We start from the raw sequence: 144,179 nt of genomic DNA, 5'->3' as shown, positions 1-144,179 counted from the left end.
AGCATAGGAATAATTATACCCCAAGGATTCTTCCCCTAAATTTCAGGTGGAAGAAAAAAAGTATCCTCACTTTAGAGGCGATTATATACCTTGGATAGCAGGATGATTCCCAGTTGCTGAAGGGGATGTTAAATGGCATACAGATATCCATCAGATTTCAGAATGGTTGCTTTGGACAGCGACCTTCTGGCATTATACCCTGCTGAGGATTCCAGTCTCCCCATACTATATGAATGGATTAATCAAATATACATGGAATGAAATGTGAAATTATGTTGGATTATTTGATTTTTCACTATGTAAGACATATTTTCCACAGAAATTTTATAGTTCCTTTGAAAAAATGTTGATAGGAAATAAATATGAATGTAGTCTGCCATGTATGAATGCATCAAACTAATACTGTTATTAAATATAACAAAAGAAGACTAACAAGTTAATTAACCATATTTTTCATTACTTGCAAAGAAAAATTATGCATGCCTTCTACAATTTCACTGAATGAGAAAGGTCTTTTCTAATTAAATTAAAGTAAATGACTTGCCATAAACCACATTTTCAATTGAAATTTTCAGGCTGGGTTATTAAAAGGATACGTACTGATGCTTAACATTCTATTAAAGACGAGTTGAAGGGTTTTGCAGTAGGGCTGCCTGGTGCCCCCACCCTCCATTGTCTTCCGTCCCTCCAATGCACAGCAAAACACAAATGGGAACATAACTACTTCTTCAAGCAGCAGTGATGTCACTACCTCCTCACTGTGACTGTCTATGAACTGATCAGATCTCTATGGTATTTACCAGTTTCAGAATTTCTAGAGCGTTGCAAGGTAACAGAAATGTGATTTCCAGGTCTTTACCCTGAAGTAAAGGGGGGGTGGGGGGGTGGGCTCCCTCTGGGTATCCTACCCCCCCAGGGAAAGTGTATGCGCAATACATAGCCTCTCCTCTCCCGGTGTAGTGAATGCCGCGTGGTCACTGTCTGGCTATGCCTGGCAGATGGTCACTGCAATGGCCTCTCCTGCATTACTGCATCCGTAGCAACACCTTCTCGCTGGTCCCCCCCGTTTTTCACAGAGTTTGCTACGTCATGGTGCGACCGAATTGTCCGGCGGTATAACCAGATGGGCAGGCTGGGCCCACCAACCTCGCCAGCCTAAGAGAAGGAAAACTCTAACATCAAACCCGGGCAGATAGAGCTCGTTAATGTAACACCTACCACCTGGAGGACTCGCTGCCGGCGTCCCGGCTTACTGGGCCATGGCAGATGACCCCCAGGTGAAAGGGTGGAGCCAGTACCGCGCACACTGCGCTTCACCTAAAAAATTCCTCTGCGCAGGCCTGAAGGGCATATCCACATACACAACCCACAACGCATCAAGTCCTGCAGCAATGGGCAAGGGGCAAAACGGCAGGTGGAAGGTGCCACTGGAAGCTGCAGTCCCGATCCTGCATGTAGGCGGTTCAGGGTATTGGTCACCTGATGCTAACCCGGAGACGAAAGCATTTTTCGGCAGCACCCTGAACGACCAAGCAGCCTTATCTAGGGACAGCACTGCTTGCTCCACACGGAGAGGGGCCTAGAAAAGGTGGCCTAAACAAAGCTCGTCTCCTCCACCCCAGTTGGCTAGCCGCGGTCAATGGGCATCCTTACTTGCGGTCAAAAAATAACAACAAAGAAAAGGCATGCACCTGCCTCACAAAGTGTGCAAAGACTAAAGCTTGCATGTTGGAACATCAGAACCATGCTTGACACAGTAGACAGTGGTCGCCCTGAACGACGCTCTGCTCTAGTTGCCCACGAACTTCTCAGGTTGAATATCGACATAGCAGCTCTCAGTGAGGTCCGTTTCCCTGAAGAAGGTAATCTTCAAGAACACGGTGCTGGCTATACCCTCTACTGGTCAGGTAAGTCAAAGGCTGAGAGCCGCCTTTCTGGCGTTGGCTTCATGGTCAGGAACTCCATTGCTTCCAAACTCGAAAACCTGCCAACAGGTCACTCAGATCGCATCATGTCCATGCGCCTCCCACTTCAAAACAAGCAGCATGCAACACTCTTCAGTGTGTATGCCCCAACCCTTCAAGCAGATCCTGCAGAAAAGAACAAGTTCTATGCTGATCTACACAACCTCGTACGGAAGACCCCTACAGAGGACAAGGTGATCATCCTTGGCGACTTCAATGCCAGAGTAGGTAAAGACTCGGAAGCCTGGAAAGGAGTACTTGGCAAACACGGCATTGGCAACTGCAATGACAACGGGCGCCTCCTGCTAGAATTCTGCATGGAGCACCAGCTCACCATCCCCAACACTATCTTCCAGTAGAAGAACAGTCTGAAGACAACCTGGATGCACCCACGGTCCAAGCACTGGCACCTTATCGACTACATTCTGGTGCGCCAAAGAGACCTTCGAGATGTCTTACACACCCGAGTAATGCCCAGTGCAGAATGTCATACGGATCATCGTCTTGTACGCTGCAATCTCCGTCTTCACTTTAAACCCACACCCAGGAGAGGAGGTATCCCTCGGAGGAAGTTTCAGGTTGGCAGTCTCCAGTCAGCCGAAGTTAAAGCTGCCTTCCAGGCAAAACTCCAGTCAAGAATTGAGGACCCCAGTTGCCCCACAGACCCTTCTCCAGAAGCACTCTGGGAACACCTAAAAACTACCGTCCTGCAGATCTCTGAAGAAGTCCTCGGGTTCTCCACAAGGAAGAACAAGGACTGGTTTGATGAGAACAATCAAGAGATCCAAGATTTACTGGTGAAAAAGAGATCCGCCTACCAAGCACATCTTGCTCAGCCCTCCTGTCCTGGGAAGAAAGCAACCTTTCGTGCTGTATGTAGCAACCTCCAGTGCAAGCTTCGAGACATTCAGAACGAGTGGTGGACCAAGCTTGCTGAGAGAACCCAGCTGTGTGCAGACACTGGTGATTTAAGAGGGTTCTACGAAGCCCTGAAGGCAGTATATGGTCCATCATATCAGACTCAGAGTCCCTTGCGTAGAGCAGACGGCCAAGTGCTCCTCACAGACAAGGCATCCATATTGAACCGGTGGTCGGAGTATTTTCAGGTTCTCTTCAGTGCCAACCGCGTAGTTCAAGATTCAGCAATTCACCTCACCCCACTTCAACCAGTGAAAACAGAGTTGGATGAGATCCCCACTCTAGAAGAGACTGTTAAAGCCATCAAGCAACTGAAAAGTGGCAAGGCAGCAGGAGTTGATGGAATTCCACCAGAGATCTGGAAGCATGGGGGCACAGTAATACATAGCTCACTTCACAAAGTACTTGTCACCTGCTGGGAACAAGGCAAATTACCACAGGACTTTCGCGATGCAATCATCATCACCCTATACAAGAACAAAGGGGAAAAGTCAGACTGCTCCAACTACCGGGGGATAACCCTGCTCTCCATCGCAGGCAAAATCCTTGCCAGAATACTCCTGAACAGACTTGTGCCCGCCATTGCGGAAGAACTCCTCCCAGAGAGCCAGTGCGGCTTCAGAGCTAACAGGAGCACCACCGACATGGTATTTGTTCTCAGGCAGTTCCAAGAGAAATGCAGGGAACAGAACAAGGCTCTGTATGTGACTTTTGTCGACCTTACCAAAGCTTTTGATACCGTTAGCAGGAAAGGCCTGTGGAAAATCTTGGAACGTTTAGGATGTCCCCCAAGGTTCCTCAGCATGATCATCCAGCTACACGAAGACCAGCGAGGCCAAGTCAGACACTGCAACGACCTCACGGAGACCTTCCCAATAGGCACAGGTGTAAAGCAAGGCTGTGTTCTCGCGCCAACTCTCTTTACGATCTTCTTTAGCATGATGCTTCAAAGAGCCGCAGTAGATCTAGATGATGACGATGGTGTCTACATCCGCTATCGCACCGATGGCAGCCTGTTCAACCTGAGGCGACTAAAGGCCCACTCCAAGACAATGGAAAAACTCATCCGAGAGCTACTGTTTGCTGATGATGCTGCACTCGTCTCCCACTCGGTATCAGCTCTGCAGCATATGACGTCCTGCTTTGCAGAGGCTGCCAAGCTATTCGGCCTAGAAGTGAGTCTGAAGAAGACAGAAGTTCTCCACCAGCCTGCACCCCAGGAAGATTATCACCCTCCCTGCATCACTGTGGGTGAATCAGTTCTGAAGACAGTCCAGCAGTTCAGCTACCTGGGGTGCATCATCTCCTCAGATGCTAAGATCGACAAGGAGATTGACAACAGGCTGGCAAAGGCAAACCATGCCTTTGGCTGACTGCACAAAAGAGTGTGGAGCAACAAGCATCTGAAAAAAGGCACAAAGATCAGTGTTTACAAAGCGGTTGTGATGACAACCCTCATCTACGGCTCCGAATCGTGGGTTTTATATCGTCATCACCTGCGACTCCTTGAGCGCTTTCATCAGCGCTGCCTTCGCACCATCCTCAACATCCACTGGAGTGACTTTGTGACCAACACTGAAGTTCTCAAGCGGGCGGAGGTTACCAGCATCGAGGCACTGCTGTTGAAGACGCAGCTGCGCTGGGCAGGGCATATTTCTAGGATGGAAAACCACCGCCTTCCCAAGATTGCCCTGTATGGCGAACTCTCCACCGGCCATCGAAATATAGGGGCACCAAAGAAGAGGTACAAGGACTCCTTGAAGAAATCCCTTGGCACCTGTCGCATCAACCATCACCAGTGGTCTGACCTAGCCTCAGATCGCAAAGCATGGAGGCACACCATCCACCAGGCTGTCTCTTCTTTTGAGAACGCACGCATAGCTGGTCTTGAGGACAAAAGGAGATTGAGGAAGAATCGCACTGCTACAGCACCAACCCTAAATCAGACTTTTCCCTGCAGCCACTGTGGCCGGACCTGCCTGTCCCGCATTGGTCTTGTAAGCCACCAGCGAGCCTGCAGCAGACGTGGACTATTGCACCCTTCTTAAATCTTCGTTCGCGAAGCCAAGCCGAGAGAGGCCCTGAAGTGAAGGCAAAGAATCAGTGATACTTTCTGCTTCCAGGCTGTACCCCCAAACAGCTCCTAGAGAGCACAGGCCTAGCATCACTAGTTTATAAGGAGTTTATTTTGTGTGCTCTTTACTTTGACAATTTACAGTCTTCTCAAAAGATAAACAAAGCTGATATGAAGAAAAAAAGCCTTTTCATTAGCACTGTATTTGTTTTATATTTTTCATCTACTGTGACTGTACAAACAAATGTAATTACAGCAGTTATGTAGTTCTCAGATGTTTTTCTATGTACCCATTTTAATCTCACCCTTCCTTCAAGGAGCTTAGGGTGGAGCTTCACCATTTTATCTCCACAACAACCCTGTGAAGTAAATTAGTTTGAGAGTGTGTGTCAGCCAAGGTCATCATGTGACAGTCATGACTGAGTAGGGATTTGAACCTTGGTGTCCCAAACTGAAATTCACCACTGTAATGATTATAATACTGGATTTTCATATCTTCTTGCAAGAAGCTCAGAGTGGCATACATAGTTTTCACTTCCTCCATTTCATCTCCACAAAAATCCTATGAGGACTTAATGTGCCCTGTTATCCTGAAATAGAAAAGACAGAAAGCTTCATACACCAGTGTCTCTTTCCAGGGCTGCAGAAGGACACCATAGGTCTCTGGACAAAGATTCCATCTGTCCCCCCATGACCTCAATTAAAGCCCTGTGCCTAATATTGTAATTTTACATTTGTACACACGTACATATGTGTACCAATATAGGACACACTTTTTATATCTAATGAAGTGGGCTGTAGTTCCCAAAAACTTCATATCACAATAAATCTTTAGTAAGTAAATCAGTAAGAAATCTACTTACGTCTAATAAGAAATCTACTTATGCTTACCTTTGTCTCTTTAACTAGCACAAAAGCAGGGGCAAATGTAGTAGTACTGGAAGAGAAGTAATGGGACCACTGGGATTGATTTTGCTGACATATTTTCTTTAAAAGTTTATCATTTGTCATACAACATGAAGCTTAACCTCTACACAAGCAAAGTAGCATTCACAAAAGAATATTATGAGACATCTAATATTCTTTTTGTGAATGCTACTTTGCTTGTGTAGAGGTTAAGCTTCATGTTGTATGACAAATATATAGCAATTAACAAACTACTGCCTGAACAGCATTTAAAATGTAGTTAAATCTGATTAAGCAAAGCGCTGGGTTTGTGGAGCGGGGGGCTTCCTCTTTCCCTGTCTGCGTGGCTTCAGCTTGTGCTATCAGCACAAGCTGAAGCCAGGCAGAGAGGAATCCCGCCCCCCTCCGCAAACGCAGTGCTTGGCAAAGCGCTGGGTTTGCAGAGGGGAAGGCCTTCCTCTTTCCCTGTCTGCGTGGCTTCAGCTTGTGCTATCAGCACAAGCTGAAGCCAGGCAGAGAGGAATCCCCCCCCCTCCGCAAACGCATAACTTGGCGAAGCGCTGGGTTTGCGGAGGGGGGGGGGCTTCCTCTGTCCCTGTCTTCATGGCTAAGCTAGGCAGAGAGGAATCACCCCCCCCCCTCCGCAAACCCAGCGCTTGGCGAAGCGCTGGGTTTGCGGAGGGGGGGGGCTTCCTCTGTCCCTGTTGGCGTGGCTTCAGCTTGTGCTATCAGCACAAGCTGAAGCCAGGCAGAGAGGAATCACCCCCCCCTCCGCAAACCCAGTGCTTGGCGAAGCACTGGGTTTGCGGAGGGGGGGGGGCTTCCTCTGTCCCTGTCTGCGTGGCTTCAGCTTCTGCTGATAGCAAGGGCTGGGTTCGGAGGCAGCCAAGCCTCGGATCCCAGCCCTTGCTATCAGCAGAAGCTGAAGCCAGGCAAAGAGGAAGCCCCCTCCTCCGGAAATGCAGCGCTTCGCGAAGCGCTGGGTTTGCGAAGGGGGAGGGCTTCCTCTGTGCCTGTCTGCCAGGCTTCAGCTGCTGCTTCTAGTAAGGGCTGGGATCGGAGGCAGGATTGAGAGGGGGAAGGTGCCCAGATCTGGGTGCACAGCTTCAAAAAATTTTTTCCTGTTTTCCTCCTCTAAAAACTAGATGCGTCTAATGGTCCGAAAAATACGTAATTTTAGGAACAACATCATTTTTAAAGCATTAATCCTATTAAAAGGGGTTCCCCGGTGGATATTTTATCTTTTACATTTTTAATGATATGGCCAAAGTTATTCTTATATAATTTCACTTTATCTGAAGATACATTAACACCCAAATATTTTACTAGGCCTATGCCTGGGCTATCCAGTATTCTTTATCTTCAACACCATTTTTTAATATTTTTTTTCTCCTGCCAGCCACAGGCATAGAGGTGGGAAATGAGAACTGGGACATGGAATACCTCACCTCCCCACCCCCCACAGAGCAGAATTTGAGATGTAATTTTCCAAAGCTCTAAAAAAACAAAGGACACCTTGAATAGTCTGCAAATATAATCATGATATGCAGAGGTACCTTTCCTTCAACCCCAATCTGAAAATGGAAGGTGTCAGATATGCTGTGTCAAGACAAACTGAGTTACTAAGAAGGGGAGTTCCAGCTAGTGTTTTTGTTTGGGAGCAGAGGATGTGCTGCTCCTGGAATAAATGGGGCGCTAATGTAGGTTAAAAGTGTGGAAGTAAGAAAAAAGCTAAAGTAAGCAAGAAGTAAAGTATCCATGCTCTTTATCCTACTTCTGATGAGTAGGATGTCACGCTGGTACCACCTCTAATCAAGGAAAAAGTCATGGTAGAGGTGGGTTTAGTTAAATACTGTTGAATCAATAGACGTATTCCCAAATAAGGAAGGGGCAATTGAGGAAGCTGTTTTTTCTCTCCTTTGTTTGAGGTATTTATAGCCTGGGCCCAAGCCATTGGCTACAAGACAAAGGATAAGAATCTAAAGGTTCTTTACCTATCTGTTCCAACCTGTGGCCTCGGCTCACTTGGTGGACATCCTGGAATGATGTCCTGTTTACCTTTTTCTTGATTCGTTTTTATACTGTATTTTTTAATTTGTTTTGTTTTTTGTAAGCAACTTTGGGACTTTATGGGAGAGAAAAATGTGGTTTAAATTATTCTGTATAAATGATCAAATGTCACAGCCAAACTAAATAAAAGGTATGTATCATTAGCATGAATTTGTTTACCAATCATATTAATCTAGCTGGCTTTACTGAACAGTACTTTAATCTGCATAAATTAATTATACAATCCAGCTGCAGTTCTAACAACCTGTGACTGCTAAACTGATAGGCATAAACTAAGTTTCCTATGCTGAATAATTTGCCTAATAAATAGGTTTGAAACTGTGAAGAGGGCCTATGCAGTTTCAGGGAACTGGTCCTGATGTGTGATGAAAATGCTTACCACAAGGCACTCCAGCTTTTGTGAAGAGCAAAGGCTGCTTTCATCTTACTACTTAAGACACAGGGGCCCATTTCTTTGCTTCTCTTGTGACATATAAATGTCTATTGAGCAGCTTTTTTATCTACTTAACTGCTTAACCCATTTGCAATTGGTAGCTGCAGCCACTTTAAGAAATTGCCAGTATGTGTAAAAAGTAATCTGTGACAGCAAAACTGGTATCCTGAGTGTAAGTAACCAACAAAGACAGGAAGGCTGCAGCACTGATTTTTGTGGCAGCAAACAGGAAGCATTTGTAGAATCTGGAAAATAGTTTCAGAGGGTAGCCATGTTGGTTGGCAGCAGAACAAATGGTTTCAAGTCCAGTAGCAACTTAGAGACCAACATGACTCTAAGAGGTATCTGACAAAGGGAGCTTTGAAAGCTTATACCCTGTTACCAACCTTGAGGTTAGGGTTGCCAGGTTCAATATCTGGAAACTGGGGGGTGAAGCCAGGAGACTTTCCCATTCCATAAATAAATAAAAATACAGCAGTTCAGTTCCCCCAAATACAGTTATCATTTCGTTCCACAGCAGCTGCAATTCCACTAAATGAAACTGACTCACACACAAAGCAGACAAAATCCAGAATTTTGCAAGCCCACACTTTTGTGATCTCACTGGGGCAATTTACTCAGAAAACTTGTTGAATGTAACCATCTGCTGTAATTCAACCAAGTTCTTCAGACTAACACTGGAAAACAAAAGGTTCTAATTTACTCTTTACTATCTATTTTACTGTGCAAATGACTTCTTAAATGAATGCAAAACAAATGGAGGGACTGGGCTCCTTTCTTTGTCACAACTTCATAGACTCATCAGGAAGACCATGTCACCCTACCTGCTAGTCATGTCCCCATACAGCTTCCTCTAGCTGAGATTTAAAGGCACACACACCATCCAAAACACAAGGAGTTCCCAAGTTTCTTCCAAGTGTTCTGAGGTGGAAAAGCACATGGTGGCTGTTGGGGCAGGGCTTTCCCCTACTGGCCAGCTGGCAGGCAGTGGGGAGGAGCCTGTAAAACCAGGGGATCCCCACTAGGGCCTGGGTGCTAGCAAACCTACTTGAGGAGTGGCCAACTGAAGATCAATTCCAATTGATCTTCAGGCTACATCAGGAGAAAACAGCTGCTTTGGAGGGTGGCCTCTACAGTATTATACTGCACTGAAGTCCTCCTTTGTCCAAACCCCATCCTTCTCAGGTTCTGCACACAAACCTCCAGAAATTTTCCAATTTGGAGTTGGCAGCCTTATAATATGCCCTGAAAGTTTTCTTGGTCTCTAAGAAACTACTGGACTTGAATTTGAATCTGGAAGTACATGTCAGGGAGTGTGAGCCCTTATAAAATGTTACACACAAAAATATAGTACATGGAAGATAAAAGACACCAGGTTGCAAGCTTTTGCTGAAGACAGAAAGCATGTTCAGTTATTTTAAACATATTTCAATCTTATATCCATGGGCTGGATCCAAAGCATTGCCAGTAGCATGAAACAGGTGGAACAGGATTTCTCTCCCTTTGTCTTATTACTACAGCCTACTGAGGCTTCTAGGGTTTTATTTATTCAGTAATTTCTTTAGAATATGTATATGTCCACATTTCTCTTGAGTATCTCTGTTTGGGAGCCACTGTAAAACCTTTCTGCTTAAGATGGCTTCTTAAGTGCAATTGAACTGAACAAAATTGAAGCCTGGATTTCAAATTAAAGTCTTGCATCAACATTTACATGATAAAACTGGCCATATTGGCAAGTTTCACATATTAGTGATTTCTTTCTTTGCACAAAAAACTTTTCAGATTAAGTCACACAGCTGTAACAAACCATAACATAAAACATTTTAATGAATTTATGCATAAGTAAAAAATAGTTTATCCAAACTGGGAAGTTTCAATGCTCTATGTAGCCTTGAGTTTATGCTTAGAGGAACTGAGCCACGTGGTTCAGAGCCAACAGACATTACCATCATAATATCTTACCTATGAGGTGTGTTATTTATGCTCTTGATTACATTTCTAGTGTAGTAAAAAATGTATTTTACATACCACTCTACATAACGAGTATATTTTAACAAGTATCTGTCCCCTCTACTAAATGCTATATTGACATGATTCAAAGGACTGACATTTTTTTCTACTGGATGAAATCTTTCTCCTCATTTTTCTCTCAGTGGCAGCTCTTCTGTCCAGTAACTACCATTTATGCTGACAACAGTCCCATTCTGCTGCATGATTCACTTGTCAACAACAGACACATTTATTAACAAATGAAGCTGTTCTGTGAGAATGATTCACAAAATAGTTTCACTAGGAATGCCTCAGCTCATCCAATTTTCCCTGCGATGTAGCAATTTTTTTTATTAAATTTTGGAGAGAAACCAGAAACTACGTGAAGTCTCTACAGAATTTCACTTTTCATTAATTTATCATATTTTGGACTGAGGAATATGGCTGCCAACAGCAGGGATTAGGAAACACAATTTGGTGAGGTCCAGTTCATCTGGAGGGCCCACAGAGTTGGACAAATGTTATCAGTTTACTTTCATGGTATTTGGGTTGGGCCTATGTGGGGTTTTGTTAAACTATTTCTCTTTTGCAAAAGTGTGCAAACCCCCTGCTAAGGTATTTATTTGACTTAGAGGTAGGTATAGTGCTCCAATTATGGTTCCCAGTTGAGCATTGGTTTGATTGCCAGTACTGAATGGTACCGATATCAATGGATGTCCTGGAGTCAGTTGCTCCCTTTCCTCAATCAGTTACTTGAAGATGGTGTGCACCTGCAAGACTTGGTCAACCACTTTGGTGAGAACAACCTTGTCCAGCTTTCCTTTCAGGCCTGGATAACTGCAGGGCTTTTTTTTTTTAGCAGGACCACACAGGAACATAGTTCCAGCTGGCTTGGCATCAGGGAGTGTGGCCTAATATGCAGAGTTCCTGCTGGGCTTTTTTGTAGAATAGCTGGATAAATGGAAATCAGGAAACAATCCCTGAGAATTACCATTATTTGATTCAGATATGCTTCAAATACAGCAGGCAGTTCTTCAGCAAGGTAACACTGAAAAGGTTAGGTTATAATGAATCAGGACTTGCAGAGGATTGCGGTAGCAGACAGGGGAGACTGGGTGGGAAGCTGGATGCTACTCTCATTAACTTAGCCAAAGGTCTGGAGGCTGTGGTCGGGTGGCTAAAGCAGAGCCACTTGAAACTGAATCTGGATAAGACAGAGGTGCTGTGGCTGGGTCAAGGGGAGCCATGGTTAGGGTGCCAGCACCAGCATCAACCATCAGGAGTCTAGGCATGACTCTGGATGCCACTCTGTCTATGGAGGCCCAGGCTGTGAAGGTTGCCAAGCTGGCATTTTTCCAATTGTGCCAGGTTAGGCAACTGTCTCCCTACCTGTCCTGTCACAACCCAGCCACAGTAATCAATGCAATGGTCACCTCCAAGATAGACTACTGTAATTCTCTGCATGTGAACCTAGCCTTGCGCTTGACCAAGGAGCTCCAACTAATCCAGAATGCAGCCATGAAGCTCCTTATAGGGACCCCCTCAGAGGGCCCATATTCAACCTGTGCTTTATGAGCTGCACTGGTTTCCAGTGGATCACCAGATCAGGTTCAAGGTCTTATTTTTGACCTTTAAGGCCCCACATACCTTCAGGACCACCTGTCTCAGTATGCCCTCAGAAGAGCATTGTGCTCAGGGAATAAGAAATTACTGGTGACCCCTGATCTGAGAAAGATTCTGCTGTCTTCAACTAGGGTGAGAACTTTTTCAGCCCTGACTCCCACCTGGTGGAACTCTTTGCCAGAGAACATCCGTGCCCTGTAGGATTTACTACCTTTCTGCAGAGCATGTAAGGCAGATATGTTCTGCCAGGCATTTGGTTGAGGACAGCAATGGGACACTATACCGTCCGGCACTCTCATATTCTCCCTGCCTCCTGAAATACCCCCAGAAGACTCAGGAACTGTGACTTTTTTCACCATCTTGTAATGAAAACTGCTTTTTACTTGGATTTGGTTTTAATGTTGGTTTTAATTTAAATTATGTATTGTATCTATATTGTTGTAAGCTGCCCTGAGCCCAGTTTACAGAAAAGTGTGGCCAATAAATCAAATCTAGTAAATTAATAAATAAATAATTTATCCACCTTCTGGGCATCTGTTTCTCGCTATTGCATCTGTATGGAGAGAATGGGGTCCATCTCTATTGAGAAATGTGACATGCTCTTAGCTGATCTGCATGTTGACCTGTATGTCTTTAATGCTGGCAGCTGGGAGCTGGACTTAAGCTGTGGGTTACGCTGGACTTCGGCAGGAATATCTCAAGATGTGTGTGTAAAGTGCCATCAAGTTGCAGCTGACTTATAGCAGCCCCATAGGGTTTTCAAGGCAAGAGACTAACAGAGGTGGTTTGCCATTGCTGCCTCTGCTTAGCAACCCTGAAATTCCTTGTGGTCTCCCATCCAAATACTAAACAAGCAGTGCCAGATTATATCCTTCGGAGGTGCCAAGGCAGTCGAAATCTTGCTTTCCCTCATAAATTATCTCCTAATAAGAGGCTCAGAGTCGGAGTCCCCACCCTGCTGACAGCAGCCCCTGCTGCAGCCTCCAGGCACCTTCTCAAAAGCCCCTATGGCAAAGCTGGGGGCAGGGAGAGGCAAACTTGGTGACAACAGCAGCAGCAGCCACACCACGCAAGTTGGGCAAAGAGTCAACGTGGCAGATGAGGTTCAATATGGACAAGTGCAAAGTAATGCACATTGGGGCCAAAGATCCCAGCTACAGATACAAGTTGATGGGGTGTGAACTGGCAGAGATTGACCAAGAGAGAGATCTTGGGGTCGTGGTAGATAACTCACTGAAAATGTCAAGACAGTGTGCGATTGCAATAAAAAAGGCCAACGCCATGCTGGGAATTATTAGGAAGGGAATTGAAAACAAATCAGCCAGTATCATAATGCCCCTATATAAATCGATGGTGCGGTCTCATTTGGAATACTGTGTACAATTCTGGTCACCACACCTCAAAAAGGATATTATAGCATTGGAAAAAGTCCAGAAAAGGACAACTAAAATGATTAAACGTTTGGAACACTTTCCCTATGAAGAAAGGTTAAAATGCCTGGGACTCTTTATCTTGGAGAAACGTTGACTGTGGGGTGCCATGATAGAGGTTTACAAGATTATGCATGGGATGGAGAAAGTAGAGAAAAAAGTACTTTTCTCCCTTTCTCACAATACAAGAACTCGTGGGCATTCAATGAAATTGCTGAGCAGTCAGGTTAAAACGGATAAAAGGAAGTACTTCTTCACCCAAAGGGTGATTAACATGTGGAATTCACTGCCACAGGATGTGGTGGCGGCTACAAGCATAGCCAGCTTCAAGAGGGGGTTGGATAAAAATATGGAGCAGAGGTCCATCAGCGGCTATTAGCCACAGCATATTATTGGAACTGTCTGGGGCAGTGATGCTCTGTATTCTTGGTGCTTGGGGTGGGGGGCAAAGTGGAAAGACTTCTAGCCCCACTTGTGAACCTCCTTTGTTTTTGGCCACTGTGTGACACAGAGTGTTGGACTGGATGGGCCTGATCCAACATGGCTTCTCTTATGTTCTTATGCATGTGATGAAAGTCTTTAAGGCACCACTGGATTTCTGTTTCTTTTTGGATGGGTAGAAGTAGATATAAATGAAACATTTAATAAGTTACTGCAGATCAGAATTTTGATAAACTCTATTTTAAAATTTAGCCCATACTCTTGTTTTGTGAATTCATTCTGTGATGATTATGTGTTTAACTTTCTCTCTAAAACTAATGGAATTGATAGTGCTTTCTAGATTGTGACCATTTTGTTCTTTTGACCAGCTTTTAAGCAGTCTTTTGACAATAAAGTAAAACACATTTGAAATATAAAATAAATCCATCTTAATGAAAAGTCATGGTGAATGCTGAAAAAAATAAAGCTTCTTCAATTTGATTTGCCATTTCCAGAAAATCAAGCATCTGATTTGTAGTACTAAACCACTGAGTTGTTTTTATAGGATAAAGATTTCCAAGCATCATTATTTCATGCTCTGTGAGAAACACAGGCATTGCCACACACACAAGCACTGTGTCCTGTTGCATCTTTATGCCCTACCAGCAAGGACAAGTATTAAATTAATAGAATAAAATCAGAGACTGTGCTCATCTGGGAGAATGAAACCTCTGGCAAATATTTTGATCATCTTTCAGAGTATTTGCCTAATACATACAAACAGACATTATAAAGTTATCTGGAATTTCACCATTCATCATATTGCCAGTTGGACGATTTTCCAATTTTTACTGGCTGTAGGTAAACCAGAAATAACCTATCTATCTTATCTAGATATTTCAAAATCCCTCAGAGATGCTGTTTCAGAAATGGATTAAATGACCGATCAGTTCTAATGGTTCTTCAGTGGGTATGGAATTGTCCAAGGCATATCTGCCAAAAGAAATTGCAACATATTCAAAAGCCTGTTATTACTTCCCCGTTAGGTCTTGAGGACAGACTAGTGTTCAGCTGGTTTTATCTAGTCCAGCTTTCTATTTATATTATATTATTATTTAAGATTTTTCTATCTCGGTACAATTTGTTGTTATCTTTTAAAATTGTAGAATGGGAATAATGGAAACCTTTTGAAACTCATTAGCAGTAACATTTCATGTTGACTCTTATTAGATAGAAATGTTTCAAATAAATTGAAGATTATATGCATGCCTACTTGAACTCAAGCCTGTAAATGCATGTGCTGAAATGAAATGCAAGCAGGTACCAACCCTGACGTTTTAATATGCTATATCAGTACAGTGCTCGGTACCTTTTATCAAAGAATTTAAAGGTTGTCAGCTAGTGCTGAATTTATCTTTAATAACTGAACTTTCTTAAGTCATTTGTTTACCACTGGCCAGTTTAACATTAGCCTGAACTGCACTGTTACTGAATCAAATAAATGCTGAGAACAGTTGGTAACTGACTAGTTGGCAAGAAACCAGGGGGCACTCTTTGGCCTCAGGGAAAGTCAAGTCATCCTGTAACCTTTGAGTTAGGAGTTCTGGTACTAGATAGAAAGGCCACCTGTGAAGTTCACTGAGATGGAGGAGAATGATGTCATCAGCTCCCTCTCATTTTGCCTAGTTACCTTGGGGTTCAAACTCCTTGCAATGGTTTACAACAGGGGTGTTGAATTCATTTGTTATGAGGGCCAGATCTGACATAAATGAGACCTTGTCGGGTCGGGCCATGTTGGGTTGGGCTGAGCCATGTTCAGGCCGGGCCATGTGTGTACCTATTTAGGATTAGGTAACAGTGATATAATTAACAGTGAAATAATTAAATATATATATTTTAAAAACTTTAAACATGCTTAAAACGTTAGCACTCGGTCTTAAAGGTGCTTGCTTTGTATTTCTCCCATGGGATCCAGGAAACTAGGTGAAGGAAGCTGTGGCTCTTTTCTTCCCCAAGAGACTGGGGGGAGGAGCCTCATCCAAGAGAAGGAAGAAAGGCTTGGCTAAGTAGCTCTGCTGTGCAATTGAGAGAGTCTGGAAAAACAAGCTCTGCCTTCCACTCTTCCTCCCCAAGGGAGGAGCCTCAGCCAATGGAGACAATAGAGGCTTTGCTCTGTAGCTCCTGTGCAATTGAGCAAGCCTTGCAAAGCAAGCTGTTATGCAGAAGGAAGCAAGATAGAGGGAGAAGGAAGCAGATGACAGCCAGTTGCTCGGGGGCCTGATAGGAGCCCTCCAGGAGCCTTTCGGCCCCTGGACTGCATGTTTGACACCCCTGGTTTACAAAGTAGAGTGTCCAGAAAACAAAAAAAAAGAGCCCTCTTGCACAAATGTATTCCATCAAAAACAATAGCTTCCATTATAAACATATTAAATGTTAAAAATACTCAGAAAAGGTAATAGCATCATGGGTGAAATTCTAGCAGTAGCTCCTTTTCATATCAGGCCACACACCCCTGATGTAGCCAATCCGTCAAGAGGATTGGCTACATAAGGGGTGTGTAGACTAATATGGAAAGGAGCTCCTGCTAGAATTCCACCCCTGTAGAGAATATATACACTGTGGCAACATATAGCACCTGGTCTTATGACAAACATAATTACAATACATATTGTATGAATGTATGGCCAGGATGTCCAATTGCCACACATTCAGTCAGGGCCTTGCCATTATCTCGAGACATTTGCAGACTTCTCGTAGAACATCTTGTTCCATCTTTGAGCAATAGGAAAACTGTCTGCTTATAAACCTGTTTGCGAACAAGCAAAATTAGAATCTGAGTGCTTTTTTCATATTATTAAAATCACATTATTTTGTTTTTCTAATTTAAGTTTAGAATGTCCTTGTAAATCCAATACAACTTTTCATTCAAAACAATGCCAAAGTGATAATCTGTTGGAAACCCTCTGAAATAATTTTCAGACTCCTCCTATGCATATTACCCTATTTGCTGGCATATAAGACTACTTTTTTGCCCTGAAAAATATGCCTCCAAGTGGGGGAGTCGTCTTATACGCCGGGTGCACTTCAGTTGGGATAGACATAGCGGCCCATAGTGGCCTTCCGATGCTCGCCCGGTGCCCATAGTGGCCTCCCGATGCCCGCCCACCTCATTTTACATACCGTCCAGTATCACGCGGTATCCAGCGTGGCCGCGGCGGGTCATCAGCGTGGCTGCAGCGAGCATCAGCAGCGAGACAGGGGTGCCAGCCTTTTCAGCGTGACCGACCCGTTCTGCTCGGTGGGAAGCAGCGGCGCTACGGCCCGCCCCTTGTCTACGCAGAGCTCGCACTTGCGCACTAGTGCCGGTCACAGGGAGATGCAGGGGCGGGCCGGAGGAGCTGTGGTCACGCTGCGGCCGTACAATGGTGTGCGGAAGAGGGGGTAGTCTTATACGGCGAGTATATAACAAACTCTATATTTTGAGTGGAAATGTTGGGGGGTCGTCTTATATGCCCCGTCGTCTTATACGCTGGCAAATACGGTACTTCTAAGTGTTTCCTACACAGCTCATACAGGACAGCCTCTAATAAGTGTGCTTAGTGTTTCTCTGCTTAAGGCTGCGAGCCTAAACATATTCTAGGGAGTAAGTCCTATTGAATTCAGTGGGATTTATTTCTGAATACACATGCCTAGAATTTCACCAAAATTCTCCTGGTTATATATTTATTTTAAAAAGTCAGTGAAATTAATTACTGCCCCAAACTGGAACCAATTGGTTTTTTTTGTTTTTTTTTTAAAAATAAATTGCAAGAGGAGAGGATAGTAAGCCATTTTTGACAGGCATTGATGTACATTTATACTTCAAACCTGTGAAGGATAAATTTGGCAGCACTATCTGATCTTTGCATAAAAATGGACTTCAAAGCTCTCATGTGTTCCAGTTCATTTTACGGCTTCAGATTTCTAGTTGAAGGTGATTACCTCTGATTACCTACTCCTATTGTAATAGTATTTCATCTACAGCTTTTTCAAAACCTATTCATTGTCTTTTGTTGACCACAACAACCGTACCAAAGGCTTTGCAGTACGTGCGTAAGTGGCAGGTATAATTGAAAAGCACACTAAATCTACTGGATTTTTGTAATGCTGTGAAATATGAATAGGCAAATAAAATGTCTTCAATGGCTGGATATTTATTGTTACTTTGAAGCTTCCCTCAGCTACCACCACCACTGGAACAGACCAGAAGCTAACACCTACTCTTTTAAATAATTATTGGATTAGTTTTTCTCATTCAGTCTATTGTAAGGGCCATCCCACTTGATGTTATAATTAGTTGTCTGGAGGGGGAAAACCTTTTTCACAGTATTCATGGCTCAGGCTCTGTATTATCAGCTCTGTGGAAACTATATTTAGTCAAGAGAACACAACCAATCCTGTCATTGTAATTTACAACAGGAACAAAATTGTACGGGTCATAATTTTGTTCCGTTTTGCTATTAACCCGTAAGAAACCATGGCAGAAATTTACAGCGTTGCTCTTGATATTGACTGATTTTTCTAGGATGGTGACCTCACTGGTATTACTAGTACAGAATTTCTTGCTATCATCGAACCTATGAAGTTGTCTTACATTGAGGTACCTAGCTGCCCAACCAAGCAGTGTCTTCTCCAAGTGAAGTAGCTTTGTCCAGCCTTTACTGGAGATTTTTAAAAGTAAAGATGCCGGGACTGAACTTTGGACCTTTTTAATATGTTCTGCCATTGAGCTGTAGCCTCCTTTTCAGTTTCTTCTGTTACCTGGAAAAGGAGTTTACTCAAAAGTTTTATGCTCCAAGACAGTAATGTGCAAACTTTCTTCCTCTTAACTCAGAATGGGCTCAACTAATACAAAAGATTTTTCAAAATAAGAATAATCATAATAATCAGGAAAGCTTTTTTGCCCTATTCTATGACAGCATCCCAGGTACTAGAAACTCTGGGAAATGTGGTTTCTCAGGATATCTAAGAGGGATGCCAGATGTCCAGGCAATTACACATCTCAAGGCTTTATCCACAGCTGTGTCTCAAGTACAAAGATTCCTGGAATATGTAGTTTTCAAGGCACCCTGGAAAACTACATTACTAGGGCTCCCAAGTATGCTCAAAAGTAAGGATGGGAATGAAATTTTGGCCAGTCTGTGGTTTGTGAAGCAGTGTTCATGAATTGAAGAATCATCATGAACTTTCACAAATTTTGGTGCACTGTTTAAACCCCTGCTTTCTGCTCTTCACAAAAAACAGCTGAGTGGTAGGGAGCTCCATACCGTTCAGCTGTTTTGTTTAAATAGTTTCCTGCTTTCTGCTCCCTGTGAAAAACTTTAAGTAGTTCATGAATTGATACAAACTGGGTCAGTTCATGAACCAACCTTTCAGTTCATATAGGTTTGCGGTTCAGTTTGTGGTTCAGCCATAAACCATTAATTGAATGGCAAAAATGCAGTTTGTGCCCTTTCCTACTCAAAAGTTCAGCCGTATTCTAAGCTGGAGAATAACTTCTTGGGACAATAATAATTTGCTTTGTAATGCAGTCAAGTGTTATGAGCTGCAGAAATTTGGATTCCTAAACAGATTATAAGAAATTTCTCCAACATCAATAGCTTACAACAAGAGACCTCAAAGTAAAGAAGTTAAAGTTAAGATTTTTCTGCAAGAGTCTCAGTCTCAATCAGCCAGCTGAGAAATAGTTCTCATATAAGGATGACAGTCTGTGGTATCACCTTCACTTCTGTTTGGGAACACATGTACATGCATTTTAAAATGCAGTTTACTTCTCTCATTACTATAAGAAAGGTATTGATATTAGATTAAGAGTAGAGATAGCACCTTTCTGTTGATTTCTGGTGGATAATGCTTTACAAATAACATATTTTTAATCTTCCATTTTAGAAGAGGTCACCAATCTCTGATCACTGCATCTTGTTTCAGGAGGTGAGATTTTTCATTTCCTTTCAGAATTGCCTTGCCTGTTTAAATAAGTTCACTTACTGTGCATCCCTCCTCCCTTTTTTCCTTGCCCTATCTTGCCTGCCTAACCACATCTTCATTTCTAACCTCTCTTCCAGTTAGGGTTGCAATGTCTGTGTTGAAAAATACCTGGAGACTTTGGGGATGGATTCAGGAGAGGGTGGGGTTTGAGAAGGGGAGGGGCTTCAGCATAGTATAGTGTCATAGAGTCCACCCTTCATAGTAGCCATTTTCTCCAGGAAAGCTTATCTCTGCCACCTGCAAATCAGTTGCAAAAGTGGGAGGTCTCCAGGCCCCACCTGGAGACTAGCAACCCCACTTCCAGTGCTGAAGTGAAGCTGTAGCAGCTATTTTGGATTACCAGAGTTGCCTAGGCAGACTTCTAGTTAGGAACTCCTGTAAGATCTTAGCATTTAAAAAACCACCCCCACCTATTTTAAAATGCAATATTTTTGTGAATTTCTGGGAGTTCCCCCACAGTTTGTAAAAAGATCTCCCTCCCATGAACATAGCCCTTCTCTGTTCTCCTTACAAGAGAAATTGTTTTGCATTGTGAAATAATTCTGATTGCATTTTTCTTTATCAAAAATATCTGGCAGGTAAAACTAATAAACATATGGTTCTTTACCTGAAGTGTCTTTTCAATCGACAGCATGCTATTCAGTTGACTCTGATATTTACATCACATCCAATTATGTCCACAGTATGTGTCCACATTTCTTTTCCTTGTATTGTTGGTTGGTCACACATTGCTAAAGTTAATTAGGTCAGTTCAAATGGATTATAATTGATAATGGCACTTTTGCAGGTTCAGATTTTCACACGCAAAAAATGAAAGTAAATTAATGACCAGCAATTTTGACTTTTATGGTCAACTGAGTTTGTCAGGATGACATTTGATGCAAGGAGTCCACATGAAAACCAAAGCTTCAAAATTAGTAAAGTGCTTTAATAAGGAGAGACATTGAAGATCTGCCTTTTAAGATCTGCCTATGTTTGCTTTTAGTGAATAAATCCCATTAAACTCAAGGATTTATATCCAAGGAAATTGTCTATATCTAGCAGTCTCAGTATGGAAACAGACTTCTCTCTACAGACCATTCTATAAAACTGGGTTCTTCATATCCAATTTTTTTCTGCCACATCCACAAGCTGGTATTGAAGCATAGCGCTCTTTGCTGGATCAACCCATGCATATTTTTTTCCCAAGCTGCTACCACATCTTCCTATTACCAGTTGTTATGGGGTGGGTAGACTGATTCCAAGAATTGAATTCTACCTCCAAAGAGATTATTGGTATCTTTAAAACTGAGAGTGTCAACTGACAATCCAACAGGGAAATACTTATGCTGTGATGGATTGGGGTGGCACAAGCAGGCACTAGTATATTTTTGCTGTGAAAGGCCCCTTTTCAAAGATGACTGGCACAACAGGTTAAAGTGGATGGACTTGGCTGTGTTTGTCATATTTGTATCAATGGGTGCTTTCACACATGCTAAATAATGCAGTTTCAATCCACTTAAGCAACTGTTTACAAGTGGATTTTGCCATTTCACATGGCAAAGTGCAATAAAAGTAGATTGAAAGTGCATTACTTAGTGTGTGTGTGTGTGTGAAAGCACCCATAGTGTGGAAAGATTTTTGAGTCAGTCCCAGTGAGTTTAAGACTTGAAAGCCAATTGTTCTGATGAAGCACTAAACATCTACACTGGTCTCCCATTGAAGTTTATGATATTTTGCTAATTTTTTTTGTTACAAAATGATTCCTCCTTGTGTGATAGTAGCATTTGCTTTGCCTTGGGACATGTCATTACTATGGTTTCTATGACACATTTATATAGAACTTTTTCATTTAGGTTGCTTTCATACAGGATCTTTTTAACCCACTATGGCTTCTGAAGGCAAACTGATTTTTAAAGGTTTCACACACATTAAGGATAGAGTTGGCAATTTCAAGATGGGGTCGTTAGATTTCCCAGTATTATCTCTGATCTCAAAACTACAGAGATCGGTTTTCTGAAGAAAATGGCTACTTTGGAGCATGGACTCTATGACATTATATGGCACTGTCTCTTCCCAAAGGCTACCATCCCTAGGTTTCACTCCCTGTGTTCCAAGACATTTGCAACCTTGAGTAGACAATCCTACTTAAGAATAAAATGCAGCAACAAATGATCAGTGTAAAACAGACTTTGGAAAATCCAGATTAATGCTTCATTACCTGTGCAGGGAATGTCTTGTTTTGGTGGCAGCATCTGCAGAGAGGATCCCTAATTTTCCATATGCATACTGGTTTATTTAAGTTGGTTTAGTTTGGGTTTTTCTGCTCTTGTGAACCTCTTTTGGTCCCTGCCCCTCCAAGGAGAAAGTAGATCCAAATATTAAATAAATATAGATTTTTTTATGCACATTATTTCCCACCACCACCCCAAGTCCATTACATCCCTTTTCTTAATTAGAGTCTTCCTTTTTGAACTATATTGTGAGTACTCTTCTCCCGCAGGATGACCTAGTCAACATGTAAATTATACCAGTGAACTGTAGTCTCATTATGATTACTCCAGAGTGAATTCCTTAGTTTACCAGACATCTTCCAATTTCCCACTATCTGCCCTGGGGCTTCAGTCTGTGTCCCCGCTTTTGCATGGCAAAGAGAAACTGGTTTTTAGCAGTTTCTCTTTGCCATACAAAAACGGTGATGCAGGCTGATAGTGGGAAATCGAAAGGACGCCATGTTGAAAAGAGGAACGTCAGAGCAACATAGGGTGAGTGCAAAATCAGTCCACATGTAGGAAGAAGCAGACAGAATAGCCTAGGCCACTTCATCTACATTAGCATGAGTACTCATACTGGAGGACTGAAATTTACTACTGTAGTTAAATGCCAGTACTGGTCACAGATATTTTTTAAGTGAATAAGATTTAGCTCTTGACTAAGTTAAAGTGTTATGTCTCTTTCTTTGCTGATTCTGATGATTAAACAAAGCTCAAAAGGAACAACAATCAGCATAAAACATTGCACAGCACTTTCCCTTTCACAATGAGGACCACATCAAGAATGGGAAGACATGATGAATAACACAAGCTGGTTTCCAAGGGCTGTACAAGATGGCTGTTTCATGAGAGAGGGCAGTTTTTGCCCACCCACAGCTGATATTTCTGGAAGTCCTCCAAACTGGGAGAAGCATCTGAGGGAAACAGTGGACTGCATGGGAAAATGGAAGGAATGAAAATTCCATCTATGAGCACAGATCTGCTCACAGTTGGTTGAATATAACCCAAATATCCCAAGAACTTTCCAGCATTACTCTTCTCCCACAGGATGACCTAGTCAACATGTAAATTATACCAGTGAACTGTAGTCTCATTATGATTACTCCAGAGTGAATTCCTTAGTTTACCAGTCATTCAGATTGAGTGCTCTTGGAAAATGAGGAAAGGAGAACTATGTAAGCTACTTTGGGTCCCCATGAAGGAGATGTCAGGATATAAAGGAAGTAAAGAAACAAAACAAAAAGAAAGCTGCTCTGTTCACATATGCCTAGCACAGCAAGAATCCCCCACCAAACAGAAAGGAATATATTAACAAGTATGATGAATATGGTGTATATGTACTGTACAAGAGTCCCACTTTCACTAATTGAGGATGAATCTATAATCTTTGAGGAACTTCTGTCATGAAAGAGTTGCTATGTTCTTATCTGAAATACACAAAGTTTCTGCATAGAAATGGGAAACTTCGACAATGATTGCACTTTAGGCTCAACTCAAACAGTGCATGTCTATAAAAGTGTGCGCCATAAAAAAAATGTTTAGTCTTGCAAGAAATTGCTGTTGATTTTGCTACAGCAGAATGACACACCAACTGTCACAATAGATGCCTCGTGTGATGTTTTAAAAATGTATTTAATGACTAAAAACAAAGAAAAATATTAATTGTAGATGAACTGGCCCTATGGCAGATGATTCTAGGGCATTTTAGAAACTGGAACAAAATACATTCAGTGGTCAAGTATGTACATAAAATAATGAAATCCGAATGAAATATATTTAAATGCATATTTTAAAAATAAAAGGGAAAGATATACCAAAAGCATACCAAAGAGAACCAACAGAGGTTCCTAAGGGGTATTGCATACACATGTAGAGCCAGAGTGGCTGTTCTTCTTGTTTTGCCCTTGTTCGTCCATGTTTTGAAGGATAGTCCGTATGTTGATCAATTTTGTGGTTCCAGAATATATTATCCCCACCTTATTCCATGTGTATTTAATAGATTTCCTTTCTACCTGTCTTTGAACATAAAAATTAGCCAGTTATTTCATTTATCACAAGATCCTATCACAAGATCCAGGTGGGTATCTGTGTTGGTCTGAAGCAAAGTTGGAGTCCAGTGGCACCTTAAAGACCAACAAAGTTTTATTCAGGGTGAAAACTTCCATGTACATGTTGGTCTTTAAGGTGCCATTGGACTCTAACTTTGTTTCATCTTATAGCAATTCAGAGATACATGAGAGGTAAATTGATGATGCAAAACATATGGTCATCTTTATTGTGATTCCACTGATCTCAGCAGAAAAACACAGATTCAGGTGTCCCCATCATCATCACCAAATTTTATTGCTTGTGGTATGTACCATTGTCTCTGGTGAAAGTCATTTTTAAGGTTTTGTAATTCAAAATCTGTTTGCTTAGCACTGATAGCAGGACAATAGAAACCAACACATTGACAACAATCTGCAATGACTTTACAATGATTTATTAAATTCTGTAGTCATCTTTTTCAGCCAAAAATGATGACTACACATCTATAAAGTTATTACCACATCTATAAAGTTATTACTTCCACCAGCATTTCTGGTCAGAGAAAAACTAAAATTATATCAAACCATGTTCAACCAGAGGAAATATTTATTTGTCATTCTGTAATTCTGCAGGGGGAGGTGTTTGTGAGTTTCCTGCATTGTGCAGGGGGTTGGACTAGATGACCCTGGAGGTGCCTTCCAACTCTATGATTCTATGATTCTAATCTATAGCCCCAGTTTCTACCACTGTACCCAAAACATAACTGACAAAACATTTTGCTGTTTAAACAGCTGCAATATGTATTAATGCCTACTTTAATACCTAATAATACCTTTAAAAATTAATTTTAAAAATTACTTTGAAAACTGAAGTACTCCATGAGCTGGTCTCTTTATATAAATGTTTAATAATAGTCATTGCTAGTATAAAGAAGACCCCCAAATCCCTTCTGCTTATAATGCCACCAATTTACCAGCAGAAATTGACTACTTGAGTTCAAAGAAGTCTAGAAATAGAATTAAATTGCTTACCTGGAACATATCTTGATTAAAAGAAATCTCATTTATTCCTTCAATGTGAATTTCACCTTTACCTGTATATGAAGATTCCATAATAAAATTATATATATTCAACTGGTACTCTTCAGTGCTTGCAATTATCCCATTGTACTGATGTGAAATTCCTTTCTCAACACAAAATCGGATGTTTTATAAAAGATAAGACATTTTAATACAATCCCCGATAATATCCTGCAAGACAAGACAGTTAAAAAAATATGCAATTGACAGCCTATGCTTAATATTTTATTTCCACAGAAATAAAAATATGGTAGATCCTTGTGAAATCTGATCTTTCGCTTTGTTCATGGTTTAACCTTCAGAACAAGATATACAATATCATGTTACATATACCAAATACTAAAATGACTATAGTAAGTATAATAATAGCTGGGCACACATATTACATACATTTCCTCATATCTCTCTCTCTCTCGGCTTGGCTTCGCGAACGAAGATTTAAGAAGGGTGCAATAGTCCACGTTTGCTGCAGGCTCGCTGGTGGCTGACAAGACCAATGTGGGACAGGCAGGTCCGGCCACAGCGGCTGCAGGGAAAAGTCTGATTTGGGGTTGGTGCTGTAGCAGTGCGATTCTTCCTCAATCTCCTTTTGTCCTCAAGACCAGCTATGCGTGTGTTCTCAAAGGAAGAGACAGCCTGGTGGATGGTGTGCCTCCATGCTTTGCGATCTGAGGCTAGGTCAGACCACTGGTGATGGTTGATGTGACAGGTGCTAAGGGATTTCTTCAAGGAGTCCTTGTACCTCTTCTTTGGTGCCCCTCTATTTCGATGGCCGGTGGAGAGTTCGCCATACAGGGCAATCTTGGGAAGGCGGTGGTTTTCCATCCTAGAAATATGCCCTGCCCAGCGCAGCTGCGTCTTCAACAGCAGTGCCTCGATGCTGGTAACCTCTGCCCGCTTGAGGACTTCAGTGTTGGTCACAAAGTCACTCCAGTGGATGTTGAGGATGGTGCGAAGGCAGCGCTGATGAAAGCGCTCAAGGAGTCGCAGGTGATGACGGTATAAAACCCACGATTCGGAGCCATAGATGAGGGTTGTCATCACAACCGCTTTGTAAACATTGATCTTTGTGCCTTTTTTCAGATGCTTGTTGCTCCACACTCTTTTGTGCAGTCGGCCAAATGCACGGTTTGCCTTTGCCAGCCTGTTGTCAATCTCCTTGTCGATCTTGGCATCTGAGGAGATGATGCACCCTAGGTAGCTGAACTGCTGGACTGTCTTCAGAACTGATTCACCCACAGTGATGCAGGGAGGGTGATAATCTTCCTGGGGTGCAGGCTGGTGGAGAACTTCTGTCTTCTTCAGACTAACTTCTAGGCCGAATAGCTTGGCAGCCTCTGCAAAGCAGGACGTCATATGCTGCAGAGCTGATACCGAGTGGGAGACGAGTGCAGCATCATCAGCAAACAGTAGCTCTCGGATGAGTTTTTCCATTGTCTTGGAGTGGGCCTTTAGTCGCCTCAGGTTGAACAGGCTGCCATCGGTGCGATAGCGGATGTAGACACCATCGTCCTCATCTAGATCTACTGCGGCTCTTTGAAGCATCATGCTAAAGAAAATCGTAAAGAGAGTTGGCGCGAGAACGCAGCCTTGCTTTACACCTGTGCCTATTGGGAAGGGCTCCGAGAGGTCGTTGCAGTGTCTGACTTGGCCTCGCTGGTCTTCGTGTAGCTGGATGATCATGCTGAGGAACCTTGGGGGACATCCTAAACGTTCCAAGATTTGCCACAGGCCTTTCCTGCTAACGGTATCGAAAGCTTTGGTAAGGTCGACAAAAGTCACATACAGACCCTTGTTCTGTTCCCTGCATTTCTCTTGGAGCTGCCTGAGAACAAATACCATGTCGGTGGTGCTCCTGTTAGCTCTGAAGCCGCACTGGCTCTCTGGGAGGAGTTCTTCTGCAATGGTGGGCACCAGTCTGTTCAGGAGTATTCTGGCAAGGATTTTGCCTGCGATGGAGAGCAGGGTTATCCCCCGGTAGTTGGAGCAGTCTGACTTTTCCCCTTTGTTCTTGTATAGGGTGATGATGATTGCATCACGAAAGTCCTGTGGTAATTTGCCTTGTTCCCAGCAGGTGACAAGTACTTTGTGAAGTGAGCTATGTAGTACTGTGCCCCCATGCTTCCAGATCTCTGGTGGAATTCCATCAACTCCTGCTGCCTTGCCACTTTTCAGTTGCTTGATGGCTTTAACAGTCTCTTCTAGGGTGGGGATCTCATCCAACTCTGTTTTCACCGGTTGAAGTGGGGTGAGGTGGATTGCTGAATCTTGAACTACGCGGTTGGCACTGAAGAGAACCTGAAAATACTCCGACCACCGGTTCAGTATGGATGCCTTGTCTGTGAGGAGCACTTGGCCGTCTGCACTATGCAAGGGACTCTGAGCCTGATATGATGGACCATATACTGCCTTCAGGGCTTCGTAGAACCCTCTTAAATCACCAGTGTCTGCACACAGCTGGGTTCTCTCTGCAAGCTTGGTCCACCACTCGTTCTGAATGTCTCGAAGCTTGCGCTGGAGGTTGCTACATGCAGCGCGAAAGGTTGCTTTTTTCCCAGGACAGGAGTGCTGAGCAAGATGTGCTTGGTAGGCAGATCTCTTTTTTGCCAGTAATTCTTGGATCTCTTGATTGTTCTCATCAAACCAGTCCTTGTTCTTCCTTGTGGAGAACCCGAGGACTTCTTCAGAGATCTGCAGGACGGTAGTTTTTAGGTGTTCCCAGAGTGCTTCTGGAGAAGGGTCTGTGGGGCAACTGAGGTCCTCAATTCTTGACTGGAGTTTTGCCTGGAAGGCAGCTTTAACTTCGGCTGACTGGAGGCTGCCAACCTGAAACTTCCTCCGAGGGATACCTCCTCTCCTGGGTGTGGGTTTAAAGTGAAGACGGAGATTGCAGCGTACAAGACGATGATCCGTATGACATTCTGCGCTGGGCATTACTCGGGTGTGTAAGACATCTCGAAGGTCTCTCTGGCGCACCAGAATGTAGTCGATAAGGTGCCAATGCTTGGACCGTGGGTGCATCCAGGTTGTCTTCAGACTGTTCTTCTGCTGGAAGATAGTGTTGGTGATGGTGAGCTGGTGCTCCATGCAGAATTCTAGCAGGAGGCGCCCGTTGTCATTGCAGTTGCCAATGCCGTGTTTGCCAAGTACTCCTTTCCAGGCTTCCGAGTCTTTACCTACTCTGGCATTGAAGTCGCCAAGGATGATCACCTTGTCCTCTGTAGGGGTCTTCCGTACGAGGTTGCGTAGATCAGCATAGAACTTGTTCTTTTCTGCAGGATCTGCTTGAAGGGTTGGGGCATACACACTGAAGAGTGTTGCATGCTGCTTGTTTTGAAGTGGGAGGCGCATGGACATGATGCGATCTGAGTGACCTGTTGGAAGGTTTTTGAGTTTGGAGGCGATGGAGTTCCTGACCATGAAGCCAACGCCTGAAAGGCGGCTCTCAGCCTTTGACTTACCCGACCAGTAGAGGGTATAGCCAGCACCGTGTTCTTGAATACTACCTTCCTCAGGGAAACGGACCTCACTGAGAGCTGCTATGTCGATATTCAACCTGAGAAGTTCGTGGGCAACTAGAGCAGAGCGTCGTTCAGGGCGACCACTGCCTACTGTGTCAAGCATGGTTCTGATGTTCCAACACGCAAGCTTTAGTCTTTGCACACTTTGTGAGGCAGGTGCATGCCTTTTCTTTGTTGTTATTTTTCGACCGCAAGTAAGGATGCCCGTTGACCGCGGCTAGCCAACTGGGGTGGGGGAGACGAGCTTTGTTTAGGCCACCTTTTCTAGGCCCCTCTCCGTGTGGAGCAAGCAGTGCTGTCCCTAGATAAGGCTGCTTGGTCGTTCAGGGTGCTGCCGAAAGATGCTTTCGTCTCCGGGTTAGCATCAGGCGACCAATATCCTGAACCGCCTACATGCAGGATCGGGACTGCGGCTTCCTCATATCATACTGGCTAATACTGGTTAATATTAATACTCTAGCCCCTTCTGTTAAAACTACTGTGATGATTTTGAAGATGGAAGGACATGAATTGACCTTTTAATTCTTAATAAATATTTTCATGGTGAAAATGCCATCGTTACTAGAAGCATAAATAAATACTGGTTCCAAAGATGTATTTGGGGATAACCATAGTAGCTACATCAAATATCCTTTTTTATAACTTACCTCCGCATTCCATGTTCTCCAACATGCATTCCACTGCAAATCCTTTATAGAAAGTTGCTGCTGTAGGTCTGTAACTAATGTGCTGGCTTTCCTCATGCAGTTTGTATACAGAAATATAACTAGCATTAAAGAAGGTCACCGTAACAATCTAGATCAACTATGGTTGTACATGAAGTTCCCAGAAAGCATAAGTTATTAGATAAGCATTATGTTGAATTCTGACTCCTAAATAAAACTGAAAGCTTGTCAGAAAGTTGAAATGGTACTTCCAACAAATTGACCAAATTTTTATATTACGCAGATAATGAACTGTGTAAGCATAAAGGGGAACTAGTGAGACATGCTGCTTTTTTATCCCTTTAATTAAAGAGATGCTTCAGCCTAGGAATGGGAGTTGGGTCATACCTCCCACAAAGGATTGTTTAAATGATAATCTGAGATTCAAATGCAGTTGTTGCTTAACATTCATTAGTGTGGTGTTCTAATGTAAACCCCCCAAAATCTAAATGCTGCCACAGATAATTATTAGAGGCTTAGCTGTCAGTTAGTCAAATCATCTAAAAGACCAATTATTCTGATGATACACAGGTTGAAAGGCTGGTTAAAACAGAGTTCATTGTTGACATTAGGTCAGAGTCAGTGAATAGGGGTTCGACAACAAAAGGGTTTTTTCTTCAAGGTTGCTTGCCTTTAGACTCAGGGTAACTTTTCAGCAACATTTGCACTTTAGTCCTCATTAATCTGTTTTGCCACTTTTCTTATCACTCTTTCCAAAATGGACAGAGTTTGAGGAAAGCTTTTCAATGTTATAATTCCAATTTCCTTCATCATCCTCCCTCTATTGATGCCAAGGAAACTAACAATAGTCAGGGAAAAGTCACCAGTCATCCATTTTCTTTAATGCTGATGCTTCAAGGCAGAGAGGAAGTTATTCTATCCAAAAGGGGAAAAGTCTGAGCACCAGGTATGTGATGTGTATTACTGTACAGTAACACTAATGTTTGTTCTAATAAACTGACAATACATTTATGATCCTGGCAAAGCCTTACACAGATGATGATTTCATTGGAGAGCCAAATGGCAGTGGAGCAGCAAGAAGGATTCCCCTTGGGTTTGCACACCTCAGCCTCTTAATTAGGCAGGATGATCAGCATCTTGGATAGGCACCTCTAGTATCACCCTCTCTCAGACTAGCTGCAGGGCCATGAGTTGTAGTAGTACACATGAACTAAACCAGAGGAAGTTTGTCATATGATAATGAAACCATTTTAAAATGGATGAAGTCAGTCTTATTTTCCCCAAGATAAAAATTTACCAACATACAAACATACAAATACATACACATGAAGCTGATGCTGAGCCACACCAGTAGTCCAACAAGATCTGCATTGTCTACTCTGATTGACAGTAGTTCTCTGATAGAGGCGTTTCACATAATCTGTTACCTAATATTTTTCATACCAGAGAGACTAGGGATTGAACCTAGGACCTTCCACATCCAAAGCTGTCGCAGCCCCAGCTCTTGAGGAATGTTATGATGCAAAAGGCTTATGGACTACAGCTTGAAAGTGTGTAATAAATTTTCCATTTATGCATTGCTATGGATAATGAAGGAGATCCTGAGTTTTCCACTGGTACCAGAAATTTCCACAAATGGAAAATAGCAAAAAAAATTTGCTGACTCTTCCCTCCTACTGGAAACTCAGGCAAGACCAACGCTTTTTTAGGGGTCTATGAAGTCCTGTGGGAATGGTTTCAGATAATAGAGTGGGCTCTAGTGCAAGCTACTGACTGCAGCTCAGATTATGAGCTACTCATTGCAAAATTCAGGCTTAAACTGAAGAAAACTGGGGAAGCCATTAGGCCATACAGGTTTGACCTTGATCACATCCCTTATGAATATACAGTGGAGGTGAAGAATAGGTTTAAGGAACTAGAGTTGATGGACAGAGTGCATGAAGAACTATGGATGGAGATTCATAACATTGTACAGAAGGCAGCAATCAGCACCTCCCAAAGAAAAAGAAATGCAAGAAAGCAAAGTGGCTGTCTGATGAGGCTTTACAAATAGCTGAGGAAAGAAGGAAAGTGAAAGGCAAAGGTGAAAAGGAAAAATTCACCCAACTGAATGCAGATTTTCAGAGAACAGCAAGGAGAGATAAGGAGGCCTTCCTGAAGGAACAATGCAAAGCAATAGAGGAAAATAATAGAATGGGAAGAACAAGAGATCTATTCAAGAAAATTGGAGAAATCAAGGGAACGTTTTGTGCAAAGATGGCCATGATAAAGGACAAAAATGGTAGGGACCTAACAGAAGCAGATGAGATCAGGAAGAGGTGGCAAGAATACACAGAAGAATTATACAAGAAGGATCTCAATGTCCGCGACAACCATGACAGTGAAATCGATGACCTTGAACCAGACATCCTGGAGTGTGAAGTCAAATGGGCCTTAGAAAGCATTACTAACAACAAAGGGAGTGGAAATTACAGTATCCCAGTTGAGCTATTCAAAGTCCTAAAAGATGATGCCGTTAAAGTGATGCACACATTATGTCAACAAATCTGGAAAACGCAACAGTGGCCACAGGATTGGAAAAGGTCAGTTTCTATTCCAATCCCAAAGAAGGGTAATGCCAAAGAATGCTCAAACTATCGCACCATTGCACTCATTTCACATGACAGCAAGGTCATGTTAAAGATCCTACAAGCTAGGCTTCAGCAGTATGTAGATCGGGAACTACCAGTTCAAGCTGGGTTTCGGAAAGGTAGAGGAACTAGAGATCAAACTGCCAACATTCGCTGGATTATGGAGAAAGCACAGAAGTATCAGCAAAACGTCTATTTCTGTTTCATTGACTAAGCTAAAAGCTTTTATTGTGTGGATCACAACAAACTGTGGCAAGTCCTTAAAGAGATGGGAGTACCAAACCACCTCACATGTCTCCTGAGAAACCTGTATAAAAGTCAAGAAGCAACTATCAGAACGGGATATGGAACAACTGATTGGTTTAGAATAGGAAAAAGAGTTCGTCAAGGATGTATATTGTCACCCTGCTTGTTTAATTTATATGCAGAGTACGGTACATCATGCAGAATGCTGGCCTGGATGAGGGACACTGACCTACGTATGCCTTTAAGAGTTTAATTAACAGACATGACATTCTCAGATTAGTTTAACATAGAGCAGAACATTGTAGCAGCAGTACTTTAAGGATTACCTTGGTCTTTTAGCTAGGCCACAATGTACTTAATATATTGTTAAAAACAGGGCTTTTTTGTAGAAAAAGTCCAGCAAGAACTCACTTGCACTTCTTGACACCAAGCCAACTGGAACTACATTCCTGCTTTAAAAAAAAGCCCTGGTCAAAAATGAATCTTTGTAAGATACAGAGGTTTGTTGTTGTTCAGTCGCACAGTCGAGTCCGACTCTTAGCGACCCCATGGACAAAGTTATGCCAAGCCCTCCTGTCTTTCACCATCCTCCGAAGTCGTGTTAGTTACATCAGTAATGCTGTCCAGCCATCTCACACAAACCGGAATTAAGATTGCCGGGAAAAACATCAACAACCTCAGATATGCAGATGATACCACTCTAATGGCAGAAAGCAAGGAGTACCTAAAGAATCTCTTGTTGAGGGTGTCCCTCGGAGGGCTCCATTGTGCCCATGGAACACTACACTTGCAAGATCTGTTCTATTCAGGTCAATGGTGTGTTATTATCTAAACATAACCTGTATGGAATCCTTAGTAACTGAAAAGTCCCTAGTTCAACTCATGCCTCAGACATGAATTTGCTGGATGATCTTAGGCAACTCCAGTGTCTCAGAAATTCTCTTAGTGTTTAATATATGAATAATCATAACAATATGATTCAAGGCACTTCCATATTTTTTAAGAAAACACATATATTGCCTGTCCAGAGATCTGCTCAAGGCAGTTCACATGATTTTTAAAAAATGCAATAAAAATATTAAAAACGGGCATTTTTACATGGTTGAATTGAGATCATTTCTGTAAAGTGCTATAACACTTGGAAGAAGCATTACAGAAACGTTAAGTATTCTTTGGTGTTAAGATGATCTACACAAACGTATCTTGTGTGATGGTTCATGAGTTTTACTAGTAGTCATCGATAATATGATAGTACTCAGTAATATGATACATTCACTGTTTTCTGTCATCAGCATTGTCTTCTCCTAAAGTCTATGGCTTTAATATTGCTTGAACATCAGGCCATTCCACTTGGGTTTTGTCTGTTTGTTTTGCTTTCAGTTTTGAAACATAGAACACTAACCTTTATAGCAGGGGTGGGGAACCTTTTTTCTGCCAAGGGCCATATGGATATTTATAACATCATTCGTGGGCCATAAAAAATTATCAACTTAAAAAACTGCTCTCCAAGGGAGAATGATTCAGGCCAGCAAAATTAATGCAGATAATTGTTTTTTCTATTTGAAGTCATGTGGGGAGAACCTAATCTGGCGCACACGCGTGCACACAGACACCCTGGCCCACCACCCTAGGCAAATGCACAGGTCCAGGGTTTTTTTGTAGAAAAAGCCGAGCAGGAACTCAGTAGACCACATCCCCTAATATTAGTATATTAGGTCACACACTCATTAGCATATTAGGCCACACCATCTGGGATAATCAAGTGCAAACTGAACTGTGACAGTAACTTTTCCAGGCCCTGCAGCAACTCTGGAGAGCCAGCCAGGCCCCGGGGAGGCTGCCGCACAGTACATCTGGGCCCAGTGATCCCTGCTTGGCCCTGGGGAGGCTGCTGCACAGCGCGGCTGGGTCCCATGATCCTTGCTGGCCAGCCAGGCCCCAAGGAGGCTGCCACATGGCTCAGTTTGGCCCAGCAATCCCCAAGGGCCACACCAAGTGACTTCGAGGGTCGTATATGGCCCTCGGGATGGAGGTTCCCCACTCCTGCTTTATAGGCTGCATGCTATGTTAGAAATTCAGGGGCTTCAGAAATACATTTGAGGTGCTGATTTTGGAGCTCTGAGAGTCACTGAAGCACAAGCAGCCAGAGCTGCAGCAGTTATTCAATGCAGAGAACAATGACAATTAATAAAATAAAAATAAAATAAATTATAAATAAAATAAAATAATTAAAAATAAAAAGCAAATGTATGAAAAGTAGCATGATTTATCCAGGTATACAGAAAGAATCCAGCCAGCACTATTACTGTACAAAATTGGTTTACTGATAGAAATTTTGCACTATATCCTAAAGGCACAATACACCAGGATCATTTTTGTATCCATTTTGATCCTTAGTCAGATACCTGACTAATGAAAACTTATGCCGCAATTTAGTGATTAATCTTTCAGATACGATATTTTTTGTATGATTTCTCCAAAACTGTATCTTCTGTCTCTAAAAATGCAGTATACAGTTATACTGGTCAGCTTACTTAGAATTCCTTAGAATTCATTTATCTATCCCAGTTGTATCTACCTTCTTTTAAGAATAGTGAAGTGTTTTATCTTTACAACAACCCTGTAAAGTGGGTTAAAGTGAGACCATGAGACCAAAGTGTCTCATGGAAGAGCTGGTATATGAACCCTGGTCTTCCCAATCCTGTTCCAAAACTTCAACTACTGTATCATACTAGCTCCTTCTATTTGTGCTCCCTGTCCGGAGTTAATTTCAGTGTCTTTAGCTTTATAAGAACCTTGTGAGATGGGTCAGACTTGCTCAACATCACCCAGCTTCATAACTAACAGTGCATCCCTTACACCCTTCAAGGCTCATTGACTTCAATAGACTTAGAAGGATGTAACTCTGCTTAGAATAGCACTGTTAGGATCTGTGCCTGAGTCTTCCATAGGCAGACCATAGGAACCTATACAACATGCTTATATTTTAAGCCAAAGAAGAAAACAATTGAATTTTTGTCCCCATCATGCGAATGTAGCAGCTTACTACCAAGTTAAAATGAGCACATTGTTTTACTATAAAGCAATGCAGAAGTTTGTATGAAATTAAATATGGTAAAAGAAACAGAATTAATGGTAATTAAAATCACTATGTCATGACATGGTATGATGCATTTTAAAGGACAGTATAAAGGATGGATGGATGATTGAAAATGAAAGAACGGTGTTGGAATAAAACATCATTACTTTTTATTTGCCAAAAGTACACAATCTGGCATATGGATGTAGACCAGTAGTTCTACAAGTTTAGCAGCTTATCAGAGGTCTTCATTCTATGAGTAAAATAACTATCTATTTGAAAAGAATCTGCTCTTCTCTGTTCTTATAAAAGCAAGGTCCCTTTTGGCTGTTTTTCCATATCCATAGTCTCTGCTAACAATATTATCTGTCATCGTGAATGCATTCTAAAATAATAGCTCACACTTTCTTAAAATAATGGCTCAGTCCAAAAATTGCAGGCGAATCGTCCTCTGATGAAAACCCCTTCTTCAAATTAAAGTATAGCTCGATCCATGAGCTGGGGCATCATTTGTGCCTGGGTGGGTGGAATACAAGGATTACTTTAGACAATGAGGCCCAGCACTTGTTGTCAGTTAGTCAGCTCTCAAGAAGGTTCCTGCCCTCAGAGGTCAGTCCCTCATGAGATGGGTGGGGCACATAGACCTGGGGGAACTACCAGTTCAAGCTGGGTTTCATAGAGGAACTAGAGATCAAACTGCCAACATTCGCTGGATTATGGAGAAAGCACAGAAATATCAGAAAAACGTCTATTTCTGTTTCATTGACTACGCTAAAAGCTTTTATTGTGTGGATCACAACAAACTGTGGCAAGTCCTTAAAGAGATGGGAGTACCAGACCACCTCACATGTCTCCTGAGAAACCTGTATAAGGGTCAAGAAGCAACAGTCAGAACGGGATATGGAACAACTGATTGGTTTAGAATAGGAAAAGGAGTTCAACAAGGATGTATATTGTCACCCTGCTTATTTAATTTATATGCAGAGTACATCATGCGGAATGCTGGCCTGGATGAAGCACAAGCCAGAATTAAGATTGCCGGGAAAAACATCAACAACCTCAGATATGCAGATGATACCACTCTAATGGCAGAAAGTGAGTAGGACCTAAAGAGTCTATTGTTGAGGGTGAAAGAGGAGAGCATAAAAGTAGGCTTGAAACTCAACATAAAAAAAAAACTAAGATCATGGCATCTGCCCCCAACACACCTTGGCAAATAGAAGGGGAAGACATGGAAGTAGTGACAGACTTCACATTTCTGGGATCCAAGATCACTGCAGATGGTGACTGTAGCCATGAAATTAAAAGACGTTTGCTCCTTGGGAGGACAGCTATGGTGAACCTGGCAGTATAATAAAAAGTAGAGACATCACCCTGCCAACAAAAGTCCGTATAGTCAAAGCAATGGTATTCCCAGTAGTAATTTATGGCTGTGAGTGCTGGACCATAAGGAAGGCCGAGCGCAGAAGAATAGATGCTTTTGAGATGTGGTGCTGGAGAAGAATCTTTAGAGCCCTTTGGACTGCAAGAAGATCAAATCAGTCAGTCCTAAGGGAAATCAATCCAGACTGTTCCCTGGAAGGTCAGATGCTGAAGCTGAAGCTCAAATACTTTGGCCACCAAATGAGAAGGGATCACTCCCTCGAGAAGATCCTAATGCTGGGAAAGACAGAAGGCAAAAGAAGAAGGGGATAGCAAAATATGAGATGGCTGGACCAGGGGCGTAGCTAGGGCTTTGGGGGCCTGGGGCCCTCAGCTGCCGAGGCGCTGCCTGCCTGAAGGACAGCCCTGCACTGGTTAACCCCCCCCTCCCTCAGCCGCCAAGACCCGAAAAGTCCCCCCCCCCAAAGACTAGGCGGAAATGCCACTAATAATCGGCTGGGCAGTGCGCACATTTCCTTGAAGAGACGCCGCGGCCCGGAGGAGAGGGGAGAGAGAGGAAGCTTTGGCTGTGCTTGGGGGAAAGTTCTGCGGCTGGCGCCGCGCGTGTTGGGGGCTAGGCGGGCTGGGTTGTTGTGTCTGCCGCGAGGCCGCGTCGCCTTCTCCGCCAACTGGGCGGGGAGCCGGGTGGGAGAGAAGAAGGGGGCGATAGCTCCAGCGGCCTTTCCCGGCGCGCAGTGCAGCACGCCAAGCGAGCTGGCGTAGAGGCAAGTTGGAGCAAATTTCCCATTGTTCGGGACCCCCCTTGGCAATGCGGGGGCCCCCCTTGGCAATGCGGGGACCCCCCAGACCTGGGGCCCCCCCTCCCTACACCACTGGGCTGGACAGTGTTACTGATGTAACAAACACGAATTTGAGCAGACTTCGGAAAATGGTGGAAGACAAGAGAGCCTGGCATGACTTTGTCCATGGGGTCGTAAAGAGTCGGACTCAACTGTGCGACTGAGCAACAACAAAAGAGATCTATAACAATTTTAGCCTGGTTTTTCTCCAAGAATGTTCTCCCCTCCCCCTCAACCAAAAGAACATTTTGGATGATGTTCACCTCTTTGTGATAAACTGGAAAAACAGTCTTGCAGCAAATATATACAGAACCCACCTTCCTCTGACATGCCCTAAAAATGAAGTGTTACCAGGTGTACCTACAACTGTTTAAACAAGAGCAGCCATTGTCAAGTATGTATGTTTGTATGAAGATTTAACAGCTGTTTCCCAGTTCTTAAAAAAAATTAATGTCAAAATGGGGCTTGATTTGTGACTATGAATGGTGCTCTATTTCCTTAAACTCCAGGCTATCCAGAGACCTAAGTAATCCTTTCTGAGTTCACTATTCATTCTCTTCTGGGAATAAAATTGCAAGGCTTTCCCCCCTAGAATTATTTCATACCAACTAATAGTAAATGGACAAATTTGCATCTCAAAATGAACAGTAATGAACTGATAACTAGAATATTGCTTTAAGGTCCAAATACGCCAACATTACACATTTAACGTACTTTCCCTCCTCCCATTACACTTTGTGTATGTCACTGAAGCCAGTGAAAAGGAAAACGTACCATATCACCACCAAACCACAGGCATTTTTCATATACCCCAGTGCAAACGCAAAGCTTTCGAGGTCGGTCTCCAATGAAAAAAAGAGCCATAACTATTTTTAAATACATCAGGAGTCCATGACCCCATAAGTAGTAACTTCCCTTTCTTGACAGAGTGCTCATCTCACTTTCGTAAGTGTCAACAATTTCTGGCTGGCTGGCTCAATACCAAGGCCTGCTCTGTTTTCCTCCTAAAAGGGCCATGTCATTCTTATACAACTTAATCAGTGGCTACATACAGGAAAGCAACACTGCAGCCTTTCTGATCATTTTAATGAGGACCCCTGGCTATTCAGTCATTGAAATATAATTGACTTGCTCTTCTCTTATTTTCATAATAGACACTCCAACCTCAACCACATTTATTTTGCTATAAGAAATGTCAAGAAAGATTGGAAGTTTTCAGAGTGTCCCCATTAAAACTGAAAACATGCCACCCTGTCTTTTGCATGAGCCGCAGTCATTTTATATTGGACTCATTATGCAGATAGCAGATGCAAATGCTTTGGCTATTGCATATAGAATGAAACTGCAAGTGCCAAGAAAATAAGCACATGAAAAATAATGTTCTCATTATGTGCCTCAGTTTATGTGTGCAAGCGTGCACATGGAATGTGTGTGCATGTGTGCGTGTGTATATTTGAATAAGTACAAATCTATCTCAAAAGCCTATCATTAGTTTGCAGTTAATGCAGCCAACAGGAGTATTGTGAAATATTCAAAGTAACAGCAAGCTATTTCTTTTAAGATCTGGTATATATTTTCCTTACCAATAGTAAATCTTTATAACCTAAGAATGCCAACAGCTGGTATTCTTGCATTATAATGCAAGGTGACTGTCTATAAAATATTGTGTTCTTTAGTTCTACAATAGGTTTTCGCCTTTCAAATCATTTCAGTATACATATGCATTTGCTCAAATATACTATGATTTAGACTCATTCACAAGCTACTTAAGACAGTGAGCTAAGCCATCATATATTTCAATATGATGACAGATCTAACTTTCAAGAAAGCAAGAAAACTACATACTAGAGGAAAGTTCCCTGTGGGTCAATGGGAGCAACACCAGTTTCACAAGTGACTGCTCAAGTGTTTTTTTAAGCTCTTCTCCAGATGTTGGTGAGCACATGAAAAATCACAATTTAAAACAAGTTTACATCACCCTTCTGAGCTGAATTATAGCCATATAAGAAGGTTGATTTGTCCTGTACTTTAAAATATAGATATTACTTTAGCCTAATTCAGGACTAGTCTGAGGATTCCAATCATTACCTCACTGACATAAATCATCTGTGCTGGATTAAATGACTTGTCCTGCATTTAAACTGAATTAATGCCTACAGTGAACAAAGGAAACCTGAACTGCACAGACTGAAGCCACTTTTGCCCAAGGCACCTTTGGGCTTCTGCCTTTTGAACAGCAGCTGCATGGCAAACATCTTTTAGAAATAATGGACAGGTCATTTCTGATGTGGCATGGGGATGGATCTGCTATTCAAAGTCAAGCCTCTCAGTATGCCCAAAGTAGAATGTTCAGTCTTATAATATATTTAAAAGCTTAATTGAAATCAACGATTTCTGTAATTAGTAGAGAGATCCAGATTGGTTTGGGGTGAGCAAATCAGATTAGGACATGGAAGACCAGAGTTCAAGTCCTCACTCTGTCATGAAGCTCATTGGGTGATTGCGGACCAGTTACTCTTACAATCTTCCTAGGGCTGTTGTGAAGATAAATGTAAGCTCCTTCGAGGAACAGTGGCACCAAAATTTGATACAAGGAAATGTGTTTTGGATTAAATTGCAAATGGTCCATAATCTGGAGTTTTGGTTGACAGTTCAAATGATTTAAAGTTCACACCTTAGATTTGCAGTTCTCATCCCCCTTGTTCTGATATTGCAGTTTGGTGGTTTCTGTAAGAGATAGGTAGATAGATAGATAGATAGATAGATAGATAGATAGATAGATAGATAGATAGATAGATAGATAGATAGATAGATAGATAGATAGATAGATAGATAGATAGATAGATAGATAGATAATTTTATTTGTATCCCGCCCTCCCCACCGGAGCAGGCTCAGGGCGGCTAACAACATCATACAAATTTCAATTATACAAGGAAAGCAAAAAAAACCCAAAATTACATTTAAACATTAAAATTCTGATTAAGTTTAAAAATTAGTTAAGTTAATAAAAGTGCTAATACTATTGTTCTTTTATGATGGCGGTTATCATTAGCAATTTCTTTCTTCGTCAGCGAAAGCCAGTCGGAAGAGGAAGGTCTTGCAGGCCCTGCGGAATTGTTCAAGATCCCTCAGGGCCCGCATTTCCTCTGGAAGTTGGTTCCATAGGCTCGGGGCTACAGAGGAGAAGGCCCGGTTACGGGTGCATTGCAGCTTCACCTCTCTCGGTCTGGGAGTAGTCAACAAGTTTTTTCCGGCTGACCTCAGTGCTCTCTGGGGTTCATATGTGGAGAGACGGTCCCTAAGGTAGACAGGTCCTCGACCATATAGGGCTTTAAAGGTAATGACCAGCACTTTGTAACGGACCCGATATATAACTGGCAGCCAGTGCAGCTCGCGCAGTCCAGGCTGTATGTGCTCCCATTTAGGAAGCCCCAGCAACAGTCTAGCCGCTGCATTCTGCACCAGCTGCAGCTTCCGGGTTCGGTACAGAGGCAGCCCCATGTAGAGGGCATTACAGTAATCCAGTCTCGAGGTGACCGTTGCGTGAAGTACCATTGCCAGATCTTGGCACTCTAGGAAGGGAGCCAACTGCCTTGCCCGCCTTAGGTGGAAAAAGGCTGACTTGGCAGTGGCTGCAATCTGGGCCTCCACTGATAATGAAGGCTCCAGTAAAACTCCCAGACTCCTAACCCCGTCGAAGACCGGAAGAGGTATTTCCCCTTCCCGAGCGCCCCGACCCAGACAAAGGACTTCTGTCTTCGCTGGATTCAATTTCAGCCCGCTCCCCCTCAACCAAGTTGCCATATCCTGCAAGGCCCGGTCTAAATTCTCAGGGATGCAGTCAGGCCGGCCGTCCATCAGCAGATAGAGTTGGGTGTCATCTGCATATTGATGGCACCCAAGTCCATATCTCCTGGCAATCTGGGCAAGAGGGCGCATATAGATATTGAATAACATTGGTGAGAGAACTGCCCCCTGGGGCACTCCACAGTCCAGTGTGCGCCTCCGGGACCGCTCGCCCCCAATAGCCACCCTTTGTCCCCGAGGAAGGAGGAGAGCCATTGTAAGGCAGACCCCCTTACCCCTATGTCAGCGAGGCGGCGGGTCAGTAGCCGATGGTCGACCGTGTCGAACGCGGCCAACAGATCTAGCAACGTCAGCACCGCCACACCGCCCCGATCCAGGTGCCGTTGGAGATCATCTACCAGGGCGACCAGTACTGTCTCCGTCCCATAGCCCGGGCGAAAGCCGGACTGGCAAGGGTCTAGGATGGAAGCGTCATCCAGAAAGCTCTGCAACTGCGACGCCACTGCCCTCTCTATTATTTTACCTAAAAACGGTAAATTAGAGACCAGTCGGTAGTTTGCCAATTCAGCCGGGTCTGCTGTACTTTTTTTCAAGAGGGGTCGGACCAAAGCCTCTTTCAGGGATGATGGAAAGCGCCCCTCCGAGAGGGATCTATTTATGATGTCCCGTAAAGGACAATCTAGCTCCCTCAGGCAGGATTTAATTAGCCAGGAGGTGCATGGGTCCAAATCACAAGTTGTAGGGCGCGCAGAGGAGAGGATTCCGTCAACTTCCTCCAGGCTGAGCGGGTCGAAATGATCCAGAGTTAAATCGGAAGACAGGCGTGGGGCCTCGGGCTCATGTACTGTGTCTAAGGTGATGGGCAGGTCCTGGCGGAGCGACGTGATTTTGTCTGCAAAAAATCTCGCAAAAGCCTCACAGCCTATTTCTAATTCTCTAACGTTTGGTCTGCCCTGGGGCAGTGTAGTTAAATGTCCAATTATTTTAAACAATTGTGCCGGGTGCGAATTTGCAGACGCAATCTTGGCCGCGAAGTACTTCTTCTTCGCGGCCTTGACTGCCATCTCATACGACCTCATAAACGTTCTGTAGGATGTTCTCGCCGCTTTGCCACGAGTGCGCCGCCACTGCCTCTCTAGTCGTCGGAGTCCTTGTTTCAACCGGCGTAGCTCCGAGGTATACCAGGGAGCCAGCCTTGAACGAGGGCGCAGAGGACGTCGGGGTGCGATCTCGTTGATTGCCCCAGATAGCCGGTCTTGCCAGGCATCAAAGAGAGGGACAGTTTGGTGTAGTGGTTATAGAGCAGTGATGGTGAACCTATGTCACGGGTGCCAGAGGCTGCACTTGGAGCCCTCTCTGTGGGCACTCACGCTCTCCCACCCACCCCACGGCCACCCCGCCTTCCCTCCCTCCCTGGAGCTGCAATGCAGCCATGCTCTGTGGCCCCCCTCCTCCTCAAAGGTGTGCTGAGCTGCGCTGCGCCGAAGCTGAACCATACTGGCTTCGATGAGGCTGGCATGCCTTCTAACTCTTTGAAGCCCGCGTGGGAGAAAGCTTCGCTCCCCCTCACTTCCAACTCCTTTAATCAACTTAATTTATTAACTAACATCATGTATCCCCTGTCTTCCTCCCCCAAAAGGACACTGAAGTGGTTTGACACACTCTCCCCTTCTCTTTTATCCTCATAACAAACCTATGAGGCAGGTTAACTCAGAGTATATTACTGGTCCAAGGTTTCCCAGCAAGCTGCCAGGGCGGAGTGGGCATATGAATCAGGACCTCCCAGATCTGATTTGGACACCCTAACCATCAGTTCCTACTAAACACACTATATTTTAATGTATTCATTTTCCCTAATGGCAAACTAGAATGATGTTTATAATGTATGTTGCATGTTCAAAAGTAAATTAGGTGGACAGAAACACCTCTGGTAAAGGCATGTTCTCAGTTTAACCCAGACTTGCAAGCAACAAAGCAATGAACAGCCTCCATTTATTGCCTTATGACACTCTCACACATCATTCTTCCATTCTGACATGTTACTATTTTGTTGGTTTCATAAGCAAATGCTATCCAGACCAAATGTTCTTTCAGTTTGTTAATTTCGCTATTAGTTAAAATCTTACTATTCAGGTTAATTGCCATGTTGGCACTTTGCAATAAATAAGTGGGTTTTGGGTTGCAGTTTGGGCACTTGGTCTCTAAAAGGTTCGGCATCACTGTTATAGAGTGTTAGACTGGAATATGGGAGACTATATTAAAATCCCCACTCTGCAATGGAAGATTGCTGAGTGACTTTGGGCCAATCACACACTCTCGGTCCAAACAACCTCACAGGTAAAGTTGCCATCTTCTGGTTAAGAAATTCCTGGCTATATGAAAGTGGAGCCTGGGGAGGATGGGATAGGAGGGACCTCAGCAGAGTATAATCTCATACAATCCACCCTCCAAAGCAGCCATTTTCTCCAGTGGAACTGATTTTTGTGATCTAAAGGTCCGTTGTAAATCCAGGAAATATCCAGGCTCCTCCTGGAAGCTGGCAACCCTACTTTTAGGGTTGCTGTGAAAATGAAATGGAGGAGGCGAAAACATTATAAACTGCTTTGAGTCCCCATTGAGGGGAAAGGTGGGGTATAAATGAAATAAATAAATAAATAAATAAGACAACTCTGGGGGAAGTAGTTTAAAGCATTGGCACGCAGTCATGAAGCAATTCTTTTCACATTGCTTTCTTGGGTGTATTTATTTCTTTGTTGAGGTGCATCATAATGCATTATTACTTCTATCAACATAATACTTAACTGATGGGTCATATGCACCTACCTGTACACTTTCACCTTATTGGTTAGAAAAGTCATTGCTACCACACTCTTCCTGTATTTTTTTTTTTAAAAACATTGCTTCAGAGAACATAATTTTATGACACATTACAAGAAAAACAGGCTTTATTTATTCTATGACTTCAAATGAGATTTCATCCTGGTCACTATGTTTCCCTTAAAGTTTCATATTAGACAAATAATTGTATGTTCTCATAATGGAAGAACATCATTAAAGTAATTACTACAAGGTCTAGTAATTTCAAGCCAATTTAGAGTGGGGGAAATGAATTGTATTTCATTTCTGTAAAGAAGTCAAGATGATCAAGGCCTGGATATTAAATCCTACAATTGAAAATGCCAAAACATATTATACTTTTATGGCAGCTATCAATGAAATAATGAAGAATTAAGGAATTTTTTAAAGAGCAATTAAATAATTTTCAAAAGATGACAAAGAGCACCATGTGACCTTAGAGACCAAATGTAGCTAAGGACTACAATTGCCATATTGAAGTCTGTGGATTTTGGTATTTTTGGTGATTTAACTACACATGTATGTGACCAAGATTCTTTTTTGGGTGCTGGGGAATATATGCATATTAAACTTCCACATATTAAACCGCTGGTAGGTTAACATTCAAAGCAGACTTGACTAGTTTATAACTGGCTTGCAAGTTTTAACATAAACCAGTGTACTTTATTGGATGCAAGTTTTCACATAAACCAGTGTACTTTGTTGGACTCAATGTATCATTTCTTATTAGGGTTGCCAAGTCCAATCCCAGAAATATCTGGGGACTTTGGGGGTGGAGTCAGGAGACTTTGGGGGTGGAGCCAGGAGACACTGGGGTGGAGCTAGGGGGAGGGGGAAACGGCACCGGGGAGCGTGGCGAGCCGCCCCGTCTCGGAGCGGGCGACGCCGCTGCGCGGCTGCCGCCTCTTCTCCACTCGCCGTGGCTGCTCCTCCAAGATGGGCTCAGGCTGAGCCCATCTCGGAGGAGCAGCTGTGGTGGGGCGGGGGGGGGCGGCAGCGGCACGGCGACCTCGCCCGCTTCGCCTCTGGGGTGGAATCAGAGGGGGGGTGGAGGCGGGCCAGGGGCGTGGCGAGCTGTGAGTCCGGGTCCTAGAAGGGCCCGGATTCGCAGCTCGCCATGCTCCTGGCCTGCCTCTGCCCTCTCCTTCTCTGGTTTTGCCTGCGCTGCTGCCGCCTCTTGGCTGCTCCTCCGAGATGGGCTCAGCCTGGGCCCATCTCGGAGGAGCAGCTGCAGTGGGCGGGGAGGGGGCAGCAGCGATGCGGCAGCCTTGCCCGTTCCAGGATCGGGTGGCTCACCATGCTCCCCGGCGCCGTTTCCCCCCCTCCCCCTGCTTCCGTTTTTTTGGGGAGCGGGGGAAGAGGGTGGAAAACCTGGGGTCCCCCACCAGGGCAGGAGGGTTGGGAAGCTATTTCTTATGAAGAAATGAAATACTAGAACAACTGCACTTGTAGGGGTGTCAAACATATGGCCTGCAGACCATATCTGGCCCAATTAATCCAACGAAGCAACTGGCCATCTTCTGCTTCCTACTTCCTGTTTCTTGAATCACAACTCTTTTTGCCCAATCTCTCCTATTTCCTGTTTTGCAGAGGAGAGAAAGAGGGAGGGGGAGGGAAAAGAGCCTGAGAGAAAAAAAATGGCATTATGTGGCAACAGACCTACAATGTTTTATTCCTATAAGTTTTGTGCACAAGTACACTTTTTCTTCAGAAAGAGAGAGAATGGGAGGAGAGAAGGAGAGAGGGGGAGGGAAGAAGCCAGAGAGAGGAGGAAAATTGAGTCCCATGTTTAAGACCAACAACGTTTATTCTTGGTATAAGTTTTGTGTGCAAGCACACTTCACCAGAGAGAGAGAGACAGAGAAGGAGAGAGGGAGGGAGGGGAAGGGGAGGGAAAGAGCCAGAGAGAGAGAGGGAAAGCAATTGAGTCCCCTGTTTAAGACCAACAATGTTTTATTCCTGGTATATCTTTTGTGTGCAAGTACACTTCTTCAGACGGAGAGGGAGCGGGAGGGAAGGAAAGAACAAGCCAGAAAGAGACAGACTTGCCTTTCATTTCTTACAGATGGGGGGAAGAAACCTAACAGCACAGCTTGCGTTCTTTATTAGTGGAAGGGAATAAGAGTCAAGCAGCACCTTAACAACTAACAAAATTTGTGTCATGGCAATAACTTTCATGATGACTCACTTGTCACTTCTTCAGATGCAGCTAGATTAGAATATGGAACCATCTGCCTTTATGTCTTGGAGAGTGAAGTGATTTCAGATGCCAAATAACAATAGCAGGCTTTGGTAATGAGAGAAGAAACCTAGTTCAGTCCAGGAGGATGCATCGCCTTGAGGTTCATTATCACTTGCAGTTCAGCAGTCTTTCTTTCTAATTTCCCTTTGAAATTCCTTTGTAAGAGAACTGCTACTCTTAGGTCAGCAATTGAATGTCCTGGAAAGTTAAAATGTTCCCCCACTGGTTTTTCAATATTGTGATTTCTAATAGCAGTAGAAAAGAGCAAGGGTCTAATAGTACCTTAACAACTAACAAAATTTGTGGTAGGATGTGTTCTTTCATGAGTCACTCCTCACTTCTTCAGACTTATTTCCATTTATTCTTTGCACCCTCCTGGACTGAATCCTCATGTAGCAAATTGAGATCTACATTTCCTGTCTCATTACCAATTCTGTTACCTCCATGCCTACTACCACTCTGCATATCACACCTAATTCAATCAAGCCTGCTATTGCCATTCAGCATCTGAAATCATCTTTATATAGTTTATATCTCAGGTACCTCATGTTACATTTTATGGAGCACATGGCCCAGCCCAACAAAGTAACATTTATGTCAGATCTGGCCCTCATAACAAATGAGTTTGACACCCCTTCTATACAGGTCCAAAAAAACACCACCACCGTCTATGTCCTCTTCCTGGAAGATATAACTAGCTTATCCTTGGAACTAGTAGCTACCACAGCAACCACTACCTATAGCTTTATGTATATAAAGATAAAACCACCACCAATATCTATATCTGGAGACACAGTTTGGTGTAGTGATTAAGAGAGGTGGACTCTAGTCTGGCAAACTGGGTTTGATTTCTTACTTCTCCACATGCAACTGCTGGGTGACCTTGGGTCAATCACATTTCTCTCAGAGCTGTTCTCTCAAGAGCAGTTCTCTCAGAGCTCCCTGAGTCCCACCTACCTCACAGGGTGTCTGTTGTGGGGAGAGGAAGGGAAGGAGATTGTAAGCGTTTCTGAGTGAAGAGCAGGTTATAAATCCAATTATTTCTTCTTCTTCTTCTTCTTCTTCTTCTTCTTCTTCTTCTTCTTCTTGGTTTGTTTTCTGATCATAGATATAACCAAAGCTTTTTTTGAGCAGGAATGCACAGGAATGCAGTTCTGGCTGGTTTGGTGTCAGGGGTGTGGCGTAATATGCAAATGAGCTCCTGCTGGGTTTTTTTTGATAACTTAACCTTAAAGGCACTCATAATGGAAATAAATAAATACTCCATAATTTTCTAAACTTTTGCCCCCAGATTCCAGGTTCTCATTGCTGCTCAGTGGAGCAATAGGAGCAAAATGGGAAGAGCATAACACAATGCCAGGTGTTACTTCCACTCACGTATTCAGAAGTGAGGTCACAGCTACAGTGAGAAGAGAGGTGTAGAAGTTACATCTGTGAATATAACCCCTTCTATTAATGAAAATAACCCCTTCTGTTCATGAAAATCTCTAATGAATCCTAAAAATCAAGGCACATGAGGTACATGAGTTGCTGTGCCATGAATCTGGGGGCAGAGCCTGGCAAGAACAGAATTTGGGAAGGGGAGGGACCTCAGTAGGGATATGATTCTATAGAGTCCACCCTTTAAAGCTGCTATTTTCTCCAGGGGAAATGGTTGTAATTCTGGAAGAATTACATGTCTCACCTGGAGATTGGCAGCTCTTCTGAAAAGCAGTTATCTTTCCCCACAAATATAGCTGAAGTTTATCCTGGAAGCTGATATTTATATTATATAAGATGTTTCTATGTCATGAATCTGGGTCCCTGCGTCTCTGATTATACACTGCGCTCCCTTTCCTAGGCCAAAGGAAGATGATGCCAGATGGGGACAATCAAATCAGTTTCATACCAACACGCAACATAATTTCCAATGCAAAACCCAGAAGTTATGTCATTGTATTAAGGAAACACTGTAGGATTTACCCCAAACTCAACAGTTGAACCATAGATTGTGGGGGGAATCCTTATCCAAGTTCAATGACATCACTTCCAGTGTTGCTCCGGAAGTGTTTCAAAGAAGTATATTGGGCAGCTTCCTGGTATTGTCAAATAAATGTCTCAGAAGAAAAAAAATTGTAGCCATTCAAATGCAGCTATATTGTCTACTATTTATTTATTTACCTTAGATTTCTATCCTACCCTCTCCACAAGCGGACTTATAATATATACTTCTTATAATGTATTTGTATCATATTCCTCTTCCCCATCCTTTGATCCCTTAAAATTTGATACAAGGGTATGCCAGTCTGTATTTTGTTCACTGCCATGTTCAGAGCAGAACTTCAAACCTCATTTGGTTACACATACAGAATACTCCGGGGGTGGGGAAATCATACTTCACTTTTTCTCCAGTATAGCTATATTCTGTAGCGCTGCAAATGCCAACACTGCACTATTACAAGTTCGGCTGAATAATCCTGACAAGTTACTAGCAAACCTTAAATATAAATTGAATTTTTAGTCTCCTTTTATGGTGGCAAATTGGTCAGGTCCTCATTTTCAGCTTCTCCTATCAGAGTTTAGCTGGTCTGTACTAGGGCTTGTACATCATATGGGCTTAAAATCATTGTTACCAATATAACTCCCTGTCCTTGTTGCCAAAGGCACTAAATAAAGAAGATCAACTTATTATGAACTGTTGTACTAACAGATTACTCCTTTTGCTGGTTGTACATGTAAAGCACAGGACATGGAGTCAGAGGAGCTCGTTTCTATTAATGGATCTGTCAAGAAGTTGCTCTGCAACCTTGAGCAAGCTTCTTCTGCTGCTAATTAATGCTTTTCCTGTCTAAGTTAATATTGGACGAGCATAAACTGTTAAGGGTGCCTAAATTTAGGCATATGAATTTGAAATGATTTGCCCAAGGATACCTTCCCCCAAGCATCTGAGACCACTCTTAAGGAAACTCATACACCAAGTATATCTCTTTATCTGACTTTAGTTTATTCAAAATTCCTATTCAGCCAAATGGACCAAAACCCTATGGAGCTGCTCTTTGGAAACAGCATTCATGCTCATCTAAACCTTTGCTTATCTGAATGTTCAGATTGGTTCAGAGAAATGTGAGCCCACTTGTCAACTGACCAAGCAGTTCTTAGTATATGTAGAGGATCCAAAGTATACCAAACTCTAGGTCCATTTTAAGTTTTCTCCAAAAGATGATTCTACAGTATTTCCAGGTAGGCTTCCCCAGCCAGTTTGCATGAAGAGAGACAGTGACATAGTGGCTAGGAAGATCTGGCCTCCACACTGATTAGGTTGGCCATCCATGTTTCAAGGTATCCTTTATCAATTTGAAGAACCCTGCTATGTCCACAGTCATAATAAGTAACAGGAACTCTAGTGGTCTAAAAATAAGTTCATTTAATGGAAGGTGGGCTGTGGATTACAGTGCAATCACTCTTCTAAGACCACTGAATTCAATAGATATGAAATTGTATAAGTTTGCTTAGGAGTGCATTGTTTTACCTTTGCTGTTTAAAAAGCCAGTTTTTGTGAGGACCTAACATAGCTAAATGTTAGGGTGCAGACTAACGTTGAATATCCTTAAAAGTACCATCATCACCCCAAGAGATGGAAGAAGGGCCTTCAGGCTCCCAGGCCATATTTGACACTGAAAACAGCCATGCAGCCATGTTCCTCTGACTCCATGTATCCATTTTCAGGGCACATGTAGCCAGAAGAAAGGGCAAAGCCCTGCGGCCATTTTTGCTGGCAACAATAGCTCAGGAAAGAAATCTGAAGCCCCTTCTTCAACCTTGCAGCCTTTGGAACTGCATGTGGTGGTGAAGACATTTTAAAAGGGTTTTAAAAGTTACTCTCTCATGAATCTTCTGCTCAGTTCACTCTACCAAGAATAGGATACATGGAATAACAGTTGCCCTGCAGAGACAACCTATTCACCTGGTAGCCTTTAAAGCAAGGGATGGATTTTCCCTGTCATGCACAACCTCCAAGTATAGAAATTCCAGACTGAACTGAGGAAGCCCATTAGAATCCCAAAAGGGTAATGTTCTCTAAGGAGTGGCATCATACTGAAGACCAGCAGGATCCAAGAGAATTGCATGACATGCACAACACTACACACTCATAGTGGATCCCATTTGGCTTTACATTGTATTCAGTCCCTGAAATCTCCAGTGAGAAAGTAGGAGGTACCAGGAAAGGTGCTTCTTTGCCTGAGATCCTGGAGAACTTTCCCATATTGAGTTAGTTGGACCAAAGGTAGCTTTCTATAGACAAAGCCATACTGTCACATCACAAATTTATTATTATTATTAATTGCATTTGATGAATCACCCTATCCGGGCTAGTGCCAGCCTCTGGGTGATGTACAGCATTAAAAAAAAATACATACATACATACATACATATATATATAATCAGTTATATTAAAAAGATTACAAACCCCAATGGCATCTTTGAAGTGCTCTTATTCAGTCATTACATCACATCAGGGGTGAGAAGATCCCCCCAGGAGGGGGTGGAGAGAAAAAGGTGCCAGCATGGCAACCATCACTGTCTTTATGCAAAGGCTTGGAGGAACATCTCTGCTTTGCAGGCCCTGCAAAACTGTAAAAGATCTCACAGGGTCCTGCTGACTTCTGGCAGAGCATTCCACCAAGTCAGGGCCAGGACTGAAAAAGTCCTTGTTCTTGTTGAGGACAGCCAGATTTCTTTTGGGCCAGGGATCACCAGCAGATTTTGACCAGTGGAATGTAACGCCCTTCCAGGGACATATTGGAGTAGGCAGTCCTGTAGATACATCAGTCCCAGACCGCTCAAGACCTTAAAGGTCATAACCAAAACCTTGAATCCAACCCGGTACTCAACTGGCAACCAGTGTAGCATAGGTAGAATATGTGCCATCTGTGGTGTTCTTGTCAGGACTCATGCTGACGCATTCTGGACCCATTGGAGCTTCCGGATCAGACTCAAGGGTAGGCCAGTACAGAGCGAGTTGCAGTAGTCTAGTCTGAAGGTGACCTTCGCATGGATTACTGTGGCTAGGTCTGAGAGAGATAGGATGGAAGCTAGCTACCAGGCTTGACAAAGATGAAAAAATGCCACCTTGGCAATATGTGTGACCCGGGCCTCCATTGAAAGTGAGGTATCCAATGTCACTCCTAAACTCTTAATGGTAAACCTCCCCAGCACCATGTCAAGCTCCATGCAAGCTAGAACAAGTTTCTTTTGGATTTAGGAGCCCTTGTTCAGTAGTATGGCATATGGTTTATGTGCTGAAGGTGCAAAGTTATCTCATTTGAGAAGTCTACCTGTGTCCTTGGAGGTCTTGAGGCCACTCATATAGTATGGGGCTAAATGGATCAATACTATGTCTTGGCATAATATAGCAAATTAGAAAGCAGAAAGGATAAACCCAGTGAACTGAAACAATGCTCCATATATAAATTCACTCAGAACTATAGGAGTGATAGGGGGAAATTACTTCTCCAATTTAATTTATACATAAAACAGTATATGATGAATAAATATCCAAATTCACAGAACTGTCAATCATAACATTTGGAAATGATTTTTTTCCCCAAAAGATATGACACTCCTGCAGGTGAAGACCCAGAGGGAAGGACCTGAGAAGACGATGATCACTTGTGAACTGGACAGTATAGGGTAGGAGATCAAATCTCCATCTTCCTTTCCCTGCAGCCATTCAGCAGAGCAGTGGTGGGGGCGGGGGCCGCTGAAAAAAGACATATCACAGCAACAGTGGTTTAGAGGCCCTCCCCCCACATCAGAAAGGGAGGGAGGAAATGTCTGCTGGGCACTCCATTATTCCCTATGCAGACTGATTCCCATAGGGTATAATGGTGAATTGATCTGCAGATATCTGGGGCTATGGGGGGCTGTTTTTTGAGGTAGATGCACCACATTTTCACCATAGCATCCAGTGCCTCTCTTCAAAACACCCTCCAAGTTTCAAAAGGTTTGGACCAGGGGATCTAATTCTATGAGCCCCAAAAGAAAGTGACCCAATCCTTCATTATTTCCAATGGAGGGAACGCATTTAAAAGGTATGTAGACACTTTAAATGTGATGGCCAAAACTCCCTTTGGAATTCAGTTATTCTTGTCACAATTATGCTTACTACTGGCTCCATCCCCAATGTCTCCTGGCTCCACCCCCAAAGTCCCCAGATATTTCTTGAATTGGACTTGGTAACCCTAACTGTGAACAAGCCAATGGCAGGAGGTTTTCCACCAAAGTTGGCAACCTGGCCTTGTACTGGAAAAAGATAGGCAGACAGGCAAGAATCCTATTATGCGGAGCATAATATATGCACCGATTGTGAAATGAGTGTTGGATTTAGTAGCTAATCTGAAGGGCCTGATGCCTTTAAATGCAGGTCTCTGCCATTCCTATGTAAAGAAAGAGATGTATCTGAAAAGTCCCATGAAGCATGTAGGCTGCATTCTCCTCCCACCTACCATTTGCCTCCACAATATGCCTCTCCTGACCCTTGTCTCCCAACCACACTGCAAAAGTGGAAATGAGTCAGCTTGGAGAAAAGTTCCTTAGATGGATACATCAAGAGAAGCCACAAATAGAGGTTACAGACTCTTGCACCCAGTTGCCACTTTGGTCCTTGAAGCTGCATCCCTACTCCTGTTTAAAAAATGAATGGTAGAATCATAAAATCACAGAATTGGAAGGGGCCTTGAGTTCTAGTATTTTGGGAGAGAACATAAGAAAAGCCATGTTGAATAAGGCCAATGGCCCATCCAGTCCAACACTCTATGTCACACAGTGGCAAAAAAAATTATATATATATACACACACACACTGTGGCTAATAGCCACTGATGGACCTCTGCTCCATATTTTTATCTAACCCCCTCTTGAAGCTGGCTATGCTTGTAGCTGCTACCACCTCCTGTGGCAGTGAATTCCACATGTTAATCACCCTTTGGGTGAAGAAGTACCTCCTTTTATCCGTTCTAACCTGACTGCTCAGCAATTTCATTGAATGCCCACGAGTTCTTGTATTGTGAGAAAGGGAGAAAAGTACTTCTTTCTCTACTTTCTCCATCCCATGCATAATCTTGTAAACCTCTATCATGTCACCCCGCAGTCAACGTTTCTCCAAGCTTTAATCATTTTAGTTGCCCTTTTCTGCACCTTTTCCAATGCTATAATATCCTTTTTGAGGTGCGGTGACCAGAATTGCACACAGTATTCCAAATGAGACCACACCATCGATCTATACAGGGGCATTATGCTACTGGCTGATTTGTTTTCAGTTCCCTTCCTAATAATTCCCAGCATGGCATTGGCCTTTTTTTTTTATTGCAATCGCACACTGTCTTGACATTTTCAGTGAGTTATCTACCACGACCCCAAGATCTCTCTCTTGGTCAGTCTCTGCCAGTTCACACCTCATCAACTTGTATTTGTAGCTGGGATTCTTGGCCCCAATGTGCATTACTTTGCACTTGGCCACATTGAACCTCATCTGCCACGTTGACGCCCACTCACCCATTCACCCAGCCTCAACAGATCCCTTTGGAGTGCCTCACAATCCTCTCTGGTTCTCACCACCCTGAACAATTTAGTGTCATCTGCAAACTTGGCCACTTCACTGCTTACTCTCAACTCCAAATCATTTATTAACAAGTTGAAGAACATGGGACCCAGTACTGAGCCCTGCAGCACTCCACTGCTTACCGTCCTCCACTGCGAAGACTGCCCATTTATACTCACTCTCTGCTTCCTATTAATTAGCCAGTTTCTGATCCACAAGAGGACCTGTCCTTTTACTCCATGACTCTCAAACTTACTAAGGAGCCTTTGATGAGGAACTTTATCAAAAGCTTTCTGGAAGTCAAGGTAAACAATATCTATGGGTCTCCTTTGTCCACATGTTTGTTCACCCCCTTAAAGAAATGTAACAGGTTAGTGAGGCAAGATCTTCCCTTACAGAACCCATGCTGAGTCTTCCTCAATAACTCGTGTTCATCAATGTGCCTACTCATTCTGTCCTTGATAATGGTTTCTACCAACTTTCCTGGTATTGAAGTCAGACTGACTGGCCTGTAGTTACCCGGATCTCCTCTGGAACCCTTTTTAAAGATGGCGGTGACATTTGCTATTTCCAGATTTCAATGAAAGATTACATATTTTTGTCAGGAGATCCACAAGTTCAACTTTGAGTTCTTTCAGAACTCTTGGATGTATGCCATCCGGACCTGGTGACTTATTAGTTTTTAATTCGTCTATCTGTTGTCGGACCTCCTTTCTTGTCACCTCAATCTGACTCAGGTCTTTCAACACCCCTTCTAATATAAGTGGTTCTGGAGCAGGCAAACACTTCTCCTCTCACACAGTGAAGACAGAGGCAAAAAATGCATTCAGCTTCTCAGCCATTTCCCTATCCTCCTTCAGTAATTCTTTGAACCCTTGGTCATCCAAGGGCCCCACTGCCTCCCTGGCTGGTTTCCTGCTTCTAATATATTTGAAGAAATTTTTATTGTTGGTCTTTATGTTTTTTGCAATATGCTCCTCATAGTCCCTTTTTGCTTGCCTGATCACAGTCTTGCATTTGATTTGCCACAGCCTGTGTTCCCTTTTATTTAATCTCACTTGGACTAGCTTTCCACCACTTACAGGAGTCCTTCTTACTTTTTACAGCTTCCATTACTTTGCTTGTTAACCATGCAGGCCTTCTCTTATACCTGTTTGTGCCTTTCCTAACTTGTGGTATATATTTTATCTGAGCTTCTAGGATTGTAGTTTTAAATAGCCTCCAAGCTTCCCCAAGGGTTTTAACTGTATTTACCTTTCCTTTCAGTTTCCTCTTCACATGCCTCCTCATCTCAGAGAATTTACCCCTTTTAAAGTTAAAAGTGGTCGTGCTGGTCTTATGGGGCAGCTCTCTATTTATACAAATGGTGAAATCAATAACGTTATGGTCACTGCTCCCAAGCGGTGAGATCACTTTTACATCTCTCACCAAGTCTTGGGCATTACTTAGGACCAAATCCAAGATCGCCCCACCCCTGGTAGGTTAAGAGACCATCTGCTCCATAGCACAGTCATTGAGAGCATCTAGAAACTCAATCTCTTTCTCTCGACCAGAACACATATTGACCCAGTCAATCTGCGGGTAGTTAAAATCACCTATGACGACACAGTTTTTACATCTAGCCACTATCTTTAAGCCTTCCATCATATTATAGTCGTTCTCTGTCTTTTGATTTGGTGGGCGATAACAAACTCCCAGAGTTAAATTTCCTTTTGGGCCCTCTATTTCAACCCAAAGCATTTCTAGAAGGGAATCTAATTCTCTGACCTCAGTCTTACTGGACAGTATGCCCTCTCTGACATACAGAGCCACCCCACTTCCAACCCTTCCATCCCTATCCTTCCGATATAACTTATATCCAGGAATCACTGTGTCCCACTGATTCGCCTTATTCCACCAAGTTTCTGAAATTCCTACAATGTCAATGTTTTCTCCCAACACTAAACATTCCAACTCACCTATTTTACTTTGAAGACTTCCAGCATTTGTGTACAAACATCTATAATTTCTCAGGCAAGCTAGGCCCGCCACCTTCCTCCTGCTGCCTCGAGACTCTGGCAGGCAGTCCATATTGTTTGTCACCATCTCAGTGGACAACTCTGATCCATTACCCGGTAGAAAAGTAACAGCTAACCCTTCACCTCTTTGAGATGAGTCCTCCCGAACCAGAAACGTTTCATCTCCTGTCGGCTTTCTCCCAAGATTTAGTTTAAAAACTGCTCTGCCACCTTTATGATTTTAAGCGCCAGCAGCCTGGTTCCATCTGGGGACAAGTGGAGACCATCTTTTTTGTACAGCTCCTGCTTGTTCCAGAAAGCATCCCAGTGCCTAACAAACTTAAACCCTTTCTCCTTACACCATCATCTCATCCACACATTGAGACTTCTAATTTGTGCCTGTCTCTCCAGCCCTGCATGTGGAACAGGTAGCACTTTTGAGAAGGCTACCTTGGAGGTCCTGGCCTTAAGTCTCCCGCCTAGCAGCCTAAATTTTTCCTCCAGGACCTCACAACTGCATTTCCCCACATCATTGGTGCCAACATGTACCATGACCACTGGCTCCTCCCCAGCACTATCAGCCTATCTACTACATGCGTGATGTCCACTACCTTTGCACCAGGCAGGCAAGTCACCATACGGTCAGTACGCGGTTTTGCCACCCAGCTGTCTACTTGCCTAAGGATTGAATCACCAACTGCCAAGACCCCCCCTCTCTCCCTGCCCAGGGATGGTTCCTTGGCGCGAAAGGATTCCTGCTCACCAACTGAAGAAGAGGTCCCTTCTGAGGGCACATTCCCCTTATCCTCAGCCTGGTGTCCTATTCCCTCTCGACCCTCATGCTCCCTGGCAGCAACGGAGCTACCACATTCAGAGCGGGCTCATCTAACATGTCCCTGAGAGTCTTCTCTGAGTGCCTAACTGACTGTCTCTGCTTCTCCAGGTCAGTCACCTCGGCCTCAAGGGTACGAACCCGTTCCCTGAGGACCAGGAGCTCCTTGCATCGAGCACACACCCAAGTCTTCTGTCCTGTGGGCAGATAGTCATACATGTGACACTCAGTGCAAAACACTGGAAAGCCCCCACCCCCCTGCTGGCATTCTACCTTCATGATAGCTTTTTAAAAACACACAATCCCCTTTTAAACCCTGTTTGTTTATGTGGCTCCCCGCCTGGAGAGTCTACTTAGCTTATTGGGAACACAAGGAATCTGGGTTCCTGGTCTTTACACAGCCCCCAGGTTAAGAGCCACAGGCCAAGAGCCCTTTAGCTCTCTGGCAAGGTGCAGCTTAATAATGCAAAGAGGGTGGGGAACACAGCCACTCCTATCAATCAGCAACAATCACCTTCAGCCCTTCACACAAACTCAGAAGTTTTCAACAACTCCCCCAGCTGCTAAGCCACAAACCTCACACTTGTAGCACTTCTCTGCTCTGTCCCAGAGCTCTCTGCAATGTGTTCAGTCTCTGGCAAGGCGCAGCTTAATAATGCAAAGAGGGTGGGGAACACAGCCACTCCTAATCAATCAGCAACAATCACCTTCAGCCCTTCACACAAACTCAGAAGTTTTCAGCAACTCCCCCAGCTGCTAAGCCACAAGCCTCATGCTTGTAGCACTTCTCTGCTCTATCCCAGAGCTCTCTGCAATGAGAGGAAGTTCTCTTTGTCAGCTCTCTCTCCACCCTATACATAATTTTATAAACTTCTATCTAATGTCCCTCCTTAGTTTATAAACTTCTATCTAACGTCCCCCTTATAATTTTATAAACTTCTATCTAATGTCCCCTTTTTTCTGGGGGAATGCAGATGAACAAAGTTCCATAACCTAATTGTGGGGGGGAAATTCTCAAAAATGTTTAAAAGTTCATGAGGGGCACCTATGTGTTTTTCCTTTAATTCTCTCTTGAGAGTTCCAGCACCTCTTTTTCCAGAAAAAAAAAAAAGCCCTGGTTGTCTCTTCTCTGAAGTGAAAGGTCCTAGATTCTTCAGCCTTTCCTCATAAAGATGATGCTCTACCCCCTAATCATTTTGGTTGTTTTCTTCTAGACTTTTTCCAGCTCTGCAAAATCCTTTTTAAGACACAGTAATCAGAACTGTACATGAGGTTGCATCATAGATCTATACGGGAACATTATAATAGTAGCCATTTCATTTTCAATCCCTTTCCTAATAATCTTAGAATCATAGATTTGGAAGGGGCCACACAGGCCATCTAGTTCAACTCCGTGTTCAATGTAAGATCAGCCTAGGGCAGGGGTGGCCAAACTGTGGCTCTTTCACACATATTGTGTGGCTCTCAAAGCCCCCACTGCCCCATCAGCCAGTTTGGAGAAGGCATTTGTCTCCTTAAATCACTTCTCCAAGCCAGTCAGCAGCTTGCAGAATGCATTTAAAATTGCTCTCTTTTCACCTCTCCTCCCTTCCCCACCTATCTTCCTTCCGTCTTTCAGCTCCCAAACACCTGATGTTCATATCTTGCAGCTCTCAGACATCTGATGTTTATTCTATGTGGCTCTTACATTAAGCAAATTTGGCCACCCCAGCCTAGAGCATCCCCAACATGTGTTCGTCCAGTCGCTGCTTAAAGACTGCCAATGAGGGGGAGCTAACTACGTCCCTCAGTAGCTGATTCCACTGTTGAACAACTCTTACTATTAAAAAGTGTTTCCAAATATACAGCTGTTACCTTACCACCCTTAATTTAAACCCTTTATTGCGAGTGCTATCCTATGCTGCCAACAGGAACAGCTCCCTGCCCTCCTTTAAGTGACAGCCCTTCAAATACTTAAAGAAGAGTGATCATGTCCCCCCTCAACCTCACCCTCTCCAGATCTGAACATTCCTAAATCCCTCAGCCTTTCCTCTTAGGGCTTGGTCTCCAGGCCCTATGAGGAAAGGCTGAGGGACTTGGGAATGTCCCTCAGGAGAAACCACAAACAGAGGTTACAGTCTCTTGTACCCACCTGTCACTTTGGTCCTTGAAATTGTATCCCTACTTTTGCTTAAAAAATGAATAGTACGCACCCATGTTATGGATGTGCTACCTTCACCTATCAGCTGGGCTTTTTTGCTTTCCATGCCTTTTTCTTCTACCTCCTTAAAAATAAAAAATGTCATGTCATTTTTTTTCTTCCTCAGCATCCTGTCTCCAGTTACCACACATGGTGGTAATATAAGTGCATATATTCTTGCCTGCCTTTGCTCATCCCCATCTGCTAGTTTAGCATCATGCCTGCTCACAGAGATGCCAGATTGTAGTGAATTTAAAGAAGTCTTATACATCAGGGGTGGCCAACAGTAGCTCTCCAGATGTTTTTTGCCTACAACTCCCATCAGCCCCAGCCATTGGCCATTCTGGCTGGGGCTGATGGGAGTTGTAGACAAAAAACATCTGGAGAGCTACTGTTGGCCACCCCTATTATACATAGTCCTCTTCAAAAGAAATTGTCCAATACACACTAGGGAATGCTGCAGTTCCTATATTTTGATCTTACCCAACAAGTGATGGGGAGTATATTTTAAAAAACAAACCACACTGAAGTTGTTGAGAGAGGGAACCTGATTACTGTATTGACTTTAATATAGATTATTTCATTGATCTCCTTGGTGCATAATATTAGAATTCAGGAGCACCTAATTAAGTAGAAGGGCAATAAATTCAGCATGGGACTCTCTCTCTCTCTCTCTCTCTCTCTCACACACACACACACACACACACACACAAGTTTTTTAAACTCACTTACTCAATTGAGTTAATTTGATTAATGAGTAATTACATTTTGGGATTCATTCCTGGAAGACAAAGTAGTGACCACTAGCATAGATGGCTTTAAAGGAGAAGTAGACTGATTAATGGAGGATAGGTCTTTCACTGGTTACTAGCCATGATAAGGAAAGGAAACCTATGAATATCACTGATAGGAAGCAACTTCAAGGAATGACCATGGTCTCTGTGTCCTGTTTCTTGGCCCTCCAGTGCCATTGGGTGCCCGCTGTCTGAAGCAGCATGACAGACTAGATGGAGTCCACTGGCAAGATCCATCAGGTTTCTTGTGTTCTTTCACTGGTAAAATTAAGAGTTTTCCCACTCTTTTTTTTTGTTAGTGGGACTAAAAACTTGAGCTGTGAATCAGGAAGTTTAAATCTTACATAAATTCACTAATTTGTCATAAATTTGCCATAAATTCACTAATTTGTCTCTCAGCTCAGTTCCCCAACAATAATACATAGACAATAATTTTGACCTACTGCATAGAGAAATTCGAAGGACTGAGATATAAGCAAAGCATTCAGATTCTTTGCTAGAATGACACTGTAAAACACTATAGAAATACTAAGCATTGAGTTATAGTTGCAGTGAGAAGGATAGACTATAAATAAACAAACACAAAGCCATGAGCTCCTGGAAGAGATCTTTCCCAGTTGCCATCTGCAGCCCTTGTAGCAGCTGAAAAGCTGCTTCTCATGATCAGAGAACCATCAGGAACTGTGTGGGAAACAGCAGGACTACTGGAACAATTATAAAACACCCCCCCCCCATTGTGGCAATGTAGCCTGGATCTATGGGTCTCACTGGTAATCTAGCAGTCCTGCAGTTCTACGTCATGTCAGTCAGCATTAAACACTTCAATAGAGCTGATGAGCAACAGAGCAAATGCATTTACAATTAAAGACTAAGTGTTACTGCTTATGTCAAGTTGAGGGAATCTAACACTAGAAAATTAAAAAGGGAATTAGCCCTGTGGACAGCAGGACAGTGGTAGATTATAGAAGTCAGTACCAAAATGTTAAACACCAACAAAAACACTTGATTATGTGTTGAAATGATATCACAGTAGGACACTTCAAAAAATATCTTTGTTCTTAAGTGGAACTGATCACACACACTAAATAATGTACTTTCAATCCACTTTCAATGCACTTTCCAACTGGATTCTACTGTGTGAACTGACAAAATTCAGTTGGAAAGTGCATTGAAAGTGGGTTGAAAGTGGGCTGAAATTGCATTACTTTGTATGTGATTGCAGCCTTAGTAGTCAGTATGCCAGGCATGGTGGTCAACATTACTAGACATATTCTTCCCCTCTCACTTGGTTTTAACAAAGTTCTAAGGGCTTGGGTCACTTCACAGAGGCCAGAGAGCCAAGTATGGGGCTGCTGGAGGAAAGTAGTAGCATACTTGTTCCAAGCTAGCATCTTCTGATTCTTTTGAATGTAAGGCGGATTCTACCACCTCATATTCATGATTCTGTGACTGAAATAAACTGAAATAAATCATATGAACATATGAAGCTGCCTTATACCGGATCAGACAATGGGTCCATCAATGTCAGTATTGTCTACTCAGACTGGCAGCAGCTCTCCAAGCTGAGGTTTTTCATGCCCACTTGCCTGGACCCTTTTTAGTTGGAGTTGCCAGGGATTGAACTTGGTACCTTCTACTTACCAAGCAGATGCTCTACCACTGAGCCACCATCCCTCCCCCATAGCAATAGAAATTATATGTTTCAGTTTCAGTACCTTTATTGGCATACAAATAGAAGTTGTGTGTGTGTGTGCACATGTGTAAAGTGCCATCAAGCTGGAACTGAATTATGGAGACCCTTCAAAGATTTTTTGAGGCAAAGACAGTTTGCCATTGCCTTCCTCTGCAGAAGCTTCCCTGGTGGTGTCCCTTCCAAGTACTGCTTAGCTTCTGAGATTTGGCAAGATCGGGCTATACTATGCAACCTGCCCTACCTTTTGTATATATAACTGGGGTAATGGATTTACAACTGGAATAACAAACTGGAAAGCAGAATATGGAAGAATGAGATCACCAAAATGTAAAAGCAACATAACCTTTCCTAGTTCAGGTCCTAAAAACACTGGATCACTTTTTGAGGCAGTGGATAAGCTTTAACAGTTTCATAAAACCCATCCTCTGGCAGATTTTTTTTTGGGGGGGGGTGGATGAAGGTTGATTGAAAACATCCATAGAAGGAACTAATAAAGCTAGCTAAGTAGGCTATAGGAGGTGGAATTGGCTGATTAGATTCAGTTTAGACAAAGGCAAGCTAGTGCACAATGAAAGGAAAGAACAATGTGAACTGCTCCTAGACACTGATGGGATGTAAATTAACTGTAAACACTCGGGAGAAAGACCTAGAAATTATTGTTCAGTTTAGCAAAACATGCACCAAACTGTCAAAGTTGCCAAAAAGGCAAACCAGATGTTATGTTTTTTGTTTAAAAGAAATCTAAATAAAAATGTGAAGTATAAAAGCAATCCTAAAAATACTATAAAACTGTCATGTAAATTGCATGTCCTTTGGTTATAAATTCTGTTTTGTCAATCGATTTTACAGTCCTCAAAACCTAGGATTTAGGCTTAGTCCCCTCCCCTCCCCAAGCCTCACCCTTTCCCAGATCCAGCCCCAAAGTCTCCAGACCTGGCAACCCTAAACACATGTGATAAGCTGTCTCTTCAAAACAGCAAAAATGGCCTTATTTTTCAAGGTGCATTTGATTCCCACAGTAGTAATAACTGATCAAGAGCCCCGTGGTGCAGAGTGGTAAAGCTGCAGTACTGCAGTCCTAAGCTCTGCTCATGACCTGAGTTCATTCCTGGTGGAAGCTGGGTTCAGGTAGCCAGCTTGAGGTTGACTCAGACTTTCATCCTTTCTAGGTTGGTAAAATGAGTACCCAGCTTGCTGGGGAGAAAGCGTAGATAACTGGGGAAGGCAATGGCAAACCACCCCGTAAAAAGTCTGCCATGAAAACGTTGTGAAAGCAAAGTTGGAAATGGCTAGTGCTTGCACAGGAGATTACCTTTACCTTTTTAATAACTGATGGGATGTTTAAGCCTTTCCTTGAACCACTTTGCTTATCTAAACAGCAAACCCAAATATAGGCAGAGCATCCCACGTTTCTAATCAGATTTGGAGCCTCTTGAGCCTGTTTTAAAGTTTACTAAACATTCAAGAGCTCTAATCATGGATCCTCTTGTGGATCAAAAACTGGCTGAGTAATAGGAAGCAGAGTGTGAGTACAAATGGGCAGTCTTCACAGTAGAGGACGGTAAGCAGTGGGGTGCCGCAGGGCTCAGTACTGGGTCCCATGCTCTTTAACTTGTTCATAAATGATTTAGAGTTGGGAGTGAGCAGTGAAGTGGCCAAATTTGTGGATGACACTAAATTGTTCAGGGTGGTGAGAACCAGAGAGGATTGTGAGGCAGTCCAAAGGGATCTGTTGAGGCTGGGTGAGTGGTGTCAACATGGCAGATGCGGTTCAATGTGGCCAAGTGCAAAGTAATGCACATTGGAGCCAAGAATCCCAGCTACAAATACAAGTTGATGGGGTGTGAACTGGCAGAGACTGACCAAGAGAGAGATCTTGGGGTCATGGTAGATAACTCACTGAAAATGTCAAGGCAGTGTGCATTTGCAATAAAAAAGGTCAACACCATAATGGGAATTATTAGGAAGGGAATTGAAAACAAATCAGCCAGTATCATAATGCCCCTGTATAAATCGATGGTGCGGTCTCATTTGGAGTACTGTGTGCAGTTCTGGTCGCCGCACCTTAAAAAGGATATTATAGCATTGGAGAAAGTCCAGAAAAGGGCAACTAGAATGATTAAAGGGCTGAAACACTTTCCCTATGAAGAAAGGTTTAAACGCTTGGGGCTCTTTAGCTTGGAGAAACGTCGACTGCGGGGTGACATGACAGAGGTTTACAAGATAATGCATGGGATGGAGAAAGTAGAGAAAGAAGTACTTTTCTCCCTTTCTCACAATACAAGAACTCGTGGGCATTCGATGAAATTGCTGAACAGACAGGTTAAAACAGATAAAAGGAAGTACTTCTTCACCCAAAGGGTGATTAACATGTGGAATTCACTGCCACAGGAGGTGGTGGCGGCCACAAGCATAGCCACCTTCAAGAGGGGGTTAGATAAAAATATGGAGCAGAGGTCCATCAGTGGCTATTAGCCATAGTGTGCGTGTGTGTGCGTGTGTGTATATATAATTTTTTTTTCCGCTGTGTGACGCAGAGTGTTGGACTGGATGGGCCATTGGCCTGATCTAACATGGCTTCTCTTATGTTCTTATTATCTCTAACACCACATGTGCTTTGGCCTCAAAAATGAGTCTATTCCAAGAGTAGGCTGGCACGTTTCTCCTGGGACTCTTGCTGTTGTCGAGCCCTCACAGTTGGGAATAACAGGGATTTGTCCTACTGATCCTAGGGGTGAAATTGCTTTCTTTAAAGTTTACACCATTTTCAGAAAACTCAAAACTATAGGAAGTCAGATATACATATGACGAGTTTTCTTTCGAGATTGCCTGCTCATATATGCTAATCTCTGCATGTTTTGTAAATAACATTTATTTTGGATTGTAAACTTTTTTCAGTTTTTTAACCTGGGTGTCCTATTGCTACTGGTTATTGTGATGGTCCTGTCCACTTTCCTCCCTCAGAGGCAAGTTTTTTTCTCCCTTTTTCTTTCCCTTTACTGACTGAGCCATCCTAGTAATGTGTTCTCTTCTTTGCTGAAGTACTCTGGCTGTCCCACCCTGTCAATATTTTGGCTGTTGGTTTAGCCCAGGTACCTGAGGGAAGAATCGGGAGCCTGCTTTAATATAAACAACTTAAATGGCACTAAAGGAGTTTTGATATTAGAAAATAATGAAATATTTTATTTAACATAAAAGGAAAAGGTAAGTTGAAATCAGAGGCTGAAATTTCTGAGGTAAAACCAGTACATGCACAGGCTTTAGTTCTTATGTTTCAGGCTAATGAGAGTTTCTTAAGCTTGCCATTTCCCAGTGCTGCCACTCTGGTTGCCCTCAAGTCCAAACTCATGCACACCCCATACCTGGCCTCAAAGAATGTAGTGTTACAGAGAAAAGGAAAGGTCCCCTGTGCAAGCACCAGTCATTTCTGACTCTGGGGTAACGTTACTTTCACAACGTTTTCACGGCAGACTTTTTATGGGGTGGTTTGCCATTGCCTTCCCCAGTCATCTACACTTTCCCCCCAGCAAGCTGGGTACTCATTTTACCGACCTCGGAAGGAGGGAAGTCTGAGTCAACCTTGAGCCAACTACCTGAAAACCCAGCTTCTGCCGGGAATCGAACTCAGGTCATGAGCAGAGTGTTACAGAGCTCCTTAGTAAATTGTACTGAATGTCTCCCCACAGGGAGGTGAAATGAGGCATCTGTGACAATCATATCAATGCCCACTGTGTGACAAGTTAGAAAAAACATGGAAGTGGCTGATAGGAATGCTAAGGGCAGGTTGATAACTGTTCAGGGTGGATACATGGATCATTGTGAACCATGGACTTTATTATTATTATTTAAATATAAATATATACATATATATTATTACTATGGTTCTAGAAGCCAGGCATTGCTCCCTTTGGTGTTCCATGTGCTGAAGGACCCAGGCTTCCAGCCCTGGCCATGAATCCAATGGAACACCCCGGGAAGTGTGGCAAAGTAAAAGGTTGGGCACCATTGGCGGGCTATGTAACCTTGCCTCCTGAAGGTGAAATGCAGTAGCTTTGATGCTGTTATCAATATTTGGATAATGGCCAGCTGCCAATACCTGGACATCTTGGTCCAGCCACCGTCCCCCATGGAACTGCTGACACACTCCCTACTACACCCAACTATTATCTTCATGCTGTCACCCAGTCAGCATGCCATAATAGTGGCATGTCCCAATAAGTGCTTCTCAATCCAAGTGATGGCTTGGCCAGTGCTTGTATAAGGCAGACGTGGTAAGGAAGGTGGACACTTGGCCATACCCTGTGTAAGTGGTGCAGCATGGCGAGGCATACCCCATATGGTCTCCGCTGGGACAGTGAAGGAAAATGAGAGCCCATGTGATGTGTTTGACGCAGGCCCTGGCAATTGTTTACAGGCCCCAAAGCGGCGCATTGTATAAATCAAAGACTGCAATTCTGATTGCATGCACCTAATGCCACAGACAATGGCCCTGGTTGAAATTTCCATGAAACCAGTGTGGCTGCTAGCGGTGATAGGACCACTGCCCTGATGCGAAGGAATCCCACATCTCCTTAATGCCTGGGCCAACCCCACTGACAATGATTTGCCATGCACCAAAGTCCCCTGACTTCACCTTGTGTGATGTGCATTTTTGGATACCTTTGTGTATTGCTGAGGTAATCATATGCCTCCCCTCCTCTCCTCTTGCTCCTCTCCTACTTCCCAAGCTGTTGACCTACAGCCATTAATTTTGAGATCTCAGAGAGGCTTGCAATCTCATTTATCTCCCTCCCCCACAACAGACACCCTGTGAGGTAGGTGAGTCTAAAAGAGCACTCACAGAAGCTGCCCTTTCAAGGACCACTCTCTGGGAAAGCTATGGCTGACCCAAGGCCCTTCCAGCAGCTGCAAGTGGAGTAGGGAATCCAGCCCAGTTCTCCCAGATAACAGTCCATGCCCTTAACCACTACCGCCCCACTGGCTTAAGTGACTTTACTGAGTGTGTGCTCCACCCCCACCCTCCATCTAGCCACATCAGCATGCTCAGTGCTTGAACTATGCATGCACCACACGACTAGCAGGTGCTCTGTTGTTGAGCTGCCATTCTTTGTGGGGAGGCATTTGTCTCACCAGGGTAATTCACACTGAAAATAGACTTTCTGGTGCCTGGCCAGCCCTCCTCTCCGCATCTTATTAATGCTACTATTAATGTTATAATTATACATCCTTTCAAAATGCTTTGGATTTTGATTGACTCTTAAAGCAAAGGTATCAAATATTGGATTCAGGTCACTGCCATTCCATCTTTCTGTTGCATGTAGAGAAAACCAGACATCTATGCAAGACTTGGCCTCAGTTTTGGCAGAATTTGGATAATCCAAATTAAGTGTACCATGCTGCATTCTCTCTTATCATTCAATCGCCTTTAGAGGCACAAGATAATTAAATGAGGACTGCCTTTCACTGGACACATCCTAGATCTTACACAATTTAGATATGAAATCAATGCTGTATGTTAACATTGACGCAACTGAAAGGCTGACAAGGTGAATGGGGGTGGCTTGCCATTGCATGCCACTGCATTGCCACCTTGAACTTCCCATCAAAATCCTATCCTGACCTACCTGTGCTATGTCCACAAGGTCTGCTGAGATTGGTCAGGCCAACTTGCTGAGGATCTATATTCTTCCCCTCCATCTGCCTACCCTGTTTAAATACCTATCTATCACAGTCTAACTAACTACCTACCTAACTACCCCATCTATCTAACTAACCTCCACTATCTAGCTATCCCTAACAGTGAATCCCAAAACTGTCTCCATTAGCCACCTGTACCCATCAGTAGTGCTGGAGCCTGTCACCCAGTGGTTAGGGGCCAATAAATGTGCATAAAACTAATTCTGGGAAATCTCCAGTCAGCTCCTGGAGACTGGTTTATACAAAGTTTATGCCTCTCTCAGGTTTATACAAAGTTCTGGGCAATCCCCAGTCACTAACTGGAGATTGGCAAATGTGTATCTGTGTCATACCAATTCTGGAAGATCCTGAAGTGGGGGGTGGGGGAAGTGTCTGTGAGAAATTCTTGCACCTGGGAGATGCCCTGGAAGGAGTTGGCAGTCCCAACTCTGTGCCCAGCTCCACTTCCCCCCCCCTTCTTGGATACAGGTGTGTCCATGGGGGCGGAACCAGCCACAGGTGCCGTCTTCCACGAAGTTCAAGCAGGTGCAGATGTGGTGGAGGTGGCTCTTGGCCGGCATGTAGACTTTCTTAGCAGCATGTTGCTCTGAACTCAGAAAAGACAATATTTAAGTGGTCCCTCCCCCACCTGATATAGAGGACCAAGTGCAAAGCTAAATTAGAGTTATAGAAATGCCACTGAGATGCCAAAGCTGAATGAGTTATTGAGATGCCACCTTGCCAAAGTGACCTGCCATCCGATGCCTGAACCAGGAAACCCATAGCACCCATCGTTTTCCCCAGACTGGAGAGCAAGGCCACAGCATGAAGCTGCCTTTTACTGAATTGGACCAAACTGCTTTGTCCAGAAAATGAACTGCCACATCTCTCTCTCTCACCTTGACTTCGCGAATGAAGATTTAAGAAAGGTGCAGTAGTCCACATCTGCTGCAGGCTCGCTGGTGGCTGACAAGACCAATGCGGGACAGGCAGGTCCGGCCACAGTGACTGCAGGGAAAAGTCTGATTTGGGGTTGGTGCTGTAGCAGTACAATTCTTCCTCAATCTCCTTTTGTCCTCAAGACCAGCTATGTGTGCGTTCTCAAAGGAAGAGACAGCCTGGTGGATGGTGTGCATCCATTCTTTGCGATCTGAGGCTAGGTCAGACCACTGGTGATGGTTAATGCAACAGGTACCAAGGGATTTCTTCAAGGAGTCCTTGTACCTCTTCTTTGGTGCCCCTCTATTTCGATGGCCGGTGGAAAGTTCGCCATACAGGGCAATCTTGGGAAGGCGGTAGTTTTCCATCCTGGAGATATGCCCTGCCCAGCGCAGCTGCGTCTTCAACAACAATGCCTTGATGCTTGTAACCTCCGCCCGCTTGAGGACTTCAGTGTTGGTCACAAAGTCACTCCAGTGGATGTTGAGGATGGTGCAAAGGCAGCGCTGATGAAAGCGCTCAAGGAGTCGCAGGTGATGACGGTATAATACCCATGATTCGGAGCCATAGATGAGGGTTGTCATCACAACCGCTTTGTAAACATTGATCTTTGTGCCTTTTTTCAGATGCTTGTTGCTCCACACTCTTTTATGCAGTCGGCCAAATGCACGGTTTGCCTTTGCCAGTCTATTGTCAATCTCCTTGTCGATCTTGGCGTCTGAGGAGATGATGCACCCCAGGTAGCTGAACTGCTGGACTGTCTTCAAAACTGATTCACCCACAGTGATGCAAGGAGGCTGATAATCTTCCTGGGGTGCAGGCTGGTGGAGAACTTCTGTCTTCTTCAGACTAACTTCTAGGCCGAATAGCTTGGCAGCCTCTGCAAAGCAGGACGTCATATGCTGCAGAGCTGATACCGAGTGGGAGACAAGTGCAGCATCATCAGCAAACAGTAGCTCTCGGATAAGTTTTTCCATTGTCTTGGAGTGGGCCTTTAGTTGCCTCAGGTTGAACAGGCTGCCATCGGTGCGATAGCGGATGTAGACACCATCGTCATCATCTAAATCTACTGCGGCTCTTAGAAGCATCATGGTAAAGAAGATCGTAAAGAGAGTTGGCGCGAGTACACAGCCTTGCTTTACACCTGTGCCTATTGGGAAGGGCTCCGAGAGATCGTTGCAGTGTCTGACTTGGCCTCGCTGGTCTTCATGTAGCTGGATGACCATACTGAGGAACCTTGGGGGACATCCTAAACGTTCCAAGATTTGCCACAGGCCTTTCCTGCTAACGGTATCAAAAGCTTTGGTAAGGTCGACAAAAGTCACATATAGACCCTTGTTCTGTTCCCTGCATTTCTCTTGGAGCGGCCTGAGAACAAATACCATGTCTGTGGTGCTCCTGTTAGCTCTGAAGCCACACTGGCTCTCTGAACATAAGAACATAAGAGAAGCCATGTTGGATCAGGCCAACGGCCCATCCAGTCCAACACTCTGTGTCACACAGTGGCAAAAAATTTTATATATACACACACACTGTGGCTAATAGCCACTGATGGACCTGTGCTCCATATTTTTATCTAAACCCTTCTTGAAGGTGGCTATACTTGTGGCCGCCACCACCTCCTGTGGCAGTGAATTCCACATGTTAATCACCCTTTGGGTGAAGAAGTACTTCCTTTTATCTGTTTTAACCTGTCTGCTCAGCAATTTCATCGAATGCCCACGAGTTCTTGTATTGTGAGAAAAGGAGAAAAGTACTTATTTCTCTACTTTCTCCATCCCATGCATTATCTTGTAAACCTCTATCATGTCACCCCGCAGTCGACGTTTCTCCAAGCTAAAGAGCCCCAAGCGTTTCAACCTTTCTTCATAGGGAAAGTGCTCAAGCCCTTTAATCATTCTAGTTGCCCTTTTCTGGACTTTCTCCAATGCTATAATATCCTTTTTGAGGTGCGGCGACCAGAAATGCACACAGTACTCCAAATGAGACCGCACCATCGATTTATACAGGGGCATTATGATACTGGCTGATTTGTTTTCAATTCACTTCCTAATAATGCCCAGCATGGCGTTGGCCTTTTTTATTGCAAACGCACACTGTCTTGACATTTTCAGTGAGTTATCTACCATGACCCCAAGATCTCTCTCTTGGTCAGTCTCTGCCAGTTCACACCCCATCAACTTGTATTTGTAGCTGGGATTCTTGGCCCCAATGTGCATTACTTTGCACTTGGCCACATTGAACCGCATCTGCCACGTTGACGCCCACTCACCCAGCCTCAACAGATCCCTTTGGAGTTCCTCACAATCCTCTCTGGTTCTCGCCACCCTGAACAATTTAGTGTCATCCGCAAACTTGGCCACTTCACTGCTCACTCCCAACTCTAAATCATTTACGAACAAGTTAAAGAGCATGGGACCCAGTACCGAGCCCTGCAGCACCCCACTGCTTACCATCCTCCACTGCGAAGACTGCCCATTTATACTCACACTCTGCTTCCTATTACTCAGCCAGTTTTTGATCCACAAGAGGACCTGTCCTTTTACTCCATGACTCTCAAGCTTTCTAAGGAGGAACTTTGATGAGGAACTTTATCAAAAGCTTTCTGGAAGTCAAGGTAAACAATATCTATCGGGTCTCCTTTGTTTACCCCCTCAAAGAAATGTAACAGGTTAGTGAGGCAAGATCTTCCCCTGCAGAACCCATGCTGAGTCTTCCTCAATAACCCGTGCTCATCAATGTGCCTACTCATTCTGTCCTTGATAATGGTCTCTACCAACTTTCCCGGTATTGAAGTCAGACTGACTGGCCTGTAATTTCCCGGATGTCCTCTGGAACCCTTTTTAAAGATGGGGGTGACATTTGCTACCTTCCAGTCCTCAGTAACGGAGGCAGATTTCAATGAAAGATTACAGATTTTTGTCAGGAGATCCACAAGTTCAACTTTGAGTTCTTTCAGAACTCTTGGATGTATGCCATCTGGACCCGGTAATTTATTAGTTTTTAATTTTTCTATCAGTTGTAGGACCTCCTCTTTTGTCACCTCAATCTGACTCAGGTCTTTCAACACCCCTTCCAAAATTAGTGGTTCTGGGGCGGGCAAAAAGTTCTCGTCTTCCACAGTGAAGACGGAGGCAAAAAATTCATTTAGCTTCTCAGCCATTTCCCTATCCTCCTTCAGTAATCCTTTTACCCCATGGTCATCCAAGGGCCCCACTGCCTCCCTGGCTGGTTTCCTACTTCTAATATATTTGAAGAAAGTTTTATTGTTGGTCTTTATGTTTTTTGCAATATGCTCCTCATAGTCCCTTTTTGCCTGCCTGATCACAGTCTTGCATTTGATTTGCCACAGCCTGTGTTCCCTTTTACTAATCTCACTTGGACTGGTTTTCCACCGCTTAAAGGAGTCCTTTTTACCTTTTACAGCTTCCATTACTTTGTTTGTTAACCACGCAGGCCTTTTCTTATGCCTGTTTGTGCCTTTCCTAACTTGTGGTATGTATTTTATCTGAGCTTCTAGGATTATAGTTTTAAATAGCGTCCAAGCTTCCCCAAGGGTTTTGACCGTATGTACCTTTCCTTTCAGTTTCCTCCTCACATGCCTCCTCATCTCAGTGTATTTACCCCTTTTAAAGTTAAACGTGGTTGTGGCGGTCTTTTTGGACAACTCCCTATTTATACAAACGGTGAAATCAATAACATTATGGTCACTGCACCCAAGAGGCGCAATCACTTTTACATCTCTCACCAAGTCTTGGGCATTACTTAGGACCAAATCCAGGATCGCCCCACCCCTGGTAGGTTCTGAGACCATCTGCTCCATAGCACAGTCATTGAGAGCATCTAGAAACTTAATCTCTTTCTCTCTACCAGAACACATATTGACCCAATCAATCTGCGGGTTGTTAAAATCACCTATTACAACACAGTTTTTATGTTTAGCCGCTATCTTTAAGCCTTCCATCATATTATAATCATCCTCTCTCTTTTGATTTGGTGGGCGATAACAAACTCCCATAGTTAAATTTCCTTTTGGGCCCTCTATTTCAACCCAAAGCATTTCTAAAAGTGAATCTAATTCTCTGACCTCAGTCTTACTGGACCGTATATCCTCTCTGACATACAGAGCCACCCCACCTCCAACCCTTCCCTCCCTATCCTTCCGATATAACTTATATCCAGGAATCACTGTGTCCCACTGATTCTCCTCATTCCACCAAGTTTCTGAAATTCCCACAATGTCTATGTTTTCTCCCAACACTAAACATTCCAATTCACCAATTTTACTTCGAACACTTCTAGCATTTGCATACAAACATCTATGGGAGGAGTTCTTCTGCAATGGTGGGCACCAGTCTGTTCAGGAGTATTCTAGCAAGGATTTTGCCTGCGATGGAGAGCAAGGTTATCCCCCGGTAGATGGAGCAGTCTGACTTTTCCCCTATGTTCTTATGGAGAGTAATGATGATTGCATCGCGAAAGTCCTGTGGTAGTTTGCCTTGTTCCCAGCAGGCAAACTGGGAGTTGGTGGTTGAGAACACCAAAATGAGTTGGTGGTTGAGAACACAAGTTGAATCCAGATATGCTAAAGACAAAACTAAAGACATTAATATAGAACAATACTCATTTGACAAAATCTTTTTAGGTCCTCAAGAAAAACTAATTTCCAAGCTATATTCATACTTATTACAGATGAAGATGCAAGATGAGATTGTAAAAGATTGTATGGTACAATGGGCGAAAAATTTGAGGTGTAGTATTATGTTAGAAGAATGGGAGACATTATGGAAATTCAATATTAAATTAACTAAGTCAGTGACCTTTTAAAGAAAATCTGTATAATGTTCTATAGATGGTACATAACTCCACAGAAATTGTGTAAGATGTATACTAACATGTCTAACAAAGGTTGGAAATGTACTAAACATGTTGGGTCCTTTTATCATATGTGGTGGACCTGTGAGGTGGTGAAAGTCTATTGGAAGATGGTCCATGAACTATTACAGAAAATTCTGAAGGCACAGATTCAATTTAAACCAGAACTATTTTTATTGAATATATACCCTAGTGACTATTCCAAAGAGATGAGACATTTGCTTGCACATATTAACACAGCAGCTAGTATTCTTTTGGCACAGAGATGGAAGCTTCAGGAGATCCCCACGAGAGTGTGGAAAACTCTGGAAACGGCTGAGATGGACTATTTATCCTAGCTGATGCCTGGGAAATCTAAGGAAGAAGCAAGAAAATATTGGGTGAAATTATATGTTTGGCTAGATGGTCAAGACTTCTAAGACTTTTTGGTGTGATCTTATATCTCCTTTCTCCTGTATTTTGGATTATAATATCATTTGTATTGGAAATGTAAACTCAAATAGACATTTTTATAAGAAAACCTACAATCACTAAAACATATTATCTAGATGTTGATGATTTAATGTAAAGACATAATAATATGTGACAGTATTTGTACCTTAAGAAAGCATATTACATGCAGACTAGATTATTATAGTATTGACAATTGTAACCTTATTCTTCTTTTCCCCTCTTACCCGTTCCCTCTAATTTTCTGAAAACCAATAAAAATTTTCAAATCTTGGAATTGTTCATTTCTAGTGTACACACAGAGGCATGCTATGTTTCAGCAGGCTATTGTTATATTAAAGGTAACAGTGAAGAAGACTAAAACGAATTAAAATGAGCAGAAATTCAAAACTGATTAGACAGCCAAAAAAGTAATGGAAAAGTCAAACCTGCTGTACAGCTAGTGTACCCAAATTCTTGCTCATCCAGTACATATAATTTGTATCACCTGCTTCTCAGGGATTTTCCCCCTCAGTGTTACATTTAGTAAAAGGGAAGGGGGGCACAATGGCGGGAGGCTGCATCTTTACCACTGCTCAGAATTGCACCAATCAGTGTGCATTCATCATCCACATTGTATACAGCATAATGTGCTTTAGCTTATTAGTGGACAGGCACCAAAGCTTTGTGAATAAGATCCCTTTCCAAATCAAGAAAACCAAATTACAGCAGACTGACAGCTGTTTGCTGATCCCTTTCAAACAATTTGGGAGCCTTAACCCAGTTCCTAGTGGACAGGTGTGTTTGTCACATGTTCACACGATCACCCACACAAACAAAACCTGCCATCATAAGTGGCATTAATTGAAGACCCATGTTGAAATTTAAAGGAACTTGCAATGAAAAGGAATCCAAACAATACTTGAAACTAGTAGCACCTTAAAGAATAACAACATTTGTGGTAAGGTATGAATTTTTGTGACTCATTGCTCACCCACGAAAGCTCCTACCCTGCCACAAATTTTGTTAGTCTTTAAAGTGTTGCTGGACTCTTACTCTTTTCTGTTGCTACAGACAGACAACCAGGGCTTCCCATCTTGATCTAATATTTGAAACTGTAAAATGATAACAGGAAACACAGAGAAAATTGCTGCTGTCCAGTATGTTTTAGGGGGAATACAGACTTTTAGGTTGTCCAGATATTCTTAGGTCTGCAGTTCTATACTAGTGCGACTCTTTCCCAAAGGTCATTCATCATCACTTAAGGAAATCTATTGCCAAATACTTGTTTTGGTGGAAGGGGAGTTGGCAGCTAGGAGAGGAGCAGGGAGTGAACTGACAGGGTTCATGCATGCACCATCCAGAAGCCTTGTCAGCTGTCACAGAAAAACAGGTTACTTACCTGTAATCTTCGAGTGCTCATCTGTGCAGTCACACACATGGGGTTTTCCCGCCAGGACGAACCCTACCTCGGAGATTTCAAAAGCTAGCCTAGGCGTTATTTTTGGCGCACGTTCCCTTCCGCTCTGGGGAGCAGGCATCCACTGCGCATGCCTGGAGCGAGGGGAAGGCGCTCCACCCACCCAGTTTCTTTCCCGCCGCTGTCCGGAGGCAAGGAGGTGTTGTTTAAGAAGAATAGCCAGCAGCGGGGATGGCTGGGCGGGCATGTGTGACTGCACAGATGACCACTCGAAGATCATCAGTTACAGGTAAGCAACCTGTTTATCTTCTTCATGGTCTCTGTGCAGTCCCACACATGGGTGACTGATAAGCTGAACTGCACGGTGGTGGGTGCTGGTCCTAAAAAAGAAGCTGCATAGGTTAATGCATATCAGTCAAGATGGTCGTCAGATAATATGGTAAGGTGGCACTTACCGGAGGTGAGGCTTTAGCTTCAATCGAAGATGGAGCGAAGTACAGCCTGACCAAAGGATGCGTCTCGCCGTGCACGAACGTCCACAGCGTAGTGCATGGCGAAAGTTGACGTGGAGGACCAAACTGCGGCAGCGCAGACGTCTTCATGGGTACACCTCTGGAAAAAGCTGAGGATGTAGACAAAGCTCTTGTAGAGTGAGCTCGTAAATGCTCCGGGACCGGTTGTTTTGCGAGCCTATAGCACAACGCAATGGTAGCAACCAGCCACTTTGAGAGTCTTTGAGTAGATATCTTTTGCCCTCTTTTGTGGCGTCCATATGCAACAAAGAGTCTCGAATCCTTGCGGAACGCAGTGGTTCTGTCTATGTAATATGCAAGAGCTCTTCGCACGTCCAGGCAATGGAGGGCTTTTTGGCCTCTTTCTGTAGGGTCCTGAAAGAAAGAAGGTAGTGTGGTTGTTCTTTGTAAGTGGAATGGTGATACCACTTTTGGGAGAAAAGTGGGGTCTGGTCGAAGGATCACTCTGTCATGGTGGAAAACGGTATAGGGAGCATCAGCTCGAAATGCACCAATGTCACTGGCTCTCTTGCCGGATGTGAGTGCCACTAACATTGCCGTCTTCCACAATAGGAGGTGTAACGGTATCAATGCCATGGGCTCGAAGGGAGGTCTCATCAGTTGACTTAGCACCAAGGACAAGCTCCAAGTAGGGTATAGCTGTCGTATTGGTGGATGGAGGTGTAGGATGCCTTTCAAAAATGATTTTGCAGCAGGATGGGAGAACACAGTGTGGCCCTCTATATGAGGGTGGAAGGCTGAAATAGCTGCTAGATGCACTTTGAGAGATGAATAGGTAAGTCCATTCTCAGAAAGTGAGAGCGTATAGGATAAGATTTGTGAAACTGAAGAAGATAGAGGTTGAAAGTTATGTTTGGTCGCATATGTGGTAAATCTTTTCCACTTCAGAGTATAGGACTTTCTGGTAGATGGTTTTCTTGCATTTAGCAGGACATGTCTTACTCCCTCAGGGAATTCCGAAAATTGATCCTCCATGCTGTTAGCCAGAGGCGGTCCGGGTCGTGATGTAGGGCCTTGCCATTCTGCTGTGAAAGGATGTCCCGCATCAGAGGGAACCGATGGAATATATTGTTGGAGAGGGAGAGGAGTGTTGTGAACCACGGCTGACGGGGCCACCACGGTGTGACTAGGATACAGTTTGTGTTGTCTAATTGAATCTTCTGGAGCGTTCTCGTTATCAACGGAATGGGCAGAAAAAGGAAGTGCAGTGGACCTTTCCATTGCTGGATGAAGGCATCTCCCACAGATTGGCTTGAGGGCGGACCTCTCATGTAGACTTGAGCACATTGCGCATTGTCCGGTGAGGCGAAGACATCGATGAGAGGTGTTCCGAACTTCTGAAATACCGGTCGGAGGTATGATTTGTGAAGAGACCACTCGTTACCTGAACGTGACGACCGGGAAGGGATGGTAAGAAGGACTTCAGGGCTCTGTGCACCGCTAGAAGTTCTAGGCAGTTGATGTGGAGAGACCTTTCGTATATAGTCCACTGCCCTTGGACCGTCAGTGTGTCGAAATGGGCTCCCCAACCCCATCTCAAAGCATCTGTAGTGATGATTGCTGATGGATGTTGCCGTAGGAATGGCATTCCTGTAAGTAGGTGATCTTGCACCGTCCACCAATCCAGTGGTGGCAGTATATGTTGTGGAACTGTGAAAAGGGTTTGTTGTGAGTGACACTGAGGATGGAATGTCCGCACAAACCACAGTTGCAGGGGTCTCATGCGAAGTCTTGCGTGGGGCAGAACCGATGTTGTAGCTGCCATGAGACCCAGCATTCACTGAAACGTAAAGGCTGTTTGTTTTGGTTGCAAGATTATGGTGGTAGCCAGAGACTGGATATTGGCAATCCTGTCTGTGGGGAGGTAGGCCTTGTGATCTGTGGTGGACAGACGTGCTCTTATGAATTGGATATCTTGGGTAGGAGTCAGGTTGGACTTTTGGCTGTTCACTTGTAGGCCTAGATCTGACAGGAGTTTCAAGGTTATTGAAATATCCTGTTCCAGCTGGGTTCTTGAGGTTCCCACAATAAGCCAGTCGTCTATGTATAGGTATATTGCGATTCTCTGCTGACGGAGAAATGCAGCGACCACAGCCATGCATTTTGTGAAGATCCTGGGCGCCGTAGACAGGCCAAATGGAAGTGCTCGGAACTGGTAGTGGTTGTTCCCTACAGCAAATCTCAGGAATCTTCTGTGACAGTGGTGGATTGTAAGATGGAAATATGCATCTTGAAGGTCGATGAGGGCCATCCATGAGTTCCTGGGGATCAGAGGTAGGATGGACAGCAGGGTAATCATGCGGAATTTTTGTGTTGGATGAATTTGTTGAGCGCGCATAGGTCTAATATCGGGCGCTGCCCTCCATCCCTCTTTGGGACCAGGAAGTATCGGGAATAGAACCCTGTATGATGGTATTGAGCTGGGACTGGTTCTATGGCCGCTTTGGCCAGCAAAGCGGTAATTTCTTCTTGGAGGGGAAGGGATGGAGGGGTGGATATGAAATGATGTTTCTTGGGTGGCAAAGCGAACTCTATTGAGTAGCCTCTGTGGATGATGTTTAAGACCCAAGAGTCCGTCGTTATTGATTTCCATGCGCGGTAGAATGGTAGAAGTCTGGGTGCAGTAGGATGGTAATAGTGTGCTGGTAGATTTGGGAAGTCAAAGAGACTGTTTAGCTGTTGATGCGGCCTTTTTGGCTGGTTGGGGCCGTTGACGTTGGTTGAAGGGTTGCTTTGCTGGTGGAGCTTTGCGCTTCCAATAATCCATTTGCCTGGGAGAGCGAGGGCGTTTGTTGGCCGAAGTCTTCCAAGGTCTTGGTTTGTAACCTTGAGGTTGCTGTTGGGTGACACCAAGCCTCTTAGCCCTTTTGCAGCTGTCATCTACAGTGGTCAGTATGTCATCGGTAGTAGAGTTGAACAGACCCTGGCCATCAAAAGGGAGGTCTTCGATCTTGAATTTTATGTCTGGCTGTAGCGAGGAGGAGCGCAGCCAGGCATGTCTCCGTAAGGCTACTGAGGCAGCCATAGCCTTGGATGAGCATCCCACCGAATGTCTCACTGTGTTTATTTGCTGTTTGCTGATTCTATTCAGCTCTTGTAGTAACTTAGAAGCCTGCTTTTGAGAGGTTTCTGGTAGCACTGTTATTAAGGAACTTAATTGGGAGGAAATATTATACGATTAGGCAGCAAAGTAGGCATGATAGTTGTTGATCTTGGCTGTTGCCGTGGAGATGGAATATATCTTCCTGCCCAGTGTGTCCAGTTTTCTGCCCTCTTTTTCAGGGGGTACAGGGTGGCGTGTCTGTTTTGACTTCGAAGAGGAGTGAACAATCATTGAGTTCAGAGCGGGATGATTGAATAAAAACTTAGATTCCGGTGCATGGATCTTATATAACGACTCTATGCGTTTAGATGTTGGAGGGATAGAAGCTGGTTTGTCCCAGGCTTCCTTCAGGGCTTCAAGGTGAACTGGAAGCATTGGCAAGAAGGAACCAGCAGGCAAGTCCGCGTGGACAAGATCATGGACCACATCCGTTATCTTTGGTGCATCGGTGGTAAGTCTGATGTTGAGGGTAGAGGCCATATTGGAAATTAAATCCAAGTATGTCTTAGCTCCTTCAGAGGGAGATAAATCGGCAGGTTTCACTATATCTGACGCAGGGGATGCCGGAGAAGATATTGAGTGTGTGGACTCCGATGTTTCCACCTCCGAGTCCTCCTCGGTGAGATCAGAGACATTGTGTTGGAGAGCAGGCATTGTAGGAGTCGACTTTTGTTGAGGTTTAGAGGTCGATGCTGACGGAGCCGGTGAGGCAGGCTTCGTAGAACGCTGCGCTGTTTCAGCCCCTTGGTAAGCGGAGGGATCCTCACGGCGTCATGGTAGCGTTTCCTGTTACCGTTCGGTACGGTACCGAGGATAATGGTGGCCATAGTATTGGTGACGATGGTAGTCCACCGATGGGGATCTTGAAGTCGTGTAGTAATGACCTGGATGGAGATCGGGATCAACTGTAATAGCGGTAGTGATCCCTCCCTCGGCTTGGAGGCCTTTCACGGTACTGAGCGTGCAGGTATCTTTCTCTCTCCATGCTGGAGGATCTTTCACGATACCGATGGGTACACTGCTCCCATTGGCGAGGAGCCAAACGGTGTGGAGAGGAAGTAGTGCTCGTCAGTTTCTTTGGAGCCGACATGTCGCGAAAGGAGCGTGGGTCGATCTGGTATTCTTGCATCTGAGTCGAGAGTTCCACCGGCTCCTCAGTGAGGAAGTCTTCCGGCATGGTTTCATGAATGGAGGGCGAGTGAGAGTGGATTCGTATAACTTCCTCCATCCTTTCCGCCTGCAGTGGGGTGGCATTTGCAGTAGAGGCCTCCGATTCGTGTGTCTTCGGATCCGACTGGATCGAATCTGATGCCTTCTTCGGTTCTCTATGGGACTTGGATGAAGACGAGTCCGAATGTTTTCTCTTGGAGTCATGATACTTTCGCATGTTTCCCGGACTTAGGCTTACTGGGAGCCGAGGCCACTGAAGCTGCCGGTTTCGCGCCATCCCCTTGAGGAATTAGGGAGGGTGGCGATTTTTGAAGGCTGGAGGAATGTGACAAAGCGGGGCGGAGTGCGGACTCTAACAGATGGCTTTTAAGTCTCGCGGCACGATTTTTTCTCGCCTGTTTTCCGAATTGTAAGCAGTGAACGCAGGCGTCCGTTTTATGGCCCTCCCCTAGGCAGAACAGGCAGAGCGAGTGGCCGTCTGAGGTGGGGATCTTTGCTTTGCAATGCGTGCACCTTTTAAAAGTAATTTTCGCGTCTTTTCCTTCCATACGCCCGGGAGGAGGGGGGGTAGGAGAAGGAAAGGAGTGAAGCGATAGAAAAGCGGGTAAATTATTATTATTTATATATATATATATATATATATATATATATATATAATACGATACCAGTCAAAAGAATGAAGAAACGAAGGACGAAGGGAAAAAACGGAGTTGAAGAAAGCGAAGGCTAGTAAACTGAGGAGATTGAAGAGACGCAGCGAGGTAAGACTATCCCGGGCGGCGGTTAGAAAGAAACTGGGTGGGTGGAGCGCCTTCCCCTCGCTCCAGGCATGCGCAGTGGATGCCTACTCCCCAGAGCGGAAGGGAACGCGTGCCAAAAATAACGCCTAGGCTAGCTTTTGAAATCTCCGAGGTAGGGTTCGTCCTGGCGGGAAAACCCCATGTGTGGGACTGCACAGAGACCATGAAGAAGATCAGTCTGTTTTTCCATGCTCCTCATACAGCCCATTGTTCTGACACAGTGAGGCTGAGGCTCCTACACTTCAAGAACTCTAAGGAGTAAGAGGTATCTCCATAGAGGAACTATTCCCTTACAAGTGCACTGTGGGATATGATTGGAAGCTAACTCTGCTCCTTGCCCTGGTCATTCAAAAAGTACTTTAATAATCTAAACTTTATTCTAGAGTGTGACAGAATAATGGGAAGTGGGTTTCTATTATATGTCCATGTTTCTAGTTACAGTTTTATAATTATGTAACATGACCCCCACACTTGCCTCTCAATAGTGCATACTTGCCTCTGTATGTATGCACTATTGATGTACAGTATTATTCCATGTTCCATTGCAACTGTTTATATATTTTATTATTATTTATCATTAATCAAAAACACACGGGGGCAAGCATATATGTGCAACTAACTTTAAAATAGATATATGTATATCTCAACACTGTTTGCTCCATGTGTTGGCAAGTTAAGTCAAATATTTGCAACTATTTATATCATGGTCCAGGGAATTCAAAAAGAATGCATACACTCTGAGGCAAAACATGTGAAGCAGATGTCATAAAGTTGGAAAGTACTGTTTGGGTCACTCACAGAAATAAGCACACTGTCCTGAATTACAAGCCTGGCCCATTTCCTAGCATTAGTTTTAGCCTCTCAAAGCATATTTCATTTGCATAGATAGGAATGCCAGTTGCCCAGCCCTCAGACTCATCTGAGATATTTTTTATTGTGTATTACCTGGAGTCTGACTTTATCATTTCTTTTTATTCATCCTGTCTGGCACAGTTCCCCAAATATATTAACATCTTTGTGTCTTTGGCTGGCCCATTTAAATCTCTCTGGCATCACTTAAGCAACTAATAAAAATAGACATAAACAAGCATGAACTCCAAAGGACTTATGGGAAGCATCTCATTTCCCCCTCCCCCATTATTTCATCTTTCAATTTCCCGAAAGCCCCCCTAGATTCTCCCTGTTTCCAGCTTCCTTCTTTCCTTCTAGGGTTGCCATCCCGGAGATCTCTTGGAATCCTACTGGATCTCCCAACTACAGATATCAAATCCTCTTAGGGTTACTAGCTCCAAGTTGGGAAATTCCCGAAGATTTGGGGTGGAGCATTGAGAGGGTGATGTTTGGGGAGGCAAGCAACCTCAGAAGGGTATAATGCCATAGATTCCACCTTCCAAATTAGTAATTTTCTCCAGGGGAACTAATTATCATCTGGAGAGCAACTGTAACTCTAGGTGATCATCAGCCCCCACTTAGTGATTGGCAGCCTTGGCTCCTCATAAGAAAATGGCTGCTTTGCAGGATGAAGTCTATGGCATTATACCTTTCTGAGGTCCCTCCCCTGTTCAAAACCCACCCTCTCCAGGTCCCACCCTGAAATCTCCAGGAATTTCCTAACTTGGAGTTGGCAATCCTATCCCTTTCCCACCCAACAACCAAACTACCCTTATCTGCCCTTCTGTCTTACATTCTCCCCTCTCCAGCATCCTCTACCTGGGAAAATTGTGCCCCAGTTGTGTGGTGCCACACTTCCCTGCCTCATTCTCTCCTCATCAATTCACCAACCTACCTTTTATCTGTGTCACATCTTCATCTATATTTATTTTTTATTTACTTCCATTTATACCCCACCTTTGTCCACAGTGGGGACCAAAATAGTTTACACTATTCTCCTCTCCTTTTTATCTACACAACAATCCTGTGAGATAGATTGGCCTGAAAGAATGTGACTAGTCCAAATCACCCACTGAGTTTCCAAAGCAATATGGGAAGTCAAAATTTGATCTCCTAGACTTAAGTCTAACAGCTGTGCCACACTGGCTTTCATACAGTGGCTGCTGTTGAAAAGTAGCAAGCAGCCAGGGCTAGTTGAGTCATGCGAGTTACGTGGTACCAGAGGTTGTGTAAATGGTGAAATGACTGCTTTGAAATGACTGCTGGTGAAAATGACTGCTTTGGAGGGTGGACTCTATGGCCTTATATCTGGTTGAGGCCCAAAACCTGCCCTCCATGGACTCCACCACAAAATCTTCAGGAATTTCACAACCTGAGCTGGCAACTGCAGCCAGACCTAGCTGTGTCAAAGTCCAATATAGGCCTGGAAAAGACACTTCCCCTCCCCTCTGCCTTTTCCTTCACATAATCCTAGCCTGGAATACTGTGGTTGCTTAGCAACAACTACTGAAGAAATCCCTTGCTTAAAGCTACAGGGGCTCCTTTTATGATTTTCAGCTTTAAAAAAAAAAAACAATGTGGGGGTAGATCCCATATTTTTTCAAACCTGGGGTTCTTTTCAGGTTTGTTGAAAAATCTGTCTTGCCTATTCACAGTTCTAGTCACCAAATTTAAGTATTCAAAGATTAGCCAACTGTGCTATTAGAATATAAGATGTTTTGCTATAGATCATCCAGTTATGATGTTCAAATTAAGCCTCTTTTTGTCTAATCTACTGACATCAAAATCATATCCTGATACATTTTAATTTTCACCTAAACATCTATATCTTGAACTATAGCAGTTTTGCAGCATACATTTCACCAAGAATCAGCCCATCACATTATGAAGGTCATTCAGAGCAACACATAGAACTTCCAGTGGCTTGTCTGTCATTATTACCACCTGTTGAGTCTATCTAGGAATTAAACTCAGGACATCTGGCTTCATATAGTGTGCTTCAGCTACTGAGCAATGAAAGCACTCAGGGCTAGATCTAGGGGGACGGGGTGCAGAGGGGGTTGCTTGCCCCGAGTGCCAGCAGAGGGGGGGCACCAAATTGGGTATGGAGTCCATTGTATTCTATGGGACCATAAGATAGAATGGCCCATAAGGGGGCATCATTTTTTAATTTTGCCCCCCCTCAAAAATATGTAGATTCGGTCCTGTTCTTGCTATATCAACAAGTATATGCAGCTAGTTGAACCTTCTACTGGTCTCTCCCCTTATATAATTGTTGGCTGCTTTCAGTTTGCTTTAACATATTTTTTGTTTACATAGTCATTGGAAATGGCCTTATAACTATGTGTAGAGTAAGGATATGCACTGGGATATTCTGGTCCAAATATACATCTGAAAAATACCTTAACTCTTTTAAAGGATATATTCAGGTGTCCAGATAGTATTCAGGATTTTTTTTTCTTTGAGAACTGTAAATGGGTTCTGAAAAATTCTGGAAATACACAAAATATTTGGGGATAGCATTTTAAGGCTCTCGAGGCTGTTTTTCTTTACTTTATGGTGTGGCTGTGTCAGTGTCTTCATCCCAGGTCTTGATATTGGCTTGCCAGACAAGTTGGCATGTATTCTCTGGTTTAACACTGATTGTCTTGAGCTTGCCACATTAGCCCATGGTTCTTCTAGAATTCTCTAGTTTGATGTTGTTCAATTGGGCTTCTTGATTCTGTTTGTATTGCAAGGATTTTGGCCAGTGGTTGCTTGCTCAGGTGTGTTTGGCTATTGGCTTCTTTACCTTGGAGAAAGCATGGGATTTTTCCCCACAGGAAACAATGAAGACAAGCAGGATGGCTGAAGGCACCTTGTTCAGGGGCACACAGAATTATACCCCTTGATCCAATCTATTTGAAGCTTGGGATTTCTTTTGTGGACAGACAGGATTGGGAGCTCTGGAATGTTGGTGTCATTTGCTTTAAAAACAGCAACTACAACCTCCGGGGGGGGGGGGGTAGGTTCAGAGGAAATGATGAACCAGAAAAAAATGCAAAATTCCAAACAAAATCCAAATACTAAATGATATTGGGATATATGAATAACTCAGAATACTGGTCTCTGTGCCCTTTGTGTGTGAGTAAAGTGCCATCAAGTCACAGCTAACTTATGGTGATCACAGCATGGGGATTCGAAGGCAAACGAGAAACAGAGGTTTGCCATTGCCTTCCTCTACAGAATCTTCCTTGGTGGTCTCCCATCCTGGTGGTAAGTTGGCAACCTGCTCAGCTTCTGAGATCTGATGAGATTGGGTGATACCATGCTACCTTCCCTCCCATTTATGCCCTTTACAAAATCTAAATTAAAAAAAATACTGACTTTTTCCATGTGCATATTCCTAACATGGTGTACCCTCAGGTGGGTAGCCATGTTGGTCTGAAGCAATAGAAAAAAGTTTTAGTTCAGAGACACCTTTAAGACCAACAAACTGGACTCAAACTTTGTTCTGCTGAAGTACCTTTGACATCTTCCACTTTTAAAAAAAAAAATCATGAAAGGAAAGAAATACTGAGCTCATAGGTAAGTGACTGTCTGGCACAGTGTACTAAAGAACAACAATATTAATATAAGTCCACATGCATGTTAATGTTAAGGCATGTACTCAGTCAGCTGGTGTCTGGCATCTGCTAGCTTTATTTTCTTCCAACAATTATGAAAACAGATTTCAGAATCATTTATTCTAGGTGTATCTGTATGTAATCAGCATCCTTTTGTTGAATATTAATTGCATCTACTACCATACAGCTGCGCATGTGAAGATCTTAAAATAGAAATCTCATATGGTTAAATCCTTCCTTTACTTCCACGATCTACAAATGTTGCACTTCAGTGCTGAATGTCACCTAAGGTGTCAATTTCTTCCCTGGTGTAAATCTTTAACTGATTAGTTACTATTACTTTTCTGATATTTGTGCTGAAGGCAAAAAAAACCCCAAACTATTAAGGATGAAGCAACATCATTGGTACCACATGAATTTTTCCTCCAATACAGACAAGTTGAAGGGACAAAGGACAATTTGTGTGTATTTATTTAGAGAATTTATATGACAAATTGCTGAGACTTTAGATTCTAATAGCCTCCAGTTAGGTAAATCACAACAAGCACTTAAATTTTTAAAATAAAGGGAGCAGGCAGGCCAAAGCCCTTCCAGAAGCTACCCTTTCTGACCTGACCTGCTGTCTAATCCTTTCAGGAGACAACTGTAGTTCCTGCAGTCTGCATTTGCAAATATGTGGTTTCATGTTGACTAATTTCACAATGTCCAGAGCTGAGAATTGGCATTCAAAACTGGTTCTGGGGTTAAACCTCAGCTCAAATTAAGCCCTGACTTCAGTTTATCACACCTATATTGGAGGTTCTTTGCAAATATTTGCAATAAATAAGGCTTTAGATCCTCACAATGCCACAGAAGAACCAGAAAATAAGTTGATGAAATAATTGGTCATATAATATTATCCTAATCAGTTGTGGGCAACCTCTACTGGTAATTTTGGTCTTGGAGAGCATCTGGATGGCTCTAGACTGAGGGCACTATCACTTTGGCATGTGGTAGTATTTGTCATGAAAATAAATTCAGTTCTGTCTCTGAATCTTTTATGAGCATAACTTCACAGAATTCATGATGCAATTGTAAAGTACCTACTTCTTCCAAGACACTAGCAGTCATGATGGCAACCAAACGGGTGACTACGATTTTCTGAAATTAGGGGTCTTTTCTCACACACCCCCACTGGCCATTTCTGTGCCAACAGGTTGGAGGCCCCAAAATTGGGGGAATCCTGACTGGGGGCGTGGAAATGGGAACCTTATAGTGAACACACATACAACCTATGTACAATGTACATTTTTTTAAATATACTTGAGTAATATACTCAGTATATATACAGCTGAACATGTGAGTTAAATTCTGTATTTAACTAGGTACTGATCCCTGGTTTCATTTGTAAAGTGAATTAGCGTTGGCTGTTTCTCACATATAGAACATACATGTCTTCACTTTACACATGAACAGAGCTTCCCTCTTTTCTAGGCTTGCCAGTTCCCATGTCTGGGAAGGAAATCCTCTGATTTTTCAGGCTCCTCTCTGCCACCAGTCAACTGGCCAGTGAGGGGAAGCCCTGCCCCAATAGCCACCATGTGCCTTCAAGTCTCAGCAGATTTAGAAGAGGCTTGCAGCTGTTTGTATTTCTGAAAGTATGTGTGCCTTTAAATCTCAGCAGGGAAGCAGGGTGAGCAGATGCAGCCATGTTGTTCTCAGTCCCTCTGTTTGTTGCTCTCAGTCCCTGCACCCCTAAGCTGTTCTTTTGTTTTCCTATTTGTAAAATACTGAGTTTGGTGCATGAGAAGGCTCGTAGAAGAGTGATCACAGCTCTTTAATAGTGATTACAGCATTGCAAAGGCTGAACTCAGACTGAAACTCAGTCCTGCTTAAATGCATGCAAATGACCCCACCCAAAACCCAACAACTCTTAACTATAGGTACAAGTATTGACTCATTTACTCCTGATTGGCCACCTCCCAGAGTCCAAGTGGCTATTGTTCTGAAGCCTCAAGCTCAGCAAAGTTTCTGATAGCACACCCAGGAACGTTCCAGTACCAATACATAACACTGTTATGTCTGAAGAAGTTGGTTAAAATGCAGCAGATGGTTATATTCAGCAACGTAAGATGCCCAGTGAGGTCACAGAAGTGTGTGCTTGCTATTTATTTTGGCTGCTTTGTGAGAGTGTGTGCATTCATTTTCATTTAATGGAAGTTTAGCTGCTGAGGGACAAGGAAATGAAGACTGCATACAGGGGAACTGCATTGTTGTATTTTTATTTTGGGGAATTGGAGGCTCTTGGCTCCATCCCCTAAAGTCTCCCAGTTCCACCCCCAAAGTCCCCAGATTTTTTCTGAGTTGAACCTGGCAACCCTACTCTTTCAATTTTAGCAGGTATGTTGTTCATACCACTGGGAGAAAAACAGTGATCCCATTTGTTTGGTTCTTTCAATGAAGAGCTTACATCATTCCTGCTTCTATTGCAATCCATAACAGTATACCTTTTAGAAACCAGATAAATATGGTTATCAACACAATATTGATTTATTTTACATGCATCCCACATGAGAACAACCAAATGATGCAGAAAAGAGGAAATATTTTCTCCTTATTTATAGTCATCATTCAAGCCAGTATCAGATAATATTCTAAAGACTATCTTTCTAGAATAATATCCGATTTAAAACCGGAGGTGGCTTTTTACTTTCAATGCACATCTGTATCTACTTTTATTAGATACCAGTGAACATGAGTTACACCAGCTTTAAACCTTTAGGGGGAAGAAAAAGAGAGGGAGAAATTATATCAACGATGGGGACAAATTCTCTGTAGCAACCTGTGGCCTGCATGCGAACCTTAATTAGTTAGAGAGATCATGATGTAGAGCCTCTTGAAATGGGAATAAGAATAGTTGTTCTCTGCGGAGAAACAGAACAACCTTTTGTACCTTGTAATTTAAGGAGCAGCAACAGGCTAACAGACAAACAACAGAGGGTGTAGCATGTGGTTTGGTTCTCAGCAGAACAGCAGGCCTCTAATGAGGCCTAGTAGTGGAGAGCAGCTGGTAAACTCTGCACTCAAGTAGGAGGCTCAGAGAGCCTTTATGTACTAACAAAAGGCTGCAAATTGCTCAAAAGCCTGAGTAGGGAATGAGAACATGTTCATATGGTCAGCCAGTACATACATTTTAAAAAAAATATTACAATGTACAATTCAAGATTACCATGCAACACTACAGAAGTTTGAGATTTTGTGCATTTGGGGGAAGAATAAGTTAATCTTACTATTAGTTTTTCTCTAAGAACAGTACCACATGCTCCACTGGATTCCTAAAACATCTGAATAGAGAACTGGCATTATTAAAAGAGTAGTAGTTCATGTCAGATAGGCACAGTCTTCCTAGGAACTGAGTAACATTTTATTTCCCAGGTAAGAGTCTCTTGTGCTCCACTGAATCATACACATGCACCATCATATAGCACCACCCTTATTCCTAAAATAAGAAATAACAAGGGTGCAAATAATTATTTATTATTTGTTACATTTTGTCCCACTTTTCTACCCCAGATTGGCTCCCACATTGGCCAAAGGCACAAAATCTGCTACAAAGACAAAATGCACTAGTGCAGCAATGGAGGAGGTCCTCAGCAGAGCAGAATCTAGACATGACAGAAAGGTACCTGGACTAGTGCCTCCTTGCCTTCTGATGGCCTTAACAGTAACTGGCAGTGAAAGATAACATGTAAGGCTTTGTGTTTGACAAGAAGCAAAATACTCTTGGAACATAGGCAGGGATGTAAAGAGGGTGTACAAAGAGAGTACAGAGGTAAAGATATTTATAGGCTTACCAGTTTTGCAGAAGGGGAGAAGATCAAAGGACCGCAGAATTTCAAAACTTCCAGAAGATATATGAAAGGCAGACAAAGTAGCATTATACTAATCAAGACTGAGGCAGGGCTTTTTTTGAGCAGGAACGCACAGGAATGCAGTTCCAGCTGGCTTGATGTCAGGGGTGTGTGGCCTAGTATACAAATGAGTTCCTGCTGGGCTTTTTCTACAAAAAAGCCCTGTGCAAAACAATGGTGATGTTGGGGTGCGGCCTAATATGCAAATGAATTCCTGCTGAGCTTTTTTTACAAAAAAAGCCCTGCCAAGCTGTATAAGGTATCTTAGGAAAGGTGTTTCATTATGACTTGGAAGAAAAGAAGAAAGCCTGGATACATTTAAAAGCAGACATAAAAAGACAAAAAGCAAGATCAGTCAAAGAGGACCCAACCCCCTGATAGTAGCAATGGCAACAGAAAGTGACAATCTTGGTTTTGCTGGAGCTGTTGACAGCATCTAAAACTGCTGATCAAATTACAGCCTCCAAATGGCACCTTCCAACAGTATATTATTCATTTCACTTGGACTTGTGTAGGACACCTTCCTGGTGCTTTGCTTGTGACTTGTATTAACCCTAATCCCATCTATTCTTCCAGAGGCATCACACATGCTTTCTTGTTCTTCCTGTATAGCAGAGGTGGCATTCAGCATGGTAACTGGAATTCAGCAAGTAAAAGTTGCTGTAAAGAACATTCATGGCTATACAAAAGAGTGCATAGCACTGCAGCAGCATTGTCATAACCAAGTGGAGAGGTGCTGCCACTCTGCATTTGTGCAGATATTTCTAGAGATGTCACTGACTAATGATATCATCCGTTCACATTGGTCCCTAGAGGCATTTCTACAAATTCAGCATGCCTGCTTCTCTGCTGCCTTCTTGCTTAACATCAGTGACAGTAAACATGAGTGAACACATATTCATTCCCACTTCGGCTACTGAGATAACAGCACACAGTGCGCACCCGACATGAGGGTGCTAAGCAACATGACGGTTATTCAATTTTGTTCTTATCTGGAAAGTGACCTGAGCTCATGGGAGAGGTCTCATGCAAATTCAGCATGGTCAAAATGCAAGCAAAAAGAAGGCAGCAGCCTGTTGGGGGGTGATGGTTGCTTCAAGCAGGTCTTATTGAGCTGCAATGATAACCATTTGAGTTACTACTCTATTTTGCTTGCAGAGCTCCTGTTCATTTTACAGCAGTATGAGAGGTGGAAGTTCAACAGCTGCACTTCACAAAGGAAAGTCATACTAGAAGTTTTAGGGAAATGGAATGGTGAGTCTCTAGTCCTCTTCCTTTTTTATTTTTTTAGTTCTTTTTTAACCCACCCTTCCTCCAAGGTGCTCACATTCATGGTTTCCTTGTTATGTTAAGGATCCCTTAATCTAGGGTGGCCAGACCGTCCCGGTCTCCCGGGACTTTCCCGGATCTAGCCCCCAATTCCCGGCTCCCGGGCTGGGTATACCGGGACCATTAAGAGGTCCCGGTTTAGCCAGCCAGAGAGCCGGGGACCGTGCGCCCGGGCGGGGAAGGCGGCGAGTAAGGGAGGGAGCGACCCTGCGCGTGCGCAGATCACCCTGCGCACGCGCAGGGACGCTCCCTCCCTCACTCGCCGCCTTCCCGCCCGCGCACGGGGCCGGGCGGTGGCGGCGGAGGCCCGGGAGAGCGTCGGAAAGGCCCGCGGGGGTCGCTGGAGGGCCTCTAGCGACCCCCGCGGGCCTTTCCGACGCTCCCCGGGGCTCCAAGCTCCCACCCCCCGTCCTCCTCTGCCCGGGAGGGCGTCGGAAAGGCCCGCGGGGGTCGCTGGAGGGCCTCCAGCGACCCCCGCGGGCCTTTCCGACGCTCCCCGGGGCTCCAAGCTCCCACCCCCCGTCCTCCTCTGCCCGGGAGGGCGTGGGAAAGGCCCGCGGGGGTCGCTGGAGGCCCTCCAGCGACCCCCGCGGGCCTCTCCGACGCTCCCCGGGGCTCCAAGCTCCCACCCCCCGTCCTCCTCTGCCCGGGAGGGCGTCGGAAAGGCCCGCGGGGGTCGCTGGAGGCCCTCCAGCGACCCCCGCGGGCCTTTCCGACGCTCCCCGGGGCTCCAAGCTCCCACCCCCCGTCCTCCTCTGCCCGGGAGGGCGTCGGAAAGGCCCGCGGGGGTCGCTGGAGGCCCTCCAGCGACCCCCGCGGGCCTTTCCGACGCTCCCCGGGGCTCCAAGCTCCCACCCCCCGTCCTCCTCTGCCCGGGAGGGCGTCGGAAAGGCCCGCGGGGGTCGCTGGAGGCCCTCCAGCGACCCCCGCGGGCCTTTCCGACGCTCCCCGGGGCTCCAAGCTCCCACCCCCCGTCCTCCTCTGCCCGGGAGAGCGTCGGAAAGGCCCGCGGGGGTCGCTGGAGGGCCTCCAGCGACCCCCGCGGGCCTTTCCGAGGCTCCCCGGGGCTCCAAGCTCCCACCCCCCGTCCTCCTCTGCCCGGGAGAGCGTCGGAAAGGCCCGCGGGGGTCGCTGGAGGCCCTCCAGCGACCCCCGCGGGCCTTTCCGACGCTCCCCGGGGCTCCAAGCTCCCACCCCCCGTCCTCCTCTGCCCGGGAGGGCGTCGGAAAGGCCCGCGGGGGTCGCTGGAGGGCCTCCAGCGACCCCCGCGGGCCTTTCCGACGCTCCCCGGGGCTCCAAGCTCCCACCCCCCGTCCTCCTCTGCCCGGGAGGGCGTCGGAAAGGCCCGCGGGGGTCGCTGGAGGGCCTCCAGCGACCCCCGCGGGCCTTTCCGACGCTCCCCGGGGCTCCAAGCTCCCACCCCCCGTCCTCCTCTGCCCGGGAGGGCGTCGGAAAGGCCCGCGGGGGTCGCTGGAGGGCCTCCAGCGACCCCCGCGGGCCTTTCCGACGCTCCCCGGGGCTCCAAGCTCCCACCCCCCGTCCTCCTCTGCCCGGGAGGGCGTGGGAAAGGCCCGCGGGGGTCGCTGGAGGCCCTCCAGCGACCCCCGCGGGCCTTTCCGACGCTCCCCGGGGCTCCAAGCTCCCACCCCCCGTCCTCCTCTGCCCGGGAGGGCGTCGGAAAGGCCCGCGGGGGTCGCTGGAGGTCCTCCAGCGACCCCCGCGGGCCTTTCCGACGCTCCCCGGGGCTCCAAGCTCCCACCCCCCCGTCCTCCTCCGCCCGGGAGGGCGTCGGAAAGGCCCGCGGGGGTCGCTGGAGGCCCTCCAGCGACCCCCGCGGGCCTTTCCGACGCTCCCCGGGGCTCCAAGCTCCCACCCCCCGTCCTCCTCCGCCCGGGAGGGCGTCGGAAAGGCCCGCGGGGGTCGCTGGAGGCCCTCCAGCGACCCCCGCGGGCCTTTCCGACGCTCCCCGGGGCTCCAAGCTCCCACCCCCCGTCCTCCTCCGCCCGGGAGGGCGTCGGAAAGGCCCGCGGGGGTCGCTGGAGGCCCTCCAGCGACCCCCGCGGGCCTTTCCGACGCTCCCCGGGGCTCCAAGCTCCCACCCCCCGTCCTCCTCCGCCCGGGAGGGCGTCGGAAAGGCCCGCGGGGGTCGCTGGAGGCCCTCCAGCGACCCCCGCGGGCCTTTCCGACGCTCCCCGGGGCTCCAAGCTCCCACCCCCCGTCCTCCTCCGCCCGGGAGGGCGTCGGAAAGGCCCGCGGGGGTCGCTGGAGGCCCTCCAGCGACCCCCGCGGGCCTTTCCGACGCTTCCCCGGCCTCTACCACCACCCCCCCCCCGTGCTGGCGGAGGCCCGGGAGGGCATCGGAAAGGCCTCTCCGCCGCCGCCGCCGGACTCGCCGCCGCTGCCGCTGGACTCGCCGCCGCCGCAGGTAAGGGGGCCGAAAGCGGGGGGGGGCTGGCGGTTGGGGGTGGCCTTCCTTTCTTCCCTCCCTCCTTCCTTCCTTCCTTCCTTCCTTCCTTCCTTCCTTCCTTCCTTCCTTCCTTCCTTCCTTCCTTCCTTCCTTCCTTCCTTCCTTCCTTCCTTCCTTCTGTTCTTATGTGACGCAGAGTGTTGGACTGGATGGGCCACTGGCCTGATCCAACAGGGCTTCTCTTATGTTATGTTCTTAAGTGTGACACAGAGTGTTGGACTGGATGGGCCACTGGCCTGATCCAACAGGGCTTCTCTTATGTTATGTTCTTAAGTGTGACACAGAGTGTTGGACTGGATGGGCCACTGGCCTGATCCAACAGGGCTTCTCTTATGTTCTTATGTGACGCAGAGTGTTGGACTGGATGGGCCACTGGCCTGATCCAACAGGGCTTCTCTTATGTTATGTTCTTAAGTGTGACACAGAGTGTTGGACTGGATGGGCCACTGGCCTGATCCAACAGGGCTTCTCTTATGTTCTTATGTGACGCAGAGTGTTGGACTGGATGGGCCACTGGCCTGATCCAACAGGGCTTCTCTTATGTTCTTAAGTGTGACACAGAGTGTTGGACTGGATGGGCCACTGGCCTGATCCAACAGGGCTTCTCTTATGTTCTTATGTGACGCAGAGTGTTGGACTGGATGGGCCACTGGCCTGATCCAACAGGGCTTCTCTTATGTGACAATACTGACTTTGGTGGACCCAAGCACTGATTCAGTGTAAGGGAGCTTTGTGTTTGTGTCTTCTAGTGCAATTTTGTTCTCAGATCCTGTATTTACTTCATCAGTATATGGGATAAGGCACTTTCTCAACTGTGCTGCATAAATCAGCCTATTTATTTTGTCCTGTTGGCTCTGTTGGCTCTATCTGCGCCACCTTCATCACTTTCGGGGTGTGGATCCCCCAGTGGAGTGGTCTCCCGACTCCCTCCGCCGGCTGTTTCTGATAGCCCTGCGCCCCCTCTTTCATTTGATATGTGTCCCGTGCGGGTGCCACCCTCCCGCCGCGAGATGCCGCAAAATGAGCCCCCTTGAGGCTTATGGCGGCAGGGCTCGGGGGAAGCGAGCTAGACTGCTGTTCTTTTGAGGGGTTATAGAGTGTTTCGAGCCCATCCCTGTGGCATCGGTCCCATCATTGTGGGGCCCAGGGGGCCAGCGCAGCGGCACGCTGAAGCAGCCTGTCGGTCACTTCCAGGTTCCTGTCCTGCATCTCGACCTGTGTTATTAGTGACAGGCTGCTTCGGCGTGCCGCTGCGCCGGCCCCCTGGGTCCCACAACGATGGGACCGATGCCACAGGGACGGGCTCGAAACACTCTATAACCCCTCAAAAGAACAGCAGTCTAGCTCGCTTCCCCCGAGCCCTGCCGCCATAAGCCTCAAGGGGGCTCATTTTGCGGCATCTCCCGGCGGGAGGGTGGCACCCGCACGGGACACATATCAAATGAAAGAGGGGGCGCAGGGCTATCAGAAACAGTCAGCGGAGGGAGTCGGGAGACCACTCCACTGGGGGATCCACACCCCGAAAGTGATGAAGGTGGCGCAGATAGAGCCAACAGAGCCAACAGGACAAAATAAATAGGCTGCATTATGCAGCACAGTTGAGAAAGTGCCTTATCCCATATACTGATGAAGTATATACAGGATTTGAGAAGAAAATTGTTTCCGGCGGTGATATTTGGGGGATTTTTGGGGACGTCACAGGAAGTGCTGTGAAGTCACTTCCTGTTTCCGGCAGTGGCATTTGGGGAAAATGGTGTCATTTGGGGGAAATGATGTCACAGGAAGTGATGTCACTTCCCGTTTCCGGCAGGTGACGCGGGGAAAATGATGTCACAGGAAGTGATGCCACTTCCTGTTTCCGGTGGTGGCATGACGTCACCGGAAGTGACGTCACCGGAAGTGACGTCACTTCCTGTTTCCGGCGGCGCGCGCGGTTCACGCGCGCGCACCCCTGCCTCCCCCCCCCCCCCCCCGTTGTCCCTGGCTGGCCTTCAGACATTATGGTCACCCTACCTTAATCAGAATACTCAGGGAGGTCCTGATCTCAGAGAAAGTTTTCTTCATCTGGCAATGGATCTACAAGCTTACTGGATTTCAGGCTGGGAGATCAGTTTCCTTTACAAGACAAATAGGCAGGCTGTGGGATGACCATTTGCCTACCTAGCAGGAAGGGGCAAATCAGATGGCTATTTGAATATAGTGAGTAGGCTCATAAACAGTTTGGGACATGCACCTTAATTTAATTGGAGAAAGGGTATACATGGAAATCCACTCCAAGTGTTTTGACAGGTTAAAGTCTAACCCTCCCAACTAGAGCAGAAAGGATTAAAAGGTCACACTTTCAGCAGTGGACACACTTTCAGCAGTGCACAAGCCAAGAGCCAGGAGTAGGGAGGAAATGAAGTCTATCTTGGCCAGTCTCTACTTCCAAAATTCCTGCAGGCTTACACCCATTTCCAGGAAAGGAAATGCCAAGGTAACATCAATGACTGTATAACCCAGTTAGATTATATGTTTTATGTTCTTTTTATTAGTTGTTTATATACTACACTACAGTGTTTTGATATAGATTTTCAATTGAGAGTGTTTTAGAGAATAAAGATATTTTCTTTTTTAAAGACCTCAGATTGTGGTGAAAAAAAAATCTCACCTGTGGACCTGACTGGTCATTCCACACTTAGACCAGTAACTCCTGAATGAGCTGACCTGGGGGAGGACAGCAGGAGGCAGAATAGCAGGAACCCAAATGCACACAGCCCATATCTATGGCTCAAGAAGCAGGTAAAAGAGGAAGGACACAGCTTGATTAGGGGCATGCTACCCATACAACAGGAGGCAGAAGTCTAGAGGGCAAGCTCTCTCACATGAATGCAGGTTCCCCTAGGCCTCTTGGGCAAGAACCGCAGGAAGGGAGGGAGGGGGAGAATGACTCTTTTACACTCTTCTTCTCTGTTTTATCCTCACAACAACTCTATCAGGTAAATCAGGGTTAGAGAGAAGGTCATCTAGTCATTTTTGTGACAAGTGGGGATTTGAACCTGGTCTCCCAAGCCATAGTCCAACATTCTAACCAAGACATACTGGCTTCAGGATGAGGATAATCCAGGAGGCAAGCCTGGCGGTCATGAGGCCAAGTTTGCGGATGACACAAAATTGTTCAGGGTGGTGAGAACCAGAGAGGATTGTGAGGCACTCCAAAGGGATCTGTTGAGGCTGGGTGAGTGGGCGTCAACGTGGCAGATGCGGTTCAATGTGGCCAAGTGCAAAGTAATGCACATTGGGGCCAAGAATCCCAGCTACAAATACAAGTTGATGGGGTGTGAACTGGCAGAGACTGACCAAGAGAGAGATCTTGGGGTCGTGGTAGATAATTCACTGAAAATGTCAAGACAGTGTGCGTTTGCAATAAAAAAGGCCAACGCCATGCTGGGAATTATTACGAAGGGAATTGAAAACAAATCAGCCAGTATCATAATGCCCCTGTATAAATCGATGGTGTGGTCTCATTTGGAGTACTGTGTGCAGTTCTGGTCGCCGCACCTCAAAAAGGATATTATAGCATTGGAGAAAGTCCAGAAAAGGACAACTAGAATGATTAAAGGGCTGGAACACTTTCCCTATGAAGAAAGGTTGAAACACTTAGGGCTCTTTAGCTTGGAGAAACGTCGACTGTGGGGTGACATGATAGAGGTTTACAAGATAATGCATGGGATGGAGAAAGTAGAGAAACAAATACTTTTCTCCCTTTCTCACAATACAAGAACTCGTGGGCATTCGATGAAATTGCTGAGCAGAAAGGTTAAAACGGATAAAAGGAAGTACTTCTTCACCCAAAGGGTGATTAACATGTGGAATTCACTGCCACAGGAGGTGGTGGCGGCCACAAGCATAGCCACCTTCAAGAGGAGGTTAGATAAAAATATGGAGCAGAGGTCCATCAGTGGCTATTAGCCACAGTGTGTGTATGTGTGTATATATATATATATAGATATATATATTTGGCCGCTGTGTGACACAGAATGTTGGACTGGATGGGCCACTGGCCTAATCTAACATGGCTTCTCTTATGTTCTTATGTTCTTATGAGGCCTTCCTGTGACCACCAGCCACCACTGCTTTCAGTACTAATTCATAGCAGGTTTGCTTTGGAACGGCTGCACAAAAAGGATCAGATTGTTCATAACAGACCTGAAATTTCATGTGTGTTTCCAGTTCTTGTAAAACAACAAGCTTAAAAGACTTCTAACACAAAGAAATGAACATAATTAAGTAATTTAAATCCTAGAAATAAAGCACAGACCTCAAAGTAGGCTATAATTTCATTATTGTGTTGCTATGAAGTTAGTTATTGTCAGAGAAGTCAAGGAAAGCTGACCAGTGCGTAATTATCTCCAGGTTTCAGAAAATGCACCCTAACTTTGATGAACTTTACTCAATAGCACTCAACCTGAATAGATACTTATTTCGGAGTGTTCATTTCACACTGAAAAAGCTTCAGGTAGTGAATAAATTGCAAATGCTGCGAGTCCAGTCCTTTACTAGCCCTTAGATTTAATAATGCCTCATTAATTATCACAAGGCAAGAGCATCTCAGATGGTGTTCTTCTCAGGCCTGTGCTTTAAGAGCAACATTTTTGATAGTATGTATTTCTCAAAGGCAACCTAGATCAACTAGTAAATATTAACAGTGCTGTATGAAAAGCTACATGCAAATACGACTTAAATGTATAAAATACTTCATTCAGATCTTTGAAAATATATATTAAGGTATACACACTTTACTACATGAATAGGATTGCCAAGTCCAATTCAAGAAATATCTGGGGACTTTGGGGGTGGAGCCAGGAGACTTTGGGGGTGGAGCCAGGAACAAGGGTGTGACAAGCATAACTGAACTCCAAGGGAGTTCTGGCCATCACATTTAAAAGGACAGCACGCCTTTTTAAATGCCTTTCCTCCATAGGAAATAATGAAGGATATGGGCACCATCTTTTGGGGCTCATAGAATTGGACCCCCTGGTCCAATCCTTTTGAAATTTGGGGGGTATTTTGGGGAGAGGCACTAGATGCTATACTAAAAATTTGGTGCCTCTACCTCAAAACATAGCCACCCCAGAGCCCCAAATACCTGTGGATCAATTCCCCATTATTCCCTATGGGAATCATTCTCCATAGGGAATAATAGAGTGCCCAGTAGACATTTCCCTCCCCCCCCACACACACACGCTTTCTAAAGCGGGGGGAGGGCCTCCAAACCAGGGAATCCCCTGCCCCCTCCCTCTCTCTCACACACAAATACTTACTGGGTCTTGTTCCCGCAGAACTTTACTTGATCTGAAAACAAAAGCAAAACAAAGTGAGGGGCCATTCTCCAAAGCCCTTCCTGTTTCCTGCTTCCTGCTCAGCCTTAAAGGCACATATTTTAAAAACGGACCTGCAGGAGCTCTAAAACTACATGGTGATTGTGGGGGGTGGGGCTTCCCCCACCGGCCAGCTGGCTGGGGGAAGGGAGAAGCCTGTAAAAATGGGGGATCCCCCACTGGGACCTGGAGATTGGGAAGCCTATACATGAACTACATACAGCCTGATGTATATGGAGTACACTTAACAACCAAATTTACATGCTTTATCACATGAATTACAGCCTGATGTCTATTAACAACCATGGCATTCACTAATACCAAAATAAAGCCATAGAAATTCTTCTTTGGAAATAACAAAGTCTCTAACAAGAGGTACAGTTTGCCAAGGACCAATTATAACTGATAGTCTCTTTAAACCTCACTGAAGAGACTAGCAATCACAGTGACCCAACAGGAAGCCACAAATATCTTCCTATTTCAAAAGTCTTCTTTTTTGAGAATTGCTGTATTCTGACCATTTTTACAGCAATGTTTTGCAATTATTTTTCATGATTTTAAGAGCCTTCTTTTAATCAAAATGAACCCTTATCCTTTTTGTAGAATGTTATTGAGGGTTTGATGTTTATGTTTAATTATCTTAAGTTTTGCAGCATATTAAGGAGCCTCTTTATTAAAAGGAACCCTCTTGCTCATAGGTTAACTTCAACTGGGTGAAGTGTTCTGGAACTAAAGGTTCACTCTTCCAAAATCATTTGAGCATGTACCAGGGGAGTTTAGTCATCCAGCAATGCAGGATAAATGCACAGGGATCCAAAAGCACTAGAATTCTGCTACTGTCTATTTACACCATCTCCAACTCATCTTACGAGGTGAGTGTGACTGAGGAATGGCTGCCAGATGCCAATGTGTGAACAAGCCCATTTCAGGGGTGTCAAACTCATTTGTTATGTGGGCCAGATCTGATACAAATAAGACCTTGTAGGGCCAGGCCATGTGTGTCATAAAATGTAATGCCATTTAGCAGACATATAAACTTTGTAAAGTACACAGACAGCCCCAATACTAGGGGTTCTGCCGCCCTAGACAGAACCCTGTGCCCCCCCCCCCCGCTCCACGGACTGTAATCGCACATGCGAAGCATACATGGCATGATGACATCACCTGGAGGTGACGTCATCGCAACGGCATGCTTTCAACAAGAGTTCTTTCTTGGCTCTGATTGCTCAGAGCTGAGAAAGAGCACTCAGCCCACCCCCTGCCCAGCCCTCTCCGGCTCTGAAGGGAGCTGGGCATGGGCTGCATCGTTCTTTCTTCACTCCAAGCAATTGAAATGAAGAAAGAATGATGGGGAGTGTCAGGGTCAGCAAGAGCAGGGATAGGGAGGGGGTGCCTGGTGCCCACCCCCTGCCCCTGTGGCGAGGTGGCACCCTAGGCAGCTGCCTATCTCACCTTCTCCCACACTCCGGCCCTGCACACAAACACAATTAAAGATTTTAAAAACTTAAAATAAAACATGCTTAAAACATTAGCGTTTGGTCTTGTATCTCTCTTGTGTGATCAAGGGAACTGGACAAAGGTCAGCCAGTCAAAAATTTATTGTATATAGCCATTGGCTGTTACAAAACAAAACAGAACCCAAACAACAAAGCTTCCAATTAACACCTTAAAAGTTCTCCAGAATCGCCAACCTCAAGAAGTTACAGCATTTGATATTACTCATTACTTCTTAGCTGCAAGGGCAAACAGAGACTCTATAGGACACATGAGCATCATTGTCAGATAACAGAAATATAATCTTTTCAATTTCTGAATGTGCATTTAAGGAGGTTAGTACTCCAGTCAGAAATTTAATTCTGGGGGCATTGTAGAGTGGACAGGATAGAATATAATGGGAAACGTCCTCTATCATAAGTGAGCCACAAATGCAAAAACATTGTTCTGCTGGGATGTGGGAATATCGACCAGTTAACAGAGTTGTTTGCATAGTCTAAAAGCAGAGAGCTGTGAAGGATGCTCTGATGTTAAATCTGGAGATTTTAACCAGGTATGGGGATCTCAGATGATCAGATCTGATTAGTCTGAACCAGGGGGCTACTTTAGATTTTAAGATTAGAGAACAATCTAGCAACACATCTGAAAAATATATCCAATCCCTAAATTGAGAATTGTCATTTTGGACCCCTAGGAGATCATCGGGAATAGAATAACTCTGGATAATGTTGTTGAGGTATCTAGAACGCCTGTGATATTTTGATAGTAGAAAATTAAATGAATGGTAATTAAGGGAAGTATGATGAGAGGATTTACTTTTTTCTCAATGTTTTATTATAGCTAGGTCACCCATGCTCGTATGGAAGGGAGTTCTGTTTCAGCCCTCATCAGGGCAGCAGGAGAGCCCTTAGAAAGAGCAAGAATTTGTCTTAGGAACTGATTCTGGATTACCTCCAGACTAGATAAAGCGTTCTCATTCCACCCCCATATTTCGACACAGTACAAAAGATGTGGTAGAACTTTGCTTTTAAATAATTTTAGTGCTAGATCTATCAAGCATCCACCCTTTGTATGAAAAAAGTGGAGAACTGACCAAACAATCCTCAGTGCTGAGGATTTTACCAATGCCAGGTGGACATTCCAATTTAGTGTGTCTCCTTAAAGATTACCCCCAGGAATTTAAAGGAGCTGCATTGGTTGATTGGACTGCCCACTATACTCCAGCAGAAGATTTTGGGCTTTTTTCTGAAGACCGTAACTTTCGTCTTTGCATGGTTGATCTTAAGGGCTTCATCACTGCACTATGTCCCTAGACATTGTAATAGCCTTCTCAGACCTATTTTGGTCAAGGATGTTATGGCCATATCATCTGCGTAAAGCAAGATCGAAACTTTCTGCTGCCCTAAAGTTGGAGGAGTGAACTGAGGACCTGACAGGCTCTCTGTTATGTGATTTATGTATATATTAAATAGTAAGGGGGCCATCACGCATCCCTGCTTGACTCTCTTACATATAGGAATTTTGTTAGTCAGGGAGCCTGAAGTGCCCACCCTAATTTGTGCAGAGGTGTTACTGTGACACTTGCGGAGCAGGAATAATAGACACTTATCAATGTTCAATTTAGTGGGCTTAGACCATAAGCGGAACTTATCGATGGAATCAAACGTGGCAGCTAGGTCCACGAATGCTACAAATAGTGTCTTTGTGGGCCCATTTATGCCTGAATAGGCCAGCTGGGAGAAAGTTTCACAGTGGGCAATAGTTCCGAGGCCTTTTCTAAATCCTGCTTGTGCGGGATGAAGGATTTGCTTCTTGATCACCCAATCCTCCAGTTTTGATAGCAGATGTTTGCCATAAAGCTTTGCTGCAATATTAAGTAAGCTTACAGGTCTGTAATTTTGTGGATCTTTTATTATTGCCTTTTTTGTGGATGGGCATTACAATACTCGGTTTCCAGCCAGGAGGAATTGCCCCTGCAGTGTTAATCTGGGAAAAGACTCCGGCCAGAATTGGGGCCCACCAGTCAGGAAAGGCCTTATATAACTCAGGGTAGCATGTCCTCTCCGGGGGATTTTCTGAAGGCCAGTGAGGCTATTAGCCCTCTTACTTCTGATTCAGAGACTGGTGGCCAAGTTGGTAAACCCTTACAATCTAGGGGGATCTCCAGTGAAGGATTATTGTTCTCTCCCGTTAAGGCCCAATGCTAGGGGTTCTGCTGCCCTAGGCAGAACCCTGTGCTGCCCCCCCCCCCCAGACTGTAATTGCACATGCGAAGCACACATGGCATGATGACATCACCTGGAAGTGATGTCATCACAATGGCATGCTTTTCACAAGAGTTCTTTCTTGGTGCCCACCCCCTGCCCCTGTGGCGAGGTGACACCCTAGTCAGCTGCCTATCTCACCTACTCCCACCTACACACAAACACAATTAAAGATTTAAAATAAAACATTCTTAAAACATTAGCATTTGGTCTTAAAGGTGCTTTCTTTGTATCTCTCTTGTGCCATCATGGTAACTGGACAAAGGAAGCTCTGGCTCTTTCCTTCCTTCCCCAGGGGACCAGGAGGGGGAGGCACCTCAGCCAACAGAAGGAAGAGAGGCTTGGCTCAGTAGCTCTGCTGTGTGATTGAGAGAATCTCGCAAAGCAAGCTATCCCTCCCCCCTTTCTCCCCAAGGGAGGAGCCTCAGCCAATGGTGAAAATAGAGACTTTGCTCTGTAGCTCCTGTGCAATTCAGCAAGCCTGGCAAAACAAGCTGTGATGCAGAAGGAAGCAAGAGAGAGGGAGAAGGAAGCAAATGACAGTCAGCTGCACAGAGGCCTGTGAAGGACTGGTTGCATGTTTGGCATCCTGATTTAATGTTAGGGTAAGCAACTATATTGGACCAAACTGCTTGTCTCTAACAAAATTTGTGAAGACTTTCAAAACTCATTAAAGCCAATAGACTTTCAAGGCTCATGAAAGCTCATAGCCTACCACAAATTTTGTTAGTCTTTAAGGTGTTACTGTACTCTTACTCTTCTTTACAGCATTCTATGGTGTCTGCAAACATATTTCTAGTTCTCATTCTTTGCTCACATTTATTCCCCCAATTTCCCTGTAAATTCACAACAACCCTGTAAATTAGGTTAGATTAAGAGACACTAGCACCAGTTCACACCATGAGCTTTATTACTGAGTAGATGGGGTGAACCCAGGTCTCCTGACTCCCTAATCCTTCCTGAGTTTTACCAACATGCTGCTCAGCTCATTTTTTTTTTTTTGGACTGTTTCAATTTATACTTGCTATAGTTTTTTTAAAATGTCATCCAGTGGGGTTTTTTTGGGGGGATTAAGAACTACTTTTTCCTGCTCAAACTTTTTAAAAGTAAGTTTTCTCCAGCAGAGTAAAAGCTGGTCAGGGATGTTGATATTCCAGGGGCAAAGTAGCCCTAGAAAAAAGGCTTTAAAAGCTCTTCTCCACAGTGCCAATTTCCTCTCTTAAATCACACTTAAGAAGAACCTGCTGACTATCCCCGGGCCAAAGGAGGTAAGACTCCAGAGCACCCGTACTCGGGCTTTTTCTGTCATGGCCCCACAGCTCTGGAACCAGCTTCCAGAAGAAATACGGGCCCTGCGGGACTTTGAACAGTTCCGCAGGGCCTGCAAGACCATCCTGTTCCAGACGGCCTTCACCAGCTGAAACTACTAAACTACCAGTAAACTCGCCAGTGATTGTAGCACAAAGTATTAATGTTTTTAGAATTTTAACGGATTTTAATTAACTGTAATTATTTGTTATTTATTGTATATTGTATGTATTGAGCTTTGCTGTTAGCCGCCCTGAGCCGCTTTGGTCGGGGAGGGCGGGATACAAATAAAATGTGACTGACTGACTTTCAGTGGTAGCATTTTGTAATGGGGAGAACTAAACAACCTAGATCTGTATTTTTATAAAGATTTTAAAAAGACAAACAGGTTATGGCAAAGCATTATGGCATATGACTGATGGTGTTGCGTGTTCTTCTTTAAACAATCAATAAACCAGTTTCGGGTTGCCCAATGTCAATCATAAGCAGCTTTGTGTGTGTTTGCATGGTTGGTATTGCCAGCAGCAAATCCTGAGGACCTGGCTATATAAAAATATGCTGCACTCTGGAAGAGGCTGTCAAGCCTGCTGTGGCACCGGCATCTGCTTTGTGTGGGTCCATGTGCAGAGAAGCTTAAGGAAGTGTGGGAAAATAGCAACTGCAGACCAGGGATTGCCATAAGGCAGAGGACCTAACATGCATCTCTTTCTGGTTCATCACAAACAGATGGAGTCACACATAATAGGCCTGGGCCACAGGTCCTCAGATCTTTTCTCTTCCTTATGAATATCCAACTAGACATTCATGAACTGAAAAGGGAAAGCCACTTAGGAAGGAAATATCTACTTCACTGCAGGGCCATTTGCTGAAAATTGTTTGAATTAAAACATGTTGAGAATGTATTGGTTGAAAACAATGCACATTTGGTCCACTTAAGACCTCCGCACATCCCCTTTCACACATCAGGCACTGTGCTCCATTTTAGTGTTTCACTTATAAAAGATCAAAATGGCCTAGCTTATTCAGACACTGTGTGTGCATGGGGGCGGAATCCTGCCGTGTTTGTATCAATTTGATATTTCTTAACTATCCACAGCAATACAGTTATAGCAGCAGGCTATAAGATGTCTAACATTTTCCAGTTAGACATCTTATAGAAACCCCTCTAAGTTTCTGATGCTGAATTCCTGTGCATCTCGGGCACATCTTAGAGCACACAGTTGTACCTTGCCATTGCCCCACATTAACCAAGAATACATCTTAGAAGGGAACATTCCTATAGATGCAGGGAAAGGCTGAGAGTGTAGAGCAATATCCACTATCCATAATCACAACAATGTTTTCCATTACTGGTCTTCTTACTGACAAACAGCTGACAGACTTTCAAGAAACCTTGAGGATTCCCAGAAGACAGTGTGAAAAGCACTGAATTACAGCAACATGGAACACATTTCACAATGATAAAGTGTTAGCACTTGTACGGCACTCACTGTTAAGTGTTCAGACCCCTTTACATGCATTATAATATTACAACAACCCTATAAGGTAGGTCACTGTTATTATCCCTAGATTGCAGATGTGAGGCTGAGATGCTCATTTATTTCTTTACAGAATTTATACCTCACCTTTTGACTCTAATCAGGACCAAGGTGACTAACAAATTAAAAACATACGTAATAAAACACATCTGTAAAACCATTAAAATCAAATCAAACAAAAATACCTTTAAACACAAACAAAATCAAGTTAAAATATACCTATAATACAACACAATACACATACGTATATAAAACAACAATAAAAAAGATAGACTGCCTTGCCTAGTAATAGCAAAGGTGAAATTTTAACTTGGAGAATTCCTGATTAATAGCTCAGTCTCTTAGCCACTGTGCTATACCAGTTCTCTGTACTATGCCTATCAAGTGGAAGCCTAGTAATGGTGACAGAGAGGAACCTCTACATTCAGAGGCACTAAACCTTTGTATCATAGAGCCAGGAGGCAACATCAGGAGAAGGCCTTGACCTCTATGCCCTGTTATTGGCTGTCCAGAGGAACTGGTTGGCCACCTTGTGAAATAGGATGCTGGACTAGATGAACTATTGGTGTGATTCAGCAGGGCTCTTCTCATGTTCTTATTATTTATTTACGTATGTAGCATTATCAACACAAAATAGCAATGATGACAGCAACCAGATAGCTGTTCCTTCTTCACAACAACCTCACAAAGTGGCTTCCTGCTCGTTCCCTTTCACATTGCTGATTAGGGGAGGGATGGTGGCTCAGTGGTAGAGCATCTGCTTGGTAAGCGGAAGGTCTCTGGTTCAATCCCCGGCATCTCCAACTAAAAAAAGGGTCCAGGCAAATAGGCGTGAAAAACCTCAGCTTGAGACCCTGGAGAGCTGCTGCCAGTCTGAGTAGACAATACTGACTTTGATGGACCAAGGGTCTGATTCAGTATAAGGCAGCTTCATAGGTTCATATATGTCCATCAGCAGTAGCATCCCTGCAGCTTCCGAACAAGGATCTGAATCCAGATCCAGGCCCAGCACTGAAGCCACTTAGCTTCAGCAATACCGGTTCCTTCAGTGCATCAGACAGAAATAAAATCTTCCTCCTCCCTACACCAGAGCCCTCAAGAAGTTTGTGCAAGGGTCTTCTTAATGTGTTCAGAGCTGCCTCTCTCTCATCATGAACATTGTTCCATATATTTGGCTTGCTTGTCTCTTTAAAAGTGATAGGACAAAATCCTAATCACATCAGCAAGCGTAATAGTGGTAGTTAAGGTTTTTTCCATGCAAAACTGTCACAGTCAAGTGCTGTACTTAAGAACATAGGTCAAAACTTTTTGGCTGCTCAGCTAGGGATGCATTATAAGTTTTTTGTGCACCATAAATGAAATCTTTTCTTTCATGTCACTGGAAAGTTCTTTTAAAGACTGGAATTCACAGAGAGCAAAAGAAAACCTTGAATGAAAATTAAAACTTATTTTTAATTGCTCAGCAATTTGACGATATTTCAGGCTTTTCACTACACAACTGTGTTGACAAGCTGACTTATTATGCAACCATTGTCTTAATATGATTTCAAGTGCCTCACTGTGTTCAGGCTTGTTAATTAAATGTGTAATTGAAAACATACAGCCCAAGTTCTTCAAAACTTCATCAGCCCCTTCTTCATCTCTGAAAAGATGTCCTTGGAACAATGCCAGCATGTTAAATGAAAAACCACTTATTACAAACCAGGTAGTCAGTCCTTTACCTGTACGTTTTATCTTGAAATTCTGTGTATTATCTTCACCCTTCTCTTGTATTCACAGTCAAGAGTCAGCTGTTTCTATGGAATAAATGGAGGACATCAAGTCATTTAAACTCTTCCCAGATGTATAATACTCACAGCCATGCTGGCCTATTACGCAAAGTAGTTCTCACTCTAAATAGGCTTGGTTGTAGACAATGAAACCTAATTAATGGACAACAAGTGCAGCAGATCAACTCAGCCTCTCTTTTTTTGCCCATGGTCAACTACCTGGGAATAGGGTTCAAGTCACTTTTACCTGCCTGGATGGGAACTAGAATGAGCTTGCCCTGGTGTCTGCACACACGAGTGGCAGAGAACAACATGAGTTGGAGCTGGTTTGCATAGTCTGTACAAGGATTTCTGAAGGAAAGTTGGTTTAGGGGCACTCTGAGTTGCTTTTCTTGTTGAGGCTTAAATACTGCCACTGGGCTTCCTTAATGCTTTCTCAGCCTTATTTTTCAAAATAAAAATATTACCATTCTGTTTCTTGACCCTTACAAAGTAGCTTTCTCTGCCTGAAGAAGTCAGGCTTTTGGCATTCTGCAAACTATGTAAAACAGAATTGTTCAGGAGGGCATTTAGTACAGGAGATGTTTCCATGAAAAGAATAAGTATACAGACTGTACTGTGTATGGTTTGAGCTATTATTGTATGCATTGTCTTGTTCTCAGGGCATTGTATTTTTACTGTTGTATCACCATTTACTGTTTATTTAACATGGCATGTTTAATACTTACATTTTGTTTCTGATTTCTGCAATCCCAGTCCTATTGTATTGTTTATTAGATGTTTCATTGATTTATTTATCCTATTTATTTAGGATATCTCTGTGCCACAGTTTCAGGATACAGTTCAAAATAGCTTACAATTAACACCATGTCACAATATTAAAAACAAGTCATTGGACATAAACAGCATTTTAAAAAAAACTATCCACAAAACAGAAGTAGAGCATTAAAATGCTGATAAGATTTTTCAAATCCATCATTAAAAGCCTGGGTAAAAAGACTGCCCAGAACCTAAAAGACATCCCTGGAGCAGAAAAGAAAGTAGGCCATACTCCAGGCAAGCCTCAAGGGGATGGGAGTTTCAGAGGTGAGGTGCCACCACAGAAAGCACCCCATTTCTAGTTGGCATTCATCTCATCTTTGAAAAAAGGGGCACAGAGAGCAGGGCTTGAAATGCAGATTTTAACTGATGGGCTGGATAGAATGGGAGAAGATAGTTCATTGTGTATCTGGGGCCCAAGCCATTTAGTGCCTTAAAGGCTAGTATCAGAACTTTGAATTGTGCCCATAAACAGATGGGTAATCAGTGAAGATACTATAGCATATGATCCTTCATAGCAGGTAGGTAGGCAGCCACATTTTAGACCAATTGAAGTTTCTGGAGCATTTTCAAAGCCAGCCCCCTGTAAAGCACATTACTGTAATCAAATTTGGATGTGATCAGCGCATGGTTCACTGTGGCCAGATCATGCTTTCAAAGGAACAGCCATAACTGGAGAACCAGGCAGAGCTGGTAAAAGGTGCTACATGCCACAGAGGAGCCTCTAGGTGAGGATCCAGTAGTACCCCCAGGTTCTGAATCTGTTCCTTCAGGGGAATGCAACTGCTCCAGGATAGGCTGACTCTGCAGTCCCTGAGCACCTTCTCCATCAGCCAAGAGCACTTCAGTCCTATCTGGACTGAGCTTCAGGTTTTTGGTCCTCATCCATTCCATTACCTTCTCCAGGCACCTTCATAACAGCTTCCTCACCACTGTGCAACATTCACTTCAGTTTCTACCTAGAAAATTCTAGTAGGCCAAGATTCAGCACTATACACTACTCTAGAAAAGCACCTGGGTTTCTGAGAATGAATCAACAGAGGAAAATCCAAACATGTCCTTCATTCATGTATTTATTCCCTTCAAATCTAACAGACCTTTCTCTCCAATATAGCAGGGCTGCCAACCTACAGGTAGTTGCTGGAGAGCCCCCGGGATTACAACTGGTCTCCAGGTGACAGAGATCATTTCCCCTGGGGAAATATGGCTATTTTGAAACATGGATTCCATGGCATTATATCCCACTGAAGTTTTTCTTCTCCCCAAACTCTGCCTTCCTGAGGCTCCACACACTCCAAAATCAGGGCCGGCCCTGCCACTAGGCAAACTAAGCGATTGCCTATGATGCCAGTCTTCTAGGGGTAACAAATTGGGTGCCACCAGTGGGGGGGAAGCTGCCAGAAGTTAGCCTTGTCTAGGGTGTCAGACAGTCTAGGGCTGGCCCTGCCCCAAATCTCCAGGTATTTCCCAACCTGGAGCTAGCAATCCTATCAATGTGGCCCCGATGCTGCCTTCATTTTTCTCTTTCATTTGATCTTCACAATAACCCTGTGAGGTAGGTTAGGCTGCAAGTATATGACTGGCTAAAGGTCACCCAGCAGGCTTCCATGGCAGAGTGGAGATATAAACATGGCTCTCCCTATTTCACCACTGTGGCCACTACACCATACTGACTGTCCTGGGTGGGGTTACATTTAGACATCGTTCAGTTAGGAGAGGAAATGTTGTCCTATGGGAGTGTGCACTCTTGTTGAAATATGGAAGGGGAACTGCAAGACTGAGAGTCTCAGACTTACAATGGGATAAACCGGGGTGGCCAAACTGTGGCTCATTCACATATATTGTATGTTTTTCAAAGCCCCCACTGCTCCACAGCCTGCTTAGAAAAGGCATTTATCTCTTTAAATCACTTCTTCAAGTCAAGCCAGCTAGTGGCTTGGAGAATGCATTTAAAGTTAAAGTTGATTTCTTTTCACCTCTCTCTTCCTCCCCCATTTTCCTTCCTTCCTTCCCTCAAAAATCTGACATTCATATCTTGTTGCTCTCAAAACTCTGACATTTATTCTATGTGGCTCTTAAGTTAGTTTGGTCACCCTTGTGATAGACCCTTCTGTTCTTAGTCTTCCTAGGACCTGATTGGCATTTCTTAAACTTCATTGTTCCACATCAAACACAACTCAATGTTTGGTGATGTTAATGAGTCATTATTTTATAATAATTTAAAAGATTGTACTTTAGAAGCAGAAAGCATATTATAGACATAATAGCAAAAGGGAAAATTATGTATCAGCTTCAGTTTCAAAGATGGGTGTGAAGGGGCAAGAGACTTCTAGAGGCAGCAGAAAAACAAAACCACAAGTATTCTTACCATCCACCACCCACCCTCAAAAGAAACTAACAAGGGATACGTTGTTTTGTAGAACTATTGTATTTAGTGTCCTTTTGTTTGTCAAGCCCACTCTGTCAAATGAAATTGCTGTGTAGGATAATAAGGGCCTATAATAATCATCAGGCATTAGTGACCTGATTCCAACTCCATATTTAGTAATGAAAATAAGAGAAAGGGCTTAGGTATTACAGCATAAAAAGATAACATAAAATGATCAATCAAGTGCCCAGGAAGCCTCAGCATAGCACAGAGGCCAAAATCTCCACATACATGCATTATTTCTTCCCAGCACTGGTATTTAGAGGACCACTGCCTCTGAACATTGAGGTTCTATTTAATCAATGTAGCCAACATCTACTGATACACCTGTCCTCCATAAATCTGTCTGATTTCCCATTCTAAACTAGTGTCTTTCAGTATATTCTGTGGTCATGAATTATAAAAATTAATTATTGAGTGAAGAAGTACTTCCTTTTAACTGTCCTGATTCACCTGCCGATCTTCATGGTGCTCATGGCTACCACAGGAGAGGAAGAAACAAGTTGTTTCTGTTCACTTTATTCATCTCATGCTTAATTTATAAACCTCTATCACACACATACCCTTAATCATCTTTCCACTATGCTACTGAGTCTCAAACTCCTTAGTCTACCTTTGTATTCAACCTGTTCATTTTAGTTGCCCTATTATCTGCACCTTTTCCAGTGCTTTATTTCCATTTTTAGATACATCAATGAGAACTGTACACTAGGCTTGTCAGTCCCCAGGTCTAGGCAGGGGATCACCTAGTTTGCAGGCTCCTCTCCATCAGCAATCAGCTGGCTGGCAGGGGGAAGACCCTCCCCCCAACAACCTCCATATGCTTTTAAATCTTGGCAGGGTTAAACTTAGGAGACATTTGCAACTCCTTGGCTGATAACAGATGAGCATTTAAGGGCAGATCAGAGGCATTCCAAATTGGACCAACTCAAAAAGAACCATCCCGAACCCTCCACACGCTCCCATGCAAGTCATCCCCATCCTGTCCATGGGCTGACATGGGCATGATCAGATAGCTGATGTGCACCATCCCCATAGCTCAGTTTGGGGTTCTATCTTTTTTTAAAAAGCCGGATGTGGCTTGAGACAGCTTGGCGGTTTCACACTGCCAAGGCGCTCACTTGTGCCCTTCCACTTCCAGATGCTGAGGAGGCAACTGGTGTGCGGCTCAAAAATTTGCTACCACTTCAGTCTCTTTGAGCAGCTCTGAAGATGCTGGAGGATGGGGTGAGTACATAATGGGGACTGGTGGCAGATGTTTGCACTTGCAAAGATTTTTCTGGTCAATTTCTGAGGCATTTCTGAGTTGGCCAGAAGTGCCAATCTGTAATCAACCTTTTTGTTTGCAGATGTGTATATGCCTTTAAATCAGTCCAGAAGAGTAACAGAGAGGCGGGCCAAGCAGAGAGGTGGGCCAAAACAATGTGGCTGTGAATCAGCCTGTGAGAAAAGCGGAGAAACCAGCACAGTCCCTCTGTTTGTTTTGGATTTGCTTCGAAAGTAATTTCTACAGTAAAATGGATAGTAAAAAGCTGGAATCTGATTTTGGGAGGGAGGAAAACTCCACCCCCTAGACTGTTCTCCGTTTGTTTTCCTGTGTTTGAAGAAACTGGTTTAAATACAGCAGACTGTTACATTCAGCAGTCCCAGTAAGTAAATTACCCCGGTGAAATCACTCAAAAGTGAGGGCTTGCAAACTGTGTTTATTTTGGCTGCTTTTTGAGTGTGTGTATGTATCCCTTTTAAAAAAATGCTTGGAACTATTTCCAAAGCCTGACAAAGGGACTTGTGGAGGTATGACAAATTTCACTTTCATTTAGTGGAAGTGCAACTGTCATGGTAGGCCAATAAAAGAGACAGGGGAAATGAAGACTGTATTAAGAGGAGCTGCACGATGTATATTCATTTATTAATTAATTAATTTAGGGAATGAAAAAAGTCTCCTGGCTTCACCCCCAAAATCCCCAGATATTTCCTGAGTCAGACCTGGCAACCCTACTGTACACGGTATGTGACTGCACCCTGTATAAGGGATTACAATACAGGACATTTTACTTACAGTTCCTTTTCTAATAATCCCTAGCATAGCATCTGTCTTTTTCACCACTGCCAGACCCTGAGTCTACATTTTCCTCAAGGTGTACACACCATGATTCCAGGAACTCTTTCCTGGTCAGTCAATGCCATTTCACACCCATAATCATCACTTTACTCCTCCATTTGGAGATCTTCATAATCCTTTGGAGATCCTTTTGGAGATCTTCATAATCCTTTGTGGTTCTCACCATTCTGAACAATTTGATGTCATCTGCAAACTTGACCAGTTCTCTGCTCACAACACTCACTGATATGGACACTGATATGGATATGAAATTATATGGACAAATTAATTAGCACTGTTGCCAGTTCTGATTACTACAGAACTCCACTATATTGTCCTATTTATTTGGGTTTTACTGTCTGTCCTGTTGATTTATCAGTTTCTCATTAATCAGAGAATCCATCCTCTTATCACATAACAGCAAAGTTTACTCAAAAGCTTTTAGTGAGACAGGAAGAAGACGCCATGGAACCTATGAGGGAGAAAGAGAACTAGCAAGGGAAAGTGTGGGCAGGGCAAGCTGCCAGAGGAGTAGGGGAGAAAGAACAGAATGATGGCTGACCTGGAGGGGGATGGGGACATCACTGGATTTGAAGCATATTTGTGTGTATCTTTTGTTACTAATTACAGTAACTACCAAAGTTGGATAATTGATATGAAAGCAAAACAAAGTCCCCAACTCTGACACCCCAAAAAAGCACCATGATTTTCTTTCATTTCGTTCTGGTATTGTTCATTATTGTAGTCTTTGCCTCTTTTGGTTTGCCTCACTTTTATGAGGAAGACAACATTTTTCTAATAAGGGCATAGAGCACAATAAATCTGATTGCATTACAGTAAAACACCCGTACCATCAAGCCCTATTTTCATCCTGCTCTTTTGTAAGAAAGAGCCAACAAGTTCTCTTTACGAAGGAAACTGGGATCACTGCCTCAATAAATGTGAGATTTGTATCACATGTTCAGCTGTACTTGTGTTGACTGTAACATAAGAATTACTCAATGCACATGCAAAGAACAATCAAGTGTGTGCAATATACACAGATTGTACATTCACTGTAACTTGTGAACAGGGCTTCTATGTACAGTGTGCATTTATTTTCTTTGTACAAGCAGTGAGTACTTTTCATATTACACAGATATACCTCATTGAAACTATTCATTTATCTAGGCAGTGGTTCTTAGTTTTGTTTGTAAACTGAACACATTGGCTCTTGTATATAAATAGATGTGTACATATACATGCAGGATGTACATGCATTCAATATAACATGTGGACAAGTCTCATGTTCCTTGGGAGCAAGGGGAGTCCTGATGAGCAGAGAATCAAACATTCAACATTACAATAGAAGGACTGGGGTGATGGAATACTCGGAAATGAAAGATTCTCAGTTCAAGGAGACAGGAACCAAATAAGCTGTGACTGAAAATTCAATGCTTTTTCCTCAAAAGTTCCACAAGAAATGCAGTTGAAAGCTGAAGTTTTGTTTGTTGTTTGTTTTTTGCAAGAGAACATTAAATTCTATTTTAATTAGCTGGCTGTAGAAAATGATGGCTATATCTAGAGTTGCTATTGTATGTAATGAGAAGGTGCAAGAGAGTGACTCAGCCTTAGTCTAAGGACCTGCAAAGCATTTTCTCAGTTTTGGATTCTCTGGTTTGAGTACAATCAGAAATCTCTATCAGTGTAGCAGAGTGCACTAGGCAAACCACGCAGCAAAGCTTTGGCACTGCGTATGCTAGCAGACTTACAAGATTACACAGAGCCAGTGGTCAGATTTAAAACTAATAAAAGTTCATTATTATATGGAACTCATTCTAGACAGTATAGATGAGAGGCAGCGACAGAATCTATTCTAAATACCTAGGGCGGGAATAGATGTAGGGAAGCATACCCCTGCATCCATTGTTCAAAGATAGCAACATGTTCCTTCTTTGTGTGTGTGAGTGAGAGAAGTGTGAGGTCAGAAGAGAGGAAATTGCTCCCTAGGACCTCAGCATGTGCCACAGCTCCACCCACTGCTGATGCCCCCTCCCCTACACATGTACACAAGTCTTCTCTTATTACCATTACAGATCCTTATGTGAGATTTCCATACATGAAGCTACCACAGACACTATAAAACAAAACTGTCATACTAAATTGAAAGACTGAATTAACCTTATAATAACTCCAGTGTTGGCCCATATAGCCAAATGATATTTCACAACACTACCTCATGAGAGACGGGGATTCAGGGGCTGGCCCTACAATGGCTTTCTTCTTTCCTTGATGGTCGGGGACAAAGGGTGGCGATTGGGGATGAACTGTCCTGGAGACACACGCTTGATTGCGGAGTGCCTCAAGGGGTGGTGCTTTCCCTGATGTTGTTTGACATCTATATGCGCTCCCTTGCTCAGATTGCCCGAAGGTATGGGTTGGGTTGTCATCCCATACGCTGATAACACCCAGCTCTATCTACTTATGGACGGCCGGCCTGCCTGTGCCCCAGAAAATTTGGACCGGGCGTTACAGGCAGTGGCTAGGTGGCTCGGGCTGAATGGATTGAAGCTGAATCTGGCGAAGACAGAGGTCCTTTGCTTGGGTCGTCGTGGCCCGGGAGGGGAAATCCCTCTGCCAGTTTTTGACAGGGCACCGTTGACAGCGGCGCACAAGGTCAAGAGTTTGGGGGTACTGTTGGAGCCTTCACTGACAATGGAGGCTCAGATAGCAGCCACTGCCAAGTCTGCATTTTTTCATCTTAGGCAGACGAGGCAGTTGGCTCCTTTCCTGGAGCACGACAATCTAGCAACGGTGATTCACGCCACGGTCACCTCGAGGTTGGACTACTGTAATGCCCTCTACATGGGGCTGCCCCGTGCCGAACCCGGAAGTTGCAGTTAGTGCAGAATGCCGCTGCCCAGCTATTATTAGGGCTCCCAAGATGAGAGCACATTCGGCCAGGGCTTCGGGATCTGCACTGGCTGCCAATAATATACCGAGTCGGGTACAAGGTGCTGGTTATTACCTTTAAAGCCCTATATGGCCTAGGACCTGTCTACCTTAGGGACCGTCTCTCCCCACATGTTCCCCAGAGAGTACTGAGATTGGGTTCTCAAAACCTGCTTGTAATCCCCGGGCCAAAGGAGGCCCGTCTGAAATCTACCAGGGACCGGGCCTTTTCGGTAACAGCGCCTTGCTGGTGGAACCAGCTGCCGGAAGAGGTGAGGGTCCTGCAGGACCTTGGGCAGTTCCGCAGGGCCTGCAAGACAGTCCTCTTCCGGCTGGCTTATAACTAACTGACATTGGAAACTTTATGGAAGGTTGTAGTGTGATGTTTCGATAGATCGCTGCTCTATATGTTTTATTATCTTATTTTTTTAAATTGTTGTAAATTGATGTTTTTTAAAGCTAAACTTATGTTAGAGTTTATATGTTGTAAGCCGCCCTGAGCCGCTTCGGTGGGAAGGGCAGGATATAAATTGAAATAAACTGAAACTGAAACAGAGGCCTCAGGCAGCAGCCTGGCCAGAGGAAGCTTGGACAGCTCCCAGCTCAGGCCTTCCAATCAGTTGGCCAAGTGTCCTAGAGGAAGGAAGGCTTAGAGGAGAAACCGCATCCTGTAAGCCTTCTGCTGCAAACCTTCCTGTCCATTGACAGTCAAGAGATGGCAGGACTCTGGGCTTGGAGTAAAAAGAGTCCCAGGCACATTTCTAAATGCTTATTGCAGGGTATCGCAGCAGGAAGATAAATCATAACAGTTTGTATTTTCATTGTTCACTTAGCATGTGATTCTGTAATAGCAAAATCAAAAAAAGGAGCCTTGTGGCACCTGAAAGACTAATAGATGCATTCTGTTATAATATTTAAATGTCATAGACTGTATCCTCCAAATCAGCCATTTTCTCTAGGATAATTGATCTGTCATAGGGAGAAAGGTTTTAATTCTGGGAGATTTCCAGGCCCCGTCTGAAGGTTGGCATTGCTAGTCATAGGCTTTAATATGCAAACACTATCACCAAATAATCCTTAATAAAGCATCTATGCCACTTTCTTCTGTACAAACATGTAGAGTTTAGCATAAAGCCCTTTGGTTGTAATGGCTGAGTTTGGGCAGACTTGATTTTAAAATGTAGCACATAAGTTAGAAGTGTAAGGTGCTAAAAACCATATTTCACCTTCAAATTTACAGCATAAAAGAACAACCCATTTAATAGAATCTCCAACAAAGCTACAATGAGTAGGAAAGTAGGACATGCAAGCTTTCACATTTTTAAATTCTTATCACCACAGATCATCAGAAATATTCTTGAAATATTCTTTTTAATTTCAAGAACTATTTTTCTATAGTCCAATAGTTTTTTGTTTTTTAAAAATGAGCTTAACCCAGATGCTTCTTTGCCCAGGCTGAGTTTAACAGACTTGGAAGACACCCAACTGGTTTTCATGTGAATATGTTTGGTACATTGGAGAAGGACTGTGAGAGGTGTCATAAAAACAGCTGCCTCTGTCTTTTCCAACCAGCCAGGAATAAGCTGATGAGAACAAAACCTTGAATGAAAACACCTCGACTTTTCATACAGGGACAAAAGGTGGTCATTATGCATACCAGGAAGGTTCTTTTATAGCTAATAATTACATACAAATTGGAGACTTACAATTTTTTTAAGAAATCATTTTTTTCTCTTGGTTTATTTAAAATGTTATTTCTGCAGTCATTATATAATTTATGGTATTTTCAGCAACATTATTTAAGAACAAATGGGCTTACTGTTTCTGAATGATTACAAAGAAGCAAATACAGAAAGTTTCTCTGGGGAACTGGTCTTTCAGCTCACAGAAAATGAATGGAATAATTATTTTTTTAAAAAAACTGCAAACTGAACTTTCTTTCAATAGGAAGAAAGGATCAATTTCTATATTTTGGAGGGTTTTTTTTAAAAAAACTGGAAAATTAGTCCTATTATCATTGATGTATTGTATCAAGCTATCAGTCTTTCTCAAAGTCTCATCTATGAAAAAGGCTAGAATGACTCCTTAGCTGAAGAACAGGCATAAAGATATTGAATCACAAATCCTGAAATAGGAAAAACAGCTCCTAGCCACCCCAGTTGCTCTTTTCCAGAAGCAAACCACTCATCAATAAGTGACATGCATTGCTATTTCTTGACAACTAATGATAAATTCAGATTCACAGCACTGAATTATCTACAAATAAGGTAGTAAATAAGGAAGAAAGGAAGGAAGGAAGGAAGGAAGAAAGGAAGGAAGGAAGGAAGGAAGGAAGGAAGGAAGGAAGGAAGGAAGGAAGGAAGGAAGGAAGGAAGAAAGAAAGAAAGAAAGAAAGAAAGAAAGAAAGAAAGAAAGAAAGAAAGGAAGGAAGGAAGGAAGGAAGGAAGGAAGGAAGGAAGGAAGGAAGAAAGAAAGAAAGAAAGAAAGAAAGAAAGAAAGAAAGAAAGAAAGAAAGAAAGAAAGAAAGAAAGAAAGAAAGAAAGAAAGAAAGAAAGAAAGAAAGAAGCTTCTGTTTAAAGAAAGAAATCTCCCATTGAAAAGAATCATGAAAATGAGGGAAGGCCACATGATATAGCCCAGTTTTGTCAGTTCTTGAAAGCCAGGCAGGACAAAAGCTAGAACTTGGAAGGGAGACTATCAAGGAAGACTCACAGAGGAAGGCAATGGGAAACCACATTTGCTTCTCACTTGCCTTGGAAGCCCCTTGCTGGGGTCACCATAAGCCACTTCAGACACCCATACACTGTAATCCACAAACCCCTTATTCTGAGGAAACTATTACTTTGCTGAAATAGAAAGGTATAAAATACTATCATGTATCCTTAATTGTGAAACGCTTAAAGTAATTAACTGAGATACTGCCATTACTCTCAGCATTCCACAATTAAGGATATCAAGTTGCAGATAGGCAGGCTTGCTCATGGACCAGCAATATGTGTCTATGATGATGACCATTAAATTCAGCAAGACTTATACGTGTTCGATTTGGCAAGACTGTATCCATTGCTTGCAAGTGCGCAGAGAGGGGGAATAAAAAGGGCAAACTTCCCAGAGTTCACAAGGCTGAGGACCCTCAGAGTATTGGTTTCTAAGATTAGTAGGAAAACAACTTCAGACCTTACTGATCAGGGCAGTGATGTACATAGCCAAATATGAAATCTGTTTGCCTCTGTAGTAAATCAGTTACTGATGAATGCATTGTCATTAAATACCCAAACTGAATTAACATCTTGCTGATGAACTGTTTTTCCTTTTTCTGTTTCAGGTATTGTAAAACTTCCACATGACCAAAGGTATGACTTTACTTTTGTTCTTGCCCATAGCTCACAGCAAGTGCTCTTAGATGAGCCAGCTCTTTAATCCTGAACCAGCCTAACACAGTGTTTGTTGTTATTTTGTGTGGTATATTACAGAATTGTGGGGGTTTTTCCTGTTGTGAGCCACCTTATGTACCTTTGGAGAGAAAATCAGGATACAAACATTTGAATAAATAAACAGAATGTGTTGAAACTTCCTTATTATGCTATGTTATCTACTGACAGCATTTGTGGGTCCGAAGGAGTAGAAGCTCAAGATTATAGCTGCAGTCCTAAGCAGTGCTCCCTCTAAACTGTGAGGTCTTGTGAACAAAATTTTTGCTTTGTGAGCTACTGGCATTAAAATTGTGAGCTATTGCATAAATTAGTTTGCTCTCGGACCATTTTTCCTGTGCCAAGACAAAAATGTGTGAGCTGGAAGCTAAAAAAACTGTGAGCTAACTCACACTAACTCAGCTTAGATGGGACACTGATCCTAAGAACATTTTCCTGGCTGTAAAACCCATTGAATGCAATGGGACTTATTTCAGACTGGTCATGTTTAGGATTGTTTTGTCCTTCATTCTAAGCTATTTCTTGTAGTCCTGGTTGCTTGGTATATCACATGTGCATTTAGGGCATAACCTCGCTGAAATTTAAATACTTAACACTGGCTATATAATGCACCCACAAAGTACTTTCAAAAAAGATGCAAGGAAATCACTGTGCCAAGCAGTTTACAGTCCAAAAACAGAGGCAAAGAAAAAGGTAAAGAGAAGGGGTAACCAGGGAACAAAAATCTGCAAATAAAGATATATTCAGATGGCATAAAGTTTACAAACATAATTAAGATTTTAAATATGAGAACTCAATTAATAGTAAAATGGGGGGGATTTAGGAGTGAAAAAGCAGATGAACAGATGGAAGAACAGTTTCTATATTTCAGCCCTAGGGCACACCCAGACGGCTTTTTCCCACACTCTCTGTTCAATACTGGCAGACTAACCAGAAATAGAGAAAGTAAAACAAAGTGGGTTGCCTGGAAAAGCAAGCACCTTTTCTTAGAGGTTCAAAGGGCAACCCTTGGCAATGAAGTCTCACTGCAAAAGGACTGCCAACTCCAGTTTAGGGAATTCCTGATATTATAGGGTGGTGCCTGGGAAGATTGAAGCTTGGGGACAGAGCTCAGAATATATGTAGCACACTGGTCTACCCTCTGAAGCTGCCATTTCCTCTAGGGAAACTGACTCCGGTCTAGCCTCTGAAGCTGCCAATTCCTCCAGAGAAACTGATTTTTGTAGCCTGGAGATGAGCTGCAATTCTGGGAGAACTCCTGGCCCCATCTTCAGGTTGGTAGCCCTAGCCTGTAAAGAACTGCTGCAGGATCAAAATAGGACTAAGCCAGGTGGATCTACTTCTATCCCTGATGCCACTGAAGTCCAGGGCCCTTGCAAACCTTTTAAATAGATTCATGATTTCAGTTCAAATGATGGATATAATATAATAAATGTACGTCTCCAGTGATGTATCATATAATATTCTGATCTTCACCTGTTTCAGTATTCAGGACCCATTTTTAACCAAAACTAGGAACACAGATTTAATGTTTAGTTTTTAGCAATACTTCCCATCTCCTCTTCACTCTCACACCACAGTTACACAGACCTGGTCTACACATGCAGTGAAAGAATTCTGAAGTTGTCCAGTGGGCTCTCCTATTTCAGAAAGGAGGCAGGAGAAGGCACAGTTTGTGTGTACCCCTACATCAAACACACCGTAAATATTTGGGGAGGAACTAGCACATCAAGGAGAGATGTTCTAATCTAACACCTTTGCATGCTGTGGGTGTTTTCTCCTTCATTTCAAGGAATTAAGGTTGGGGTATCTTTGAAAAAAGGAGCCCCATGGTGCAGAGTGGTAAACTGCAGTACTGCAATCCAAGCTCTGCTCACAACCTGAATTTGATCCTGGTGGAAGCTGGGTTCAGATAGCCGGCTCAAGGTTGACTCACCCTTCCATCCTTCCAAGGTCAGTAAAATGAGTACCCAGCTTGCTGGAGGTAAAGTGTAGATGACTGGGGAAGGCAATGGCAAACCACTCCATAAAAAGTCTGCCAAGAAAACGTCATTATGTGATGTCACTCCATGGGTTGGTAATGACTCAGTGCTTGCACAGGGGACTACCTTTACCTTTGAAAAATATTATCCCTCACCTGTGTCTGAAGTGGTACAAGCCGTTCTACCACGTTAGTACTCTACCACCTCCTACTGCAGCACTTTGAGGTGTGGTGACCAGAATTGTACACAGTATTCCAAATGAATCCGCACCATCAATTTATACAGGGGCATTATGATACTGGCTGATTTGTTTTCAATTCCCTTCCTAATAATTCCCAGCATGGTGTTGGCCTTTTTTATTGCAATCGCACACTGTCTTGACATTTTTAGTGAGTTATCTATGACCCCAAAATCTTGGTCAGTCTCTTGTATTTGTAGCTGGGATTTTTGGCCCCAATGTGCATTACTTTGCACTTGTCCACGTTGAACCTCATCTGCCACGATGCCCACTCACCCAGCCTCAACAGATCCCTTTAGAGTGCCTCACAATCCTCTCTGGTTCTTACCATCCTAAACAATTTAGTGTCATCTGCAAACTTAGCCACTTCACTGCTTACTCTCAACTCCAAATCATTAATGAACAAGTTAAAGAGCATGGGACCCAGTACTGAGCCCTGCTTACCGTCTTCCACTGCGAAGATTGCCCATTTATACTCAATCTCTGTTTCCTATTAGCCCGTTTTTGATCCACAAGAGTACTTGTCCTTTTACTCCATGACTCTCAAGCTTACTAAGGAGCCTATCTATGTTCAAACTATCACACCATTGCACTCATTTCACATGCCAGCAAGGTCATGTTAAAGATCCTACAAGCTGGACTTCAGCAGTATGTAGATCAGGAACTACCAGAAGTTCAAGCTGTGTTTCAGAGAGGTACAGGAACTAGAGATCAAATTGTCAACATTCACTGGATTATAGAGAAAGCACGGGGAGTATCAGAAAAACGTCTATTTCTGTTTCATTGATTACGCTAAAGCCTTTGATAGTATGGATCACAACAAACTGTGGCAAGTCCTTAAAGAGATGGGAGTACCAGACCACCTCATATGTCTCCTGAGAAACCTGTATAAGGGTCAAGAAGCAATGGTCAGAACGGGATATGGAACAACTGATTGGTTTAGAATAGGAAAAGGAGTTCAACAAGGAGTTTATTGTCACCCTGCTTATTTAATTTATATGCAGAGTACATCATGCGGAATGCTGGCCTGGATGAAGCACAAGCCGGAATTAAGATTGCCGGGGAAAACATTAACAACTTCAGATATGCATATAATACCACTGTAATGGCAGAAAGTGAGTAGGACCTAAAGAACCTATTGTTGAGGGTGCAATAAAACAACTACTGCTTTCACCCTGTCTACAAATTTGAATGGTTTTCTTCCATTTCATCTGAAGAAGTGTGCATGCACATAACCTTGAATAAAACTTCGTTGGTCTTAAAAGTGTCACTGGACTTTATTGGGTAGCTTTATTGACATTTCCATCACTTGCACAGCAAATGCCGTGGGGAGTCCTTCATCCCCGTGGGGAGGGCTAACTAAATTAATTAATTCAAGATACAAGTAGTGGGTTATTAGCCGGAATCGGAGGGGCTGGTGAGGAGGGTAATTGAAACCGCAGGTGGAGACAAATCAGGGGAGTGACGCCGGTGACTTTATCTTGGGCTGCTGCAGATGCTCGGCCAGGGGATTCCAGTGCTCCTGGGGAGGGGAAGATATGACGGTGGGAATAGACAGAAATATAATGGAAGGAGACAGAGACAAAACAGTGCTCGGCCACCTTCCAGTCTACTTCCCATCCCAATGGTGGCAGGTAGTGGGACCAAGAGGAAATGCCCACCTCTGTCATTGGTGTTATGTAACGCCAGGTCCATAAATAATAAGACCGCGACTCTTAGGGAGTTTCTGCTAAGGCAAAATATGGACCTGGCTTGCGTGACCGAGACCTGGGTGAGGGACGGGGAGACAGTAGCTCTCTCCCAGATGTCCCCCCCGGGATACTCGGTCTTTCACCAATCACGGATCAGCGGGTGGGGGGGAGGCGTAGCGTTACTCATACGGGAGGATTACTCCTTTCGGGCTCTCCCGGACCCAAAGATTGATGGGATTGAATGCGCCGGTCTGATGTGGGATGTCGGAGAGGGGTTGGCAGTTTGGCTGGTGTACCGTCCGCCTAACGCACCAGCTAACGCCTTACCATCACTATTGGAGGCAGTGGCGGGCTGGGCGTTGGAGTACCTGAGGCTTATGGTCTTGGGCGACTTCAATGTCCATGCCGACGACACGGCCTCCACTCAGGCGATGGACCTAGTGTCGTCCATGGCGACACTGGGAATCTCTCAATTTGTCACGACTCCCACACACCAGGCCGGGCACACATTAGACCTGATCTTTGCATCTGGGATTTTGGTGAACGATATCGCCATAGAAGCGGTACCATGGTCGGATCACCTGGCCCTTAAGGCCCGTATGGGGACGCTGCCCCAACCCTGTATGGGCGGAGAGCCTATTTTGGCTCACCCTCGGGGCTTGATGGACCCGGAACGGTTCCAGACGGCCCTGAGGGATCCCTGGCCCACTGGCAATTCCCTCGATGACCTGGTGGAGATCTGGCAGGGCCAGTTGTCCAGGGCTATCGATGAAATTGCACCTCGGCGTCCTCTACGCCCTCGTATGAAGCTGGCTCCATGGTATAGACAACTGGATCGAGGCGGCTCGGCAGTATTGCTGATCTTCTTCGTGGTCTCTGTGCAGTCCCACACATGGGTTTTCCCGTCAGGACGAACCCTACCTCGGAGATTTTAAAAGCTAGCCTAGGCGTTATTTTTGGCGCGCACTCCCTTCCGTCCTGGGGAGCAGGCATCCACTGCGCATGCCTGGAACGGGAGGGAGGCGCCCCACCCAGCCAGTTTCTTTCCAACCGTCGCCCGGGATAGTCTTACCTCGTTGCGCTCCTCTTTTACCTCAGATCCTAGCCTTCGCTTCTTCGTCGTTTCCTCTCGCTTGTTCCATTTTCCTCTTTATATTCTTATACTCTTCATTATTCTTCAAAAAAAAAAAAATAAAATAAAAAATATATCTTTCCTGCTTTTACCTCAGACCTCCCTTCCCCTACCCCCCCTCCCCCCCCGGGCGTATGGAAGGAAGGGATAGTAGAATAACCTTTAAAAGGTGTTCGCGTTGTAGGGCAAAAATCCCTACATCGGACGGACATTCACTTTGTTTATTTTGCCTGGGAGAAGCCCATAAAGTAGACGCCTGTGCGCATTGCCTTCAATTCGGCAAACAGGCGCGGAAAAACAGGGCCGCTAGACTGAGAAGTCATCTTATGGAGTCTGTGCTTCACCCTGAAATGTCGCAATCCTCTACTACAAGTAAGTCGCCTCCCCTTCTGTCTCCCCAAGGGGACGGCGCAAGGTCGGCAGCTTCAGTGGCCACTGTTCCCAGCAAGCATAAGCCCGACGATGCCGCGAAAACCGGCGACGGCGCGAAGACGTCACAACAAACGGTCGCGCCTATTAAATTGAAAACTGGGAAGCACACCAAGAAACACAAGCACTCCGAGCCGAAGGGCCCGAAGGATTCGAGAAAACCTACCGACCCGAAGGAACCGAAAAAATCTACCGACCCGAAGGACTCGAAAAAACCTACCGCTCCGAACAAACCTTCGGAACAACACCAGTCTGACATACGTTGTGACCCGTCCACACCCGGATCCGATACCCAGGAAGCGGCCACTCCGCTTACGGACTCACCGCATCAGCAGACGGAGGAAGTTATCCCGGTTCCGTCCCGATCCCCTTCTTTGCAAGGATCCATACCAGACCCTTCGCTGGAGAAGATCCGAGACCCGCTGCAGTGGACTCAACAACACATCAACCCCAGATCGTTCCGCGATATGTCGAATCCCATCCAATATAGACACGATGCTCATCGCTACTTTGATACTCATCGATTCCCAGCCAGATCTCCGAGCATCGAGAGACATCGGTACCATCATACACGTTTCCCGGAGAGATCCCCTAGCAGGGGGAGGGACCGCTATCGCTACAACCCGAGATCTCGGTCTCCATCCATGTCCCCGAGAAGACGCTACTACACCTCGAGGTCTCCATCAATGGATTCCCATCAATGCTGCGGTTACCACCACTCTCGGTACCGTGCAGATCACCACAGGAACCAATCCAAGGAAGCAACTCCCGTCCAACGGAGTAAGCAGCCAACGAAACAGCCATCTCCGACTCCTTCCACTTCGACCTCTAAACCTAAGAACACGAGTCCAACCAGACCGGACCCGCAAGCACCCGAACCTGACAACTCCGATGTCGAATCCGACGCGTCATCGGACTCGATGCAATCGATGTCCTCTCCTGGATCCCCAGCTTCAGATATTGCAAAGCCTGCAGATTTGTCACCATCCGACGGAGCCAAAACATATCTGGACTTGGTTGCAAACATGGCTTCTGCTCTTAATGTAAAGCTGACATCGGACGCGCCCAAGGTCACGGATGTAGTTCACGATTTGGTCCATTCGGACCTACCTGCCGGTTCCTTTCTGCCAATGCTTCCGGTGCATCTAGATGCCATTAAAGAAGCCTGGGACAAGCCGGCATCTATTCCTCCCACGTCAAAGCGCATCGAATCCCTATACAAGATCCAAGCTACGGAGTCGAAGTTTCTTTTCAGTCACCCGGCTCCGAACTCGATGATAGTCCACTCTTCCTCCAAATCGAAGCAGACTCGTCATCCTGTACCCCCGGAGAAGGAGGGCAGGAAATTGGACACACTGGGAAGGAAGATGTATTCCATCTCCACAGCAAACGCCAAAATCAACAATTATTTGGCATATTTTGCTGCTTACTCCCACAATCTGTCCTCCCAACTGGGCACGCTTGTCTCGGCTCTACCAGAACCTGCTCAAAAACAGGCATGCACATTATTACAGGAGCTCAATAGAGTCTCCAAACAACAGATAAATACCATTCGTCACTCCGTGGGATGCACCTCCAAGGCGATGGCTGCCTCCATTGCCTTGAGAAGGCACGCCTGGCTTCGCTCCTCTTCCCTACAACCCGACATTAAATTTAAAATCGAAGATCTCCCTTTCGACGGCCAAGGCCTTTTTAATGCCACGACAGACGACATACTCACCACAGTCGACGACAGCCGCAAACGGGCAAAAAGACTTGGTGTGACCCAACAGCAACAGCAGGGCTACAAAGCCAGACCATGGAAGCCAATGCCATTCAAACGCTCCAGGTCCCCTCGACAATCGGAATACTGGAAGCGTAAGGCTCCACCGTCTAAGCAACCTTTTACCCAGCGGCAGCAAAGACCACAACAACCTAAAAAGACTGCAACTGCATCCAAGCAGTCTCTTTGACTCTCCACCTCTGCCACCTCACAACACTTCCAGACTCCTACCGTTCTACGAGAACTGGAAGTTAATTACCACAGACAAATGGGTCCTGAATATCATTTTAAGAGGTTATTCAATAGAGTTTCATTCTCCCCCTGCAAGACACCACTTTGTTGCAACCCCTCCATCCCCTCCCCTCCAAGAAGAGATCATCACTCTTATGGCCAAGGCGGCCATAGAACCTGTCCCAGATCAGTACCATCGGACAGGCTTCTACTCCCGGTACTTTCTAGTCCCCAAGAGGGATGGAGGTCAGCGCCCGATTTTGGACCTCAGGGCTCTCAACAAGTTCATCCACCACAGAAAATTCAGGATGGTCACCCTCCAATCCATCTTGCCCCTAATCCCTCAAAATGCTTGGATGGCGCTGGTAGACTTACAGGATGCCTATTTTCACCTAACAATCCATCAAGGCCACAGAAAGTTCCTGAGATTTGCCGTGGGAAACAGACATTATCAGTTTCGAGCGCTTCCGTTCGGACTCTCCACAGCACCCAGGACTTTTACAAAGTGTATGGCGGTGGTCGCTGCATACCTCAGACAGCGCGGAATTGCAACTTACCCATACATAGACGATTGGCTCCTTGTGGGGCCTTCAAGGCCACAACTGGAAAAAGACATTGCTATAACCCTTGCACTCTTAGCAGACCTGGGTCTCCAAGTCAACCAGCAAAAATCGAATTTAATCCCCTCACAGGACATTCAATTCATAGGGGCTCGCCTCTGCACCACGGACCACAGGGCGTACCTCCCAACAGACAGAATAGCCTCTATTCACACACTAGCCACAGAAATCATGCAACAGCCAAAACAGACAGCTTTCACCATTCAACGCATGTTAGGACTCATGGCAGCGACAACGGCGGTTCTACCACATGCAAGACTCCGTATGAGGCCCCTACAAATCTGGTTTGTTCGTGCATATCGTCCCCAACGCCAATCTCAACAAACCCTCCTAACTGTCCCAAACAACATCCTTCCCTCTCTGGGATGGTGGACAGTTCGAAATCATTTGCTGACAGGCATGCCATTCTTAAGACCAAGCCCGTCAGCGGTAGTCACAACAGATGCATCAAGGTGGGGCTGGGGAGCCCATCTAAACACCCTCTCAGTCCAGGGGCAATGGACGCCATACGAACAGTCGCTCCATATCAACTGCCTGGAGCTCTTAGCCGTCCACAGAGCTCTGAAATCATTCCTGCCAACTCTTCACGGCCGTCACGTTCAAATAGCGTCCGACAACGTGGCGACTGTGTTCTATATAAACAGGCAAGGAGGGACTGCATCTACCCGTCTTTGCAAGCGAGCAATGCACCTCTGGCACTGGAGTATCGCGCATCAGATCCATCTCACTGCAGTACATCTCCCCGGTGCCCAGAACACACAAGCGGACACATTGAGCAGGTACCTCATCAACGACCACGAGTGGTCACTCCACAGGCAATACCTTCTACCAGTGTTCCAGAAATTCGGAACACCATCAATAGATGTGTTTGCTGCACCAGACAATGCACAATGTGCTCTCTTTTTTATGAGAGGTCCGCCCTCACCACAATCTGCAGGGGATGCCTTCATTCAGAGATGGACGGGTCCATTACATTTCCTCTTCCCACCGTTTCCACTGATAACACGATCAATACAGAAAATTCAACTGGACAATACAAATTGTATTCTAATCACACCGTGGTGGCCTCGCCAACCATGGTTCACAACGCTCCTTTTCCTATCGGACAATACTTACCATCACTTCCCCCGGGCCAAGAATCTCCTCTCGCAACAGAACGGCAGGGTTCTTCATCACGACCCGGACAGACTCCGCTTGACAGCTTGGAGGATACTTTCTCAGAATTCCCTGAGGGAGTGAGAAACGTCCTATTAAATGCACGAAAACCATCAACGAGAAAGTCATATTCCATGAAATGGAAAAGATTTTCCATCTACGCAACCAAGCATAACTTTAAACCTTTGTCTGCCTCTATGCCTCAAATCTTGGCCTATACATTGTCATTATCTGAAAAGGGGATAACTCATTCGTCTTTAAAGGTGCACCTGGCAGCAATCTCAGCTTTTCACCCTCACATACAAGGACGGTCTGTATTCTCACACCCCGCTGCGAAATCCTTCTTGAAAGGAATTTTACACCTGCATCCACCATCACGACAACTGTACCCCAGTTGGAGTTTATCTCTAGTATTAAGCCAGCTAATGAAACCACCTTTTGAACCCATGGCTTCAATCCCTTTGCATCTCCTCTCGTGGAAAACGGCGCTGCTAGTCGCACTTACCTCCGCTAAAAGAGCCAGCGATATTTGTGCGTTTAGAGCAGACACGCCTTACACCATTTTTCATCACGATAGGGTAGTGTTACGACCAGATCCTACCTTCTTGCCTAAGGTAGTATCCACGTTTCACCTCCACAGGGTCACAACTCTACCCGCTTTCTTTCAACGTCCTACAGATAAGGGCCAAGAAGCCCTACACTGCCTAGATGTTAGACGGGCACTCGCCTATTACATAGATAGAACAGCATCATTCAGGAAGGACTCCAGACTCTTTGTGGCCTATGGACGGCACAATAAAGGACAAAAGATATCTCCTCAGAGACTTTCGAAATGGTTGGTTGCTGCTATAAAGCTGTGTTACAGACTAGCAAAGCAGCCGGTTCCAACTACACTACGAGCTCACTCTACAAGAGCTTTGTCAACATCATCTGCCTTAGCCAGAGGGGTCTCCATGGAAGACGTCTGCGCTGCCGCCGCCTGGTCTTCCACCTCGACCTTTGCTATGCACTACGCTCTGGACGTTCGTGCTAGGCAAGATGCCTCCTTTGGACAGGCAGTACTCCGCTCTATCTTCGACTAAGATACGATCTGGATCCGGTAAGTACCAACTTACCTTGGAGTCCAATACTTGCTTGACTGATTTGCATTAACATTGCATTAATTTTTCTCTCCTACTCTAGTGCCAGCACCCACCACCGTGCAGTTCAGCTTATCAGTCACCCATGTGTGGGACTGCACAGAGACCACGAAGAAGATAAACAGGTTACTCACCTGTAATTGATGATCTTCGAGTGGTCATCTGTGCAGTCACACACGCCCGCCCAACCATCCCCGCTGCTGGCCACTGGTACTCTGCAACCGCTCATCTACTATATCGGCGGCGGGGAAAGAAACTGGCTGGGTGGGGCGCCTCCCTCCCGTTCCAGGCATGCGCAGTGGATGCCTGCTCCCCAGGACGGAAGGGAGTGCGCGCCAAAAATAACGCCTAGGCTAGCTTTTAAAATCTCCGAGGTAGGGTTCGTCCTGACGGGAAAACCCATGTGTGTGACTGCACAGATGACCACTCGAAGATCATCAATTACAGGTGAGTAACCTGTTTTTGCTAGACCTATCGGCTGCGTTCGATACGGTCGACCATCGGCTGCTGACCCGCCGCCTCGCCGACGCAGGAATTCGGGGGCTAGCCTTACAGTGGCTCTCCTCCTTTCTTGAAGGTCGGGGACAAAGGGTGGCAATTGGGGGGGAGCTGTCTCAGAGGCACCCACTTCACTGTGGCGTGCCTCAGGGAGCAGTCCTCTCCCCGATGTTGTTTAACATCTTTATGAGCCCCCTTGCCCAGATCGCATGGAGGTATGGGCTGGGCTGTCATCAATATGCAGATGACACCCAGCTCTATCTATTGATGGATGGCCGGGCTGGTGATGTCCCTACAAATCTGGACCGGGCATTACAAGCCGTGGCTGACTGGCTCAGGCTGAGCGGGCTGAAGTTGAATCCGGCGAAGACTGAGGTCCTTTGCGTGGGCCGCGGCGGACCGGGAGGGGAGATTACCCTACCGGCTTTCGACGGTGCGCCACTGATACCAGTGCACAAAGTCAAGAGCCTGGGAGTGCTACTGGAATCCTCTCTATCAATGGAGGCCCAGATAGCTGCCACTGCTAGATCCGCCTTCTTTCATCTCAAGAGGGCGAGGCAGTTGGCTCCCTTCTTGGAGCGCAGCGACCTAGCAACTGTGATCCACGCAACGGTCACTTCGAGACTAGACTACTGCAATGCCCTCTACATGGAGCTGCCCTTATATCGAACACGGAAACTTCAGGTAGTCCAGAGCGCGGCGGCCAGGCTGCTTGAGGGACTACCACGGTGGGAACATGTGCGGCCTGGGCTGCGGGATCTGCACTGGCTGCCGGTTGTGTACCATGTTCGCTATAAAGTGCTGGTTATCACCTTTAAAGCCCTATATGGCCGGGGACCTGCCTACCTAAGGGACCGCCTCTCCCCATATGTTCCCCAGAGAGCACTGAGATCTAGCTCTCAGAACCTTCTAACAATCCCTGGGCCAAGAGAAGCTAGGTTGAAGAGAAGCTACTAGGGAGCAGGCCTTCTCGGTAATGGCCCCTCATTGGTGGAACCACCTTCCAGAGATGGTGCGAGCCCTGCGGGACCTGAATCAGTTCCGCAGGGCTTGCAAAACATTTCTTTTCCAGCTCGCTTTTGAGACAGAACCTGATTAACCTGACGTGTGGCCACCCAGCCATCTTGTGGATATTATGACTTACAGTATTTTAGCACCTAATTTATATATTTTATCTATTTTAAAAATTTATTATGTAATTGATTATATTTAAAACTGTCTACATTGTTTTACTTGAATCATGGAATTCCATGTCTGTGAGCCGCCCTGAGCTCGCCTTTGGCGGGGGAGGGCGGGATATAAAAATAAAGTTATTATTATTATATTATTATTATTATTATACCTTGGAGTTGCACCGGCTGAAACAAGGGCTCAGACGACTAGAGAGGCAGTGGAGGCATACTCGGGACGAAGCAACGAGAACATCCTATAGAACGTTTATGAAGTCTTATGAGATGGCAGTCAAGGCTGCAAAGAAAGATTACTTTGCAACCAAGATTGCATCTGCAAACTCACGCCCAGCACAATTATTTAGAGTAACTGGGGATCTTATAACGCTGCCACAAGGCAAACCAAACGTTAGAGAATCAGAAATAGGCTGTGAGGCATTTGCGAAATATTTTGCAGATAAAATCTCGTTGCTCCGCCAAGACCTGCCTACCACTTTGGATACAGTGAGTGAAATTGAGGCACCGTGCCTGTCTTCGGGTTTAGTGCTGGACCACTTCGACCCGCTCAGCCTGGAGGAAGTTGACAGAATCCTTTCTGCTGCTCGCCCGACAACATGCGATCTGGACCCTTGCCCCTCTTGGCTGATTAAATCTTGCCAGGGGGGGCTTAGTTGTCCTTTACGGGACATCATAAACAGGTCCCTCTCAGAGGGGCAGTTTCCAACACCTCTGAAAGAGGTCTTGGTCCGCCCTCTCTTGAAAAAAGCTACAGCAGACCCGGCCGAATTGGCGAACTACCGGCCGGTGTCTAACTTACCGTTTTTAGGTAAAATTATTGAGAGGGCCATGGCGTCGCAGCCTCAGAGGTTTCTGGATGACGCTTCTGTCCTAGACCCATGTCAGTCTGGCTTCCGGCCGGGCCATGGAACGGAGACGGTGTTGGTCGCCTTGGTAGATGACCTCCAACGGCAACTGGATCGAGGCGGCGTTGCGGTGCTGATGCTGTTAGATCTGTCGGCTGCATTTGATACAGTCGACCATCGGCTACTGACGCGCCGCCTCGCCGACATTGGGGTTGAGGGGTCGGCCTTGCAATGGCTTTCCTCCTTTCTCCTGGGTCGGGGACAGAGGGTGGCTATCGGGAGTGAATGGTCCCAGAGGCGTACACTGGATTGTGGAGTGCCCCAGGGAGCAGTGCTCTCCCTGATGTTGTTCAACATCTATATGCGCCCCCTCACCCAGATTGCCCGGCAGTTTGGGCTGGGTTGCCATCAATATGCAGATGACACCCAGCTCTATCTACTAATGGACGGCTGGCCCGACCCCGCACCAGGGAATCTCGACCGGGCCTTATAGGCTGTTGCGACATGGCTCAGGCTGAGTGGGCTGAAGCTGAACCCAGCGAAGACAGAGGTCCTTTGCGTGGGTCGCGGCACTCTGGGAAGGGAAATAGCTCTCCCGGTCTTCGATGGTGCGCCATTGAAAGCAGCGCACCAGGTAAAGAGCCTGGGTGTTTTACTGGAGCCTTCATTATCAATGGAGGCCCAGATAGCAGCCACTGCCAAGTTAGCATTCTTCCATCTGAAGCGGGCAAGGCAGTTGGCCCCTTTCCTTGAGCGCCGGGACCTCGCAACAGTGATCCACGCAATGGTCACCTCAAGATTGGACTACTGTAATGCCCTCTACTTGGGGCTACCTTTGTGCCGGACCCGGAGACTGCAGCTAGTGCAGAATGCGGCGGCCAGGCTGTTGTTGGGACTCCCAAAACGGGAACATATACAGCCAAGGCTACGTGAACTGCACTGGCTGCCGATCATATACCGGGTCCAGTACAAAGTGTTGGTCATTACCTTTAAAGCCTTATATGGCCGAGGACCTGCCTACCTGAGGGACCGTCTTTCCCTGTATGAACCCCAGAGAGCACTGAGGTCAGTTGGGAAAAATCTAATGACCATCCCTGGGCCGAAGGAGACTAAATATCAGAATACTAGCGTACGGGCATTCTCAATCGCGGCCCCTACCCTATGGAACCGACTCCCCAAGGAGGTGCGGGCCCTGCGGAACCTTGATCAGTTCCGCAGGGCCTGCAAGACCGCCCTTTTTAAGCTTGCACACCTGGGCTGCTAAGAAGATCGGCAATTAAGGATCCGCCAATGCGGTTTGAAGACCTATACCGCTGAATAATTGTACTTACTAGATTGTTTTAATGTTGTTAAGTTAGTGTTTACTGTTTTATATTGTTAAATTTAAAGGCTTTTAACCACTGTATGTTTTTATAAAATGTTGTTAGCCGCCCTGAGCCTGCTGAGGTGGGGAGGGCGGGATAGAAATAAAATATTATTATTATTATTATTATTATTATTATTATTATTATTATTATTATTATTATTATTATTATTATTATTATTCAAAACAGTCTGCTACTCTAAACACTTGGGTAGCTTTAGAAAGACCTACATCCCTAATGTGCCCCTCCTCCCCCCCTCTATTTGCATATATTGTTCTATACCACCAGGCTACTAAGACTGCTACAATGATATCTGTGATGTCTTTTAAAATGCTGTAATTGCTAAGTATTGTTATAAATTTGATAACTTCAAAAAGTAGTCCTTTCCTTACCAACATTCAGTCAATTACTGAGAAAGTAATGAATAATTATGAAAGTTGTTTTTAACAAATAAATTTCAACTTTGCACATCAAATGTTACAAAATATTTGGGGGCTTCTGGGATGCATTTAGTCATGTGAATGTGTGTCTAAGCTCCTTCAAAAGAATACTTGTTATTATCTGTAGATCAAACACAGAAACTCATTTACAAGTGAATATTGTTTCATCTTTGCCAGACTGCAAAGTGCACCTTATTTGCATGTCTTTGTTTCCCTGAGGGAGTGCTATACAAGTCTTCTACAGCTGGTATAAACTGTATTCAGAACCTGTTACTGGCTGCAAGACCTGGTAGGCCATTTAACTAGATGCAACCTTGCATGCATGCTTCAAGGAAAATGGTTTTCCAAAATATGATACTGAAGAGGTATAATTCATAGGAAACAAAGATTTAAAAAATGATAGCTGACTTGCTGGTGGATTGTGCTAGGACAACCTATGTGAATATTAATATCCTAGTCTGAAAATCCAGCATACAGTAAGTACTATGCAAGAAGCTCCACCCAAGTACACCTGTCCAGCAGTTGAGGGGGAAAGGGGTATCTGGGCCTACTTCCCTAAACACTACATATATCGCTCAAATCCAGTAATGGGGTCTGACCAAAAGGCTTAGGGGCTAAAGGCTGAGATCCAGCCATGGAAACTGAAAGTTCAGTAATCTTTTACATAAGTGATCCCCAATCCACTGGAAAATCCACATGCAAAAGTTGCTTCCACTCATGCTGAGTTTGAGCTTAAAGCAAGGATTGTTTCATAGCTACAATTCTCAGCTGCTTATCATCGTAGATATAATAAAAGCTGAATACACTAATTCGATCTTCAATTTTTATTGGAAGTTGGGGCTACCACAGGAGTGGCCTTGCACTCTGTCACCACTTCCCTCTGTCATTGGGTGGTCTCACTGTGACACGCCTGTCAGGCCAGAACCCCATCAGAAAGTCGCTGACCTTTGAGCAAGGCAGTTCTCTGCTGAGAGGTTCTCCTGGAGCCTTACTGATTACTACTGCCTCTCTTCAGGGCCTGTTGTAAGAAGTCTGGGATAGTCTGTCTCCCCCCCCCCCCCCATATACACACACACACAAACAACACTGATGCAAACCAAACCGTGAAGCAACCAGTAAACTGTGAGAGACATGTTCCTCAGTCCCCGCCTACTCAGGCCCAGGAATGTTAAGTCTTACCTCTGAGAAAGCCAACTCTTCTCTGTTAACCAGCCATAGAAAGGACTGCAGAGGTACTGTAGCCTCACAAAAGGCCTAACAGCACACACAGCCTCCAAAGGGCACACAAATAGGCCACACAAATAGCCGGGGAGGCAAGGCCCCTCTTATTTGCCTCTGGGAAGTGCTAGCCAGAGGCTGTTGCTAGGCAACCCAGGCTGTTTTTCTCAGTAAAGGGTGAGGCCTCAGGCTAATAGAATAGCATACAGTCCACAGTTATTTTCTACAGGATGGGGAGAGAAATCTCTTGTCTGGAATTCAGTTCTGATCCCAGGAAATCTTTAGGCTCCACCTGGAGGTTGGCTACCCTAGGTCCGGCTGCTCTGGAAGTACCCTATAGGTGACTTGATACCACCCGGCTGGCATGACTTAACTAGGCCAGGCTGCTTGCTCCTGTTCAGCAGCAGTCCCCCTATGGCAGCCAATGTGAATTAGCAGTTGCCAATTCCAGGTTGGGAAATTCCTGGAGATTTGGTGGGTGGGGCCTGGAGAGGGTGAGTTTGAGAAAAGATGGGACTCCAGCCATGTACCATGGCATAGAAGCTACTCTCAAAATTAGCCATTTCTGCCTAGAGAACCATTGTTGCCAATCTCTTAAAGGTCTTAAATGGTCTTAAAGGTGTCAATGGACTCAGCCATTGTTGGCTACATCAGGGGGTGTAGCCTAATATGCAAAAGAGTCCCTGCTACAAAAAAAGCCCTGAATCATTTTCCTTGGTTCCACCACTCTAGAAACCAGTGGTAAAAAGCAACAATGCGGTCTTTTGTTTTTGAAATCAAGGAAGCTGGCAATACAACAATACATTTTAAAAGTGAAATAGAAATGAAAGGCTGAGATGGAGAACAGTTAGCAACAAAAATAGGCAGGGTTGAAAAAGAATATTAGCGCACAAAGAGAGCTGAGTGTCAGTCTACACTGGGCCTTGAGAAAGACAAGAGGTATGTACAGTCTTTACAAGCTAAAATGTCAGCAGTGTCTTTCTTAATGTTTCTGCAGATAAAACAATGATAAATGCCTTAAGATAAATGTTGATTCCGTATTCTGCATCTGGTTGAGAGGACTGTTCAAATGGCTCTGTTTTCAAGTTGTTTTCTCAACCTTGTATTTATTGAACCAGTTTCATGGCTTTAGAAACCAATTTATTGAACCAATTTATTGAACCAATTTAATGGCTTTAGAAAGCAAGTCCTTCTTTTGAATTATTCCCACAAGGAACACCTGGAAAGACAAATATAACCTGGAAAGACAAATATATAACAAAGGCTGGACTCAATGGGAGTAACTTGGCTTAAGGGCAGGTACGCTGGCTCTAGGGTTATGTGGATCTAGGTACTTTGGCCTCAGAAATGACTGTTCCCCTTAGGAAATATTTGTTGACTCATTAGAAGAAACAAGTAACATATTATTTTTATCAGTCACTATATAGCAATTGTCAACATAAAAGGTAAGTTGAACTGCAGAAGTGGAAACAGTTTATACATGTAGTTTGACTGAGCCAGAACTCTGAAACAACTCCTCACTCACAATAATACAACATCTAATTTGAACATGGACACTGGTATCAGCGCCTGCAATAAACCCAGATGCCAACTTTGCTGCTACATATACTCAGACAACACAATCACTGGACCTAAGAAGATCAGCTACATTACCTCAAGCTTATTGACTTGCTTCTATAGGCCAACAATGCCTTTCAGTTCTCTACATAGGGCAAACAGGTCAAACCCTATGCCAGATGATAAATGGACACAGATCTGACATAAGGAATCACAAAATTGACAAACCTATAGAAGAACACTTCAACCTCTCCAGGCACTCAGCGGGGGACCTCAAAGTATCTGTTATATTGCAAAGGAATTCCAGAAACAGACCAGAACAGGAAATTTTTGGATTACAAGTTACTACAACTCTCAGGAAATGGAACCCCCAGGGGTTAACAGAGATATCACTCTCTCTCTGTATACCTATGTGAAAGGCTTGAGGATGTCTGTTTCAATTTATCTGAAGATGTGTGCATGCAAAATGAAAGCTTATACCATGAATAAAATGTTTTTGGCCTTAAAGGTGTCAATGGACTCAGACTTTCTTCTGTTGCTTCGGACAAACATGGCTACCCACCTGACTCTATTTCCAAAAGCAGTTATTCATTTGAATGTAGGTTGATAATACTGCCCCATGTTCTACTATTGCAGATCTAACTCCTGAATAAGAGGGAAATGAACAATATGGGCATGACCAGAGGATTAATTTTATATATTTAGAATATTTGTATGCCATTTTTCCCCCTGAAACACAAGATGTAAAGTGGCTTTCAAACTTTAATGTTATAAAGAATTTAAAAGAACTATAATCACTTAAAATGAATTATGTATAACTGGGATCTCCAGTAGTTTTGTTTTTGTTTTTAATGAGTAAAAGTACTGGCGGAGGGAAAGGGGTAATGATATGGATTGGTGACATGATGCTGGGGGGAGGCAGTTAATCCTACCTCATACTAGTTTCCTGATATAAATCACAGAAATGCACCAGAGCTGTTGCATCTCCCATGCACCAGTTGTTTTTTTAAATATAGCTTTACTTGCAATTAAAGTCATTGATTACAAAAAGGACATGAGCAAGAATGTCTAACAATGACTGGACAATTAAGAAATTAAAAGGAATACAGTGAAAATAAAATGCAATCATTTCCCCTAAAACAACTGCCTCTTTAAAATGATTTAGAGAGAGGGGGAAGAGATTCATTGTTACCAAATTTGTTTCTAGCTCTTTCTGTGCTAGTTCAAGCCAGGCCTCTTAAAGCCATGTTTCTCTCTTCTCCAGAGGTAAAGAGGGAAAAAATGGCAGCTCCTCCCCAAAAAGCTTTAGAGCTGCTGCCTAGAATTTGTTTCTTTTTCAACAACAGTGAAATCCCTCCTTATGTATATCATACTCAGCCCCAAGTCACATGGAAAATTCTGGTCAGATGTCTCTAGATGTTTTCAAGTAATTCATTTATGAGATTCCTGTTGCCTTGTGGCTACTACCACTAACACACATCAATAGCTATACTCAGGGCTTTTTTGCAGAAAAAGCTCCGCAGGAACTCATTTGCATATTAGTCCACACACCCCTGATATCACCATTGTTTCACACAAGGTTTTTTTGTAGAAAAAGCCCAGCAGGAACTCATTTGCATATTAGCCACACACCCTGACACTAAACCAGTCGTTCCTGATCAAAAAAAGCCCTGGCTATGCTCTTTTACAGGCAAGCAAAACAGTGACTGGAGAAACTTGCTTTTCAGCTTTTGTCTGAAGACTCCCTTAAATTAGCCTCTGTTCGGTGGTAGAGTGCAAATTAAGCATTTATCTTTCTAAACTGCAATTTGTGCAGATTACCTATGGGGCAACATATAATTTCAGCACACATTATACAACCGCAGTCTTATTTGGTGCCCCTTACCTTCCCATACTATCCACAACAGTTACTCCCAACCTCAAGCCCATTTTAGGAAATGCAACCTGTTGACTGGGGGCTCATACATGAAGAAGGCCACAGCAAAACTGACAGGGTTCCATGTTTGAAATAATGATCCTTTTCCTTCTGTGCAGGTGAAATTAATCACTGAAAACATAAGCCCAGTATCGAGTAGTGTCAGTGCTTAGGTCTACTCTGCATTCCATTTACTAGACTTCAGTGGAAGGATCTTCAGTAACTGTCCTTCTGTATGACCTGCAAGGGCAATCACTCTGCAGTCCATCAGCTCCTTTCCTCCTACTCTCCTTCACACCACCAGTCAGACCAATAGCTTGGCTAATAGCCTGGCTACAGCACAGGGTGATGACAGCAGCAGCAATGAATATGTACTAGGGTACTAGCACATCTCAAGGCCCCAATAGACACTGTTACCATTTTTTTTCATAATCCCTATTAGTTGAGGCCCACAAGCATAAAACAATGGCAAGATCCCATTTCCATGAGTGCTGTACTTTGCAAATGAGTCCATTTGTTCTATCAGTTCTTGAAGCATAAAATATTATCATATGGCTCTATTAAATTCTTATATCAAATATCCATGTTTTTAATACTATATGCATATCTCTTTTTTTCTAATTGAGAAAATATTAAACTGACACAGGATGCCATAGAGGAAGAGGACCGAGGATCAACTGCAGATCCAGGCCAGAGGCTCTCAAAATCTTAAAGAGACCCTGTCTAGCCACCATGGCTTCTCATTACTTCCCAGTTTTGACCACTATCCCTACAAACCCATCAGAGGAACATTAAATCACACAGATTGTGCTGCTGCATCACACCTTATCTACTCTTCTCCCCCTAGTTTATCTTATATCCCATATGTGAATGGGGAACAGGAGGAGGAGACAAGCAGCAACAGGGTGTGTTACACTACTAGCAGACATGTATGTACACCAGGGGTTGTTTTGTAAAAAAAAAATAGGTGGTGGAGCTCATCCCAGGATCATTACGCAGCTGCAACTACTATTCAATGGGCAAGGTGGGAAGGAGGAGGGGAAACCCTCAGAAAGGTTCAGGAGCTGTGCTCCTGTGAGCTCCTGCTGGATTCAAGGTCTGATGTACACCAAAAGTGTGGGACCCACATTTTTTTGCTCCTGACAATTGTGGGTGATGAAACTGGGTGTTGCTCTAGACATTACGGACCCAAGTCTGTTGCTCTTTGTTCCTTTGACCTGGCAGCCTGAGATTCTTGCCCTGGTCAACTCCATTATATGACTTGACTATAGATGTCAATAGGTGTTTCTGTTGCTTTGGTCTGAACTGAGCAAGACAGTGATAGTCTTGCATTAGGAAGTCCTGTTAGATCTGAGCTGTTCCAGAGAAATAAGCATGGTAAGATTTGTGACTCCTTTACCTCTAGAGACAGTCACTTCAGATCTAATCAGTACATTGGCAGAAGATTTTGAGATACTCTGGATACTAGTGACTGGATGGTATGCATCCCTTAAATTAAAGAACATCAGTTGACAAGACTACCCTTATGTTACCTATCACAGACTTTATTGCTAAAGCCAGGAGGGGACCATTATGATTGTTTCCAGCATTTTTAGAAGGATTATTAATTGTAAAGAATTCTAAATCCACTGAAAAGAGATGTCCTAGTAAAAAAGAAATATCCAGCAAAAAAAATAGCTGCAGATTGCAAGAGAAAGCAAAATAGTCAGCTTCCTAAGGATTGCTTGCTATACAGTATTTACATGGCATATGCCTTGTTTCCCATCATACATCCTTCTGCACAGAGAAAAATCAAACTGACATATAATCACAATAGAGCACCATCTGCTGCGGAAAACTGGATGCCATTTTACAGATAAGGGATATGTTCATTCCATTTTCCTTTAAAGAGCGTTTTCATTTTCCAAAGATACATCATTACTCAGCCTGTTTAAAAGACAAGCATTTTTCTATGAAATTATCTGAAAACAGCATAGATAACCTGCTTAATGACATAGCCAAAGTGCATAGACAGCCAAATTTCAATCAGTGGGTGAAGGAATGGTCTAGGACAGTGGTGGCGAACCTATGGCACGGGTGCCAGAGGCGGTACTCAGAGCCCTCTCTGTGGGCATGCACGCTCCCTCACCCCTCCCGTGCACAAGGCTTGGCTTCCCCCCACCGCCACACCCCGCCTTTCCTTCCTCCCCGGAGCTGCAATGCAGCTACACTCCATGGCCCTCCTCTTCCTCAGAGGCGCACCAAGCCACGCTGTGCCAAAGCTGGACCCTACCAGCTTTGATGTGGCTGGCGTGCCTTCTAACTCTTTGAAGCCCACGCAGGAGAAAGCTTCACTCCTCCTCACTTCCAGCTTCAAAGAGTTAGAAGGCACGCCAGCCGCATCGAAGTCGGTAGGGTTCAGCTTTGGCGCAGGGTGGCTCGGCGTGCCTCTTAGTATGAGGGGGGTCATGGAGTGTGCTGCATTGCAACTCTGGGGAGGGAGGGAAGGTGGGGGCAGCGGGGGGGCACAGTGGGAGAGTCAAGCCTCATGCATTGGGGGGGGGCAGGGAGCGCGCGTGCCCACAGAGAGGGCTCTGAGTGGCTTAGTTTGGTGAGGGATTTAAAGAAACAAATGCCTTCTCCAAGCTGGCCAATGGGGCAGTGGGGGCTTCGAGAGCCGCACAATAGTTGCGAAAGAACCATCTGTAGCTTCTGAGTCATGGTTTGGCCACCCCTGCTCCAGGTGGTAGCTGGAGGTTGCTGACTTTTACAACTGATCTCCAGGTGACGGAGGTCAGTTTGCCTGGAAAAAAATATCTGCTTTGGAAGGTGGACCCTGTGGCATTATACCCTTCTGAGCAACAGGTTTGCCAACCCCCAGGTGGTAGCTGGAAACCTCCTGGGATTACACCAAATCTCTACGTTGATAAGAGATCAGTTTTCCTGGAGAAGATGGCTGCTTTGGAAGGTGGAGTCATATCTCATTGAAGCTCCTCCTCTCCCCAATCTCAGGCTCCTTCCCCCAAATCTCCAGGTATTTCCCAACCCAAACCTGGCAACCCTAACTGGGTCTCCTTCAGAGAGACAACAGGGCACTCCAGCCTTTTTGAGCTTGTGTGCACCTTTGGAATTCTGATTTTTTTGGGGGGGGATGCAACCACAATGCAGCCCCCAAACACAACACACAGAGGAAAAATCCTTGCAGATGTTCCTGCAGTTTTTGGGAGGGGGTTAGATGGGACCCACTAGGGAAGGGATAGCCAAACTTGCTTAACATAAGAGCCTCATAGAATAAATGTCAGATGTGTGAGAGCCACCAGACACGAACGTCAGATGTCTGAGAGAAGGAAGGAAGGAAGGAAGGAAGGAAGGAAGGAAGGAAGGAAGGAAGGAAGGAAGGAAGGAAGGAAGGAAGGAAGGAAGGAAGGAAGGAAGGAAGGAAGGAAGGAAGGAAAATAGATGGTGGGAGGGAGCAGGGAGGGAGAGATGGAAAGAAAGCAACTTGAACTTTAAATGCATTCTCCAACCACTGGCTGGCTTGGCTTGAAGAAATGGTTTAAAGAGACAAATGCCTTCTCTGGTGGGGGCTTCAAGAGCCACACAATGTGTGTGAGAGAGCCACATGTGGCTCCCGAGCCACAGTTTGGCCACCCCTGCACTAGAGAGATGAGTATAAGGCAGCTTCACATTTTCATGTGGCCAAGATCTGGTTTCGTATCACATTTCAAAACTGTTGTGGCATGCTCCAAGGTGAAGGGAAGGAGAGAGCATGGATGTGTAGAAATGGGGAAGGGAGGAGAGATCAGGAACTTGAATCAAGCACATTTTTTGAAGGGATGTGGGTTTATTACAGGAAATGTTGGACCCCACTAATCTGGCAGAAACAGCTGCCGGGATCGCCTCTGGTTTAGGAATGGAATGCGAGGAACTGCAAGCTTCCTTGCTTTCAAATACAATACTTCTGTTAGCAGCATTTGAGCAGAGCTCTTTCAAGCTACAGGGACCATAAGGCAAATTGTTGATAAGCTGTTTCTGAACTATTGCACTGCTGTTCTGGTTTTTCAGAGCATCCCTGACAAGTGTTTGTCCAGTCGCTGCTTAACGACTGCCAGTGAGGGGGTCAATTGCACTGTTGAACAACTCTTACAGTTTAAAAGTTTTTCCTATGCCAGTCCACTCCTCTGCTGCAAGCAGGAACAGCTCCCTGCCCTTCTCTAAGTGGCAGCCCTTCTAATACTTCAAAAGAGCAATCACATCTCTCCCCTCAACCTCCTCTTCTCCAGACTGAATATCCCCAAGTCCCTTAGCCTTTCCTCATTGGGCTTGCTCTCCATGATTACTCGGAAGTAATCTACAGTGAGCACTGTGGCACCAATTCTCTACACATGCACAGGATTGCAGTTTTAGTTTAAAGAAATAAGATATTGGATTTATATCCCACCCTTCTCTCTGAATCTCAGGGTCTCAGAGCAGCTCACAATCTCCTTTATCTTCCTCCCCCACAACAGACACCCTGTGAGGTAGGTGGGGCTGAGAGAAGGACAGCTTTGTGATAGCTTTCAAGGACAGCTCTGTGATAGCTACGGCTGACCCAAGGCCATTCCAACAGCTGAAAGTGAAGGAGTGGAGAACCAAACTGGCCCTCTTTTCTCATGTCAGACTTTCTAGTTAATACAATTCAGACTATCCCTGAAGTTTCCAAGGGTAGCCTTGCTCGTCCATAGTAGAACAACTAGATTCGAGCCAAGGAGCACCTCAGAGACCAACAAGACTTTGCGGTGGGGGGGGCACAAGCTTTCCAGCATGAGAGCTTTGACTCTAAAAAATCTTGTTCTCTAAGGTGCTGCTGGACTCAGATTTAGCCATATAAATCAGTGGACTCCTTTCATCAACTGAATTTATTAATTAACATCATGTATCCCCCTGCCTTCCTCCCCCAAAAGGACACTGAAGTGGTTTGACACACTCTCCCCTTCTCTTTTATCTTCACAATGAACCTATGAGGTGGGTTAACTCAGAGTATATTATTGGTCCAAGGTTTCTCAGAAAGCTGCCAGGGCAGAGTGGGCATATGAATCAGGACCTCCCAGATCTGATTTGGACACCGTAACCATCAGCTCCTACTAAATACACTATATTTTAATGTATTCTTTTTCCTAATGGCAAACTAGAATGATGTTTATAATGTATGTCACATGTTCAAAAGTAAATTAGGTGGACAGCAATTACTCTGGGAAAGACATGTTCTCAGTTTAACCCAGACTTGCAAGCAACAGAGCAATGAACAGCCTCCATTTATTGCCTTATGACACTCTCACCATCATTCTCCCATTCTGACATGTTACTATTATGTTGGTTTCCTAAGCAAATACTATCCAGACCAAATGTTCTTTCAGTTTGTTAATTTCATATGAGTTGTTTTTTTCTAAACTAAAACCTCAGTATTCAGGTTAAATTGCCATGTTGGCACTTTGCGATAAATAAATGGGTTTTGGGTTGCAGTTTGGGCACTCGGTCTCTAAAAGGTTTGCCATCACTGGTCTAGGATGCTCTTGTGTAAGGTGCTGGTTTTGTCCAGTGATTCTGAAATAATTAAGGTCCATGCTGGTGGACTGTAGAAATTTGGGGAATGTGCTGATAAATTACCAAAAGGAGGCACACAAAAGGGGTGCAACAATGTGGTACAAGAAATTATGAGAAGATAAGTTCTGGGTCATAACACAATTTCTGGGTTATATTTAGAAATGTGAAAATCCAAAAAAACAAATGGAAGAATTTGGGGATAAAGTGTGGGGTTGAGGGGTTTTTTCCCCAAGACCTCCCCCACCCATGTATTTCCAAAGAAAAAAATGAAAATCTGGGGGGATACTGGAAAAAATCTCCTATGAAACATTTTCTCTTTTAGAATGAGGGAAATGCTTTTAAAGACAAGGTGGGAATGTTGTAGACAGAAATGGCTCTTAAATACAAAGTGTATTTCTTTACCTAGAAAGACACGTAAGCTTCATGAGCGGAGCATGCAGGGCTTTCATTGTTTTTCAACTGTTGCATACCTTCTGTTGTCCTTTTGACCTGACCTTTTCACCTCTCCTTCAAACCCTGTGACACATATACCCACAGATTGGGTAACAAGTTGCTTATTGCCCTCCTTTGCTGGAGTACAGGAGAGATCACAAGGAGGTAGGGCAGAAACCACACCAAAGCCTCAGAGGAAAACTGAAAGTTCCAATGAGAACTGAGCTCACTCTTACCAGATAGCCAAAATTTAGGTGTGTGTGCTCAGATACTACAAGCTGCATCAGCTTGCAGTTTTCTCTCGAGTACTGGGAATACTGGCAATTTTTTTATAGAAAAATAAGACATTAATAATTTTTTTAATTCCATAACTACATTGAATGATATGACTTTATATGCTAAGTAAGCTATAAACAATGTATTTTATGTAGTTAAAGCAGTAAAAATAGGTTAGGTTTGATAGGACAACATATTTGAATTTTCCTAAATTTCTGGGCTTTTTTCTAGGAGGAAAAAAATTTCTTTCGCTATGGCCTTAAAATTTCTGGAAATTTTACATCTCCATCATAACACAAGGCACATAGGCATCTATAATAATAATAGTCACCCTGTGGTGGTGACCAAATGGAGTTCTCCCATTGGTTTATGGGTGCATTC

This window comes from Heteronotia binoei, chromosome 1, assembly GCF_032191835.1.
Source record: "Heteronotia binoei isolate CCM8104 ecotype False Entrance Well chromosome 1, APGP_CSIRO_Hbin_v1, whole genome shotgun sequence".
Taxonomy (NCBI): Eukaryota; Metazoa; Chordata; class Lepidosauria; order Squamata; family Gekkonidae; genus Heteronotia; species Heteronotia binoei.
The sequence above is the reverse complement of the archived record's forward strand: the minus strand, read 5'-3'. Positions refer to the sequence as shown.